Source organism: Lytechinus variegatus, chromosome 4, assembly GCF_018143015.1.
Source record: "Lytechinus variegatus isolate NC3 chromosome 4, Lvar_3.0, whole genome shotgun sequence".
NCBI classification, from domain to species: Eukaryota; Metazoa; Echinodermata; class Echinoidea; order Temnopleuroida; family Toxopneustidae; genus Lytechinus; species Lytechinus variegatus.
The window spans coordinates 61716559-61860737 of NC_054743.1; the positions used below are offsets into that span (position 1 = coordinate 61716559).

At 37.5% G+C, this 144179-nt stretch overlaps 6 protein-coding genes and 1 pseudogene across 6 annotated transcripts; 4 read left to right on the forward strand and 3 right to left on the reverse strand.

Moving 5' to 3' along the window:
* Positions 1-251: 251 nt before the first annotated feature.
* On the reverse strand, positions 252-8388 carry LOC121414451 (40S ribosomal protein S4-like). The gene is made up of 7 exons (XM_041607631.1): positions 8321-8388; positions 5494-5571; positions 4813-4993; positions 3518-3615; positions 2234-2405; positions 1482-1592; positions 252-584 (listed from the first exon to the last, which is right to left on the reverse strand). Exons 1-7 carry the CDS (start codon positions 8321-8323, stop codon positions 445-447), a joined length of 783 nt encoding a protein of 260 aa, XP_041463565.1. The 5' UTR covers positions 8324-8388; the 3' UTR covers positions 252-444.
* Positions 8389-8545: 157 nt separating this feature from the next.
* Positions 8546-35313, forward strand: LOC121414452 (synapse-associated protein 1-like). The gene is made up of 9 exons (XM_041607632.1): positions 8546-9043; positions 11134-11207; positions 12243-12383; positions 14110-14249; positions 14935-15026; positions 15382-15456; positions 16538-16732; positions 17582-17643; positions 34290-35313. The coding sequence occupies exons 1-9, from the start codon at positions 8650-8652 to the stop codon at positions 34377-34379; spliced, it is 1263 nt and encodes a 420-aa protein (XP_041463566.1). The 5' UTR covers positions 8546-8649; the 3' UTR covers positions 34380-35313.
* A 6893-nt stretch (positions 35314-42206) lies between these two features.
* LOC121414453 (headcase protein homolog) lies at positions 42207-47769 on the forward strand. The gene is given in 2 exon segments (XM_041607633.1): positions 42207-42594; positions 42596-47769. Coding segments are annotated over 2 exon segments (1914 nt in total). The 5' UTR covers positions 42207-42354; the 3' UTR covers positions 44270-47769.
* Positions 47770-59017: 11248 nt separating this feature from the next.
* On the forward strand, positions 59018-68142 carry LOC121414454 (quinone oxidoreductase PIG3-like). The gene is given in 8 exon segments (XM_041607634.1): positions 59018-59182; positions 60972-61080; positions 61290-61313; positions 61316-61451; positions 63453-63661; positions 65176-65372; positions 66779-67000; positions 68090-68142. Coding segments are annotated over 7 exon segments (1035 nt in total). The 5' UTR covers positions 59018-59041; the 3' UTR covers positions 66998-67000; positions 68090-68142.
* Positions 68143-75378: 7236 nt separating this feature from the next.
* Positions 75379-76833, reverse strand: LOC121413143 (histamine H1 receptor-like). Its single transcript, XM_041605907.1, has one exon. It carries the CDS (start codon positions 76831-76833, stop codon positions 75379-75381), a length of 1455 nt encoding a protein of 484 aa, XP_041461841.1.
* A 33711-nt stretch (positions 76834-110544) lies between these two features.
* LOC121413144 lies at positions 110545-111573 on the reverse strand. Its single transcript, XM_041605908.1, has one exon. It carries the CDS (start codon positions 111571-111573, stop codon positions 110545-110547), a length of 1029 nt encoding a protein of 342 aa, XP_041461842.1.
* Positions 111574-136915: 25342 nt separating this feature from the next.
* LOC121413145 lies at positions 136916-138532 on the forward strand (annotated as a pseudogene).
* Positions 138533-144179: the final 5647 nt, after the last annotated feature.

Below are 144179 nucleotides of genomic sequence, written 5' to 3' on the forward strand. Positions count from 1 at the left end.
ATCCATTTTTTGTAATACAGTCAAGCCCATCTTAGTGGCCACCTGTCTACACTGTCCACTAAAATTGTTTCCTAATTGAAAGGAATGTGTACAGAACCTCTTTCCCTTTGGGTAGCCTATACAGACAGGTTTCACTGTACATAGAACGTAGGTCATAAAGCTTTTACACATCAACTTTCTCACAACAGAAACAGCCAGTTTTGAGGTTTTTACACTATGACACACAAAAATGAGAGAAACACGTTTGAAAGTTGTTGTGTCACATAATATTTATTTGTGTGTTTGAATTGTCTCTGTTCAACACCTCTAGCCATGTCGCAATTCAGAATGGACAGTTGGATACGGACGAATGAAACGGATCACTGAATAGTTTTGTGTTTGTGATGTTGAGGAAATTTCATGAGGATGTGGAATCCATGACGGTTGCTTCGCGGAGGGGGTCGCTTAATTCCTCTGGGCGATCCTCTTCTCGCGCTCCTCTGCGATGGTGAGACGGATTCCCCTGCCCTTGGGGAGGGAGATGTAGGCCTTGTTGGCCTTGCCGATCACAAACACGTTGGAGAGACGAGTGGCGAAGGTGTGGTCTGGAAGCAAAAGGAAGAAGATGTGGGAGTGTTTCATAAAGCGTCCTGTCAATGATTTGAAATGACTGATTTGTTCCGACAATGAAAGGATAACCAGGAGATCGAGATGGCATCATTGTCAAAGAAATGCTATTTTATTTTAAAGCCATTCCATAAAATAATCAACCTTTTCGTACATCCCGATTCCCATTTCACTTCATGAACTAGTCAAGCCATTATAATCATATACTTTTTCATATGAAGCACAAAGCAGTGAAATTTTAGCAAGGTCCTTCATATAGGGGCTTGGATTTTGCTTCACAAAAAAGTTGTTTAACACCTTGTCCTGCCCCTTAGTATTATTTGGTTCAACCTCATTTGCTTCCTAAAATTTTAAACTGTCTAGGAATAATCATTTTTTGTATTCGAAACTTTTTTTTTCTGTATTGCTCGTGTTGTTAATATCATTATAAGGGGTTTGGGGACAAGGTAGAAAACAATCTTTATTTTCTACTTTTTCACAATTGGGCAATTACTGAATGTTTGGGGCTCATTCTGTAAATTGAAAAAAAAAAACTCTTTTGTGCCACAAACAAAAATATAATTGTGTTGTACGTAGAATAATTTATCTTTATAAATGTTCTTCATTTTGGCATACCTTTGGAGAATTTTGGCAGTGATAAGACCACCTACATGATTGATTGATTGATGTTTAACGACACGTTAAAGTGTCTGAATATTAATCTACAATGTTATGTAAAATCATGGTAGGATTTATTTTCTTAATGTTAATCATATGATCTATGGTTCAAACAATAAATGCTTTTTGGGGTTCATTTTTATTCCCCTGAAAGGAAGGGGGTGGGGTGTTCATGTCTCATCTGCCCAACTATGGCTATACCACTGAACATTTCTTACCTGAGGCGTCCTTGACGTGGACGATCTCGAAGGATCCAGGGTGCTTCTCCCTGTGGGTGATGGTACCAACACGTCCCAAGTTACGACCTCCGGTGATCATGCACATGTGACCTAGGAAACAAACAGTTTTTCAATCAGTGCATCCAAAGCAATCAGCCAGTTTACTAACATATTTTAATTTCTGCATGTTTTGTTTGCGGGAATCTAGCAACGAGGTATTCTGTTCAACCATTGGTAACTGAACTACAATGGACTGAACTACAATACACTGAACTACAATGACTGAACTACAATGAACAATCCAGTTCATTCATTAGTTGCTGGTGTACCTGGTTGCTCTGGAAAGCCTCAGGCCAACTTTCAGGTTGTCAACAAGAACATCCTTTGATTGAAAATTATGCATATATTTTGAATATCTTAGTGAACAGGTGTATTTCGTAGTTTCACTTCTCCGAGGGGATCATGACAAACCATTTTTCAGTCAATAATAGATTGAAAAGTAATGACTTGAGTAACACGTAGGATTGTTATTTGTGCATCAGGAGAAAATGCTGTTATAGTTTCACTAGTCTGGGGTAACAACCAATGAGAGTTAAACCACTAAACCCATTTTCATTTAACCGAAGTGCTTTCTACAAGTGAGCAAATCATACATTTTCAACTGAAATTCATACAAAACTACAACATTCCAGAAATCTTCCAAGCATGAAGTAAAAAAAGGGCATTCTAATTCTAATTACGGTTGCACTCACCACTGTCAAACTTGATGTGGTCTGTGATTTTGCCGGTAGAGATGTCGACCTTGATGGTGTCGTGGACCTTCACCAGGGGGTCAGGGTAGCGGATGGTACGAGCATCGTGGGTACTGAGGTAGGGAATACCCTTGGGTCCGGTCCATACCTTGCGCACCTTGCACAGCTTGAACTGTGGTCAAACAATGAAAGCAAAAAAAAATATTCTGAGATGTCAGGGAAAAATTACAAGGGGGGGGGGGGCTCTTGGCGATTTCAGCCCCAAAATTGTCAAGAGCCATGAAATCCTCCATTCACTGCCATGTTAAATCTTTTCTAATGTAGCAGATTTAGGAAGTAGGTTGGGACAGGGAGCCCTTGTAAAATAATTTTTGGCCTGGATGATGTACAGGTAAATCTGCCTGCTACAAATATCTTAAGAAACTGGGACCACATTGATAATTAGAATGGGAAGAGGTTTAAAACATGTTTTAAAAAATAAACTGCATGAAATTGGATATCATTTGGCCCATGCAAATTAGACTTGGACGAATAATAACATGTTTTGCATAATCTGCAAAACAGTTGCATTTAAATGCAGTTCAAGATATCATCAATCAACATCTCAATATGCGCGTATGACTGGCTCAAAATCAAGTTACCTTTGATGGAAACTTTCAGCAAGAGGCCCTTGGACTGAAAAACTAAACTGCATGAAATTGGATATTATTCGGTTCATCCAATCTGGACAGAAAACCTCAACTGTAAGAACTTGGATTACCACACATTTCATGGTTCATACAGGATAGAATGTATTTTCCTTGGGTGATGCCAGCATAGTACAGAGAGCAACCATGATGACGACCTTTATAGGAAAATTTTATCTTGGCTGATGTAATTAAACAAAGGAGGATGTGAGACGGTCATTCTCCATTGCCTTCCATCAGCCACAATAAGGTGCGAAGGGGGGAGGGGAGGTCATAAAGTTGTTTCGTTATCCCTCTACGTTCATTGGTTAGGTACAGCCTTTCTTGATGATTGACGATTTTACATTCAACTCCCCCCCCCTCGCCACATGTAACATTGTTATCTGGACATTTTTTCACGAATTCTCCCTCCCCTAAAACAGGAAGATTTAGCAGAAAATTAACATTTGTTTTACCTCTCCCACAAATTCAGTATCACCTTCACTCTTCCTCCAAGCAACGGAGACATAGCAAATCTTATATACACTGACTTTTCGTACTGATCTCATCAGGATAACTTAACTTTGTCTTCAAGCTAGAAGTGATTAATCTTACATACCTTGGCTTCTTCACTGCCAATCCTGTGGACAACGAAGCGCCCCTTGACATTGTAGATCAGACGGAAGTTCTCTCCAGTCTTGTTGATGGAGATCACATCTAAGAAAAGATCATACAAAATTATCTTAATTTCAATACAAGTCTTGACAAGTCTAAATTGGAAAAGAATGTTCAATGAAGTTTACCCATTCAATTACTACAGACCAATCAAAAAAAAAATTATTTGTACGAACCAGAAAAGAAATAGAAATGGGATTGCAAAACTGTTTAAAAAGCACTGTGCTTTATATCATGGAATGTGAGAAATAGCAAACCTCAAAATTTTGTTACACAGCCACCACCCGATGGCCATGCCGTCTTTGCTAAATAAATTATTGAAGTTTGTAAACTTCATACGTGATTTTTTAAGATAGAAAATAGCCAAAATCCATTGTGAATCTGAGCAGAATATTGCTGCAATAAATGTAGAATTTGGTTAGTCCCGTCTAACATCTTTTAGTTGATTTGTCGCAGGCACGATCATTCATTTGTCTCTAGATGCACAAAAAGACCCCCTTTCACAAAGACTTACAATTACTATAACTGCCATTATTATTGTAAATATCACGGAACCTTGATATTGATTGGCCATTGAGCCATGTTATCATGCTAGTTACTATATTATGTTTAGCAGAGTTTCAAAAGTTGTAAGTTATTCACGAAATGGGCCCAACTCTGAGCAGGATTCTCAAATAAGACTTTATTCAAGGCGTTTGTGTTCATTCCCTGGGTGATGCCAAAATGGTACCATATCACAACCAAGCTGACGACCTTATGGGAATGTTGTTTGATTTAGGCCTTTGTATTGAACAGCACAACCAGTGGTAAAATCAGTTGTGCTGCCTTCGATAAGGCCACAATACAAATGTACATGAAATTGCACATCAACGAAATAGGAAATTTTCAAAAACACCAACCCCTTTTACCTCTCCCTTACGATACCCCTGGCCCTGGCATAACAAATTTATAACATTTGGGGTTTTTTTTTTTTTTAGGGGGGGGGGCTGGAAAAATGGAGTGCTCAGCAATATGAAGTGGTCAGTCAATACCACCTGCCAACAAACACCATGGGGGCATTATTGAAACAAAGAGTGACTTTTGCTGTTATAAGCTACTGAAATCCTTGGATACGATTGGCTAAGGACAAGTTAATCAGTGAAAATCACAGACTATTTGCTCTATGAAACATTCTCCGTTTCCCTCTCTTCCATCTACGGGATCTTTCGAGATGGGTACCACTGTACAGCCTTTACTTACCCATGAATCCAGCCGGGTAGGTGATGTCAGTGCGCACCTTGCCGTCGACCTTGATCAGGCGCTGCATCATGATCTTCTTGGTCTCAACGTAGGTCAGGGCGTACTTGAGACGGTTGCGGAGGAAGATGATGAGAGGAAGGCATTCTCTCAACTTGTGAGGTCCAGTTGATGCACGGGGAGCCTGTGGGGAAAAAAAATGTTGCACAGCATAAAGACAAAGAGTCCATTAAAGGCATAACTATGACACTCCCCCCCCCCTTTCCAAACAAATAAAGGGAAGAATCATTCATTCATTAAATCACTAGGTCTATTACATGACCATTTTAACAACTACATCTAGATAGGAATTTTACATCATGACAATTCAGTAAAGTACAACTACAAAGTATTCCTTCACATCTCCCGAATCCTTTATTTTGCTACCACCAAACATGTTATCTTTTAGTCAGATACATCTTGTCAATTACTTGAATAAAGTCACTCAAGATCATTACAATATATCAGAGAAGTGATGATGGATATTGTGTCTCTGAAAAGTAAAAGTGCGAAAAGAAAACAAAAGTTGTTCTTCTCTGCTGACATATTTCTCTTCTCCTAAGAGGGCTTGGACATCATGCATTTGGGTCTCCCCTTTCCTTTGTTTTTACTTCTAGTCAGAGTGAAAAAGACCATTCTACTTACAAAATTTCCATTGAGCTTCCCAAGCATCCAATGCTTGGGAGCATTTAACCGTTTCAGATGCTTCTTTGGCCCGCGTGCCTGTAACATACAAAGAGAGAGAGGTTTATTAATGTACAAGACAAGACAAACATACAATTGCATTCATGAGACATATTTTTCTAAATATCCAATCTCCAATATTAGAGTTTCAGAAATTTGGTAAACCTAGGGCATGCCCAATTTACGAGTTTCAATTTTCTTGGTTTACATGATTTGCCACAAACCCGTAGGGGTAAACAATTGGGAAAAAAATCATAAACCGAGACAAATCATGTTCTCAACTTCTGGTGAGTTTAGATAGTTCCTGCTTATGTAGGCCCTAATTGATTTCACCTCATTTTGTGGGTCTTTGTTTTTTTTATTTGGCAATTGTGAGAAAATTCACAATCTGGGGGGGGAGGGGATCAGAATTCTATATTCAAGACAATTTTTGAGACCCATTTTCAAAGATCAAAGGTTGAGCTGAGCCATTTTTGGAAACATCGCACAGATTCAGAATTTTTAAAGGCAAAATTCTTTTTTTTTTTCAGCAGGGATTTTAGTTGAAATAGGGACTTTCCTGTCATGCCTTTAGTGATAGTGCCCATGTATAAAACAATGTGTTTTGTGTGTATTGTCAGTATAGGTGCATGGCAAAAGACTCCAAGAAAGTCTCTAATACTGGAGATTGTCTCCCATATTGGATTTCCAATATGGGAGAAAAAAAAAAGGACAAAAGAAATACTGGCAAGAACAGAATTTTTCCAAGCAAAAATTTGTCTCACTGAGGTCTGAAATCCATTAGTTTTAGTGTGAATGTCAGAATGACAACAAAATCCTTTGAAAACAAAAGTAGCCGGTGAATTTCTAAAGTAAATCTAGACCTAGATGGTGAAAAGGGTTAATTCTTCATGAGGAATCTGCTTATCACATTTTGCTTTGCCACGAAGGTACATGTAATCCTTTTGCAGCAAAAGTAAAAGAAGAAAATTGGTCTCCCAAAGGCCAAAGTAAAACTGGAGACTCTCTGAAATTGGAATGGAAACCAAAATTCTTTATCTCCCACTTGCATGGGAGACAGTCTCCCATATTGGGTGTCATGCCATGGTTGCGTGTTGTGGCAATAGACTGATGACGACTTGTGAGATATGCTTGAGTCATAGAATATACTTGGGGCACAATCTCGTTCAAATCTAATTTTTTTTTCATTCAACTTCAAGACCTGCCATCTTCCTGACCTTAGGCCTTCCCATCCCATGGTCAGGACATGATTGACTACATAAGTTTCAACTTTAATTCATGTTGTCAACAGTAGAGGCACCCGGCCAATATGGGAGACTCTCTCCAATAGGGGAGACAATCTCCCACATTGGAGACTTGCTTTGCAAAAGGACAAAACAACACCAACAAAAGCATGATTTTTTTCCACCCAAAATTTTGTCTCACTGGGGTCAGAAGCCCATTTGTTTGTGTGTGATTGACAACAAAAATCCTTATCAAAACAAAAGTAGACAGTGAATTTTTAAAGTAGACGGTGAAAAGGGGTAATTTTTCATGAGGAATCTGCTTATCACATTTTTATTTGCCGCCAAGGTAATCCTTTTGCAGCAAATGTAAACAAAGGAAATTGGACTCCAAAACTGGAGACTGTCTCTGAAATTGGATACCCAAATTCTTTACAAAAGTTTCTGATATTGGAGATAATCTCCCACATCTGCACATTGGAGACAGTCTACAATATTGGCCGTGCGGCTCTACTGGTCAATGAATGACTAAACTTGGTTCAGACTCAGTCAGCTCTCCAGGTGAATTAACTTTTCATTTTTTTCAGACTCAGAGATTCACAAAATGTCTAAAATTCAAGAGAAAGCTGCAAGTGACTGACAACACAACTCTTCAAAATTTAGCAGGTGGTGCAAATGAACACTATTTACACTGACACTAGTACTAACTCATGACGCCACCTTGGCTGAAAGTAAAAAGAACCGGCGCTAATGCAGTTCCGCACCGGCCAATTACCAGCATACGGAACAGCTCACCACATTGTTCGCAAATGTCATCAATATTTAATAATCAATGCCAACAGCTGTATTTCACTCAGCTTAAGTTCCATGCAATATCAATCGTTCGAGTCAGACATCGCTCCTTGCTTCACCGCTCACCATAAAGTTGATATGGACTCAGAATTCACCTGCAGCATGCACATGCCTGATGCCACAGCCTCACGTCAGGCACAGTTTGCCGCATGATTTTGTCACTAACTTCAATACGTATAAACACAATACATTACAAATGCACGGCGAATCCAAGCAAGCCTGGCTGAGTATACAATTACAAGTATATGAATGACAAACTGACATCTGTAGAATGACATGAGTGAGAATAAAGCCAAAATACAGCCGTTCCAGATATTTTGAAAAGCGGTCGGTACAATGTCATTGACCTCAACATTTGACCGAGAGACTCGACAGTTGTGAACAATTATTGGTGGCGATGGTATGCTGGTAATCAGCCTGTGCGAAACTGCATTAGGGCCAAAAAAACCACCCAAAATCTTATCTTGTTTGTGGCAGTTGAAAATGCAATCGACACACACACACACATACAGCCTGCGTACCGCAGTCTCGGTCTCACAGATTCACATTTTGACATTATTTTTCTTCATTCCACGAAGGGCTTTTCTTTCAAGACATATATTTTCATAACATCATTATTCCCATGAACATTATTTTCGTTATTTGTATCATATTATAAACGGATCTTAAAGATTGACACAGATTTTAATAAAATCTTCTAATGAACTCCGTACCATTTTGCTCGGCTAGAGGAAAAGGCCAATTTGATGAATGTCACATATGAATGAGCATTGATTTTTTCCTATTCTTAAAAAAAAAGTCGAATAAATTTTCAAAGAATTCTAATGTATTAAAAAACTTTGATTAAATTTTACATTTTTTATTTTAATTCTAATAATCATAAACTATAAGAATATGATAAATTTTATTTTTAAAATATTATTTGTTTTAGACCGGAAGTGAATCGTAAGAAATGAAAACAACAAGATTCACGACACTTGTCTCTATTTCGTAGCGAATTTCACGGCCCTTCTCATCATTTTGAGTGTTAAATTAGAAAAATATGGATATGTTGAGTAGCTGGTGGGGCGGAAAGCCTGATAACAAAATATCGGAAAACAAAGTCAGTAAACAAGATGATGGAGGAGGTGAAACTGGACCCAAAGTCAAAGACCGCGACCGAAACGAGGACGATACTCCAGCTTTGGAAGAAACGGCTCCTCGTATTGCAACGCCAGCAGATACGGGGGACCAAGGGCAAGGTTCCGCTATCGAGCCAGAGGAGCACCCGAGTGGCGATGACAACAACGACAAAGAATCGGTCGACACGAAAGCGAATGACGGAACAAAAACTGAAGACAAAGGAACACCTGCACTTGGTGGCTTGACCAAAATGACAAAAGAAGAAGCAGCTGAGGCTGCAGAGGCAGCATTGAATTCTGCATATAGTTTTGGCAGTGAGTTTGATAAAATTAAAACTTTGATTTGAATGGTGACATCCAAAAATATTTTGCTATTCCAAAACAAAACAGTGAATAGCCCTAATATCATTAAAAATAGTATTGCATATTCTCAGATTAAACATGAATTTCTTTGAAATTCTGCAAAAATTTCCAGTTGACATGGTTAAATGTTGCATGACCATGTTTAACTTTAAAGGTCAAGTCCATCCCAGAAAAATGTTGATTTGAATACGGTAAATGGAGAAAAATGGAACTAGCATAGTGCTGAAAATTTGATCAAAATCGAATGTAGAATAAGAAAGTTATGACATTTTAAAATTTTGCTTATTTTTCAAAAAACATTTAATTATATGCACAACTTAGCGACATGAAAAGGAGAGAGTTGACGATGACCTTATTTCTTTTGTTTTTTATTGTCTGAATTATACAATTTTTACAGATTTGACAAGGGCCAACTTGATTGACCCATATACATGTAGTATTAAATTATTGTTAATTCCACATGTTCAGGGAGGAATTAATCTTTCTTTCACTTGACAATGAGGTGAAATTTAGAAGATTCAGTATTTTATATAATAAAATACAAAAGAAATAGTGGATCATGGATGATGTCATCAGTCTACTCATTTGCATACCGACAAGGATGTGCAAATTAAGCGAAACTTAAAAATATCATAACTCTTATTTTCCATCCAATTTTGATGAAATTTTCAGTGCTATGCCTGTGGATTCTGTGAGGTGGACTTGTCCTTTAACTAAGAATGCCAAAACTCATGAATTAAGAGAAATAAATTCTACAGTGTAGATCTTGAGAAATATCAGTAAACTTAGACAAGAATGAAACGCATTAATAGTCATTTTCAGATTGGAAAAAGTGGTGCCCCATGTCTGCACACCCATTCACAGTTAGACCGAAAGCTTCAGTCATGTCTGTCTCTGTTGGTTGTTCCACCAGACTACGTTTGTCTTGTTCCACTGGAGGAATTTCAAAAAGTCAAAAGATGTTTAAAAAATTCTAAACAGATTTCTGCTGTCCATTCACTTGACTCACAATTAAAGATTTCTTCATGAGAACATGGAAATAGGCTGCATTTTAAATGCCTGGATTTCATCATTTTTTTTTACTATTTCCATTTTTGAATTTTCATTTTCGAGGGCTCTTTTGAGCATTATCGGGATGAAATTGCAGTGAGACCCAATGTAATTTTTTGCATGACTTTGACAGTGATTGGTCATTGAAGCTTTTGGTCAAATGGAATTAGGGAACTTAACATAAATTGGCAATATTAAGTGCATAAATACTTGCAGCTTTTGACCACATTTTTTTATTTTTTGTTTTTGTTCTGGCAAAGATCATTTAGGGTCAATGAACTTCGACCATGTTGAGGGAATCAACATCAAAATCCTAACCGAAGGTTAAGTTTTTGAAATGCCATCATAATTAGAATGTATATGGGCCTAGTTCATGAAAATTAGACCAAGTATTAGTGAACATCCTTTGTGAGTTTCAGGTCACATGACCAAAGTCAAAGGTCATTTAGGGTCAATGAACTTAGCTTTGAGGGGGATATTTGTTGAATTGCCATCTTAACTTTGAACATTTATAGATCTAGTTAATGAAACTTGGATATATATAAGAGCAATCAAGTATAAGCAAACATCCTGTTCAAGTTTTAGGTCACATGACCAAGGTCAAAGGTCAATTAGGGTCATGTTGTAGGTATTTGCTGAATTGCCATCATTCATGAAAGTTTATAGATCTACAATGTAGTTAATGAAACTTAAACATTAGAGTAATCTAATATCGTTGAACATCCTGCTCAAGATTCAGGTCACATGACCAATGTCAAAGGTCATCCAGGGTCAATCAATTTAGTATTTTATTATCATATGAATTGTGGGTTTTTTTAAAACAACTATTAATAGTTGTTTTTCAAAGTCAGTACTGTTGCTCTATTGAATGGCGTATTGCAGGCGAGACTGCCAGAGGCACTCCACTTGTTATGCTTATCAGCTTACATTCTTTTGCCTTTATAAGTCAGTGTAAAGTGTTTATTTTTGTCACTTTCCTTGTTTTTATACAGGCTTTTTATTCAAGAAGGTTTCTGATACTGCATCTAAGACAGCTAACATGATCCAGAAGACAGTTGAAGAACAGGTACCTACGCTAACTAAAACTTTAAGATTAATGAAATAGGCCTATAATAATGTGGAAGTAAACATTTTATTTTTTTGAGCCTTTGTAAATCAGGGTCCAGCTCTCTTGCTTCTTGTTGGTTATTATTATTATTATTATTATTTATTTGACCAATATAAAAAAGTACATACACATGAAAATTTACAGTACATTAACATGCAAAGTAATGCGGCATGTGGGTCAGGGGGCACAAAAGCGAAATACATCACTGTTGCCCAAAGGCATGAGCCCCCACACATGCCGCTCCCAAGACATAAGTAAGATATATAAATACTCTTACACAAAATATTGGTCCCTGAATTATGATTTTGATTTCATTTTCAAAGTTTTCTAGAGTCTGCTAAATATGCATATTTTCATTATTTTGTTGACTGAGAAAAATAAATAATGAGAAGGGAATAACATGAAGTTTGAATACTTGAAAGAATGATTAGCTGCAAACATACCCTTGTCAGGTTTTTCTTATATACAGTGTAGTATTTGGTTTCCCCTTTCTTGGCAGCGTCAATGTACTCTCTTAATGCTTTTGTTAGGAATCAATAGCGAACTTGAAGATAGTATGCTGCCACTCTCTTGATTCTTCACATCTAGGGGTGATATCCTTGCCCGGATAATACTCTTGAGAAAACTTTTACTGGAAAGTACCTCAGGTGATGGTTCGTGTAGGCTCCACTACACTTCACTACTGCTACACCTGACCGAACGTGAGCAGTAGTGAAGTGTAGTAGAGCCTACACGAACCATCACCTGAGATAACTGGAAAGGAATTTGCATGTGTATTTGGAAAGAAATTCCCCATCTAAATTTCCATTTTATACCATCATTCGTTTTTTTTGCAATGTTTCAGAAAGTTGGCTCCAAGTGTAAAAAATAAACAATATTTGATCATATTCAAAAGGAAATAGAAACCCAAAAGAGGTCCATGATAGTTAACGAAAATGAATGGATTTTGATCACATTTTGATTTTAGTCTTGAATTGTGTCATGTTTCAATAGACGATAGTAGGAGAGTTTACAAGGGAACAGCAGAAGTTTGTAAAGGAGAAGCATTCCAAGAGATCAGAGGCAGCTGTACCTCCATGGGTTGGGTACAATGAAGAAGAACAGATGAAAGAACAGATTCTTGCTTTATCACAGGTATGTAGGAACCTAAGTTAAAGTCAGCGCAAGTAACGGGACCGGGATCTGCAAGCGCAATGCGTTATCTCGATTTTGGTTCCAGGGCTTTGTTTCACAAAAGTGGTATTGTATCTTTGCAATTCAATGGTAACTTCCCTGAAATTCTTGATTCTGATTGGCTGATGAGCATCATTATCATGGTTACCATTGGATTGCAAAGTTACTGTGATAGTAACTTCTGTGCAATGGGGCCCAGATGGGGGATGAACTACGAGGACTAGATTGTAAAGATTTGTTGTTCTAACTTACTAAAAAAGAGGATTCCAGGCCATTATTTCAAAAGTATGGTATACAAATATACCAGGCTTTGAGTAGGTATCTAGCAGGAATTATTTGTCCGAGATTGGACTGGAGGTACTCCTGAGGTGCGAAGACCTCAAGGAAAAGTTAGAACACCAGATCTTCATCTTTTTCTAATCTGTAATTATCTGTTCATCTTTTTTTTATAAGAACCAAAATAAAGATAGTGCACTGCACTGACTAACTTACTTTTCCTGAAGCTACACACGCAGCGGATCTGTGCCTGTGCTGAGAGACTGCGCGATAAGTGACGTCAATGATGCACCATTCCATCATTGACGTACAGAATATTAGTTTTTCTTCAGTGGGCGTTTGATTTTCAACATTATCCCCAAAATAATGAGATCATGTTTGGTTGCATGATGCTATTAAAACCAATCAGCATACATGTACAACTTTTTTTGTACGTGATTTAATTTGTATAGGATATAAAGAGAATTATTCACCCTTGGTTGTACTGACAATATTGCAAATAGTAATTGCCAGTCCAACCACAGACAAAAATTCTTGCTAACTTCCTCAAAGCCTGGGGTGGTATTCTGGAACACTGTCATAACTTTTGTCATAAATTTTGTAATTTCTCTCCGAGATGTGACACCGCTATGATTGTCACAAATCGGTATTCTAAACATTGTCTTTTCCCTGTCATATCTCTATAAGTTCCCGCCCATCTTTTCTGAAGCAAACCAATCAAAATCATGGTTAGTTCCCAGTGGAAGCCAATCTAGCCAATAGGAAGGCCCCGTGACATGTAGGGCGTATCCCCAATACAGTTGTTGGCTTCGCGCAACTACGCGAATATGGATGCGCTTAATTACAAAGAGAGACGGAGCTGTGAAGGATTTTAAAAGTGAAGTAGAATAAGAAGGAAAACCGAGAAAAAAAGAAGTAATTAATATGTAGGGCCTAACTAATTGTAGCATGAAAATATAATATTGAAAATTGTCATCGATGATGAGTGAAACTAATACCACAATCTAATCTAAATAATATCATTATATGCTTGTTATTCAGTCGGCAGGGTATCAAGATATTTGGTACTAAAAGATATGACAAAACATATGACTGCTACCCCCCGTCATAAATTTTGTCATATCTTTCGCTTGTATAAAAGGGTTACGCGTATTTAAAGCGGAGTATTTTGGTTGCGCGTTAAAGAGAAGAAACGAAATTTATGACAATTTTTGTGACAAAAGTTATGACATCCACCAGAATACCAATTTTGTCATATCTCTGAGAAAAGATAAAATATGGAGAAAAGACAATGTTCAGAATACCGCCCCTGGTATACATATTATTTTGATCGTAAATTGTTCATTCCACATTTTTTTCTTTTGTTTCTTTCTTGCTCTTCTCATATTGTTTCATTGTCTGTATTTTCTAGGACAAGAGGAATTTCATGAGGAATCCTCCGGCTGGCGTCCAGTTCCATTTTGACTACAATACCATCCATCCTATCGCCATGGCAACCCTACAAGAGGATCCTAATCTCCAAAAGATGAGATTTGCTCTGGTTCCAAAGAAGTAAGTTTGTCATATCTGTTCAACTATAGGTAAAGACAGTAGGTATTTATTAGTGATTATCATCACTAATAGCTCGAAGCCGAAGAGACGCTCTGGGAATTGATGGGCCTATCCTTTGGTACATTGGTATTATAAGAGGTGTGGCTAGATTAACTTTGTTTTTTGTTTTTTTCTTTGGGGGGAGCTTTCATGTATTCATACATATAGTATGAAAAGTGGAATAAAATATAGAAAGTGTAACAAGTGAATTGAAATAAAGATTACATGTAAGTGTGATTTTTTTTATTGAAAACTTGATGAAGTAGGTATTTAAAAGAATGGAAAAATGTTAACAAAGTAAAAACAAATATATAATTTGACAAAGTAAGAATAGTGACATAAGGTATTACCAAAAGTATGTAATTGTACTAAGCTTGATAGATTTACTAAAAAAATTCTTAGAGACTTTTAAGTTCATGTAATGGTTGGGTATGTCAACATGTCTGCATAAATGGTAATGTGGCATACTCAAATTGTGAGGAAACACCAGATATTAAAGACAGAGTATTTGGGGGGTATCAAATTATTGTTTCATGACACTTTGTCTATTCTTGGTCAAAAAATGCTGTTATCAAATCAAAATATGTCATAATGGTCATTTATCTTCTTTAAAAGCCAATGGTCCTTTGACTGAATTTATTTGCAGGATAACAGAAGAGAACTTCTGGAGGAATTACTTCTACCGTGTTTCCCTTATCAAGCAGTCTTCACAGCTAACATCATTAGCATCAAAATCAGGTGAGTTAGAGAAACTCATAATTTGGTCCTTGCTCTTATTATAAAATGCATTAATGGGAAGTCCATAGCAGTCTCATCAAGGAATATCAGTTCGGTCAAAGTCTTTGTTCACAAAGGATCTTCTCTAACATCATCACAAAATAGTGAGAATATGTTTGGTCACATGATGCTATTTAAACCAATCAGCATACAGGATTTAATTTATATAGGATATAATATTGTTTATCTTGGACTAACCTTGAATGGCATGTTCTTATTCTATTAGCTATGTATGTGATGTAATGTTTCATCTACATACATACTGGACTGTGAGATTTGGTGATAAATTTAATTAATTCAATATTTCTTTTTAAAGGTGATGAAAGGAGAAGAAGTAACGGGACCGGTTCTGCTTCACATTCATCAGATGAAGGTTCATCGCTAAAAGGTGGTAAGTCATAACTTTTCTTTTGTACATCACACGCAGAAAGGAATAAGTATGTGTTTTAGCTTTGGAAAATCTAGTATGATTGTGTGTATAAGAAGAGGAAATTCTTGCTTTGGTAAATTTGAATTTTATGTGTTTATGATTTTTTTATGAGGAATAAACATTGAAGATGTAACTTCTCAAGGTTTCCATGGTGAGGAAGAAAAAGAGTGCAGTGTGTTTCATGGAACACCGTGTATTCTTTCGTGGGCATACATGTATGTTGGTCCTTTTCAGGACCACTTAAAGGAATTGTCCAGGCTGGAGATATTTATATCTAATTAAAGAGAGTAAAATTCACAGAGCAAAATGCTGAAAATTTGATCAAAATCGGATAAGAAATAACAAAGTTATTGAATTTTAAAGATTTGCATTATTCTGATGAAACAGTTCTAGGCATGTCGTCATGGATATTCATTAGGTGGGCTGGTGATGTCACATCCCCACTTGTTCTTTTGTATTTTGTTATATCAAATGAGGTTTTTTCAAAATTCTACCAAGAACTAAAACAATTGAATTGACAACTGATTAAGTGCATTAGTTATTTATTGCCGCAGCTTATTTCATCATAATGGAGACACATCATTTTACACATGTATGGAAAAAATGAAACAATTATGATTTCATGTGAAAGCATAAGAAAAAAGAAAGTGGGGATGTGACATCGTCAGACCACCTAATGAATATTCATGATGATGTGCAAATAACTGTTTTCACAAGATATTGATAAACTTTAAAATTAAAAAAACCTTGTTATTTGTTATCCGATTTTGATGAAATTTTCAGCATTTTGCTCTGTGAATTTTACTCTATTTATTCTGATATAAATATTTTCAGCCCGGACCGTCCTTTTAATCGCTACGTTTTGACAAGCGTATGAGAATGGAGACTGGAGTTCCAACTGGCAAAAGAAATCGTTCAGGCAGTTTTCATTTCTAAGGAAGCACACATAACAAGCTGAAGTAAACCTATGGAAACAGTGCTGTATAACTTCATCTGATAATATCATAATTATCATCATATTGTGTTTTTTTTTCTCTTTAAGACAAGACTCCTCCTATTGATGTGAAGGGCACCCCCAGTGCTCCTGCCAAACCCACCAAGTCCGAAGAAGATCAGCTGGATATGGAAACGCCTGACAGTCCACCAGGGTCAGAGTTCATCAGCGATGCTTTCAACTCTGAATTGGATGAAGATGATCTGATGAAGGGCATGGAACAGCTAGGAATGGACAAAAAGGGTCTGTATTTTGTACCCTTTCCTCTTACCCCCCCAAAAAAAAAAATATAAGGCGAGAGAAAAAAAAGGAAGTTTGACTTGGCTTGAGTCATCTTAATTATCTCACTGTTTATTTTGAAAAACGTTTATCTGCTTTTTGTCAACGGATGGTTTACCTTTAACTTCTTAAGGTTTCCATGGCAAAGGAGAAAAGTATAGTAGGTTCCACAGTACACCATGTATCTTTCTTGTGCAATTGTTGGTCTCAAAATGGACCACCCAGACTCTAGTTTGAGTGGTCTTTTTCAGGACTAACAATTGCCAACTAAAGATACATTTAATATACTAATAATAACCTAGTCCGATATAGGGCTTTTCATGAAATCCATATCAAAGTGCTTTACAATTTAGAACATATGAAATAAACAAACAAAAGTGAATTAGAAATTATTATAATAATAATAATGTACATTTATATAGCGCTTATTACAATAGTTTCTAAGTGCTTAACATATCTTAACATAATACATGTATAAGGAGTATTAAGAGCATAATAAATGATATCGCATTACGTTGCATAATATTACATTAAATTACATTATATTAAATTACATTGCAAGACATTATAATAAATAAAGAAAACAGATGGGGTGACAAATATATATAAATTTATATAACAAAAAATGAAAAATATTGAGGACACCGTATATGGGGCTGTGTTGAATATATGCATGGTGTATCGTGAAACCTACACAACACTTTACATATAAGAATTTGAACTCTTTTCAACCAGTATCAATAATTTTACTAGTTACAATGTACATTGATTTGTCATGTAATATTCTTTCTTTTTAATTCATTTCAATCTCAGGTGAAGAGGGAGGAGAAGAGGACGTCCCGGAATGGGAAAAAGAGCTCCAGCAAGAGCTTCAGGTAAATTGATGTTAAAATTATGAACACTGAGGGATATCGCTAAAACTTTACTGCCCTTCTTTCACAAAATGAAGAAAGTAACATTAAAAATTTCCTATAAAAAAGACTAAAATGTATCTGTCATTTATGTAGACACCAATACATGAGCATGATTGTTGACTAATCATATTTTATTAGAAAAAGTATGAACTTTGTCTTTAATAGAAGAAGAAATAAATTTGTGTAATGTAAACACATAAAAAACTCATTTTGGGGTGAAATGTTACATCCATTTGTCAAAGAGGGCAGTATTGCACAAGATGATCTAAGCGGTGTTGTTGGACTACTGATTAGAAAGATATATGTAGGCTGGAAACCAGGCGCAGATTTCAGGACCCTGTAAAATGAATGTTGACCTTTTTTTCTCTTTCTTTTTTTTTGGTGAGGGGCCTTGTCAAATATTTGGGACAAAACGTGCCCCCTCAGAAAAATCTTGGAGTCACGCCTGGAAACAGTAGAAATTGTTGCACAAGGTCAGTGGTGTTGTTCAAAGCAATCACAGTAACAGACATAGATAATAACATAGGTGACATAAGCCTTTTGGTAGAGCCTCAGTTTGTTTCCAGTGGCTGAAACAAAGCTAGCTGGGAATAAAGAGAGAACATGAGAGACTGTGTGATCAAGAAACTTCAGTGATCAGGCCTTTTGTTTCCTGTTTAAGATGCATGACATGAATTATTCATGAGTATGCAAAACAGCCAGCTTTGAACAACCCACACTGATGATGCTAATATGCATAGTGTGAGTAGCTATGTGGATGGGTGTAGGTGTACATATTCTTGCTCTATGTGCCAGTGATGTCAAGTCCGGTGTCCATGTTGCAAGCACAATTTGGATTGTGTTTCTTGGCTCCAAAACCTATTCTAAGTCTACACAAATCATAATATTGACAGCTCAACACCTAGTGAGTGACTTTTCAGCACCATCTTTAATTCTTAATTTTTTGTTTGGTGTTATACTCATGTAAAAATTAACCTAACACCAATGCCATAAGGTCAACACTGAAATTAAAATCACCCTATTTATTTCTCAGTGAGTGCAGAGGTCTGCAATGGACACAGTATTGCTTAACAATTTGGACAACCCCCTATATAAAAATTGATAGATTGGTGTCAAATGTCAAATTCTATACTGTGCCAGTTCCTTTGTGCGAGCTGTATGTGCTTGCATCGGGCACACATAAATCCATATTACACTACTATTGCACTGGTAGTGTTGGTTTGAAGGGTTCAACTAGCTGGTGCTTGTAATCTTCCCCGCACCATATTTTCACAAAAGACAAAATGGATTTGGAGGGGTACTCTACAGTGGCGACAAAAATAAAGAGAAGAACTAGTTCATTCCAGTTGAAGTCTATTTTATTTATCAGATCTCTTCAAAAAGATTGATATATCAGTGTTCTGACGATTGTCAAAAATTAATCTTCGTAAATACAAGAAATGTCTTTCTCTGAATGCTTGGCGAGCCACAAATCCGGAGACCAACTAGAAGGTGCACATCCTTCCTAAGCGAAGAACAAAAATAATCTGACCAGGCTCTGTGAGGAGCACTCACTCGCCTTCTATATGCCTGGGCCCCGTCTTACAAAGAGTTATGATTGATCCAATCAATCACAACTATGGACGGCCAGCAATGTCAACATCTATTATGCATGTTTGTTCAAAAGGTTTTCCAAGTATGATGTATATTCATGCATTCATTTTTTTTTTTTATTCACTGTGTTTCTCTTTGTCTACAAAGGACATTGTGCACATTTCCTGTAGAAAAAAAACTATGACACTGATGGATTTCCATAGCGTTACGATTGATCGGATCAATCGTAGCTCTTTGTAAGATGGGGCCCTGTTCATTCTCACACAGCGAGAAGTCCCTAAAACACTTTCCAATCACAAGGGCCATTACAGCCATAACCAATTTAAGCGCGACGTTAGTTGGTCCGATCCTAAGATCGCCTAACCTAAAATTACCTATCACATAGACAGTTACATTTTAATCAATCTGAGAGCAACTCTACTAGTGTGTGTCCAATCAGAGCTCCTATTGTATAAAACAAGAGGAGCTGCACATCCTACAAAGACAACACCCCATTTAGCCTTAACCAATGAGTGAAATTTAGATCCAAGGAAAAGAGGCGGAGATTAGGACCTCAAATAATGTCGGAAGCCCTCGGGGATACTTAATTACAAATGCATACTTTGGAAACATTCAGGTGTACATTTTCATAAGCACAAAAGGTGTTTACACCACGTTCTAAAAATTTTAGAGGAAACCCAGTAGCATTTAAAACGAGAAAGGGATTTGGTATCCAGGGACATTTTAGAGGAAATCCAGTAGCATTTAACACTGGATTTGCTATCCAGTGACAGCTATGCTATTGTTTTGTATACAAAGATTTAACATAAACTGGCATAGCGCCCTCTTAAGATCACTATACCTCAGCGTGGCAAAATGCATACCACTAAAGAATTGATATTTGCCAGTAATTACTGCGCTTTGTTTTCTTCTACCAGTAGATACACGAATTTATGAATGGTGATCAGAAATTTAACTTTGGGAAACTGAATTTACATGCTCACAATTTGCTGTGAAAGGGCTGTTGCATGATAGCATGCTCTAGTGTGGTTCAATCAGCTATTTGTGAAGTATGTCGGGTAAACTAGCCAGGTGTCAGTATGGCATTTCACATGAATTCGCTGATACTTATATCCAAGATTTTCCGAGGGGGGGCCATATTTTTCAGAGGAAAATTTGACAAGCAAAAAAAATGTTCTTAAACAAGAATAAATGATAAAAGGTCTCCACTTTCACAAGGGGCCGGGGCACACTTCTGTTTTAACGGCATTTTTACATTACAAATTCTAATTTTGCTTCTCAAAAGGGGGGGCACGGGCTGGCTGTGCCCCCCCCCCCCCCTCGATACGCCAGTGCTTATATGGGAAGAAGAACTATAACGTACAAAAGAAATCCAATTCAGCGTATGTGGCTTGGGTATTTCAGTTGGCCTCTCTCAGTTGCTCAGCATCTTATATATCAGTAAACATCACATCGGATGCAAAATCTTGACTAATGGCTAGAGTCACAGGTATTTTCACTCTCATTGCAGTACACGTACAACTTGTCCCCCAAAGTGATTGAAAAGCGACCACTTTCAAATCTCCCACAAAAATTTGACATTTTCTATTTCAATATTTCACTGGCCCATGATTTGACACACCTAAAAAATTGTCAAAAATACTTAGCTACAATTATCTGATCCCTTTGTTATTTAATTACCTACTTGTTAAAATGGAAAGTAACCTCTCAATAAGTAATTAATTACACTAATGCCCATTTAACACCTGCACGCATGCGCTAACATCAATTTTGATCACACTTCGTTCAAATGATCGTGTTGTTGAGAATGATGGGGTAAAAAGGTAAACTTTTTGGTCAACTTGCCCACATTTTTTATTTGTTTCTTCATCAATTGTGTTTACACTTATATTCCATGAGTAATACCACATGTATTCATGAGGATGATAAGGTCAAAGGTCATCTAGGGGTCAAAAGATCATAGTGCATATTTTATCTATCACAAAATCAGGCGAGACTCGTGGTTCATGATTCACTTTGTTTTGTAATCATTTTTTTTTTTTTGCTCATTTGATTTCAGAAATATTGCAAAGCACCTTATTCAAAGCACATCCAGCAAAAGTTTTACCTCATTACACCACTGAAATATTTTCAGTTGATGTAAACGGTAGAAATGATATTCCTGTACACTATGAAAACGCTGACTCTGTTTGTAGTATGATCTAGAAATATTAATATCATGTGAATGTGTACACCTGTTCCAAATTTATTCATGGTTAACTAACCAAAGTTCATCTACATAAGGAATATATCCAGGTAGTCCAGGATAGGCCCCATAGAAAATTGACCTAACCTTGTTTTTTTATATATACAATATTTTTTGATGGTTTCTTGTCAATTCGAGGGTGCTGATTACGAATCTGGATGATGCCACTCGTGTAACCTTGAGCATTTTCTGCAAATTGGCAAAATCCAATATGGCCGCCAAAATATGCAAATTACCCATGAAAATCATAAAATTGTCCGCACAATGGCTGTGAAATGCATGAAATTGTGTGGCAGGAGTGAAAAACAATTTAAAAAAATATTTTTTGACAAAATATCTTTTTTTTGCTGATATTTAAAATGGCCGCCATAGTCCATTGTATAAACTATCATGTACAATATGAATAGGGAAAACTAATTTTCACAAAAATGAGCACTAAACTGCAAAAATCGCGATGTATGAACGAAGTAATATATGTAAATCATCATTACTAATGAGATATATTATTTATTATGTCAAATATGGGAACATTGCTGTATTTTGATATCAAAAATAGCCGCCACTGGCCCAAAGAGTATTATGTACAATGGCCCCACAATATATGGCCGGGGCCAAAAAATGACAAGATTGAGCATTAAAATGCATATTATTAAGATAAACGAGTGGAATACTGACTAAAACATCATTGTAAATATGCCATTCATGTGATAAATGTATTTTGAAATTCAAAATGGCCGCCAAAGCCCCTATTCATCATGTACAATGCGAATGGAGAAACTAATTTTCACACGAGTAAGAAACGTAAAATGCATATAATTGTGATCTATGAGTAAAATATTGTCTGACAACATGTTTTATAGCAAGACATATCATTTCTTTTGTCATGCAGGAGATAAATACTGTATTATGAAATTCAAAATAGGCCCTAACAGTGTTATCTACAATGTGAATTGGGACATATAATATTGTAAGAATTTGGATATGCTTGACTATGACATCCATATAATCCTGTTGTATGAGTAAAACGTTATTTGAAAACATTTTTTTTAATCATCACATTTCTTCTTCCATATAGGTGATAAATAATGTATTTTGACATTCAAAATAACCTCTACAAGCCCGATAACTAAATTATGTAACATGCAAACAGGGAAACTAATTTTCACAAGAGTGAGAATCATAAAATGCATATAACTGTGATGTACGAGTAGAGATATTGTCTTAAACATAATTTCTAACTAAAACCATCACATATTGGTCGTGGACATGGTGGAGGTAATAAATGCTGTACTTTGAAATCCAAAATGGCTGCCATACATGTAGGTCCTAAAATTATTGTGTACATTGTAACATGGGACATATAATTTTGACAGAATTTGGTTTTGCTTGACTCTAAATATTGCATATAATTGTGAATTGTGATGTAAGTGTGAATTATTGTCTAAAACCATAGTTTCTAACGAGATATTATCATAATGTTGTGTAATTAAAGTGATAAATGCTACATTTTTAAATTAAAAATGGCCACCATAGGCACTTATCGTATAATATACAATTTGGGTGGAGACAAATAATGTTCACAAAAAGGGCATATGGCAGTCATTTTGAATGTTGAAATACAGTATTTATCACCTACATTACATAAAATATAACATATTTTGTTATAAATCATGTTTTCAAACAACATTCCACTCATACATCACCATTTGACCAAGCAAAGCCAAATTCTGTTGAAATGATTTGTTCCCATTCATATTGTGCATAATACCGTAAGGGACTGTAGCGGCCATTTGACTTTAAAATAACCGTATTTCTCACCTAACTGGCAGAATAAATGATATATCTTAATAGAAATTATGCTTTCAGACAATATTTTACTCATACATGTAGATCACTAATTCGTGCATTTATGGTGCTCACTCCTGTGAATATTGGTTTCCCACTTTGCATTGTACATAATACAGTTCATGTCGATGGCGGCCATTTTGAAAGTCGAAATACAGTATTTAACACAAACTTGAAACCTGAATGATATATTTCGTTAGAAAATACGTTTTTAGACAGTATCCAATTAATTTATCACATATATATGCATTTTAGCGCTCAGTCTTGTGATTTCTTTTCTCCCATTTCTCATTGTGCATAATATTTTTAGGGTATTTGGCAGCCATTTTGAATATCAAAATACAACATTCACCACATACATGGCATATTAATAATATATTTCGTTAATAATTATGTTTATAGTCAGTATTCCACCTGTTTAATCTTCATAATAAGCATTTTAGTGATTACTCTTGTGATTTTTTTGCCCCCATTGCCATTGTACGCAATACTGTTTGGGCCAGTGGCGGCTATTTTAGATATCAAAATACAGCAATGTTCTCATATATGACATTATAAATGATATATCTCGTTAATAATGATGACTTGCATATATTACTTCGTTCATACATCGCGATTTTTTGCAGTTTAGTGCTCATTTTTGTGAAAATTAGTTTTCCCTATTCATATTGTACATGATAGTGTAAACAATGGCCTATGGCGGCCATTTTGAATATCAGGAAATAAATATTTTGTCAAAAATTATTTTTTAAGATTGTATTTCACTCCTGCCACACAATTTCATGCATTTCACAGCCAATGTGCGGACAATTTTATGATTTTCATGGGTAATTTGCATATTTTGGCGGCCATATTGGATTTTGCCAATTTGCGGAAAATGCTCAAGGTTACACGAGTGGCATCATCCAGATTCGTAATCAGCACCCTCGAATTGACAAGAAACCATCAAAAAATATTGTATATATAAAAAAACAAGGTTATGCCTCTTCTATCCTGGACTAAGGCCCTAATACATGTATACAAAGAACATGATCCAACAAGGATTTTTTGCAGGGAAACATATGCAAGTAGCAGTCTTTCCAGTGAAAATTTGCATGTATATGGTACCTGTCAGCTTGTTGATCATAGTTTACATAAAAATTGAACATTTATTTATTCTTTTATTTTTTTAGCATTCTAAGTCAGAGGTTGGATTTCATATTGTAGAGTCACTGTACTTTGACATAAAGAAAGCCAAGGACACTATAGTGCCTGGTGGTATAATGCTCAAATTACACTCACAGCAAAAATATATTATTTTTCAAGCGAATTACAGATTGAATTTACATAGCTTTGATATTGAAATAAAGAATCATGTAAAGGGAATATTTTTTATTTGAGACAGAAGAAGTTCATCATCCACTGCTTTCTTTATATGTTAAGATTTTCTTCTTCTAACAGCTATATAAATAGATACAAGAACAGACCGTCCAAAGACTGAATCATATCTTTGAAATACGAATCATGTCTTGAATTACAACATCAATTAGAAGTAACAAAATACCTTTAAAGCCTATCTATAGTTTTGTTTATTTTATTTATTTATTTATTGATATATTCATATTCAACAATCATCAAAGTACATTTCGTAATAAATCATGTTTACAATAAAAAAAATGCATAACATATGCAGGATTGAAACGTAGCAATGAAATGAAAACAAGTGGAGGGGCCTACTAAAAAGCAGAGCTTGTAAAATGTAGACCCCCTATCAAAACTTTATTCTATACAGGGGTAATATGATACAAATAGAGTAAGATGATCAGCAAAATTCTATAAAATTGTATCTATAGATATAAACACTGTTACACAAATGTATATACATGTACACTAAATACAAAATTAAATATTGACTTTAAGATAATCAATACTACCGTGGATAAGACTTATCTATGGTAACAAAATACCTTTGTATTATGGGACCCAGGTGCCCGATTGGAAAAAAACATCTGCCATTTTTGTCTTGTTTATATAAATCCCTTTTAAGATAAGACTTATCCACGGTAGTATTGATTATTTTGAAGTCAATTAAAATTGACTTTTTAAGTATGAAGTTCACAAATATTTGATTGAATCAATAAGAATTCACCAAATCATGTTTATTTCAAAATATCTTTTAACCCTATAAAACATGACACAACATACATGTAAAATGCTATGATTATACATAACATAAATAATAATACAACAATGTATGATTTAAATATGCATCATAATCAAAATGAACTACAGCAAAATTATATTTCTCCATCCACTATCAAATGACACAACTATTATTTTTTAACATGAATGTAATGACAACATATCTTTAGTTTTGGTACCCCCCCCCCCCCCCCCCCGTGCATTTTATGATGTGAAGGATATGGTAAATGAAAATGTATTTCATTTGATAAATTTAATGATAAACATCAAAGTGTACTTACATGTAGATCAGGGATCCGTAACACAAAACTTAGCAAGGATCGTAGAACATTTTTCTACGATTGATTCCATTGACTGCAATGTACAATCAATCGTGAAAATCAAGCTTATGATCAATCGTTAACCTTTGTATTATGGGACCCAGGTGCCCGATTAAAAAAAAAACATCTGCCACTTTTGTCTTGTTTATATAAATCCCTTTTCAAACATGGAATGGGTTGACAATTCAAGATATAATCTGGTTGCTGTCTTTAGCTGTCTTAATACCCAATAACTAGATTGTTTTTACAGTAACTATTCAAAGGATTATTTTTCAATAAGAATTAAAAAAAAGAAATTACCGACAGAGGGTAATAAACAAATATACCAGGCTTCGAGTAAGTATACATGTAGGGGGAATTACTCATTCGAGGTTGGACTGGCATTACTATTTTTCCCGAGGGGCGAAATTTTTGTCAACTACAACCGAGAATGAATTATCCCTCTATAATTTCGAAATAAAGGCCTGGTATATTTGTTTTATATCTTACTTTAATAAGTTAGAACAATATAGATCTTGATAATCTAGTCCCTGTACTCATAGTTCATCTTTTTTCAGTTCAGTTCATTTTATTTGTCTTCCAACTTTGAGTTTGAATACATGACAAACATACAAGTGTGTACATGTATGAAATAAGCAGAGTCCATGATAAAACATAGTTATACATAAAAACTGAGTATGCAAAACATTGTTTTTTTAAATACATTATACAGCTTAAGACAGAAAAGAAATAATTTTAAGGAAGATGAGGAGACCTAAGTGAAGCATTGCTTGTAAATTAAGGTTCCTCATTACGAATTAAAAGAACATTAGATAAACAACACAGAAAAGGCAATATAATATAATATAATATGATAACTAAAGAAAGATGCGGGGAGAGAAGGGACACATTATTTTATGTACAAAAGGGACAAAACAAGGGGGACATGAGGACAGGGACCAGCCAGGCCCGGGAAAGGGGGGATGAAACGTATTGATAAATTAGCATTAACTAATAAATAACACACACAAAAATAGGCTTTACGAATCACTTCCATAGTTACTCAGTAAATAAGATTTTAATTTTCGTTTAAACACTGTAGAACTGACAGCATGTGTTATGTCAGGGTTAAGTGCATTCCAAAACCTGGGTCCAGTGCAAACTAGAGTGCCCAAAGTGAACTTTGTTCTTGCACGAGATATATGGAGAGTGGAAGATTGTCTAGTATTGTAATTGTGTACTTGACTATTTTTCTTAAATATCAGTGCCAGGGCTGAAGGGAGACTTCCTGAATCAAAATCATACATAAGAGATCCTAGCTGCATAAAGTAAATATCTTCCACTTTCAATAAGTGATTCTCATGAAATAAAACATTTGTATGGGCACGATAACTGACATTACATATACTTCTAATAGCTCTCTTCTGAACAATGAATAATTTTTGCAATTGCGTTTTAAGTGAGTTGCCCCAGGCAAGCACACCGTAGTTTAAGTAAGGAACAATTGATGAGGAATATAATATAAATAAAATTTCTTTAGGGAAAACTGACCTCAACTTGTATATAACACCAGTATTTTTTTACAACAGTTTGCAGAGATGATTTACATGAAGTTTCCAGTTCAATTTCTCATCAATTATTAACCCAAGAAATTTAGTCGAGGTTACTCTTTCAAGACAGACATCATTAATCTGAACCAAGATAATCCACTGCGCTTACTGACCTACTTTTCCTAAAGCCACGCGCTTAGTGCGCAGAACGCTATGTGCTTGTGGCGTCATGATCTGTGACGTCAGTGATAGAATAGTGCACTATTCCATCATTGAAATCACGAAATAGCAATTTTTTTCAGTGGCCATTTCATTTTCAACATCACAAAATAATGGGAATATGTTTGGTCACATGATGCTATTCAAACCAATCAACATACATGATTTGATTTTTGTAGGATATAATAGATACTAAATGTGGATTCTAGTGGCTGAAAAAATATCTAAAGACCACTACTTTTTTGTAATACATTAGATGATACATTACTAGTATTGACCCTTTGCTAAAGCTTTAGACAGGCTTTAACTTCTTACTTAAAAGGTGAATAAGGATGAGACCCATGAGAAAGAAATTAACATCCATTCTCTTGCAGAGAAAGAACAAAAGGGGGGCAATATTGCCATATGAAATGCATAAAATGTTAGTCATTTGTCATTCGTACATAATTTGACCTTATTCAAGAATTATTCTTCTTGTTTCATTTCATGCATGAGATTGGTAATGTAAAAATATCTCAGAATAAAATTTTATGCCCCCGCAGACGAAGTCCGAAGGGGCATTGCCCCTGTTCGTCCGTCCCCACATTTGGTTTCCGCTCAATAACTCGAAAATATTTACTGGATTTTAAAAAAAATTTGTGTGTAGGTAGATGACATCAAAGTACAGGCTTAGGTCGAATTCAGAGTCCGCACTGACTCCGCAGGTCAAAGGTCACAGCTCATTGAATATTCAAGTTGGTTACCGCGCAATAACTAAAAAATATTTAATGGATTTTAAAAATTCTGGGTGTGTAGGTACAGGCTAAGTTCTAATTCGGAGTCCGCATTTCAAAGGTCACAGCTCATTAAATTTGCGAGTTGGTTTCCATGCAATAACTTGAAAAATATTTAATGGATATTAAATATTTTAGTGTGTAGGTAGATGACACCAATACCCGGGGGGGCCACTTACATTGACGAGTGGATACCATGCGCGACCAAAAAAACACGTAAAAAGGATGTCCTTTTCACGATAGGGCACGTTACGTACGTAACGTGAAAAGGGTGTCAAAAACACAAAAATAATGAAAAAAGGGTATCTATTTCGCTAGTAAAATTACGTGTTTAGGGTCGAATTAGCGTGGATGATAAAACAAAATTAAAATGTTTTATAAGGATGTCCTTTTTGCCCCAACACTACGTGTTTAGAGTCCGATTTGCGCGAGGTGTAGAAGGTGGGGTCGTACTAAACCAAATAAGGTAAAGCCGACAACCTGTACTTGTTTAGGGGTTCATTTCAGGGAATACTTGCCAAGAGTATCGTTTTGTTTCCAATACTTGTTAAGGGTAGGGTTTCACACGCCAATACTTGTTAAGGGGTGCATTTTCAGAATATGGAAATTACGTGTTTAGGGTGCTTTTCGAGACCCCATGGTCGCGCATGGTATCCACTCGTGAATGGAAGTGGCCCCCCCGGGCACCAATATACAGGCCAAGTTCAAATTCGGAGTCTGCAAGTCAAAGGTTACAGCTCATTAAAGGTCAAGTCCACCTCAGAAAAATGTTAATTTGAATCAATAGAGAAAAATCAGACAAGCAAAATGAGGAAAATTTCATCAAAATCGGATGTAAAATAAGAAAGTAATGACATTTCAAAGTTTCGCATATTTTTCACAAAATAGTTAAATAGGAACGAGTCAGTTACATCCAAATGAGAGAGTTGATGATGTCACTCACTATTTCTTTTGCTTTTTATTGTTTGAATTATGCAATATTTCAATTTTTACGAATTTGACAATTGGGACCTCCTTGCCTGAACCATAAAATGTTGAAATAATGGAATTCCATGTGTTCAGGGAGGAATGAAACTTCATTTCACATGCCAATGACAAGAAAATCAAAATATTTCATATAATAAAATACAAAAGAAATAGTGAGTGAGTGATGTCATCAGTTCCTTCATTTGCATACCAACTGCGATGTGCATATACCGGTAACTGTTTTGTGAAATGAAGCAAAACTTTAAAATATCATAACTTTCTTATTTTACATTCGATTTTGATGAAATTTTCAGCATTATGCTTGTTGGATTTTTCTCTTTTTATTCAAATAAAGTTTTTGTTGGGGTGGACTTGTCCTTTAAATATGTGAGTTGGTTTCCGCACAATAACTCAAAAAATATTTAATGGATTTTAAAAAAATTGGTGTGTAGGTAGATGACACCAAAGTACAGGCTAATTTCGAATTCGGAGTCTACAGGTCAAAGGTTAAAGCTCATTGAATAATAAATATGCGAGTTGGTTTCCGCCCAATAACTCGAAAAATATTGAATGGATTTTTAAAATTGTTTGTGTGTGGGTAGATGACACCAAAATATAGGCTAAGTTTGAATTCGGAGTCTGCAGGTCAAAAGTAACAGCTCATTATATATGCGTATTGGATTCTGCACAATCATTATTGAAGGAATTTCTGATCGCGTCACGTGGTGGCATCTGTGTCCTTTGGAAGCGTCAAAGTTCTAGTTTTGTCTTGCATGCATAGCAGAAACAAGACATAGGCACCCCTTTTCTGATGGCGGCAGTGCCGTCAACATCAAATCTTAACCAAGGCTAATTTTTTTTTAAATAACTTTAAAAGTGTAATGATGAATTTCATGAAACTTGGACATTAGGGTAATCCAAGTGTCGCCAGTTCTGGGGAGCATTTCATGAAAGGACATGTCAGACATTTTCTCTGATAAGTCCCATTTTATCCAACAGTTGCCATAGTTACAGTGCTTCTCAGTCAATCCGAATCAAGGAAAGATGTCAGATCTGACAACTTGTCGGACAAATATGTTGATGAAACGCCATAAGGTTAGGGTTAATGTTGGGTGAATGAAATTTGACCATATTGTGGTGTCAACATCACAAACTCTCAAGGACTTATCATTAATGACTGTGTTGTATTTCAGGACACAAATAAATCTACACAAACTGGCTCTCCATTGGGCAGGAGTCCAGTGGCTTATATCTATTCCCCTTTACAATGTTGCTCGAGGCCAAAGCTGAGCTAGAGGTGAATTAGCAAAGCATGAATGTAAAGAATGATAATGATCAGCATAATTATGTGCATTGAGGATGTGGATTGAAGGGAAGAAGTAAAGTTTCACTTCAGTTGCTTTTATTTATGGTTTGTTTTATTACTGTTCAAGCATTGAATTTAAAGGCTGTGGACTTGGATGGCCTATTTATTATTATTAGCCTTGATGTCCCTCTCATTTTTATTTTTATATTTTTGTCCATTAAAAAAATCCTATTAGTTCTGTTTAACATAAGCAGTTACTACAGTATAGAAAAGAGGTATAGACTTTAAAATATTGATATGTAAGGCCTGGAATACATAAAACTGATATTCAGGAATATTATTGGCTGAATTCTTCCTCCTGCAAGGCACACTGCTGCAAAACAAAAGGGCCCTGTGTGATTTGATACTACCTTGAGAATAGCTATGAATAATGTTAATGGTTACAGCTCGTTATTCCGAAAGTTTGTCATTCTGAAGGTTTGAATACTCTGAAAGTTTAGTAATCCAAAGGTCTATTAGTCTGAAGGATTGTTTAATCCAAACAATTTTTTATTCTGAAAATGAAATGTCCAGTATTCCAAAGATTTGTAAATCTGAAAACTAAGCGATTTCTTGATATTCCGATGGTTCAATAGTCCAAAAATGAAGTGTGGTTCATTATTTTTGTACAAATAGTTTGTTTTTGTGATTAATCAACCTTTGAAATTACAAATCTTTTTTTCTCCTTGGATTAATGAATTTTCAGAATAAGAAATCTTCCAAATAATGCCACAAATGTTCAGATTAATGAACCCTAGGCTTTAATAATCATCCTGGTATTAAATGGAATTTGTCTCTTTTGGAATAACTATCCTTTGGAACAAAAACAAACATTGTCTGTATGTAGAGTGCATGGAATCAACCGTTCTTGAAGAACTTGTTATGTTATGATTATGAAGTGGTGGAATAAGTGGAATCTTGAAATGCACTTGTCTTTTTGGCATGTTTCTCATGTTGCTTCAGTGAAAGGAGAACCCTTCATCCAAAAAGAAAAGAGGTAAACTTTCATCTTCATCATCATGAAGAAGAGAAGAAGAAAAGGGGAAATAAAATCAAAACCAAGGATCATCAATCAACATTTGTCGTTCGACAAGTTGTCGCATCTGACCGGTTTTGTTGATTTTGATTGGCTGAGACGCAATGTTACAATGGTAACTGCCAGATAACACAGATTTTGTCGGATAAAATGTCCTGCAAGTTCTTTCATGAAACTCACCCCCTACCCCCCCCACGACTGTTGACTTTTGACTCATTTTTGGTAAAAAAAATTATATTGGAGTTTCATCCCTCTCTCTCTCATTCTCTCTCTCCCTCTACCCCTCTCTCTCGATACTCCACCATGCAGACACTTAATTCAATTTCTTAAACAGAAGCTTTTCAAAAGCTTGTTTCAATTTCATTGAGTATTTGGACTGTGGCCAGTTTGGATGAAACGACAGGAAAACAATTTTATCCGGCGTTTCCTCTTCTGAAACGGGGAGAGTGGATCTAGTTTCCTTCAAAAGAATTCCACTTATTCCATCAATACTTAGCTCAGAGGTGTCCCCTGTTACAACACTGAGTACATGGAGAAATACATGTAGCTCCATGCACATACCACCACAGATATTTAATATATATAGCAGCAGCTCCTTATTCTTTCCTTGATGCTTAAATACAAAAGTTGTGACCCCTAACTACTGTATAATAAGGCAGTTTATCATCGAACTACCACTGTGGCTGTGCCCTCAAAACATTTAACTCAAATTTAAAATGGTTTATATTCACCACATTGGCTGGATCCATTTGGCCTTCTATCAAGTTAGGCTCATCGCTGTTTGATCTACACTACCCTTGGTCAAAGTTTGTATAAGCAGGCCTTATGTATACTCTGTCAAGGTGCTGTATGCACAGTACCTTGCAGGGTAGATGTTTTGATTGGCTGGATAAGTCACGTGACATCCACGTGCGGACATGTGTGACACCAAACAAAATTAGGAATTTGCACTGAAATCATGCTTATGTTGTAAAGACTGATCTGGAATTTGCCCTTAAAACATGCTTATTTTTTAAATAATGGATTATAAGTGGCTGGCTCTTAATTTGAACAAAGCAATAAACCATCTCCAAGTGATAAAGAAAGGCTTCCTGTTATCCACCAAGAATTGGAGTTTGCTGATAACCAATGGAATCAGTAAAGTGATAACAGATTGATTCGATTTTTGTCTCACCTGCGAAGCAGAGTGAGACTATAGGCGCCGCTTTTACGACGGCGGCGTCAACATCAAATCTTAACCTGAGGTTAAGTTTTTGAAATGATGTCATAACTTAGAAAGTATATGGACCTAGTTAATAAAACTTGGCTATAAGGTTAATCAAGTATTACCGAACATCCTATTAGAGTTTCATGTCACATGACCAAGGTCAAAGGTCATTTAGGGTCAATGAACTTAGACCATGTTGGAGGAATCAACATCGAAATCTTAACCTGAGGTTAAGTTTTTGAAATGTCATCATAACTTAGAAAATATATGGACCTAGTTCATGAAACTTGGACATAAGGTTAATCAATTATCACTGAACATCCTGCATGAGTTTCACGTCACATGACCAAGGTCAAAGGTCATTTAGGGTCAATGAACTTTGGCCGAATTGGGGATATCTGTTGAATTCCCATCATAACTTTGAAAGTTTATGGATCTGATTCATGAAACTTGGACATAAGGTTAATCAAGTATCACTGAACATCCTGTGCGCATTTCAGGTCACATGACCAAGGTCAAAGGTCAATTAACTTTGGCCGAATTGGGTGTATAGGTTGAATTACCATCATAACTTTGAAAGTTTATGGATCTGATTCATGAAACTTGTACATAAGAGTAATCAAGTATCACTGAACTTCCTGTTCGAGTTTCAGGTCACATGATCAAGGTCAAAGGTCATGTAAGGTCAATGAACTTTGGCCATGTTGGGGTTTTTTGTTGAATAACCATCATATCTCTGTAAGTTTATTGGTCTAGTTCATAAAAAGTGGACATAAGAGTAACCATGTATCACTGAACATCTTGTGCGAGTTAGAGTAGTATTCAAAGTCAGCACTGCTGCTATATTGAACCGCGTGATGCAGGTGAGACGGCCAGAGGCATTCCACTTGTTCAAAAGGTTGCGTGTGCTGCACCCAGATAATTTGTACATGTATAATGGGACTGCACCAATATTGCCATCTGAAGAGTTTCAGGCATGAATTCTTATCGTTTGAGTGTGATACCTCGGTCACATTTGCTCTATGGTTGCTCTATGGTTGCTGTACGGCGAGTCGAAAACAGCCGTTTAAACATTTTTTCTACCAGTTTACTAGGTGGTTTGAATAAAAATGAATAAAACGGCTGTTTTTGATTTGCCGTACGGCCGTCGTAGAGCAAATGTGTCTGAGGTACGAGGACATTGGATTGCAATTTCTTTTTAAATGATGTTCTTAAATATGAGAAGAATTTGATGATTCACAGTGATTATTTATATCCTTACCGTAACTTAAAGTCTGTAGATCTTTGAGTGTCCCTTTTGTGATCTTTTATGACCTTTGAACTATCTCCCATTTGTCTCCTGTCGCAGGATTATGAGGTCGTTGGGGAGGAGCAGAACGAGGAGTGGGAGAGAGAGATCAATCAGATGCTGGAGGATGAAGTGGACAAACAATCGTAATAATGGCTGGACACGAACATGGACACGCCCAGTGACACGCCAAGGAGGACCAAATAGTGTCTTGACTGAACTCGAGAATCTCTTAAAACCCACAGGTTGTATTTATGGGCATTGTTGTACAAGTAGGAACTCTTAGGGAAGAAGAGATCTAGTAGTCAAGGGATTAAAGGCTAAATCGTCTACCAGTTTGATCCTGTATTTAGCATCTTGGTACCAGAGGATTCACTGTTCCATGAGTTTACTAGGTAAATTAGTGGTCAGCAGAAACCACCAGATATCCTGTTCACTGGTGGTGATGGTCCTGATTTTGATGATCATGTTGATTATCTTCATATATGATGATTATGATTATTATGATGACATAGTGATGATGATGATGATGCTAATCTTGATGATGGTGGTGATGATGATGATGATTGATTGTGATGAGATACACGTGCAAAATGTCTCGGGTTTTACTTGGTCGTCTGCATCCTAGGCTCTTTCTCATCCCTTCAAAGATTCTTTCTCATTCCTCGATCAAACCCCATAAAACACAGATTCTGGCGACAGTCATGGTTTCCTGTTTTCTCCTGCATTATTAATCTTGAACATTTATAATCTTGATGACAAGGATGATGATGATGATGATGACGATGGATGATGATGATGATGATGAAGATGATGATGATGATGACGATGATGATGATGATGATAAATATTATGATGTACATGAATTATCTTGGTTGATATACATAATTTCCAATATTTTGATGATGATGATGTGCTACATGTATGTACTCTTGTAACCACAAAGAAACACATAGGGCAAGGATAACAGTACACTGGAATTGGTATCTTAACAAAATATGTTTGTCTTGCAAGTTAATGTTGTGTCACAGATTCGCGGACCAACTAGTACCATGTTCCATTTCATACCCACTACCATGTTATATTATATTATATTTCAAAATCATTACATAATATTGGATGGGATACATAATTTCAATTTAATTGATAGTGGCTACTTATATAGTGCACAGGTCCACCTTTCGGTGCTCATGGCGCTTCAAGAAATTATACATCAACAATAATTGAAATGAAAAAGAAATTTAAATTCTCCTGAACACAACTTAATGGGAGAGGAACACATAAGTTTCATTTGGGAATTTCAGATCGTGTAGACATGATTCAAGTTTATTGAACCAACTTGAAACAAATATTCAATTGTATTTGCTAAGGAGTCTCCAAAATACTGCTAGACCATTAGATCCACATCTACAAATGATCCTGCCATTCAGATGAGCTTTTCTACAGTATGTTATCCAACCAAAGCCAACTAGGCTATAATAAGGTAATGTATGTAATATCAGGGTGTGAGAGTTCAGATTTTTATCAAATTTCAGATTTTTTTTGTTTTGATTTTCAGCTGAATTTCAGCTTATGTTGGCTTTCCTCTGTACAAAGAGTATGGGAGCTCTTTCTATTTCAGACTTTTTCAATACTCTTCAGCTTTTTTCAGATCTTTTTATTTGTGACCACTCAAACCCCCGTGGAATATATAGGGCAGTGGTATGCAGAATTCTATTATGATTTGATATTTTGTTGATGTATTGTAGAAGAATTTATGGACTTTGCTCCACAGGGAGCGGAGATTGTGCATTCATTGCGTGTGGGCAAGCCGGAATCCAATTACTGGGGTCATCCCTAAAGCACTTAGAGCCATCCTCACGATGTATGGAATGCTAGATGTAGAAGCATAATATTATTATTTTTTGTATTAGATGTATATGATCCTGAGAGATATACAGTTTTGGGATCATATTATGAATGATTAGCTTAAAGCAGCACGGGCGTAAATCCATGATGTCATGCTATTCAGATGGGGGGATGGAACAATAGATCATCTCGCCCCGGAATAATAGGTGTGCACTGGGATTTTCGCCAGTGTCATGCAGATATGTCGGGCAAACCAGCTTATGGCTGGTGCCTTATCTTACACGTTAGTCATCACCCAGGCACTGATGTGCAAGTGTAGATACAAGAAGGTGAAGGTATTGAAATTAATCCCATTTATATGTAACTTTCTCTTCTTTTCAGCATACACATGTATTGTTTGGGGCCTATTATGTATTTACATGTCCTCAAGATGGTATTATATTTCATTATAATTTTTTGTAATATAGAACTTTTAGAAGTCATTGAAACGATGGTACTTATATTATTGGTCTCTCTGATCATGAAATAACTTTATTTTCATTTGGTCCAATGCCAATTCGTCCAATTACCAACTTGTCTACTCTCATTCGGCCTGCCACCAGTTTGTCCAATATCCACATGGTCTAATTGCCATTTCGTCTAATAACCAGTTGGTCCAGTAGCCATTTAGTCCATATCCAATTTGGTCTAATTAGACTAAGTCTTAATTGGGCAAAATGAATGAAAATGAAACGAATATTAGACCAACTGGTTATGAGACCAAATGGGCATAGATGAACTGGTGATTAGACAGTGTGATGATTGAATGAAATGGTTATTGGACCTAATGGTTATTAGACGAAATGTTGATGGACGGAATGGAATTGGACAGAATGGAATTGGAGTAAAAGATGGTAGACCATATGGTGAGTGGACGAGTTGGCAGTGGACGAATTGGCGATTTACCATGAAATGTACTAAACAGAAGCTACATTTTAAAACCATGCCTTAAAGAGGGAGTCAACTGCATGACCCCTTTTTTTTCTCTTATTAACTGTGTCTTATAAATGACTAGTCTTGAAATATAGCTATTGTGATAACTATTAGTAATACAGGAAAATAAATTAGCCTATAATTTTATTTTATCATAATAGATAAAGTGAAATGTTTTTGAGAGAAAGGGTACATGTTTTGCTTCTTGATAACATAAAATGTGGATGTATTGAGCAGTGAATCAATGTGATGCCATTAAAATGGGCCTGAATCACAAGACTACATTGTGCAGAATGCTGCATTATGGGTAATAAACCTGGCCAGATATGAGTGGTTGAAGAATTGAGGTGGGGCTTTTAAGGCTAGTAACTGGTTTGCTTGCCCTTTAAACCTACTTGTATGGTTTATCTATGAATATTTTGTAGACAAATATGGAAAAATTTGTTTGTTCCTTTGGGGCCATCAAATGTATTGATGTAGACATGAGTGACAATTTTTTTTCAAAGGACCAAAATTATCAAATGCATGTCTTTCCTCCCCCTATTCTTGTCTGAATTTGTTCACCTGGTATCTTGTTTAGAAATTTAATAATTAGGCATATAATTGCTTATTTTAGCACTTGACATTTACTTTATCAGAAGTCTCTAAGCACTCTACAGCAATGCAGCATGACTATTACCCTTGCTTTAGCAGAGCAGCTTTTGCTCACGCTGCGTTTGAAGGAATAAATTCCTGCCAGATACCCATTCTCCTCACCTGGGTTGAGTGCAGCACATTGTGGATAAATTTCTTGCTGAAGGAAAACACACCATGGCTTGGAAACAAACCCACGTCCCTCAGATTGAGAGACGAGAGTCATAACCACTAGACCACGACGCCATCATTTAGTCAAGGTCGATCTTGACTGATGAATGGAAGTTATTTTATGGTATTTAACTTCATGATATGAGTGAGTATAGATGAGAATGATCCGTTTGCATAGAGAAAAACCAATATTGCATTAATAATTGATTTGTTTACTAATAATGCACCAATAAGGAATGATTGCTTTGCTTTTATATTGGACTATTTGTTGACTATATTTTAGATGTGGCCTTGATGAATGGTTATTGCCATTTCACAAGGTTCAGTTTAATTATTTTTGCCGTAGTAAGCACATAAGGGTATTGTTGGGTTGGGTTTATTGAAATATGAAAGTAACATACATGTGTAGATGTATAACATATGGTTTATATTTATTGGAGTTTGGTTTGGGTTGTGGAATGTCAATAAATTAATATTTCTGTGACTGTCTATTTCATTTTTTAATTCAAGGGAGAGCTGGAATTTTATCAGTGGTTTATCATCTTTTTTTTCTTTGAAAACTTTATCAAAACCAGAGCAAGTATGTACAATACATACCTGTATATGTTATATATATATATATCAGTGGATAGGTACAAAGAAGTAGAATAAGTTTCATGCATTATCATCGCTTTACGGCTCAGTATTTTGTGTTAAAAGTATTTGATCCTCAAAACTAGGCCTTGTTGAGTTTCGCACAAGCCTAAATTCTGTGACATCATTGTATGAACAAAGTTTGTGGTCATATTCCTATGTGTATATTTTGATTGTAGTTTTGTTTTCCAAATTACTAATTTGGAATTAATAATAGATTGCATAGAAAGGTATAATCAGAGGTATCTCCTGCTTTAATTGATGAAATTGGTGGTGATTTTTTACCAGATTGCCAAGAAAGCGTGAATACTTGTAGGCAAGCAACCAGAGGGAGGACCTACGGCTCAATGTCCTCTCCAAAGGACCTGTTACTAAGGATTAATGCCTTACCAAATACCCTTTTTACACAGGATTTTCTTAATCCCGGACTTTCGCTAACCCCGTACTATCCTTAACCCTGTACTATTTTTTTTCCTTTTCACACATGCAAAATTGTTATTGCTAACCCCGGATAAGGAATGCTTGCTTTTCACACACGAAACTCGCTAACCCTGGACTAGTGGTTTTTGTCGATCATTCGTAGTACAAGTACTTCACTCGTACACTTTTTACACACGCTACAATTTCCTTAACCCTGTACTATAGGTGGGGCCAAATTGCCATTTAGCCCCACCTATAGTACGGGGTTAAGCTTAGCCCACTTTCGTTTTACACTAGCGATCTTAACCCCGTACTATCGCTCTTAGCACCGCAATTGCTGGGATAACCCTGCTTTTTTGCAGGGCCAAATAATCCCGTACTAAAGGTGGGGTTAGCCCACTTTGCAAAAATGCTGTGTAAAAAGAAAGTGGGCTAAGCTTAACCCTGTACTATAGGTGGGGCTAAATGGCAATTTAGCCACACCTATAGTACGGGGTTAAGGAAATTTTAGCGTGTGTAAAAAGGGTTAAAGAGTACTAGCGCACCGAGTGGGAATCGAACCCGGGTCAGTGGAATATGAATCCCACGCTCTACCGACTGAGCCATCGCGCCTCCTACTGGTCTTGATCATATTTTTTTGCTCAAGCAAATACCAACTTGTATGCTGTATGTATGAAACTTGCGAAATATGGGTTGTAGCTTATTGCCTTTCTTTTAATGGAAATTTCATTTTCACTCAAAAAAAAAAAAAATATGACTTACCCCCCCCCCCTGGCCATTCTCTGGGGAAAAAGTCATTGTTTGATGTTGCTTATTGATATTACCATTGAAATACATAACTACATGTATATACTATGTCTCACTCTGACCTATGAAACCACGATTATTTCTCCTCGGATATATTTTGCTTTCTTAAGCATTGTCAGTACATTACATATATGTATGTTATTAATTTTGATTTTTTTTATTATATCTTTTTTAATTGATTTCCTTGTTTGTATATTATTAGTGTTGCATATTTTATGCTGAAAAATAATAATAAACCTTGTACAGTATACCGATTCATCTGTGGATGAGGGGAATTATTTTTCCTTGTAAAATATATTAATTGTCAATATATACTTCTATATTTAATTCATAATGATAAGCATTGCTGTAAAGTATCAGAGAAAACATTGCAATATGGGTTGTAATAATAAATGCATCATTATATCATTTCACATTCATGTTAAAGACTTATTTTGTGATTTTTGTCATGTATGTAATGTTGATGTTTCATATTTAGTGTGGAGTTGTGTTCTAGTGGTCGCATAAGCTCAAATTGCGACAGTGAATACTTTTGCTCATCTTGCGTGTCAATTATTCTGAAATGAATATCTTGAATGAGTTGAAAACTTTAATCCACAATACTGATAGCATCCTGTAATTTTGCCAATGTAGGTGAATTACAGAATGCTGCAAGGATTATGGATTTTAATTAATGAATGAACAGATTAAAAGGTGTTAGGGAAAAATAGTGAAGAAAAGGGGAAAAAAGAGATGGATAGAGATAAACTGAAAGATGGATGTGGGTGTGGAGTCAAATGATAAGTGGGTGAATAGGAGAAAGTGAACAAATTGATGAATCAGGGAAGAGATCAAAGGATGAATAAACAGTGAAAAGGATGGTGGATGGATAGATGGATGGATGAATAGATAGGTTGATAGATAGATAGATAGCTATATAGAGATAGATAGATAGATAGATTGATAGATAGATAGATAGATTGAACATAGATAGATAGATAGGTGTAGATAGATGGGTGGGTGGGTGGATGGATGGATGGATGTGTGGGCGGGCAGGCAGGCAGGTAGGTGGATTAACTTTATGGGCTAGATGGATTGAAAGATTGAATAAAAACTACAAAAGTAAAGGGATGGAAGAATCAATGGATCAAGTTTGGAGGGGCGGATGGATAGATACATGAATTTTGAAATAGAACTGAGAAATTGGATGAATGGATGGATGGATTTATGAAGGGATGGACTGATAGATGAATGGAGGGACTCGGCAAATGGATGAAGTAGGGAATGGACAGATGAAGAGATGGACTGATACATGAATTGAGAGCCTGGATGGATGACCTACAGAAGGGATCAATGGATAAGTGTGAGAGAGATGTATGGATGGATGGATGGATGAATGGATGGATGGATAGGTGGATTGATGGATGGAGGAATGAATGGGTAGGTGAGTGAGTGGATGGATGGATGAGTGGGTGAGTGGAGGAATGGATGGTGGATGGATTGGGTGAATGGGTGGAAGGGCGAACGGACGGATGGCCAGTGGGTGGGTGGATGAATGGATGGATAAACTGGAGAAGGGTAAATATTGATGAAGTAGGAAAAGAAGCAATAAGGAATGAAAGAGGATTTAAATTCAAATTCCTAACTAATTAAAAGATATCTTAATTAAATCTGTAATACGATTGGTATACCTAACTACAGTCCACCTGGATCTATTCTAAATAGAATTTAGAGTGGGTCCCCCAAACAAAAGAAAGAAAGATTGCTAGACAGAAGGAAGGAATTTAGGAAAGAAAGAAACAAAGATTGATTGATAGACAGAAGGAAGGTAGGAAGGAAAGAAAGATTGATAGACAGAAGGAAGAAAGAAAGAAAGAAACAAAGGACGAGAAGATGTATAGATCTAGCATTAGGAAAAGAAAAAAATAGGAAAGTAAACGCAAGAAAAGGGACAATGTCTCCCGCTTTTTTACCAAATTTTTTAAAATGTTATTTAAAAATGAATTGAATGTCAAAATCATAAAGATGAAGAGGAGTTTGCACGTCCGTCAATCGATCATTATCTAATATTACGTAATGCATTGCACTGTCCCGGCAATTACGGTGAACAGTTGTATGCTAATTGGTCCCGAGCGAATGCCCCCAAACCCCTATTAAATTACCAATTGCATTCACTGCTGCTATAGCTTATAATTCGTACTTACAATGTCCTATTTTATCATGACCACAGTTCCCTGGTTTGAAGGAGTACAGTATGATTTACAACGTTAGAGAATCAAAACAAACGAGTTGATCCCTGAATGCTGCTTGGCACAGTTACGGTAAACCCGTCAATGCAAAACCACAATGTCGTGCGCAAAAGATAAGCCCGAGTTGTTTACTTGCAGCTCTATGCAAATTTGCAATTACATCATCTTGGTCCAATCACCGAGCCTGATAATTTACACTGTCGAGGCTTGGTCCAATGACAGACCTTGAACCAAATATGCTAAAAGCCGATCTGGGCACCGAGACACGCCTCCAGCGGACCCCAAAAATCCAAACAATCATCTCGAAAGCGTGAGACGACCCTCATGTGCATTTGTTTACATCATAAATTGGACTGAATTTTGGGATTTATCAATACCCCGTTACAACCATTCTGTGTAAAATGTAATCGTCTATGTTTTGTCGGACAGCCATGCCGTTCTCTCGCGATGATAAACAGCATAGAGCCGACCAATTTCGCCAGCAAGTAGAAGAACAGCTGGATGAGCAAGATGCTGGCGATGGTGATGGCGAAGTAAACAACAATGAACACGAGGAGCCATGTTGTGTTCCGTTGAGTTGCACTGAAGGCGGACCTGTGCATACGGACGATCCGGATGACTGTCAAAAAGTTGTCTGCAACAATCCAGAGTGTACACAGGGGGAAATACATGCATAAGATTTGCTTTGATATATGGGAGGATGAAGTTCTGACATATCTGCGATCGTCTGGTCGGGCGAGAAGCTGGTCGGAAAAGCAGCGTCGCCAGAATTTGTGGACAAAGAAAGGCTACGACTTGGCGTGGAAAGCATGCTCGTGCAAGTGTGGCAAGGGTCATCTACGGAAGGACCTGGAATGGATCCCGCCGAAGCTCCCCGAGGGTGCTGCTGCTGAGAATGCCCAGCAACGTAGACATCGACGCCGCAAGAAGTCCAATGAGAAACCAACCATTGGCCGAGCTAATTCGATCACTTCAAGTTCTGGAAATGGCAATGGAAATGGCAATGGACATGGGAATGGAAATGGCCACGGAAATGGACACGGTAGACTGCGACATACATCTGCTTCCTCAACAGCATCAACCGAAAGCAACCACACTCCACCACAAAGTCCAAGTGTTTATCAACCAGGCAGCAAGAACCAACGTTTTCCACCACAGATAGCAGTGGTTTCTAATCCACCTACCAGTACCACTTCTGCTGCCACAGCTGCAACTTCTAGCCACTCAGCAACACCAACCACAACAGCAACATCGACTGCAAGTACATCGGCGTCCGCTGTAACCCCAACATCAGTGAGCCACAGCACGCAGTCACAGAGCCATGATAATTGGAATAAGCGGCAACATGGTGGAAGCAGTGGAGGGAAAATCCAGAATCAACCCCATCATTTTGTATCTCCGATGCCACAGCAGCAGTATCAGGGGCCACAATCCCATCACGACTACCATGGGCCACCACTGAATATGGCCCATCACCAACAGGGTGGCAACAGGCAGGCCCAACCTTCCAACAGATCACCACAATTTCATCACGGTGGACCACCCGACTTCCGACCGCAGGGAGAGAGGTCTGGCAACATGCAAGCTGCCCTCAACACCAACTTCTTCAGCAGCAACGTCTACTGGAATCCCACGACGGATAATATGCCTCCTCCTGGCAGCAGTTCAAATAGCAGTGGCAGTGGCGGAACTGGTACACGAGGTTTCTTACCACGCTTGGATCTGTCTGCCTTCTACCAGGTGTTGCCGGCACACAAGCTCAACTCGTACCACATCAAGATGGAAGAGGACAGTCAGCCGGAGTCCGAGGAGATACGCTCCTTCATATTCGCGACTCTCAATATACATGGCACCCGCGTCATTCCATGTTCAGTGTGTACGAGGAAGCTTCCCGTCTTTGATCGCTATCCTCTGATCGATGGCACATTCTATCTTACTCCGCAACGACAGGGCGATGGTAACAACAAGGGTCTACAAGTTGGTCTCCAGAGCTCCCAGTACCTGAATGCTGTCTGCATGCAGTGCTTAGAGGGTGTTCAGCGGATCGTCTGCCGTATATGCAAGTCGCGCTGGGATGGTAGTCATCACCAGCTGGGGACGCTCTACTCCTACGACATCTTTGCAGCCTACCCCTGCTGCCCGGGGAGGGCGGGATGCAAGCGGTGCGGCAAGCCAGTCATCGACCCCACCCGCGGCACGCACTTCTTCAGCGAGTACTCGAGGAGTATACAATGCCCCCACTGCGGCGTTCCCGACTTCCACTTTGTGAAACCGCTGAGCAGCTACGAAGTCCACTCCAATTCTGTACAATCGATCAATGTATGTTAACCACTTGATCGCTTAGAAGAGTGCTGATTCAGTGTACATGTAAGCATACTCCAGCGGAAAGCAAGGATTTTGAATCGCATTATTATGGCAAAATCTTAGACCGATTTGAACTCTCTCGAGCCTGATACGGTGTTATATTTTCTGACCTTTTCATACATAGTATGTTTTCTTATTTTCTCATTTTTAAAACTTAGTATCTTGTTTGATATCTATATTTTTTGAAAGCATGGTAATTGAACTTATCAAGATGCTTTGTTTAAAGCATAGATTTTGTTCTTATACAAAGCAGTTCATACATATGTGTAAAGCATTTATCAATATTGATGTTTTTTGTATTTAAGCAAGTATAATCAATTTGTTTGTAAATTGTTGATCACATACATACATGTTTACATTGTATTTGATAGTGTGCTTTATCATCAATGATCAGTTGATAACAAGATGACTGATGGTATTGATTTTCATGCTCTCTGCTGAATTGCCAAGATTTAGGATATGCCTAATTATCAAAATTGGCTGGCACTCAGTTGGCAAAGTTAGCAATTTCTGTGTTTGATCATGTACTCTAGGTATATATAAAATTACTCTCAGCATACTGGTAATAGGTCTCCTGGGACCAGTTGCAGAAAGAGTTGCAATCAAACGCAACTCAAAAAATCTTGCGCAACTTGATTTTCAGTCGATGAAGCACCCGCAATGGGGACTTGCGCTTGATATTTTGACGTGCGTTTAAACGCAACTCTTTCTGCAGTAGGCCCCTGAAAGGAAAAATACTGAACTTTAACAACAATAAACAATTAGGTTTTTTTTTAAGTTGCAGTTATTCATTTTGGGAGTACAAGTACGTAAAGGTTCATCTATGAATATTGAAGCTCCAGATCAATAATGTTACGAGTGTAGAAATTGTTATTAAAATGCATATCCTGATTGAATTATTTAAAGAGAAATTACTCCAGGGCCCCATCTTACAAATAGTTATGGTATGATCGAACCGATCTACCTCAACTGTATGGAGATCCATTGATGTCATAATTTTTGTCTACAATTTGTACAGTGTTCTTTGTTATGTAAACAAAGAGAAGCACACTGAATTTTTCAAGGAATCAATGAATGTATGAATTAACAGCATATCTAAACACTGTTTTGAGCAAACATGCATTTTAGGTGTTGATGTTGCTGGCTTTCCATAGTTATGGTTGATCGTATCAATCGTAACTCTTTGTAAGATGGGCCCTGGTCACTTTCAATGTGGAAGACAGAAAAGAAAATGCTTATTTGTTGTTCAGACTGACAATTGTCATTAATTTCTTAAATTATTTCCATTTTAGTGAGTCAGACTTGAGCAGTTGACCTCTCTTCTGTTTTGCAGACTGACACATTGAACATATCATTGATAACGCTTTCAACAACTTACATCTAGTCATTCAATGTGAAGAGAATTCATTGATTAAAAATAAAGGCAGAGGCTTTGATTCTTTGTTTCTTTCCTGGCAAACCTATTAAAGGGGTCTTCCATTATTAAAGTTAGTGAATGAACTTCACAAATGCATGCCATTCAGTTTTGAAACATTTGTTGTTGCTCTGCTTGACAAGCTTTCATGAAATTTCTTAACATCTGCTTGAAATATGAATGTTTTTATTTTGGAAAGATCTGAGATGGATAATCTGTTCCAGTAACACATACATGTATACCAACTTAATATTTTCTTATGGTTGATTTAGTACTCAAGAATACTATGTCAATATTTCACTGGAAATGTCCATAACTTTTGATGTACTCTTCAGAAATTATGAGAAATATGAAGTTTACATTAAAAACATGAAGCTTGAGTGTTGGTAAAAGTCGAAAAAGTGGCTTTTGTGTGGAATTTGAACTCATCTTAATAAATGAGGAGATGGCAAAATTTTTGTTTTGATAATTTAATGAACACTTTTGAAACAGTCATTGATCTTAATTTCCATCATTGGGGAGAAGCCTTGCATTATATTTTCATAGATTATTTGTCAAACTCATAGAAAACTGTTAGACAATTTGGGGAAAAATGGAGAATGTTTGTGAATATGAAGTGGACCAACATTGGAATGTGGGGTATTTTCCCAACTCTTGTGCAAGAAAAACAAGTAAAGGGGGAAAAATGTGCATTTGATTTTATTTCTTGGAAAGGAGTTTGAAAGTGCTATCATCTTTATCATTATACAGCAGCTGTTTAGCACTATAATTTTGTTTTGTATGATGTAGTTTACAAGTTATCTGGACAAGCCAAATTATGTTAATTCTTGTTTCAATTAAAAATACATGTGTGTAGATTTAGCATTTAGGATATGAAAAGTGATTAATTCAGCTTTTTATTTTTAATATATGATTATCACATGTACATTGGTATCTTGTCAATTCAAGTTGAATCCTTCCTTCATTTTATTGACGAGGAGTTAGAGAAGGAAAACCTCCCATTCCATATTATTGTATAATATTTTATTTTCTATTTTAACCATAACGTTTGAATTTGTCATTCTTTCAAAGTTTTGTAAGGGATTATTTTAGAATGAAACAAAGGAATATGGTTCCATTTCAACCACTGCCATTGTGTCAGCTGACAAGTCATTTATATGCATTTGGTAGTCTCTCCACCCAGGGGCCTGTAACATATACTTCAATCGGTATATACTGTGGTTTAGTATAACTGTACATCTGTATTAAACAACAAAAAGTTACAATGATGGTAGACAGGAATAACCGTCGTTTCTGGGGATTTATTCAACAATTTCTGACATTTTTACTACAATCCCCATTCATATGTATTGGTGAGTGAGCCAACGCAGTTCAGCGGAACAACCAAAATACAGAGACTGAAGCTTTTGGTCTACAATGATGGTATCTATTTGTTGCACATCCCAGGTGTTGATGTACATGTAAATTGGTCAAAACTCTCAGCTGGGGGAAAATTGTCAAATATATGCTTTGAGAGCTGATATTGCTACGTGTAGCATAGCAGTGATGAGTGAAGGATCCATGTTTTATCAATCGATAAAGTATATTTAAAATTTTGATTGAAACGTTTGTATAGGTCGTTCACATATTTTTCATATTTATTTCATGTACATGTATTTGCATTTGAAATGGTATGTATTGAATTTTTGGTTCATACATATCATATGCATATTAGAGTTGTTTCCCTTTTAGTGGATTTTTTTTTTCAATTTTGTGATCTAAATCGCTGACGATTTGGGGGAACCTACATGATACTTTAGGAACCTGATACAGAATGATTAAATTAGATACAAGTTTATGTATTTTGAAATTTGAGAAGATCATTATTCAGATGAGTAAAGTATTTTATGTACCAGCCCAAAGATACTTTACTATTAAAAGATAAATCAAAAGGCCTATACATGGAGAGGCGTTCAAATTTAATTTGATATAAATTATAAGGGTTGGAATAAGAACTTGACCCTTTTACATAGTCAGATTCACAACTCAAGTAGATATTATGAATGTTACAGAAATGTGCAAAAAAAAATTATAACAAAGTATTGTATATGTTTTAGATTTTCCATGCATTTATTTTATTTTTCAAAGGTAGTCTTACTCTTATAAGGCCTAGATGCCTTCAGTCTTAGCCAGTATTAGAACGAACTGTAGTATGTAACTGTGTATGTAGCAGTTATTTGGTTATTTGTGTTTGTTAGACTATAAATAGTCTACTCAGTTGAATTTCATTTTTGCTTTTGCATCCAATATATATGTTTAATAATACTTTTACCTCATGTTTTGTACTGTATATAATGCTTTGAGAGAATTTATTTTTGGCTTGTACATGTCCCATGTGTGCGAGAACCTGTCAGATAATTATGTTGCATTTACTCTTAATGTCATTGTCACCCCCCTACCCCCTTCAACCCTCCATTTCAGTTGTTTATTTTGCTTTCACACCTGCTATTACAAAAATAGAAAATACTCACTACATGTTTTTGGAAACATTGAAAACCATTTGGTATATTCCTGGATGAAAATTAAAGCTTTCGGTAACACTGTTGTATTTTACATTGTTTGTATGGATGAAAAATCAAGGAAGAAAAAAAATCAAATTCGTGCAGACTTTCAATCTGGGACTGAAAAATGATAATAGGTGATTTCTCCAGAAATGGCTATATATGTAAGCAAATTATCTAGCCATACATTTGTATGAACTTTTGATGTCAGAATGCAATACAAATGCACATAATTTGCTATTGGATTTCAAGCTGGTATTTTCTAGTTGTTTTTTCAGGTTCAGGCAGGTGTGAACGTCTCCAAAGAAATGAATTAGCTATTTAGACTGTCAACAAAATTGTAATTTATGTGTAACTGCCTAAATTAGCCATATAGTAATTAGTCTACCCATTACCAGACCCCTCCCTATCTATACACCCAGTAGATGGTCTGCCCAAATTGCAGACACAATCCTTACAATTTACGGCACTTCTGCCACTTCTTGATTATAATGTCAATTAGGGTCTGTATCTGCAGACTAGCGTATTTTCACTGAATATATACTTGTACATTAAACAATTTGATTTTAATTACAAACTAGGTTGTGTCTATACAACTACAAAGTACATGTTCGTTTGCTTCAAGATAGTGTATTTACAATCTGATTGCCTCACAGTCATTTACAGTAGAATGAATAGAAAACAATGTATTTTGAGCATATTTGTAAAACATCCAGGCAGTTGAGACAAGTTGTGCAAGCAGGATTTCTGGCCAGTTGATTAAAAAGAATTATTTGACAATAGAAAGTTTACAAGGAATTTCACTTGATGGTCAAACATGTTTATCTTGAAGGTGTAAATGAGAAAGGCTTAATATCGTGTTTGATAAAGAATATGTACACTCGTACATCATAGAAAGAATGCACATAGAGGAAAGCATAAAATGCATCTTTAACATAATTTATGAACTGTTCAGATATGTCACCAATGATCAGGTATCATGCTTGTTGACATCTTGAACTACACTTGAGAATCGCTATCAAAATACCAAAATCTATGGCGACACATTGTAATTTTGTAGTCCTACATGCATATTTCAAGTAGTTTGTCCTTGGCCACATCAATGTATGCCTACATGTAGAAATATACATTGTAAGAAGACTTCCCATGGAAGGTAATCCCCAAGCCAACCTAAAATTTGTCCACCATGAGTTATCATTTGATGATGGTGTCCTCAGGGGAGGAGCGTCCTCTAGGGAGGGGTGTCCTCTGGGAGAGGTATCCTGTGGGAAGAGGGGTCCTCTGGGGAGTGGTATCCTTTTGTAGGAGGGGTGTCCTCAGGAGTGATATTCTGAGGCAAGGGGTGTCCTCTAGGGAGGGGTGTCCTCATGGAGGGATATCCTGTGGCGAGTGGTGTCCTCCAGGGAGGGGTGTTCTCTGGGAAGGATAGCCTTTCGGAGGGATATCCTGTGGGGACGGGTGCCCTTTGGGGAGGGGTATCCTGTGGGGATGGGTGTCCTCTGGGAGGAGTGTCCTCAGGGGAGGGGTATCCTCTTTGTGTCTAGGGAGTGTTGTCCATTACATGGAGCTCATCAAGTGAAGATGTGGTCCGAAGCCCGGGGGGGGGGGGATATTCCATGTGGGAATTATCCTGGTATAAGGGTGTACATGACCTGAGGCATGCGACAAGAGTATTATAGGAAGCTTTAGAGAGCATGGATGGTCTTTAAATTGAAACATTTATGAAACCGTATTTCATTTGTTTTTGCCTCTTTGTATTGAACTTGCGGAAACAAGCAATCTTGTTTTATTTGAAGTCGTAACTGTTTTACTGAATTTTCTTCATGTTTTATTCATTCCCTGTTGAGAATCTTGAGATCTATAACCAGATATAATCCTGTGTAACTGTATGTATGGTATGACCACAATGTGTAAGAGAAAGAAATGAATGCTTTTTAATACTTGTATGAAGAGGATCACTCATTGACTTATGGACTTGTATTGTGACAATGAAATAGTTTGGAACCGAAAAGAAAAATCGATATTGTGTACATGGAGGCTAATTTTGCTCGTTGTTCAAATTAGATTTTCTTTTTCTCAGCTTGCTCAGAGTTGTTACATGAGAAGCACATTTTCTGAAATGAGTTCCAAGGGTAACTCGCTTAAATGTTTAAAAATGTGCGAAATACTGAAAAGCTTACAAGTTTAGATCACTGAAGTTTATATTGATTTAATATCATTTCAGATTAAATTATATCTTTAATCATGAATCATACTAGATGGCACTTATTGTGATCATGAGCACTGAGCATATTAGACTGACTACACTACAAGGGGTAACTTTTCTGAGTTTATTATGATAATGGCATTCAACAAAAAATTTGCAGCTTTTCGAGGTTTGTCTTGTTTTATCAAAAAGGGTTAAACAAGCGGGGCGAAGATGTCACAAGCCCTCCCTTTTATCGGATTGTATTTGATGAAGATACAAATACAGCACTTTAATCTATCCAAGGTAAGGTTCTCAAAGGGTATGGCCCTATCACTGGGCCTTTGATATTTTGCACCTTTAAAAGAAAACTCATAACAAATAAGAAAAATGTACAAACCCTTCAGAAAAGTGACATTGCCATAAAAATATTGGAAACGAAAGCCTGCAAATATTTCATTGTTTTAATCCAAGATGGTTACACTAATACACTGTTTTGGCTTGTCATGACAAAAACAGAAATGCAATGTTTGAAATTAGAATTAAACATCCAAAATGAAAATGAGGCTTGTACTGTGTACCCTAGCATCACTTTAATCATTTGCACATGCAATGCTAAAATATACAAAATGAATAAATATGTTAATTTGATTTTAATGATCAAGTTTTGATCAGATATTTGTTGGTTTAAATATACTAAATTCAAATCAACTTGCTGTTAACTCTGTGGAGTGGCCCCTTCATGGTGCATTTCCATGTCCTGTGGAGAGTATGTAGAAGTCCATGGTCCCTTAGTTTCTTGAAAGAATTTGCTTTCTTATGAATAAGCAGGTGATGAAGATGAGAAGAGTCATCAAATTTATTTCATAAAGCACAGAATGCAAGTTTGTCTTGGAAAGGTATTAATCTTGCATGCCAAGAAAGGTGACAGATATATTTGATGTTTATTTGTATCCACGTGTTATTGAAGATGTTAATAGATAAGGATCGGCATTTGGCTCCCCTTCCAGTGTTATTATACACACTTGGAAATTTGATTGTATGCCTATGCCTTATGACCGAGTCTGTGAAAGGAGGAGAAAAGAAGTGATATTATATTTACATTGTATTTGTTCTTTGACTGTTGTTGTAGAGAAGCTTGTTTTTGTCGGAAGTCAAATAGGATGCTCAAATAAACTGGAGAATTTATATGGTTTGAAAATATCGGTTGTTTCTTGTTTTATTCAGATTCAGAAAGTTTCATGAAAAGTTTTGTGAATGATTTTCACTGACAAATTTGCTCTCAGCCAACCAGGTGGTAGGATTTCAGTAGCTTGTAACAATAGTCTGTGAAAATCATCATTTATCCAATGAAATTACTGTATCATCAGTTATCAATCGCCCGGCACAAAGTGATGATTGGACCAAATGGTTGTTAGGTAAAATGATGCTGGACATGCTGGACGGAATGTCAGACTAAATGAAAGTAGACCATGTGGTGAGTGGACGAGTTGGCAATTTACCTTTCCCCTCTTATCAGATCCATGCACTGCCAAAATACTGAGTCTTTCAAAGCCAGGCCATCCACCCTGCCCTGGACAAAACTTTGTTGTGTATAGGGATAAAAATAGACACAGACAAAGCAAACAAAATTGACACACGAAACTCGTTTATTATGCATTGAAGGGGAATCCCCATCATGACAATAACAAAGCTTTACAGTCATCAACAAAGATAGTCTAGCTCGAAGTCGGATTTGATATCAAATGTGAAATTCGATGTATTTTTAAATGGCAATCTTTTTCATCTTCTTTTCTTCCTCTCCATTTTTATATACCTCCACTTTTCCTTCTTTTCTTTTTTTCTCCTTCATTCCCTATATAGCTTCTTCTTCGTCATCTTCCTCTTCTCCCTTTCTTCCGGCTCTCTTATTCTTATTCTCCTCATCCTCCTCCTTCTCTTTCTCCTCCTTTTTTTCTTCTCCTCTTCCTTCTCCTCCTTTTCTTCTCCTTCTCTTTCTCCTCTTTTTTTCTTCTTCTTCTCCTCCTTCTTTTCTTCTCTTTCTCCTTCTTTGATTCGTTGTATTTCCATGCGGGTCACAATTATTTACAGGATATGTATAAATCATTTTGATAAATATATTTTGACGCGCGTTTATGGTGGTTTTACAAAAATACCAGCGCTCGCACATCGTTGAATGCCAACACGGCCCCACCCTACCCTCCCTCAAGATCGACAAAATAATGTACGAAATAATGCACACTGGATTTTCATATCAATATCATATTTGACTTCCTGCAATGTAAACAATATTAGCCTAAACTCATGGTGCAAAAATGCACGTCGTCCCGGAAGTTTTTTTCCCCGCCGTTATTTTGGACGCGTGCCAACTTTAACATCTATTTCCGTCTTTCCCTCTTTCTTCCTCTTCTTTCTCCGTTCGCTTCGGGTTTTTTTTCATACTGAGCACCAGCAAAGAGCTGATGATATATCAAGAACGTTGACGAATTTAAACAGTAGATCCAGATTAGTCTAGCCGGAAACGGGGTTAAAAAATGGCCTACATTCTCTTTGGGGGGGAGGGGTCATTACACTTGATTTTTCCCCGTCGAAATATTTTTGACGAGCCCCCCCCCCCCCAAAAAAAAAGAAATGCCATCACTCCGATACCCCCTAGCCCTAGGTCCTAAAGCTCCCTTCGTCTTTACACCGGGGAGGCTGGGGGGGGGTGATAAACACTTTTACTGATTATTTTTTTAATAGGTGTTTGATCGGGCCCCCTCCCTTCTATCATTACCTATTGGAAGGAATTTTAAAAAAATACAATTTATCCTATAACATAACATTTTTGACAGGAAAGCTAACCAAGTACTCCCCCCCCCCCCCCCTTATATTAGGATCGTTCGGGGAAGGTTGATTTGTTGACCATATAGCCCTTCAATCATTTCGGGGGGAATATTAAAAAAAACTTCTGTAGCCATTTTTCTTCAGGATTTCTTTCTGAAGTGAGCCCCTAAAATACGTTTTAACCCATGCAATACAGATTACCTTGTGAAGGGGGGGGTGGTAACATAAAGAAAACCTTCTCATTGTCTCTTTTTTTAGCTCATCCCTGAATATTGGCCAAACTGCCTCTGACGAGAGATGGCGCCCTTAACGTTGCAACATATCTCTAGCTCTAAGCATGCATTGCACCCATAATCTAGTAGTTTTTATCTCAAAACTTTCTCCATATATTCAATTATTATATATTCACAGACATATATAAACAATGATTGCACATTTCTTGTCAAAAATTGTCAGTTCCATAACTGAAAATGATGAAGTTCGCCCCGAAATGACGCACTTACAAAAAGTAAATTTTAGTGTACAGACTGAGATGGTAGCCTCGCGTCGTTCATAATGTGTGCCCAAGCGGCCCCGTGAATATTTTTCTTTGGTAGATTGATTGATTGATTGATTGATTTTATTTGGCAAGTCACCATAACATATATACAGTAGCATTAAAACAACAGGCTTGCACAGGATGACCCACGAAAGCTCGAAAGCTTATTTCCAGTGGGGTCCTGAATTAAGATAATAAAATGGTTCAATTATACTATTTACATATTAAAAATGAAGGAAAAAAATCAGAATTTAGTATTACCAATAAATAATATATATAGACAAGAAATTAGATATATACAAGAATATAACGAAGAAGAAGAAGAAAGAAGGAGAAGGAAGAGGAGCAACAGAAGAATAATGGGGACGAGGAGTAGAAGGAGACGGAAGAAACTGATAACGAAGGAAAATAAATAAGGAGAAGAACAACAGCAAAAACATTGACGACAATAACAACACGAAGAGGAGAATAGGAAGAGATAAAAGAAATAGAAATAGAAGAAAGAACATATCGAAGCTTCAATCACACTATGTAAAATACATAATAATACCTGGTAGAGAAGAGAAAAGACCTAGGTCAGTATTCAGGCTTAATCAACCGTATAACATATCATTTGCATCTTCTTTTTGACTCTCAAGTGAAAGATATTCTTTCAATTTCCTCTTAAAATGCAAAAAGTTTCCTATTTCCTTTATATAATTGGGAAGGGATTTCCAATGTTTTATAGCATTGTAATAAAAGGAGTTACCAATACTCTAGGGAATGAGAGGGCCCTATCCTTTCTGGTAAGCAAAAGTTGAAATGGCTGTTTCTTGTATTATAGTTATGTATTTCGGTAACGAGATTAAAGTTTGATCCAATGTAATGGTTCGATCTATTGTGATAGATTTTATGCACGTGGTGCAAAATAAGCTGCTTTGATCTTTTGTTGACTTCAAGAAAACCTGCTCCAGTGAGTTCGGTATAGCCAACATGGGTTCTGGGACCAGAACAGTTAATGAATCTAACAATTTTATTCTGTATAATTTTCAACTTCTTTTTATCGAGTTCGCTTATGCCACTATACCAAGCAGGGTTAGCATAGTCAAATAAACTCTGAATAAGTGCAAAACAGAGAATACGCCTTGCTTTTTGATCCATACAACTTTGATACCTGTACAAAATTTCAAACGGGCATTCGCCTTTTTTACGATTGATTCTACTAAAGATGAAAAATAGTAGACCCTTTCACCTTTCATTTCTTCTAAGGTTAGACCAAATACCACCCGGGGGTTCAATAACCCACTAGATATGACATATTGCATATTAACCGAAAATATACAAAATAATAAAAAGGTAAAACAAACTCACAAAACAGACTGAAGTCTCCATACATTAAAAAATTACAGAGTGCATACAGTGCAGCACTTTTTTTAATTATTATTATGCTCAGGCCTATATTTTTTGGCAATGATTGGTTTTATCGGTGGCTTTCTAACATAAGATATCTCTGGATATAATTATCTAAAATATAAAACAGCGTGACATTATGCAGGGGTGGATCCAGCTTTCGCTATTAGTAGGGGTTGCGAAAAAAATTACCTGTATTTTCCCCGATCGGCCGCTCAAAGTTGATTTTGAAGGGGTAGTCCTATAATAGTCACTTCTTAGCTATATTTTTATAAAACAACATACATATGTAATAATTTCATAAGCCCCATTTAAATAGTGAGAGAGAGAAGCGAGAGCTTTTTTTTTATTTCGTCTATTTTGTCCTGAAATTGAAAAGGCTGGGCAGCCCTGAGCAAGATTTATTTGTAATTATATAATTTCTGCGAGCGCAAAGGGTAAGTAGAAGTTTTTAATATTATGTTCTGGCCTGATAGTAATTAAGGTATCTGTTAGGGACAGTTAGCCACGATTTCAACAAGGCGAGCGCGCCAAGCGAGAGCTGATGATTTTTTATATTCCGAACTAAAAAATTGACATTCTATAAGCACTTTTTGTAATCATGAACTGGATAGGTATATAACTAAATAATGCGAGCTGAATAAAAAATAGATTTAGACCAAAAACGGGACACTATATTCATATTTTGCAAATTATAATGAAAGGGTGGGTAATTGAACATGTTCCTACATAAATAATGCGAGCGCGAAGAGCGAGCAGAAAAATTGTTATATTCTGATCTAAATAAACTGGATATTCAAACATGCATGTTTTAAATAAAGACAACTCTGTATCTCAATGAACACGCGTGCGCTTGCTTTAAATTTATACCTATAATCTGGACATTCGACATTTTATCATGAAAATGAATGATGCGAGCGCGCAGCTCGAGCCGAAAATATTGGCGATCTGAAAAAAAGTCAATTTGAGCACTTATTCAAGCACTGTGTATAGGAAAATTGTGAAGTGGATATGGATTGCACTTTATGCGAGCTCTAAGCGCGAGCTGATATTTTTTATGTTATCATTTCGACCTATATAGGACCGGGACACTCATACATAAGGACATTTTATGAAAATGATGACTATCTTTCTATCCCTTCCTATATCCCTCTTCCTATATAAGCTCGAACTAAACTTGTCGAGATTCCTTTCTACTATTATAAGGAATTCATGAAAATGTTATCATCTTATTTATCAATCTAATAAGCCTTATGAGAGCGCGAAATTTTTCGATAGTTTTAAGGTCTGACAACTGGACATTTTAAGCACTCATTATGAATAGGATGCATGGGTTAATATATTTATAACAATTAATTTGACCGCAAATCGCGGGCCGATTTTTTTTTATATAAACTGCATGTCATCATGGTCATGAAAGGGGGATTTTAAGTAGTTTGTTATATAATTATTATATAGAGGTATATACTCTACTCACCAATCAAAATGCAAGCGCGCAATGCTAGCTGATAAGTTTTGATAATCCAACCTGAAAAGGGATATACCGTATTTATATCTTAATGGAATAAACGAAGAGAATATGTAAATGTATTTGACAAAACAAATACAGTAATGTGAGTGCGCAGAGAGAGCTGAAAATGTTGATACTCAGGTAATAAAATATATATAGTTACAGAGCACTTAAAAAAATCAGTTGGTAGAAATCAAACAAAATAATGGAAGCTCGATGTCGGAATGCGCCTCCCGTACTTCACTCCCCCCCCACCCACTTTTTTTTCTTCCAAAACCGTGTACAAAAACGTAAAAATTACCATATGATTATGACGTTTGCATGGTCAGCCCACTTTGAAAACCGTTCCACGGCCCCTGTTAGGTTGCAGTCTATACGAGTTAAAAATTTTGCAGCTATTATAAAGAAAAAAAAAAGAAAAAAGTAATTTTGGCTTGCTTTCTAGCTAGGAATTTTAAAGATAAATATGCTGAAAACAAAATAAAAACATTATTGTGAATAATTAAATTAAACACAATTAAACTCAACAATTTCAACTGTTACACAAACGGCTTACCATATAACGAGCTGTCTTCTTAGGCTGCTAATCTGGTAAGAATATTACTATTAATTAGCCCACCAAAACTATTCCACTTTTGCTATTCATATACCCTTTGTCCCTAGTGACTTGGATGACCATAAGGTCCAACAATTATTTTAGAACATTACTTTTAACCCCCCAAAACAGCTGAAATATGCGGGCTATGTTAGGTCACATTTATGTATTGTCCCATCCATGCATTTCTATGTCAGTGGGTTGCCTAGTGTCGATACTCGACTTTGCATTTTATTTTGTCTGATTTCTGATTTGGTGATATTCATTACTATAACTTATTGAAATTTTTGTAATTTACAAGGAGACAGCATTTCCTAATCCCAGGAGACGGTTATTTCGTGTTGATTTCGGCTGGAAATCATTCAAATGTGAAACATATCCAAACCAAAGATTCAAATTCTAAAACAAAAATTCTAAAGTAAAACAACAACGTAATTTTTCTCGGCAACATCATGTGACATGTCAAGTCTCATGACATTAGTCATTCACTCATCCAATGTACAAGTGTATGATATAAATTTTCCACTGTTAGGACTTCCTGTGTGGTGAAATAAGGTTGGCATTGTTTGGGCTTATTTTATATTGTTTTGGGGGAAAAATGCTTTATTTTTTGGTGCTCTCAGTATGTTACAAGCCTTGAATATCATAACCTTGTTCATTGAATGAGTGGAACAAGCCTTATTATTCATCAATGATCATGTTATAACTTGGTTCTGAAGTAAAGTGATTTATTGAATTATCTATTCTGAATTAAAAAGGAAAAATAACAATTCAAACCAACTTTCATGACTTTACTTTTCACCAATGTAGATCTATTCCAAACAAAATATAACTATGGAATAGATCTAAATTGGTGGAAAGTAAAATTTGGGTTACAAAAGTGATAATTTAAAGAAGTTTTAAAATGTGTGTTGTATGTTGCATAGATCTCGTAGATTCACCACAGGCAGAGTGGTTGCAGTGATTGTCGTTGAGTAACAAAATTTACACATTATGCATAATATTTTTACAGGAGACATTCGTTTGTCATTTTTCAAAATGAGCAATACCCATCAAACACTAGCACTGAGAATTGTAGGCCTATATCAAAATACCTTATATCATCGCTTCATTCAGTTTAAAAATGCAAATTAAATGGATCTCAAGAGGTAAATAAGTAAATCTCACAATTCAAACATTGCATTTCCTCATTCTAGTCATCAGTCGTTTAAGAAAAAAAATGAATATCAGTAATTCTACCTTCTTGCTTTCACCATTTCTCCTTATTCACTTTTATCCCGCTTTTGCTTTCTTTCCTTCTTGTTTTCTCCTTTTCTTTCTTTCTTTTTTTTCTTTCTTTCTTTCCTTCTTTCTTTCTTTCTTTCTTTCTTTCTTTCTTCCTTCCTTCCTTCCTTCCTTCCTTTTTTCCCCTTCTAAACCTGCATTAGCCAATTATGTCTCCAAATGTCATTTTTATTTGTTGTATTTGTTGAACTGTATTTTAATGTTAGTGTTCTTTTTTAGCACCAGCTAATGAGGAGAGTCTTTTAACAGAAATTTGATTTCTTTTGATAATCCCCAGCCATTAGCTGGTGTTCTTTCCTTTTTTGAGTGTTTTTTTTTATATTTATTTGATATTGCATATTGGATGTTGTACGATGATTATTTTCAATGTAATGAATTTGACTATTGTTATGAGTATATGAACCTGGAAATGAAATAAAATAAAACTTATTTGCAGACCGCCATTCCTGCTAATAATGATGCAAGCCGTGCAGCAGAGTGGAACAGGAGGCCCAGAGGTACTGGGTGTGGTCGAGGTACCCATCCCCAAACCTGGTCCACATGAACTCCTCATGAAGATACATTCATCGGCAATTAATAGAGCTGATACACTGCAGGTGAGAAATCAAGTCAAAGACTAAGGTTATCTTCATTACCTCACTGATTAACAGATCTAATAATGATAATGATGATGGTGATGATAGATTTTCTCTTAATAAAATACTTTCTCAGTTTATTTTCTTTTTTAATCATATCTTATTGAGATAAAATTAAATATTTCTCTATATCATAAAATGTTCACTCCCTCACTAATTAACAGATCTAATGATGATGATAATGACGGTGGTGATGATGATGTATTTTTTTCTTCATGAAATACAATATTGTCTATTTTAAAAAAATCATATCCTATTGAAAAAAACTGTCTTCATATTTCTTGATTTCACAAAAACGTACACAATTTTAGGTAATATGCTAAATGTAAATTAGCCTTATTGGGTAACTAGACCAAAAATCAATAGTTGGTCAATATTCTTTTTTGAAATGCAGTTTTGAGGATCACTGAATCCAGTGTCTTATTCCTGGAGGTTGGCAGGTGTGGTTTTAAACTGTAAAGGTCATGATGTGAAATTCCTTTTCCGAAGGAAGTTTCTTCCTTTTTTTGCTATTTTATTCCTTTTTTTATGTAGCACAAGGTTGGCAGCTTTGATGATGATGATAATGATGATAATAAAAATAATAATGATAATTATAAGAAGAATAACAATGAATATTTTAGTTATGATAATAACATTAATACAATTGATAATGGAAATAACACTGAAAATGAAAATAATATAATATTGATACTGATAATAGTAGTAATAGTAATGATGATGATGATGGTAGGCAGTTCCATAAAATATACATGTCCTACCCCCTATACATTGTATGTGGCACCTTCATGAAATATATGTCTCTGATTTCTGGTTCTTTTGACAGTCTGTAATGTTCTCAAAGGGCCATGACCTGGTCAGTTTATGAGAAAATTGGGGGTTGGACTTACAAAATGTTGATCATTTTATGGAATTGCCCTGATGATGATGATGATGATAATGATCATCATCCAAACACGTTCATGGTGCTAAACCAGCAGCAGTGTTGTCTGTAAACAAACTACAAATATAAAAAAAAAACTAATTGTACACTTTGCAAAATTTCAGACATTTTCTAGTACAAAGCACAAATTATCCCACTACGTGGCAAAGAAACTGTTGATTTCATAGATATTCAGGACCTTTTTTTGTATTTGGTACTGAAAACAATATATACTTGGCTATTTTATAACATACAAACATAAATGTTTGCGATGGATTGAAAATTAAGAAAAATCTGTTCTAATTGGTGCCTGATCAGTACTTTGAACAGTGTTAATGAAACAATGATCTTGATTGGCTAAAACTGTCATCTACTGACTAATTGCAAGCCATTGTGTATAGGAGACCTGGGCCCCGTGACACAAAGCTTATTGATTAATCACCAATTTGAAAGAAGAATTCTGATTGGTTCCTAGTCAGTCTACTGAGCAAAATGCGCATGAAACGATGATTTTGATAGGTCATTCCATTTGGCGATTAATGATTTAACCACGAGTTCCTGGTCTTGTTGAAGAAAGGTTGTGTGGCTTTGCCGTTCAAGATAAGATGAAACACATTCTATATGTCATTATGTGGTTCTGGTTGCAGAAAGTGTTGTTTGAGATTTGTGCTTGACTCTCTTTAATTCAATTTCAAAAGCAAGTGCAACAGTCCCTGGCCAGAAGATAAAGCCAAATAATTGAGCATTATGCTTTCTTAGGAAATTCACAGCAGATCCATGAAAGATGAAGGATGTAGTCAGATTAATTCCTTCTCTATCATTTTTTAGAGGCGTGGTTTATACCCTGTCCCCCCAGGATCAACATCAGTATTTGGACTAGAGGCTGCCGGAGAGGTGTATGATCTTGCCAACTCTACTCCAGGAAAATGGAAAAAAGGTAAAGATCTTGAATTATTTGAACTGTTTAATCATGTTATTTCTAAAGGCATCTCATAAAACATGATCACAAATTATTTTCATAATAATAGTTCCAACCCCAATATAAATTGTGTATTAAATGAAAACAACACAGTCTACCGTAATATGAAGAGTATGAATTATGAAATTGATTTATTTTTTAAGAGTAATTCTATCACCTTACACCAGGTGACCGAGTAATGGCCCTTCTCCCAGGGGAGGTAATGCACAGTATTCAACAGCCCATGAAGATCATCTGATCCCTGTTCCTGACCACCTGACCTTCCAAGAAGCAGCTGCTATTCCCGAAGTGTGGTTGACAGCTTTTCAGTTGCTGTACTTCATTGGTATGTTAAGAGCTTAAAATGGTTCCAGTCTTACACACTCATTGCTTTCTGGGCCCTGGTGCATAAAACTTCAACCAAATTTTATCTATTTTTCTTTAATTGGCAATTACCATGGTAACATTGCTCAGCTTCTTATCAAAACCAAAGCCGTCATAGGAGTTACATTGAAATGGCCAGTGTCATCTCTGTAGAACGGATAAAAAGTGACAGGCAGTGCCAACTGAAGCGCATTTTTTGCAACTCCATAAGTCAAATTCCAAAAGGAAGTCCAAAGTACAATGTAACTCAATTTCAAATCAACTTGGGTAATGGCAATTTAATGTATGTGTCAGAACAGGTGTCTGTTGAAGAAAGAGTTGCAATCAAACGTAACTCCTCAAATCAAACATAATGTTAACATAATTTGAACATTATGTTCAACCTATCGGATTCATTTATTTGGGACATGTGCTTGATTGAAGTTTTGATTAAAATAAACTCTTTCTCCAATGGGCCAGAGTCTCTTGGAATAAAGTAGCTCATTTAACCTAGGCAATTTTATAATCCTTGCTCAGGGGCCGCCAAAGCGGGGCGGGGGTTGTACAAAACCATACAAAATGGTGAAAAATTACCATACGATTGTGACTTTTTGCATGGTCAGCCCACTCAGCCCCCCCCCCTTTGAAAACCGTTCCGCAGCCCCCGTTGATCACATTCCAAATGATTTTCCTAGTTTAAGTCATTTTACTGGGAAAGGGAAATCCCATATAATAGTCTTTTGTACATCTAACCTCAAAATCTTTCCATTCTTGACGAACTACTCAAGCCTTGATAGTTTCTATATATATCTGTACACTTGATATTCAAATGAAGTGTATTATAAAATATTAAATCTGTATCATTAGGTTAGCAAAATTTAAAGCTCTGACACATCACCTAACTTAATGTTAATGAGAACGCTACATGTGCAGTGTCTTGTAATTTGTCTGAATAAGTCCTAGGATAGTAAGTTTACTGTGTCAGCAGGTAATTTATTCCTGCCGATAATGGTTGAAACCAAAATGGTGTTCTGGAAGGCTCAAGCTTTTTGGTTGATCAGTGGGGGGGGGGGGCCTGGAGGGGGGGGGGGTGGAAGGGGGGGCACTTCCATTGAAGTGTGGATACCATGCGTGACCAAAAGACATGTAAAATACTAAAAAGGATCTCTTTTTCATGATAGGGCATGTTACGTATGTAACGTAATAAGGGTGTCAAAAACACTAAAATAATGAAAAAAAAGGGTATATATTTTGCTAGGAAAACTATATATTTACGGTCCAATTTGACAGGGTATAAAAAGACTAAAATACTTCATACAGCATGTACATTTTGCCCGACACTACATGTACGTGTTTAGGGTTGGATTTCAGCGAGGTGTGTGGGGTGGTACTAAACCAAATGAAAGTCCCCTGGAAAGTCAAGGTAAAGCCGACATCCGTGACATAATAATTAAGATATCGTACTTGCTTAGGGGGTCAATTCAGGGAATACTTGTCATGGGTACCGTTTTGTTTCCAATACTTGTTAAGGGTAGAGTTTCACACACTAATACTTGTTAAGGGGTGCATGTTCAGAACATAGAAAATACTTGTTTAGGTTACTTTTCGAAAATCCATGGACACGCATGGCATCTACTTGTCAATGGAAGTGGCCCCCGTGGGTTAATCTACTTAAATTTCTTTGGGTTGCATCTTTTGGATTTGAGATCATTGCAACATATTATGTGAACTAGTAAACAGAGGCAAATCATATCAGGAAGATTTCATACAGGGGGTGGGACTAAAGCACATACTGTATGGGAGGCGGTCCTAAAGCTAAGCACCACTTTCATGTGCGTGCAATTTCGATTGCAAACTGCGCGCTCTGTGTGTGGAGCTAGTGACTGCAGTGAGACGAATGATTACTGTTCAGTATTTTCTACAGAGGCTACAATAAATCGCTAAATACTTTATGGAATCGCCCTGCTCTCATATCTTGATACAGCAAGCTTGAAGAAAGGGGACATAGTCTTGATCCATGCTGGTGGAAGTGGTGTTGGTACAGCTGCCACTCAGCTTGTGAAGGAGGCTGGAGGTATCCCGATTGTGACGGCTGGTAAAGAGGCCAAGCTTCAGAAGGCCCGAAGTCTAGGGGCTGTGGAAGCTTTCAATTACAAGGAGGTGGATTTTGCAGAGAAAGTTCTTGAGGTTACGCAAGGTATGATTCAACAATAATAAACCACTTTTTTGTCCAAGTTTTTAAGCTTAATAATGGAGGACATCTGTTTTCCATTGTTGAAGTTTGAATCTAGTTCCATTTATCAGACAGGAGTGCACGTTCTTTTAGACCCTATGGCCCGTATTCTGAAGCCGGGTTTAACTGAAACTCGGGTTTAAAGTTGTGGTTTAAGTATGGACAGCCAATTGTTACATAATCACTAACACTAGAGATATCATACTTAAACTCATTCGGCTCTCAAATCATTCATAATTGTGTAGGAAGTAGAAATAGATGATTGTCTTCACCATCGATGAATCAGGAAAGAGCACAGTAAACATAAGAAACATACAACTTAATAAAATTTTGATACTTTGGCTTCCCATACTTAAACCCCAACTTTAAACCTGAGTTAAAGTTAAACCTGACTTCAGAATACGGGCCTCGGAATGCACAGGCTGAATTAACGCTACTTTATACATGGAATGTGTATAAATAATTTATTCAGTTGAAAATATTTTGTGAATTCTGGCCATTATGTTTACATGTAGGAAAAATATGGCTTGACTGGTAGTGTGGTATTGTCATTTTGGGTATTAACCCTAACTTAAAGGACAAGTCCACCCCAACAAAAAGATGATTTGCATAACATTGAAAATTTCATCAAAATCGGATGACTTGTAAAATAAGAAGGTTATGACATTGAAAAGTTTTTCTTATTTTCACAAAACACTTATATGCACACCCTGGTCAGTATGCAAATAAGGAGACAGATGACATCATCCATTCACTATTTCTTTTGTATTGTATTACATGAAATAGGGAATATTCTATTTTTCTCTTCATTGTCAAGTGAAACAACAATTAATTCCTCGCTGAACATGTGAAATGAGCATTGTTTATTACTATATGTTTCAATCAAGTTGCTTATTATTGTCAAATATATAAGAAATGAAATATTGTATAATTCAAACAAGAAAAAAACAAAAGAAATAGTGAGTGAGGGACATCATCGACTGTCTCATTTAAGTTGTGCATATCACTGTTTTGTAAAAAACAAACAAAACTTTAATATGTCATAACTTTCTTATTTTACATCCGATTTTGATGAAATTATCAGCGTTTTACTAGTTTGATTTTGTCTATTATTCATATCAACATTTTTCTTGGGTGGACTTGACCTTTTAATAAGACCATACTTTGTGATGTGCCAGTTACTAAGTTACGATTTTATTCTGAAACAATAATAAAAATGATGATAATGTGTCAATTTATCCAGTGCAAGTACTTTATACTCTACTGCGAATGATACTTGGTACCATATTATTACCCTGGCTGTAAAATAAAGTGAGAATATATTGTGTGTATACAAATGATCTTTTTTTGATAAATATTAAAGAAGGGAGATGAAAACATAGCATTCCATGGAAGTATAAAGTAAAATTACTTTTTTGTTTGGAGTTAAATTTGGGTTTGATTAATGGATTATGACCCATTGTGATTTTCTATTCTAGGTAAAGGAGTGAACATTGTCCTGGATTGTGTTGGAGGATCGTACTGGGAGAAAAATGTGAAGGCGATGGCTCCCGATGCCACGTGGGTGCTGTATGGACTGATGGGCGGACCCAAGGTAGAGGGCGCCCTTCTGGGAGCTGTTCTTCGTAAACGCATCAGCATCCGAGGCACCACACTCAGACCAAGATCAGATGAGGTACAAATTTTGGATGATCTGTGAAGGTTTGCATAGTGGAAGAGGTTTAGGGTTCACCTTAACCCTAAACTGACCGGGGAGTTGAATCAACCCCCCGTCAACATTTTCTGCGATCATTCCGCCGTGCGAAATTTTTTGACCGCGCCACTCACAGAGTTAATACTTTTAAGTCTCGCGCATCTTTTGAGACCAAATTTGCAACGCCCGGGTATGCGGTTCAAAATTACGCAACATTTTGTAAGTGCATGTCAGACCCAAAATTGTTCCAAAACGTGATTTTGTGTACAAAGTCAATGCAAATTCAGTTTTCTCATCTTATTCATAAAGATATGATTATTTTTGCTTTAAACTGCTGAAATCCATTGATTTTAGCATAATTATGCTTCTTAAAGGTTGTGCAATAAATCTGGTGAAAAAAACAAAGAAAAACAAAAGGTTGAAAAACAGAGAAATACATAAGAAATTCATAAAACAATAAAATACATAAGAAATTGATTTCCAAACCCGAGTTTTTTTCAATTGCGATTGTTAAGAATGCAACAAAGAAAAATTTTAACCAAAAATTAGCATTCTAGGAGCTTAAGTGAATTAGAGCAAAAGGTACGATTTATACATAAATTAGCATAATTAATTCATATAAAATAAAATCTCTTGATTTTGGAAAATTTTATTATACAGCCTTGTAGATTGCAAACTACCAGCGTGCAAATTTTTGTGGCGCTCGCGTGAATCAACCCCCCCAGCCAAAGAACAGCCAAAAAAGCCCGGCCTAGTTAGGGTTAAGCTTTGTTCTAAAAAATCGGTTGGATGGTGGAGTGATAAGGATGAAAATTGTAAGGTGGGAATGGAAAATATTAATGAAAAGTGAGAAGTATCTTTCATTATACACGGTGTAGTTCTTAAAGCATGTCTTTAGCTGTAGTAAATGCCCCCAATGTGGTTATCACTTTTTCATTTCATTACTAGTTTATATGAAGGTGTATATCCTAAAAGGATAGGTATGAAATGAAAATGTGATTTACAGGATGAATTCAGTGATTGTACCTGAATATTTACTTTCCTCGGGTGCCTGATCAAAATAGATATCTGCATGCTTTTGTATAATATATACATTTATATAAAACTTATTCCAAAGCATTTTATGAACTGAAAACTTTGGGGTATAATCATTGCCTGTAGTTCCAATCACTTAATTTGTAAAATTCGGCAATATAATATCTATCTATCTATCCATCCATCCATCCATTCATCCATCCCTCCATCCATCCATCCATCCATCTATCTATCTCCGTTTATTTAACTTTCTGTCTTTCTTCTTTCATTTCTTCTCTTCTTTCCTCTTGTTCTATCTATACTATGGAACTTATTATATGGAATGTATCCATCCCTCTCTGATTTCTCTGCAGTACAAAGCTGAGTTGATCAAGGCATTCACTGAGAGGGCCCTGCCCCACTTCACACCCTCATCACCAGGAGAGCAACCTCATTTCCAGCCGATCGTTGATCGCATCTTCCAGCTAGAGGAGATCTCGGCTGCTCACCAGTACATGGATGAGAATAAAACAATGGGCAAGGTCATACTCAGTGTTACCCACAGTAATAGTAAACCTTCAGATGAATTATAAACAGTATGTAGCATATTTTCACTTTCTTTTCTTCAGTTTTACAATCATTAAAATCAAATTCAAGGAGTGGCAGTGAGTTTGAGAGAAAGTCAGAGAACATTACTGTTGTATCATCATGTTCAGAAATAGCTTTAGCAAGCCAAATGTTTATAAGTAATGAAAACTTACTGAAAAGCAATATCTGCCTCTAAAATGTCGTCGTTATGATGATGCTAACGCAGATAATCACATGTGGGCTTGTGCTTTATAATATACATGTACCTTTGAAAGAAAAACCCATCTTATGGCATACTGCCTTGTTATTGTGCTTATTACCCAGTTCGTACTCCCTTTTTTCCTAATCAATTTGAGATGTAATGTCAATTCATATTAACATATGAAAGGTCATTTTGTTTGATCCTGTTATTATACCATTTGTTTCTCGGACTGGAGTTAAAAGTTGTGATTTGGAGTATGTCATCAGTGGAAGCACATTGTCAACACACTTCATTTGCCTCTCCTTTTTTTGTTCCCTGCTGAAATGTCATGAATGTCTTTTTGAAGTACAAGAATAGTTTGTACTAGGGGTGAAGCCATAGGCACTTGCCCGATTGCCCAGGGCAAGTAAAAGTTAGAGTCGGGCAAGTGCTGTGAAGCAAAGAACAAAACTTGCCCGAATAGGGCAAGCAAAATTCTCACAGTAGAATGACCCAAATTTAGGGTCGATATGATATGATATCGACCTTAAGTTTGGTCATGGCAGGTTTCTAAAACTACAAAACTTTATATGAAGAGGTGAAACTTCTTTTTTCAAGGATTTTTCGGGAAAGTGAAATAGATTTTGGGGCAAGTATATTCCAACTGTTTGAATACTTTACTTGCCCGATCGGGCAAGTGCTTCTAAGAAGTTATGCAGCACCCTGGGTGAAGCCTTGAAGAATATCATCCATTTGGTCCAAATTCAAATATAGGCTGACGAATTATGAATCAAAATCAGAACAAACTTTGTAATATATTCTACTATGTTTCAACGGGATGCATACATCATCTTGAGGCGGGGAATGAGACTGCACTACATTTTTGGGACGTTTTCCTGACCTTTCTCACACTCAGGACAAGTCTTTGAGCCATTTCAGATGCCAAGTGGCCCGGCCCCGAGCTCCTAACGAAAGAAGATCACGTCACATCCTTGAGTCTGCTAAATTTCCCCACCAAGGCCCTCTCCAAAAACTCTGCAGTCTCATTCCGTTGCCTGGCGATGATGGCTGCATCCCAGCGAAACCTAGCAGACTTCTTTTAACGGTAAGTACAGATTTCAATTCATAATTCTTCAGCTATGTTATATGGATTGGTTAGAGATTGCAATAAATAGGAATTTATGATTGAATAATGCTTTACTACTAGGCAAATGCTATTTTGTTCAGATATGGATATTACTTTGTAACATTCAATTATATTATTGAAGCACATGCTCATTCTCTGCTTGTGCCAACTAGACTGGATTCTAAAATTGATCTCACATTCAAATCGCTACCACAAGAGTACTAAATAAGTGCATAATGTCTTAACGCACAAATTAGTAAGTCATATACTATTGCCTTTTATTCATGTATATCAGTCAACATTCATATTTCGGTACTTGTAGCTGCATATTATTTGTGTTGTGATTTACAGCTGTCCAATAAATGATGCAGTAACACAAAGATTTCAACAAACGAGTCAGAGAGATAGAAAATTCAATTTATTATTACAGAGAGCAAAACAATATCTGCACTGGCAGTAAATCTGCGAAACAAAAATTCATGTATCTGGCGACATCAAATCTATGCAGATACACAGGCACAATTACAATATAGCCCTCAATTAGGGTTCCCCTGCACTACACGTAGCTGTACTGAAAACGAGAGCAACATTTTGCCATATTCCACACTCTATTTGATCAAGATACATGTACAAGCTTGAAATATGTTCTCATAAAAACAAGTCAATATTATACATGCATTACATACAGCTGAAGGGAATATTTATGATATTAACTGTCTCTGTAATTTTAGGGCATATACAGTAAAGACATATTGCCCTTATAAAGCCTTATTTTCCTTTGATTCAAGGCAAAGCCATTTAATATTGTAGCACATACTAGTTATAAATACATATATATATATATATATATATATATATATATATATATATATAGCACATACTATATATATATCTATAAAACATACTTAATAACAAACATAACTTTCAAGTTTTCATTATATTGTGATTTTATTTGTTTTATTTGTAAAGAAAACTTGAGTACCTTAGCATGCTCCTTTAATATAATATATAGCAGTAAATTTAAAATTCAACATTTTAACTGAAATTGTATTATATGGTCACCATTCATTTGATTTTGGTTTTTGTTTATGGTAACAAATGAAAACAATTCATTTGATATTATTATGCGAATCTATTTTTGTGGCTAATTACCCTATTTCTCTGAAATATTTCTAGATGTGTATTGCTGTAGTTCTATTTAGAATCATAGCTTACACTTTACCTAAAGTAATATAGAATATATAACACACACACATATGTATACTTTTCAAACTTTAAGAACATAAATATTATTAAGTTAATCATTCAGAAAATATATCACGTATTATATGAAATATAATATGATTGCACCTCAGAATTTTATGTATGAGCAATAAATTTTTACATGCTTGTGTTTGTCTAATCAGAAAATATTATACTGTATGTATTGTGAGAGGACAATAAATATTTTTTAATATTGATGAATTATTGTATGTGGTCTTTGATTTTTATGTCTATATGGAATGGAATCTAAAATGTAGAATCTTTTTGAATTCCTGAAGTTTGTATTATTCAATCAATATTTCATTATTTTCTATTCAAATATACCAATTTACCAATTCCTTTGCTGGGGAACATAGTCCTAGACTCATGTTAACTTCTTTCAACATGTTATTGACAACAAATTCCTTAGAATCCCATTTCTGCCACGTTGGGCAGGTCTTGGGGTAAACTTTGAAATGGGCAAGAATGATCCTTGCTAACTTCGAACCATCAGGTGATCGCATCTGTGTCCTTTTCTTGAAAACATCTCATGTTCTTGCAAACGACGGGGACCACCCTTTAGTAAATATTGCCTGCAAACATTCAAAAGCTATGCAGGTCCATCAAACCTACTCACCAGGCAAAAGTATAGATTGGTCCATATATATGGTCGGGCTGTGCGATTGCACAACCTAACTTGATTAGGGTACACTTTTTTCAAGAAAGGTTCAGTTATGCCGTGACGCCATCAGCATTGCTGGAAATCAGCCGTGAATAAGCCAGATCAGAGTTACTTCATGGGCAAGTTTGTTCAAATGACCTTTCCCCTCTTTCATTATGATAGGCAGATTTCAAGCGAGATTTTATGTAAGCATGCCTTACATAGCAGGGGGCAGACATGTGACTAGAGTAGCACACCAATGGTCATGCTATGAACATGATGAAGGTATTTGTTGCATTTCTACTTTGATTGCATTAGCATTTTGTTTTAACAATGTACTTGGCCAGCTGTTAACTACCAGTCGCTAATGGAGGCATTGTTTTTTTGTGGACCTCGTAAAAACAAAACACAATTCAAAAGAATAAATGAATATTAAAGACATCATAATCGGTGATATCTCATAGAATATTAAACCACCATGATGTCACTTGAGTACAAATGACCTTCTGATCATAAGCAGAATGGAAATCCGAACTGGACAGCATGTGGTTTTATTTGAGAAGTTATCAACAAAGGGAAAATATTAAAAGAACTATTTTTTTCTTAGCAGTATTCAAATATTGCACAGAAATTCATGGAACATAAAAGGGGTTTAAGAACCCCTTGAAAATGGTAGAAGATAGAATGGGAGGAGATACGCTAGATGTTCATGTTTTTTATATTTATTTATTCATGTTCCACTCCAACTTTCGAACCTTTCCAACTCCAGGTAAAAATATTGATGTGGATGTACATAGTATGCCTACAGTTACTAAATATAATCAATATGCAAAATGCTGAAAATGTCATTAAAATCGAATAAAAGTTAAGCAATTTATGACATTAAGCATATTTTTTAAAAAGCTCCATAATAATAACTTTCTGCGATATATGCATATTTATTTTTTTTTTTTTTTTTTGGGGGGGGTAACCAGATTTTGATGGACTTTTTGTTAGCATAATTTTACTCTATTTGTTAAAATATTTGCCAACTTTGACCAAGACTTCCCCTTTTATCATAGAAAAGAGATGGGAGACAGTGTGTGGTTGATGAAGGGAGCGGTGGGTCATGAAATAAAGAACAAGAACAACAAAAAGAAAGAAAGACAGAAAGAAAGAGAAGAAAGAAGGAAAGAAAGAAGGAAGGAAAGAAAGAAAGAAAGAAAGAAAGAAAGAAGGGAGGAAGGAAGGAAGGAAGGAAAGAAAGAAAGAAAGAAAGAAGGAAGGAAGGAAGGAAGGAGGGAAGTGAACGTGACAACATGGTGACATATTGTCTCGACTTCCTCAGAGAAAAGTAAAAAGGTAACACAGACGGAGCAATATATAAGTTCAGCAAAATATATGTTTAAAAGCAAATGAAATCAGGCCTAAATACCACTCAATATTAGGAGTATGTTATAAATTCATACATTCATTAACACATTGCAATCATGTGAAAGCTTCGGGAGGGGGGGGGGGTCTCCCTGTCGAAAATTTGGTTCCGTGTCGACAAAAACGGAATGGGTTGTCATATGTCTTCTGGAAAAAATAGCCTATAGCAACTCAATGAAAAGGTCAACACTTTCCTTCTACAAAATTTGTCGGGGAAAAAATATCAACTACAGCGAAGGTCAACATAATTCTTATTTTGAACGCCATTTATGACGGATCTACATGAACGTTGCTTCGAAATCATTTTCGAACCTCCGGAAATATATAGATGTTGATATTAAAAGTCGCATATTGCTTTGGCCGAGAAAAGGAAACTAAAACATCAAGAAAATAAGAGAAACAAAGTAGGAATGAACATCGACGTAAAATAGAAAATGAGAGAAGGCCTAAGATGCCCTTTGTTAAAGGATGTTCGGTAGTCTGTTGCTATATTCTTCCAGAATCTCGGATGAATTTCCCTGTGTGTCCAGCATACTCAAAGATATTAAAGAAAAGTTATATGTGCTAACAGCATTATTCAGATTCGTATTTAATGTTGAGAGTGTAGACATCTGTAAGTTTTCTGGTGCTGGACGATAACTCGTACCTAATGTTTCCAGATCATTGACGAACGAGCGTCCGTCGAAAGCTTTGTGATCCTCAGTCTATATTCGATATGGTCTTTGTCTTTTCCTGCTCTGTGGAAAATCCATCATGCAGATGAGCAACCTAGCGGAATTGGCGCCTCACGTGTCCATAAGTTTTAGTGTAGGAAAATATTATCACAATCAAGATGAATACTATATACAGTGCCAGACCGATACCAACATGCAATGAATCAATATAATCGCAGATCCCTCCCTATTCTCCCAAAAGTAGTTTGGCCAAAATAGATTTCTGGCAAACAATTAAGGTCACTACCACTATTCTGAACTCTGATCGCCAATATTAATTGGTTGGAATCTTCATATCAAATATGACTGTCAATTCTAATTTTTGACAGTGGAAAGGATAGTTGAAATAAATATAGAACGTTTTGTGACATGAAGTATGTTGGACTTGATCACCTAGCTAATCATGCGAATGGCAATCTTGCAGATATACACTTGTGCTATTTTAGGTCTATAATACTCCCTCAGCTAAGATAATAATTTCTGTCGCAGTAATACTGCAATCGCTTCCATACCGATAAAGGTCTGAAACTTAAAGATTTAGTGACATTAGATGCTTGAAATACGTATAATAATGGGGCACTCCACCTTTTGTTTTCCCGCCCTAAATGAAATTTTATTAACAAGAAAGCTCAACGAAATGTCTGGTTTGGAACATGATCGTAGGGCTGTAGAACAATAATTTAGCTGGCATACCGTTTCCAAGGCAACATCGACAGAACAATCATTCCTGTTCCCACATGTCAAACACAAGATTGGTGATTACTAATGTGAATATGTTTGCCCAATTAAGTGTAATTCATTTACACTTTGAATATTAAATAATTTCATTCTTATTCAATATGTTCATCACGTTTTCAATAAAAAATCTATCGTTTATGTGGATGAAATGTGAGGTACTTGCTGAATTCTACGTTTTTCTTCTGCATCTAGCTACTGCTTTAACTTGTTTCTTAATTGTGTGTGGGGGGCTTCAATGTGACAAGTGCATAAATAAGGGGTATACTGCAATGGCGTCACTTAAAAGCCACTTGGATCAGCAGTGGAGTTAAGCAAGGTTGTGCCTTGGCCCAAACCCTAAATACGTCATTGAGAAAAGGATACATAGACATGCAGTGGTGCAGATAAGGGAAATAATTTATAGCTATGTACTCCAATTCAATCTAATAATCTTCACGTCTTTTTAAGAATCATAAATGGCATATCGTAATGAACCCCCCCCCAAAAAAAAAAAAAAATGGAAACAAAATTGCAAAGCAAGAACTATCGTTTGGAGGATGTGAGGGACAGACAGGAGGTCACTGGCCTATCGAGGTTTGTGCCTCTACTTACCACACGAGGAATTTGTAATAGAGTAAAGAGGGACATGAATAGAATGAATAAAAATAGACTGATGGGACGTGAAAGAGAATAAAAGACGGGGGAAAGCTTCTTAAAAGTTTTCACAAACTAAAATTATTGATAATAATAGATAACGGTTGGTATTTGATTTAGGGGAGGGAAATGAAACATGATATCCGAAGAAGACCGAGAGATCACGTGAAAATTTGGCGTAGTAACTAATCTATAGAACCTTTTCAAGAATATTATCATGTTCATCGGCTAATTTGAAACGATCCTATTCTTAAGCTGACAATGTACTGTTCATTTCAGTGGCGGTGGTACCGGCAACAGGCGCGCCCGCCCTTATGATTATTCACGTAGTGAGAGAAAATAAAAAGGGAAGGGGGAAAAGAGCAAGGAAAAAAAACAGTGAGGCTTCATCCCCGTAACAAATTAGTAATACAATCAATAAATGTACAATTCACCGTAACTTCAAGTAAATGGCAAAACATGAACACAAATTTACAATCAATTTGTAAACATATCAATCGTATCTCTTTACGTGACTCTTTATGTTATCATGAAAGATGATATTGCGCCCTTGTGACCTTCATTGATTGACGAGATCGAAACTAAGTTAAAACCTTCCGAATTTAAAAGAAAATAGTGATGTTGTTCGGTCTGTATTATGGAGGTCAATACTAAGGCGTTTCATAGAAGGATTTGTAGGACGTTTTATCCCAAAAGTCCTGTTTTTATCTAGAACAGGTCGTCCAACTAGTTGTAAGATCTGACAACTTTCTATAATTTTGATACGCTGAGGAGCACTGATAATAATAAAAATGATATTAAACATTATTTATATAGCGCTTATTACAAAACATGTCTCTATGCGCTTGGGAAAAAATAGAAAGAGAAAAGGAATTTCAGCAAAAAAACTAAAGTAAATGTTTAGCTCACAGTAGACTGTAGACAGTTCAGGGGCTTCAAATGCGAAGGGAAAGGCTATTTGACAAAAAGTAGGTTTTTAACATGGATTTGAATTTCTCTGTTGAATCTGCTTGTTTTATAGTTTGTGGTAGATTGTTCCAGAGATGAGGGGAAGCAGAATTAAAAGATCGTGAACCACAAGACTGGGTATTGATGGCAGGAACTATGAAGAGTGACTTTTTCTTGAGCGCAAGTTGTTAATTGCAATTGTCTGATAAAAAAGGACTTGTCGGATAAAACGTCTGACAATTTCTTTCATGAAACGCTCCCCTATTGACAAGCTCTTAATTATAGAGTCGCATAAAAGCCCAGCGATCTCTGGAAATTTCAAATAGAATGATGAAGAAATACCAACAAATGGCATTATAGACAGGGTGAGGAGGCATTTTTGTAAATTGCCGCCATGTTCACCACTAATTTTTACAGTAATTATTTAAAAACTTCAGAAGGTACATTCTGAACCATCTTCCCTTTTTCCTTAAATAACCGCCAAAAACTAAACACTCCGGTTATCATTAGTTTAATAGATTGACATATAATTGACTTCTAAGCCCCCCTCCTTAAAAAAACACAGTCACAAATCAATAATAAAAAACAAGAAAACAGGACCTTTTCTCAATACAATGATGATCACAACGATGCTGTTCATAGAGATTTCTAAACTAAGTTTGATTTAAGCGCTAATTAAGATTATTATCTAAATATAATTTTCAAACAACAAGCATTTGACCAAAAGCAGTCCTTCAGTTTGCACCTAGCCGACGTCTCAGCCAAGGTACCGGGTCTTTGATCCTCGAGAATTTTCCGCGAATGATGCAGCCGAACGTGTGCTTGAAGTCCGGATGCTTCCAAGCGTAAATTATAGGGTTCCAGCAACAATTCGAGATCAGCGTCAGAAAACTGATCCAACCGAAATCTTGACTGCCTGAAATAAACAAGATGATCATACTTGGAGTCATACAAGCAAAGAATGTAAAGACGACCAGTATCATGTTGAGGGTGATCTTTGACTCAGCCTTGATACGATTATTCTGACGGATCCGAGCAATCTTGTTTCGGTTCGGAAATTCTGCGGATATTCGGACGTGTCGGTCAATGTGGTTTGACCGCGAGGCATCGGCCATGACGGTCGATGCTCCATCAATGCTGAAAACATTTTGGTTGCCACCATCATGACCATTCTCATTGCCAGCAATGTCGGAACCCTGTTGACCCGATGGGATTTGGTCCATACATGTTCTTGGAAAGGACTCGGCCATCGACGGTGAAGTTAATTTCTTAGGGCTGTTCGACCGGCTGTGGTTATATACCTCCGGAATCTGGGATAAGTTTCTGGGTGTGGTCATCAATTTCTGTGATGAAGACGAGATATTTCTGCTATTATGATCATGTGTTTTACTGACTGTAACCGGTGAAAACCTATGTACATCATCATTTGCTTGATGACATGTTATGTCCTGTGTTTCCAGATCCATTACAAACCTCTGTCCTCCGAATGCTATCTCTTTTGGAGGTTCTTTAGATGTTATGTTCTCATGCTCTGTGGAAAGTTCATCATGAGCTACCTTGCGAAAATGTTGCCTAACGTGTCTATACGTTTTTGTATAGCAGAATACAATAACCGTCAAGATTAATACAATATACACTCCAAGTCTGATGCTGATATCTACAACTGTCTGCCCAACATAATCGCAGATCCCTCTTATTCTTTGGAACTTGATGTGTCCAAAGGCGATTTCCAATGAGAAACACAAGGTCAAGAGAGAAAACGATGCGAGAATACTGGCTATGGCCTTCTTTGCCGTTGGCTTGAAGCGGGACGAGGGCTTACTGGTGACAACCTGCATACGATTTACGGCTATGAGGGCCAAAGTCGCCGTACTGTATCCTATCAAATTGAAATTGACTGGCCCTATTATCAAACATAAATCGTGTCTCGATTTCGACGCCAACAAAAGAAAGACGGCATGGTGGATTTGGAGGATTGCCGTGAGAAGGTCGGTGATAGCCAACGCGACGACGAAGATATTTGTGATCGTCCTTAGTCTCAATGAGCATGCAACTGCGATCAAGACGAGGCTGTTACCGGATATGCCGAGTATAGCGATGGCAACATATACAGCAACTGCAATTAGGTTTTCCCATTCTCCAAGTTCTGGAATAATTTCATTAACCGGAGCTGACACTGTGACATTCATGATTGTCAAATCTAGATTTGGGGTATAATTGTCTGTAGAAAGTATAGTTCTTCGTAATAGACCTTTGCTAAGACAATCAACTATGATTCAAGAATATCACTAATTGCATCCACGCAGATAAAGGCCTAGCTCAAACCAAATGATTCAGTGATATTAAATGCTTGAAACATCAATAAAAAATCATGGAGACTCTTCTCGTCGCCCTAAATCAAATTATGCTAAAAGGAACAACCAGTGAAGTGTCCTGTAGTCATGATCATGTGGGCGGAATCATACCATTACCGAGGCAACATCATAATAATTCGCACCACCATAATTATGTCACAAATGTCCACATAATAGGTGGTCACGTAACATTTGTTTGCCCATTTCTATTCCATATATTAGTAATGTTTGAAATAAATAGTATTCTTGCTTTCCAAATGAATTCAAGAAGCGTGCACATTTCTTAGTTTTTCTTCTGCAAATACGACTGTAATATTTTGTTGAAATTTTGTGTGGGTGTGTAGTACGGTTACACTTCGAAAACGTAAAAGGGTTTGTTAATCCGAACATTTGTGGCGTTATTTCGAAGGTTCGATAATCCGAAAACGAAATAAGGTTCAATGTTCCGAAGGTTCGTTAATCCGAAAAAGAAATAAGGTTCGTTGTTCCGAAGGTTTGTGTGTCCGAAAACGAAAAAAGGTTAATTAGATTTCGGACGAACGAACCTTCGGAATTACGAACCTCATTTCTTTTTCGGATTAACGAACCTACGGAATTACGAACCTCACTTCGTTTTCGGACTAACGAACCGTCGGAATTACGAACCTTAGGAAATAGGAACCTTCGGAATAACGAACCTTCGGAATAACGAAGCTTCGGAATTACGAATGTATCCGGTGTAGTACATTCATATATATTTCTGACGACGAGTACATTAATAAAGAAACACAACAAAATATGCAAAAAAAATGAAATTTGATTGTAATAGTTTTCACAATCAAGTTCGTTGTTATACACTACTTATTCTTATTACAATTACTATAATTGGTATTATCGTTAATAATTTCAATAAATGAAAAATCATCATCTTCATTATCATCATGTAAGAAGTATAGACAGATTTTGGCTAATTCCGGTGGACTGAAATCATTCTTCAAATTGTGATCTTATTAACAAAGGTGTGCAAAATATAATCAGTGAAAGTCGCACGAGCATAGATGGATACGCCGAGACACAACAGGTTTTGACGGTTTAAGAATTTGACGCAAATGTGTCAACCATTTGAAGCTGTCCGACGTCTTAGCCATGGTACCGGGTCTCTGATCCTGGAGAGCTTTCCGCGGATGATACAGCCGAATGTGTGCTTGAAGTCCGGATGTTTCCAAGCGTAAAGCAAGGGGTTCCAGCAGCAGTTGGAGAAGAGGATCAGAAAAATGATCCAGTTTGTATCTTGCTGACCCGGGATTAGAAGCTGGATGATGGTGGGTGCCATACAAGTAAAGAATGTCACCACAAGTAGGAGCATGTTGAAGGTTATTCTTGATTCAGTATTAATGCGATTCGGATGTTCCCGGTGAACGACAGAGGGGATATCATGACAGTCCTGACACTTTGATGCTCGCGTCTGAAGGTTTTTTGTCCGGTTCAAGAATAATGCAGCAGTTGATTGATGGGACCGATCGAACGTTTTGCCATCCGACTTGCAAGAATTTGGAATTCCCCTTACACACGAAGCAACTGCATTAGCTCCTTGCTTTAAATCATTATCTTTAAGATTCAAATTCATGTTGTCTATCTTTCTTTCAGCTACACTTACATACGAAGATAGCATGGTGCATTCTTGGTTGATGTGAACAACTAGAGCATTGGCATCGGTCTTGGCTTTCCCAGAAATGGTTGATAATTCTCCAACACTTGAAGAAGCCAAAGCATTTTTCTTATGAATACATTGTTTATCCAGGCTTATCTCCTTAGTTGGTGACACATTAAGAACCTGATCAGTGACTGAAGAATCATCCGCAGACTTCCTTGTCAACTCACCAGGCTGTGGGAGGCCACTTTGCTCGCAAGGTATCTTTGACAGTTCCAAAATACCTACCAACGGAGAGACCGTCCTCTGTCTACAAGTAATCGTTATTGTTTCTGAACCACTAACAGTTTCTGCAATCAGAATAGATTGTGAGGCACCGGCCACTGTTCCATTTAAGCTTGTCGAAGCCATCACTGATGAGTGTTTGTCCACACCTGTTTCCTGCATGCTTCCCGAATAGTTTGGGAAACGTCTGAGGTTCATCTGAGCAACTGGACGTCGATGACTCCTGACATAATGATAGATCCGACCATAGCATACTATTATAATGACCAGCATACAGAATATGTAGATGCCTGACGTGTAATCGGTGATATTTCCTCCTAAGTAGTTGCACATTCCCCGAAAGTTTCCGAACTCGATCCCATCTATCAACCCCGCCCCGAGCAAACTCAAGCCAATGAACGAATAAACGATGATGATACTGGCAACGGCTTTCTTGGCAGTTTGCTTCGATGGGGAGGATGGCTTGCTTGTGACGATCTGCATCCGGTTCCAGGCGATAAGTACCAAGGCGCCTACGCTGCTCCCTATCAAAAAGAAATTCATCACTGCCGCTCCAGAGCACACTGTCAGTAGGAACTTGGACCTGCTCTTTGAAAGCAGCATCACGGCTTGAATGACCTGGATGATTGCGATCAGGAAATCAGTTATTGATAATGCAAAGACGTAGATGTTGGTTGTCGTTTGTAATCTCCTGGACAGAGTGATTGCCATGATGACTAGACTGTTTCCTAGAATAGCAACTGTGGCAATGATGATGAATACCCCAGCTGCAACCATTCGTTGGTACCCTGAGATCTCAGGTGCTCCGTCTCTAGTCGTTACGTCCATGTTGGTTTTGATAATAATGATCAAAGTAATGAGGTTGAGAAACTGGGAAAAATAATTCGGACACCCCCGGGCGGGATATTCACCTCTGCTCCTGTTTCATTATCTCTCATCAAGTTGAAAGATAGCATTATCCGAGGTTGACGTGATGAAAGAGTATTTCTATTTAATTAAATGTGCCAAAGTGACTTCAATGGCTTCTCGCCAATCGTTGTTTCCCTTGGCAGTTGTTAGTTCTTCTTATGAACATCATAAGCATACAATATTCTCCCCCGCAACTCAACATCGTAAATGAAACTGGCAACATAATACGTGTATGCGATGAAAGAAAATACACATTTGTCACCATTTTTTTAGAGTAGACCATTAGCACGTGAATGTGTCTTTCGTAATGTTTGTTCATATCAATCAATATAATATTTCCCGAGTAAATGCAGCCATTGTACCATTTTAAGTCCTAGCTATTGTAAAGTTATGCGACAGTCGCACATGTAAATCAATCCCATGATCAGCAATACCCTCACTTTACACTATCCTTCGGTCTGTAGTGGATTTCATCGGTGTGACGAAGGGGATATATTGGAAGAAACCTGCATTCGAATGCAAGTAAACTTTAGGTAAAAAAATCAGCAATACCTCGAGCAATTTATTATGAATTTACAAATGAATGCTGGTCTTCTTTCATAACATCTATGAATTGATTTTGAATAGTTATTCCCTATAACTTGTACATTTGGGACCGAAATTGCAATTGATTGCATTTTTTTGCGACCGTAATTTTCAGTTGATGGCAAATATTTTCTTGAAACACCCCCTTAGGCATTAGATACATGGCATCTAATTTCAATGCCAATGAGAATATGCTGTATGTGTATCCAATAATAAAATACACATCTTTTCCCTTTTATATTATAAGCCAATGCCTAATTTCCCGCTCGCTGACTGTTCGGAATATAGGACGAACGCGACATTGCCTTTTCTTTACAATCGTCACGTTCCGTAAGCATCAGTACCAACGGTTTCCATACCGACAAGAATATTAAGAATAATAAGAATATTAATGTCTAAAGCAAACATTCCGTAAGGACGCACGTTTTTAAAAGGTATCATGCGTGATTTCTGTATCATTTTGCTGACGGTTAACTTATAAGGCATCAAATACCACTTTTAAACTTCTGGGTCCCTTTGCAGAAAGAGTTCCATTTAATCGCAACTCAAGAAATCAAGCACAAGTCCGTCATACGCTCATTTCATTGGTTGAAAATTAAGTTGCGTTTGATCGCATCTTTTTATGCAAGGGCCCCTGACCAAAGAAGGGGAGTCTCGATCGGCTTTATGTCAATGACGTCTTGTCACTTTAATTTACCGTGTTATGTAGGGACCTTTTCGCAATACTACACAGACACTTTATGGAACGTTGAGAAATTCTGAATGTATTATCAAGAACTCTAAGCAGACTTTGTCGTAAAACGATGAATCAAAACAGCATTGACTTCCTCAACTCTGAACAAACGACATATATTATTTGCATTTTTTTGTCAGCTCCGAATTCTAGGATGATCTGCCGTTCCGTTCACCAATTTTCGACAATGACCTCTAAGCAGTTGTGATTTGACGAGCATTTTTAATAGATTCTCAGCGTCCCAGAAGGCGTCTGCATTGTGTTGCGGAAACACTCACTATTGTTTGAGAGTATGAGAGTTCGAGTATGGAATACAGAGTTAAATATTCAAGTTGAAAATTAATAATCTGCACTTCATTTGTGTATACAAGCTATGGCGCTGTACTAGTATACAGTGTGTATAAAAAAAACGGGACAGTTTTGAAGTCTATAAAAGTTTTGGTTCAAATTATTATTATCTACATTTTGAAGTTAATAGATGCCCTAATATCTTATCTTTGAAATGCAATATTTAAAAATATATTTTGTTCATGATTGAGCGAACATGGGACGTTTTTGGCAGAAATGAGAAATTCGATTAGACTTTTGGCCAATCAACAGACTTTCTCTTAATCTTTTCATAATCTTTGCCATAATTTTCAAATTATGATGTCAAATTTCATCTACAAAATTATTTATTTACCTCAATTATTATGTTTTCATTTAAACTTCTTTTACCTTTGAATTTTCCTTCATAAGTAAGAAAAGAAGACTTTTTGTCAACCCAAGTAAGAATATTTTCATTATTAATAGGGAGAATTCTAATTATTCAAATCCTTTTATTATGTGAAACAAATTATGTTATGGTACCTATAAAAGACATGAATCCTATTTTCAAGGGATTATTGAATCTTCCAAGTTCAATTATGTGCTTAGCAGGACAGACAGGAAAGGATTCATGTCTTTTAATGGTAATAGTGTAGCCTATTGAGTCGATGTTGAAGAAGCAAGATAAGGCAGATCGGGTAAAATGTATTAAAAAGTTGTGAAGCGAGCAAGCAAAAAAATTCCACCTTTTTTAATTAAAAATTCAAATTTTGTGATTTTGGCATAATATTCAGAAAATGATATCATATTTCACTTTCTATGTTTTCTGTGATTTTCCTTTTCACTTTTTTTCTTGGTCATGATTTTTTTTATTTTGTTATTATTACACTATTTTTTTTTTGGGGGGGGGAGGGGGTGGGTGAGCAACCCGATCCCTTACCATCAGTGTGCCACTGTTCAAAGGCACCATAACCTTTGTAGCATGCACACAATGAAAGGATTTGAAAAAAAAAAAACATTGACGCTCTCCCATACTTCGGTTGAAAAAAAAAATGATTTTGCTTAGAGAAGGAATATTCAAAGCTGAAAGAGAACATATTAAAAACGAACAACAACAACATAACTATTCAGGCAAATAAGTAGATTTGGAAACGAATATTGACCGCAAAATTCGAAAATTATGGCAAAGATAATGAAAAGGTTAAGAGAAAGTCTGCTGATTAGCAAGAAGTCCGACCATCATATGATTTTATGCCATTTTGGCGCAAGCCTCCTTTTTTAACCCCAGACAAAAACATTCCGTGTTCGCCCTAGCATGAACGAAACTAAAATATTTTGATGGCATTTGAAGGATAAGACCTCAGAGAACCTATTGACACCAAAATATAGAGATCATAATTTGAAACAAAAATTGTATAGACTTTTTAAATCTGTCCCGTTTTTTATACGCACTGTATGGAGTATGTAAAGTAGTTTACAATGGGTGAGAAAATTTTATCAAGGAAATTAATATTTTTACCCAGGGGCACGTTTCATAAAGAGTTACAACTGTTGTAACTTTGCCATTATGCATGTTATGGCAACTACTGTGGTAACAGGGCTCAGCAGCCAATCAAAATTAAGGTTACCGTAGTAGTTGCCATAATGGCAAAGTTACTCTTCAGGAAACGACCCCCAGATCTATTCATATAATGACACACATTATCTTTCAATATAATTCATATCACTTTGAAGTAAAATGCAACATTTGTCTTTTGTCCGTATAGTTTTATATTCCTCCAGAAATTTCAGCAAATTTTTATTCTGAGATGAATGTATTATTGGTCAATCAAGAAAAAATGTATTATTAGCGTAATGCATAATGTAGCGTAACTCAAAGAAATATATAATTACGCCCTATGATGTATTAATGTATTAAACAAAGGATACGACTCTGTATATTACTACTGAAATATTCGTGTACGATTTCAATTACGATTTTTAAAATTTCGTATACAGCCGCAAACACTGATTAAGGCATGGAGCTCTATGATTAAGGTATAAGTTAGAGTTGAAATAAGAGCGCTCCTGGTGACGAGTTCAAATGTGTGTGTAAATCAGGTATATAGACCCAACTTCAGTTACATTTTTTACGTTGATGCTTATTGTAGTCTTCTATCAATAGATTTTAGTCTTCTGAAAGGATTTCCGATATCAAACAAGATACAGACCAATGAAATGAATAATTAGGCCTTCTTGGACTTTTAGAAGGAAAACTGAATAGAATAGAGTAACAGAGCTTACCATCCAGCTATTCCCTTTTCAGCAAATAGATGACGAGAGGAAATAATACTTTGTTTGCGCCACATTTATATTTTTATGTAAAACAAACAAAGTTGTTACGTACGGTTGCTCGAGATTTTTCATAGCCTACGTCACAATGCAAACATGTGACGCCGCTGCGCCATGTTGTTTCGCGCGGTATGCAACTCTCTCACTTGGTAACGTTGTCTTGGTAACGCGATGTCTGAGCAACTTGCGCACATATATCTGTGATAAAAAAGATCATCTTTGCGTTACGTTATTGAAATTAAAAACGGTAAGATTAAAAAAAATCTAATGACGATAATGGACATAATAAAATAGATTAAGTGGTTTATTTACGTCAATATCAAGAGGAGAGCATGTCGCGATATCCATGTGATAACTTGTCTTGGTCGTCACGTATTAGGCCCAGAGGCGAATCCAAGATGCCTGAAGATGGCGCCGATAAAGAAAACCGAGAGCCCATCTCACCCCTCTCCCGCCTGGCCGAACGGGTGGATGACTCCCGCAGGTGGGCGCCGATACCCGACAGATGGCACAACCATTGCGAATGGCTAGTCCACCATCATCGGAACCTTCGAAAGCGATTCCGGAAGACCACGGCAGATGATCATCTTGCTGGGGTTCTGGAAACGTTGAAGTGCACAGGAGAGCGAAGCCGAAGGCGAGGATCAGACGATGACGACGAGTCTGTGATTGAGAGGAAAAGTAGACACAAACGAATAAGGTAGGATATGGTTGCATGACACGAAAATTTCACTTTTGCCTATTTTTCGTATAACCGGAAGGGTTGTTTGTCCGGACATGACGTCTTTGTCAACTTCAAAATCTACAAGATTGAGTTAGTCTCGGCCTAAGCCCTAAGTTTTTTTTCTAAAGGCCCTGATGGCCAAATCGGAACTAACGCATGTCACTGAAAGATGAATTGACATAAAATTTAGGTCAACAAATCAAGGTTAGGCCTAGATCTTGATCATTAAATTTTGAAGTCATTGTAATTTATCATTTTGCGGAACCCAATCGACATCAAGAAATGCTTTAAAACATTAAAATGTGTGAGTTATTTGGATGATTGTTGTCTCGCATGCATAGCAGAGCGAGTATGGGCGACGCTTTGGCAGACGGCGTCGTCAATATTGAATGTCATCATAAAATGGATCTAACATTAATAACGCATGTACCTATTCTGTGAAAATTGGATAAAGAGAGAGAAAGAAGGGGGTAGGGAGTCAATATTTCAATGCTGCAAACGTATATATTAAATTGTTTAATGCAGGCAAGATTGTCGGTGACATGAATAGCGTTCTACTTTATTCAATTTTAATGAATTTTACGCTACACAACTCAGACGCTTTGTGGAACGTGTACACAGCAAAAACTGTGGTGTTAACCGGTGTACATAGAGGACCACACCAGTTATTTTACACCGTTGTTAAATTGGTGGTGTTCGTTTGACACCTATAGGTGTTATTACAACACCTTTTGTCGTTACATTTACGCTCTTTGGTGTTATTTTATTTCTAGGGTGTAATTTTAACATCTCAGGGTGTGGTGCTCTATTGACACCAATTGGTGTCAGTTTTAACACTGTAGTTTCGTCCGTTACTCTGGACAAATCGATATATTTGCAGATTTTCGTCAGTTTCGAATCTTAGAACGAACTGCTGTCTTGGTTCACCAATATTTTGACTAATGGAGTGTTGCAAGAAATTTTCGATCAATTGCAAGTCAATTGTGCGTCTCTAAATCAATCATAACTCTTGCAATTCAATTACTGGTCCATATTTGGAAACAAGAAGTTCAAATTGATTTCCTGTTGTGAATTCTATCATTATTTCGTATACCGTATATATATAAAATTTGCAATTGATTGCAAATATTTTCTTGCAACATCCCAAAGGCCTCTCAGCTCGTTATTGTGATTTTATGGGCATTTTCAATGTATTTACTATGTCCTAGAATCGTCACCTGGTAATGACTTCCACAGTGATTACAGCTTCTTCTTCTTCTGTATCCTTCCTCCGCTGTATCGGAGATCCGCAGTTTAATACTGCATCATTAGCGTAAATATTTTGACGCGAGAGTAAGGTAGAGCGAGAGAGGTTTGTCTTGTGCAAGAAATTTAAGACAAACTAGGTTGAGCAATCAAAATAATTTATTCTGCTTGTTTCGATACAAATTTTGAAAGCTCCATTGGGATTAAGTTGTTACGTCTCTATATATTTTTTTTGACATATTTTTTTATCAATATGTATGCCTCTCATTTTCTTCCTCATGACTAATCAAAACAAACAGAAGCGATGAAGCATTCACAGAACATGAACCAACGAATTCTCAGTCTGGGTATGATGATCAAGATGATCAACCGCCAACGGTTTACCCGTTCTCAAAACGAGAGAACAACACGAAAAATGAAACCAAACTTTTGGAATCAAATTCAAAAGCCAGAGATGGGAAAAATAAGCCTACGGCCACAAAAAAATTAAAGGAAAGCAATGAATCTAAAGACGAAAGTTGTGTTGAGTCTTCGGCAGCTGGCCAAAGTGCATCTCGATCTCCTAGTCCAGCCGAAGGAGCCTTCAAATCCGAAAACTTCCGAACCAGCACGCCAACATCTGATGAGAAGGGACGGTGCGATGTCGAGGAACCTTATAAGAATTGTCGGAAGTCTTCAGCATGGAAAGATTACGTTATGTCTCACGATCCGATCCTCTTTCGATCGTATGTCGACACGAAATATCCGAAGAAGTCTTGGAGACATAGCCATCAGAAGGTGGCTACTCGGCACGGCGGAAAGTTCCGACGCAGTTCTTCCGGAAAAGTCCGAAAACCGCCGACCCCAAAGTCCCTGAGGATCTCGTGGAATTCTTTGGATGACGTAGTCCAGGTAGGCCAAATTTGTCTTGCAACTTCACCAAGTTGTCTGTCAAAATAAGTTAATATAGAAGGGGTATTTTCAACCGATCCAATTTAAACGGTCTTTTTTCCTCAGTTCGATGATGATCAATTTGTTAGATAAGAAAATTGAGAAAAGAACTGAATTTTCCGGCACAGTTTGGGTTTCATTCTTCATTTGATTTGAATGAATGTGCATTTCCTCGATTGATTAGACATTTGTCTTTATGAAATGTGACAGGGTAAAGGAGAAAATGCCAAACAACACTTTTACAATGATTAATTAATCATAATACATTCTCTCAAAAACAAAATCGATCAAATTGTTCGTGTATTTCGTAAAAACTATTTTCGAGGGATTATCATGATGAAAATTTCAGAAAAGATTCATAAGTTCTTAAGATATCTTGTACCGCTTTTTTGTCACAGAATGAAGGCATTCTCCGATCACCCTTGCAGCTTCCTCCTATCCTACCAGGCGATATCACGCCACCGATGAAGACCGACGTCAGCGACCACGAGCTCGATGACCGTTTCAATAACAACCCTTCCACTAACAACAGCCATGCCGATGATGATCTTAGCGAGGCCATCGGTGACGGAATCCGCGCTATTAGAAAGGTTTGGAATGTTCAATATCAAGCTTATTTCCTTTTCATTCTATTTTATTTTCTTCCTCCACCTGTTCCTTCTTCATCTTTTTTCCATTCTCCAAATCTTTCTTCATCATTATTTATTTTTCTTCTCCTTCTTCCCCTTCGCCTCGTCTTTCTTACTCTTTTTCTACTACTACTTCTTCTTCTCCTCCTTAGCATACCTCTTCCCCTTCTTTTCCTCTCCTTATCTTTCTCTTCTAACTCGTTTTCACTTTCCTTTACTTCTTCCTATTCTCTTTCCTCTTCTTCTTCCTATTATTATTCTCCCTTTTTCTACGACTCTTTATTCTTCTTCTTTGCTGTCTTCATGTGCTGTACGTCTCTTTGTTTTCATCATTTTCTTTCTCGTTGCTGTGAGCAAACGAATCCCTTTGGCGAATGTTCATGATGGAAGCAGGACATAAATGTAGCGTATATATACATTCATAGGAGACAGTGCTACAGGGATTCGGTAACCACCCCGTATGACAAATTTTCCTTCTTGTATCTCACAAAATTAGCTACATTAAATGTACATTAATATTTCAAGAGATAGATGTAACACACATATTTAGATAAATAGTTCACGGAAAGTGAAAATCATCTGGATAAATATTTACATGCTCGGTAACTCTTTAGGTATAGTGCTATATTTTGTCAAGGTAGTGTGTCAAAATGTTTTGTTTCCATTTGTCTTTAATCCAGAATTGCGAAGCGAGATACGGAGTCGCCGACGAGTCCTATGCGGAGAGTGACGGGAGGGATGTCGACCCGAGCGAGTTGTCTGACATCAGCTACGGGGAGGAAGAATTAAAAGAGGAAGAATCGAAAGATGAAGATTTCAAAGACGACGAATTGAGGGATGAAAAAATGAGAGACGAAGAATCGAAGGGCGAAAAATTGAGGGACGAAGAATTGGAAGAGGGCGAGATTGTCGACACAGATGACTGCCGTGAGGGTAAGTGTAACCAGGGTCCTAGTAGGATATGCAATCGATCACAACTCTAGTAATTAAGATGTGCATGATAAAAATGATTAAAAAATGTGATGACGATGTCATTGATAACGATGCCGTTGATGATGTAAATGATTGTGGAGTTTTTGGTGAGGGTAATGATAATAGAGACCGATAAACCGTGTCTAAAACCATATCAAATTACGCACAGAATGAGTGCCTAATCAGTGTTAAGATAAGGTTATTATTTCTAGACATAGTGATTGGTATTAAGAGTCTCTTTCGAAAAGTATTGATGATTAATTTTATTTCAACTTTTCTAGTAGATTGCCTATCGTGCCGTTGTTGGAATTTGAACAGAATTTGTCTGAGTTGAGGACGGTAAAAAGTAGAGAAAAAAAATTAGCGTCCGTGTCCTTTCTCCAATTATCCTTAAGAATCTTCATTTGTGTTCTTCCATGCACTATAGATATGGAAGATGTGAATAACGATGGCGACATCGATGATATCTGCAGAATCGTCGACAAAGAGTTACACCACCACGACTACCGTCCCGATGACATCCTCAACGAGATCAGTTTCGACATCCTAGACGATCTAGACGTCGACTCGAAATATCCTCCCAACTACTTCCGGTCAGGATTTTCCGACCGTGCCGTAAGGAGGAGAAAACCAAAGAGGGCACCAAGGTTTATGAATATGAATACCCTGGACCCACAAGCAAGATCTTTCAGGCCAAGATACACACCTGAAGAAGAAAATGACGACCAGCGAATTGTGAAATTCGCTGACTGCGAGTTGTCGGATGACGGTCGGGACAAAGAGAAGATGGACGACGCTGTCACATCTGGAACTAAATTTTGTCCGAGCGATGTCCGTTTTAAGAAAGACAAGAGGGATGTCAAGAAGAGGGCCGAGGAACCTCCCAAGGCTTCGGCTCACACGAATGCGGAGCCTATTAAAGACATAACTCCTGAGCCGGTCCCTGTTGCGGTGAAACGGAGCATTCCAATGCGTGAAAAGGGCAATAAAAACAAAGAACGCGAAAAGTCGAAGATGATGGAGAATGAAGGAAATTGTGACGGTCAAGAATATTGCTTAAAAGGAGATGAATCCAGAACTATGGAATCGGAACGACCCTTGAAGAAACATGAGACAGAACAAATAAGAGATTCTGAGAAGACTGAGAATACCCCATCCATGAAACCAGTAGCCAAAGGGAAAGCCAGGCGACAGGTGGCCCACAAGATATCGGTTGTAATGGGCCGGCGACCTGCCCAAGCGATTGGAAACCAGACTAGAAGTGACGATGGGCGTTCCGTCTCAAGATCACTCGCTGCAGGAGAAGAAGGCACTGTAATGTCATCACCGAGACGCATCCCTCAACTAAGACCAATAGACACACGTAGGTATGATACTAGTTCAGCATACAACAGAGCTATAAAAGTACACGAACAGAATGATGAAAATATGGCAGACGCAGTTGAGAGTGATGACATCGTGGGAGGTGGTTTCACTGATGAAAAGGTTACAGCTGAACTGAAAGAACGCAAGGATGGTGCTTGCTCAAAAAAGGTTGATCAGTCCCGTACGTTCCAGTCGGACTCGAGAATACGAAGCATTGATGTCAGTCAACCGAAGTACCATGCAATGATGAATCAACGTCTTGCAATTCTCAAGGAAAGTCATGGGAACATCCCCGTAGGAGAGGCAAGACTGGCGACTGTGCCCGATCGTCTCAAAGACCAGAGTAAATCGAAGGAAACAACTGCAGGAGAGAGGGGTTCAATCACGAAAGAACGCGAGCAACCCAGAAGGAGCGAAAGACAACACTTGGGGCATCGTGATGTTGAACTTCCTGATGTCAAAAACAAGAAAATTGCAAAGAATGTTCCTCATGCCAAGATAAATCCTCTATCAAAGCTTCCAGATGGAGCGACTTATGATGGAGATGAGAAAGGGAAAGACGTCATTGACACTTCATCGGTGTCACGGCTGAAAGAATCATCTGGTGCAAAGACACGTCCTACAAAGGAAACACAATCGGAATCCTTGTTGAACGTCGAAGCGGCTACGCCTTTGCACCCCGAGCAGGATGACTGTGAAAAGGGCAGAGGTGCCTCTCTGTCAGAGACGGGTCGAGAAGGCCCTCCTCTGCAACCACTGATGCAGGACCCACCTCACCGGTTCCCGCATCCTCATCAACACATAAACCCAAACGTACCCCCTAACATGCGCCCGATGCCAGCACCAAGCAACGTCCATCTTTTCCAACACCGACCCGATCAGCACCACCAGTTCAACCCGACCTTTTCGGCTTACCACCATCATCAGATGGCGTTGAGGGCGGCGGCGATGCACTACTACAATCAACAGCGCCACCTGGCCCTCCAGAGACATCACCCTCCAGGGTTGTTTCCTCCGCATCCTTACCACATGAACATGCATCCAGGGTGCAGACCGGAATGGAATATGCCAGGACCAGGACCACCGCGTTAATTCGTTTTAAAATTCCGTCTTTAAACAATCACTCTAAATTTATATTCTTAAATAGAATATGTCAGGTATTTTCATGTTGGAATACCTTTTTTTAATTTTCATCGTAAATGACCCATCGATTGTGATGGTGACCAATGGCGTTGCCGTTTTATATTCCTGGTTGTGCAGGAGATTAGAGAGCTCTAACAATTAGGACGGTTTGACGGACGAGGTTTTTTTTTTTAAATGACACCAGGGGCCCGTTGCATAAAACTTTTTACCTGAAAAAACTCGGGTTGTTTTTACCAGAGTTTTTGCCCTGTGTTAACGTCAATGACAGAAATCAGACTAACCTTAGTTTTCATTTTTTACCAGAGTTTTCTCAGGTAAAAAGCTTTATGCAACAGGCCCCTGAAATATAATTACATTGATCACTCGTTTTCATCGTCAAACAATAACAACCGTTGTGACCGTGGTGTTTTAAAAGTTTTCTATTCATAAATTTTGGCAGACCCAATGTCAAATGTTTAGAATGTAATGTATATAAAGAACGGAAGAAATTGACCCATCCCCAATGCTTGTAAATTCGCCGTTGGTTTTTGCGAAGTTGTGACAGTTTCTATCTGATTCACTTTATGATTATGAATAGTATATCTTCGCAAATTGAACTGTTTAGAATGAAAACATACCCAAAAGTAGTCGATATAAGGAGAGAGAAGATGAAGTGGTACACCTACATCAGATAAGCTGCTGATGTAGACAATGATGTTGGCCTTCTTCCAAAAGTATCTTAATTCCAATAGTTTTGCATAGTTACCATGCCCTTGTTTTAGCATAACGCCAATGATGATAAGAAAACGAGAAAATGTGACGAAAGGTAGGCAAGGGAATTTAACGCAATTTTCAGTTTTTCCTTGATAATGGCGATTTCTCAATTAGAAGTTTCCATTCCGTTATCTAATAATCGAATTCTTTATACATGCCTGAATGTGTTCACATTGTAATGGAAGTAACAAAAATACAATCAGACGTAAAGTCATGTGTTTACCATGATATGATGTAACCCAAACTTAACGCTTATACTTGAGGTTAGGATTTTATTTTAAGCAAATTCCTATCATATTAGTGATAGCTTTATCCAGCCTCTAATGTTGATTTTATTTTTGTCAATCTATTTCTTTAACCTTCTGCGATGTTGATGATTTTAAAGTTTATTCGTTATTTATTTGTTTATTTCGTTTTAGTTCAGCGAGGTCCCTACTATGTCAACGAATTGTCTATTTCTGTAAATTTCTAAATATTTCTACATCGAAATGAAATTAATCAATTATATTCTTCACTTTCTTGTACCATTGTCTATACACTTCAGATTGTTTTAGCATATGCTTTTAAAGTATTGTATTGTTGATGTTATGAAAATATTTCTTGCTTTATAGTCTTGTATAATTATAAAACTTTGAATAATGACTAAACATACTCATGTGTAACCCAATGTACATTCGTAAATAAGTTACATTCTTATACTTAACGAGCTGTTACAAGAACCCATTCAGATTCTGTAATTTTATTTAGGTTGTTCAGGGTCAGATCTTTCTTTTTATTCATTTACAAATATTGTATTGTAGAAGTTCGATTTTCGTCATTGTATTTGTAATAAATGTTTACCTTATGCCTTTATGCAGATATATTAAGTTTTGTTTGTTGGAGGAAGAAATATACATATATATTTTTTTTATTTCTAAATAACGATCTGCACTGTGTAATACAAAGGCTAACGATTAATCTACGCTTGATTCTTACGATTGATTGGCCCGGTTGATTGCACATTGTAGTCAATGCAATTAATCGTAGAACATTTTTGTACGATCATTGCTAACCATTGTGTTACGGGCCTCTGTTCGGTTTGAATATTTTTTTCACCTGTTGCAAATGGCATTTTCTAGTAATAAGAACAATACAGAGGGTTTTTTCTAGTTCACTGTTCAGTATTGATGCGATTTTTAGATTTCAATTATTTCTTTATGTATTTATCAATTCATTTATTTATTAATTGTTCAAGGTTGATTTTCCTTTCATATACGAAACTGATAAATCCTACTGTTTATGAAGTAGTGCTCATCGTTTGAAGATGACTTGCGCCATCTTCGGTGATATTCTGTTAAATGAGTTGCAGACCCGAGCCCAACCAACATACCCGACCCTAGACAAACTTAAGCTACAAGACTGCGAGTATATAAATAACGCAGAAAATATTGAATTATTCTGTTGTGACGGTGACATTTTGCTCCCATTTGTTTTATTATATTTTGTGAGAAAACGAATGCATCGACACACAGGATGGTCTGTGTGTGTGTGTGGGGAGGGGGTATGAAGGGGGCAGGCAGCTCGTGAACATTATTTCGTTGACTTACTGCTTTTTACTCTATGTTCGTTCATTTTTGTTCCTTCATGTTTTTATTTTGGAATTACTTTGTCTACCACCAGTGGTTTATTATTATTATTATTTTAAACTAACCTATATCAATGTTCTTAACAAGTTGTTTCCCTATTTTCTGAGTTTTCCACCGGTTCAGTATTCTTGTTCTGTTCATATTGTTTTTTTTCTTGTTCTAATTTTCATGTTTTTATTCATTTCTTTACTTTAAAAAAATCCATTCATCGACCCCTTCATCAAGAGGAAACAAGTCTTCCACTGTCCTTATGGACTTCACCATCTGGAAAGGGGTGTTTCTCCAAAATTATAAGGGGCATCTGTTTCAGATTTTTCCATGCCACTGAAAAAGGTCATTTCTCAAATGTTTCTAATGATCTGCTTCATCTCTCCTTCCTATCAGAAACCAATGATTAAAAAGACGAGAGGCAGGTGTCCAAATGTCTCAAATTTGGGCATTTAAGCGGTCGTACTTTTTTTGTTGGGGGGGGGGCGATGGGGGTGCAAACAAAAACACTTAATATGCTGAAGGAAAGAGTTGAGTGTATACGTTTCAAAGCATTTCCCTCTTGGCTCTTGTATGCTTAAGTTTGTTGATTTGGGGTTATTTGTTTATTGGTTTGTTTTTACCCCGCTTTGTCTCTCTCCCCCCCCCCCCCCCCCCCCCCCCTCTCTCTCTCTTATTTGGTGGTTTCAATGGAAATTTGGATATAAAAATATCATGAATATATGTAGGAGGTTGTAAAATAAGTCGTATTCGAATTAGGTGTCGTGATGAGTCCGATTCATGCATGTATCTATTTTCACCTCTTGTTCTCTTTTTGAGAAAAGAATGCTCCCTATTTTGTTTGTTTCTTTCTTCTTTATTGTCGTTAAAGGGGGGCTTAATGCCCCATCCACTTTTATTCTCTGTCGGTCAGTTGAATGACAAGGAACGGATTCTCGAACATAAGGTTTGAATATAGAGATCTAGTTACTTGTGAAGACCAAAGTAGGTGATGCGGTTAGAAGTGATACTCGAGAAAAGGTCACTATTCAAGTGACTTTGAGCTGATTTTTTTAAAATAATTATGCTTCCCCGCCCGTACGTCACTCACTTCTAATGGTGAATGCAAATATGAGAGAAGTATGTGCTCATAAATCTTTTCCAATGAGATTAATCCTTTACTAATCATCAGTAAAGTATTTGTCTTGATCAATGCTAGATTTGGAGGATATTCTTGAAAACCGCCGTTAATGTTGCCAGGAAGCCTTCCGTATTTCGAAATGTCAACAACCTGTCGAGTTAGATGGCAGCCATTCTTTTGACATGACATGATTTATTTTCCTTCCACACACGTTGCTCATGGCTCATGGTGAATGTCAGTCGGGTCTCGCATCCGATTCGTATGTTCCTTATTACATGATGAGCAGTTTGCGGATATCCTCAAGAATTCTTTTTGCACGTCCTTTGTTTTAATTTCTTTGTTTTGTTCCTAGAGTTGGCAGTTGGCACAATTGGTTGGTACAATTTCGTGATTTAGATTGTAACTAGCCCATTCTTTACTTAATGACCTGCAAACAATTTAACTTGCATAATATGATGAAGAAAGCGATAAAGCATCAATTATGATTAATCCGATGCCATGTATTAAAAAGATATACATAGAATATTCTATAAAATATTGAATTTCGAAATGTCCTTTAATGTCAATATTGATTTGCTCATGTTGAACGTATTTTTCCTAATCAAATCTACAATGTAACTGCATGTGTCATCAACAAATGTGATAGAAATATAATGTCCCTGTTATACACTTCTATCTCCTTTAGTGTATCCATCAATCCCTCCTTTTCTTTCCCGTTCGCTGTTACATAATTGGGAGTTTTCGGTTCCGTGACGCACAGAGGATTCAACAACAGATGCCAAAGCACAACCAAGAGGTCTTTGTCGAAAATTGGTGTATCGAAATTTAGCAGTTTCGGACTCTGGACAAAATTAATGATACAAATATTTGCAATTTTTAGTCAGCTCAGATTCTTAGGAATTGAGAAAGTGCAGCTGTTCCAGTTCTCCAGTTTTCGACAAAGACATCCCAGCTGTCTCTGTCATTGGGCGAAAATATTTAATACATTTACCGCGTTGTTGAATCCGCCCCGTTGCAGTTGCGAAAAAAATCTTTATTTTCTTCTCGTCGCACCCTCTCACACTGTCTAATTCAATCCATATCTCTTATTTCTTTGATTCAGATTTTTCTTCCCCTTTTTTCAATACCATTAGAAAGATTCCCCCCTCTCCCCATCCCCTTATTTCTGAGGGGTTTGTCGTCATTGGCGGCGGAGCAGAGGATAATTTTTTGAGTTTTCGGGGGGAACCCAACAATAGGCGTCCCCCACAAACACAAACGATAATCCTCTGCTTCGCCGCCAGTGTTTGTCGTCACCATTTTGCGCCCCCCCCCCCTTCCGAAAGAACTTACTACAATATAACGCTTGAGAAGATCAAGAAAGAAGAGTGGGAAAAAGAAGAAAGTTGATAGAAATTGGGGCATCTGCAGCATTTCCAGTGAGGATCCCGCTGCTAATTCAGGAACAGTGCCCCGGGACTCGTTTCCGCCACGTCCGCTGAGATTTTTCCTGTCAAGTGACAGCGAGGTTGCGTTATCATCCGGGCCTCATCGCACGTCTCATTCTATTTCAACTGATCTGATGCCATTACACAGCAAAAACTGTGGTGTTAACCGGTGTACATAGAGGACCACACCAGTTCTTTTACACCGGTGTTAAATTGGTGGTGTTAGTTTTACACCTATAGGTGTTATTACAACACCTTTGGATGTTACATTTACACTTTTTGGTTTTATGTTCAATCTCTAGGGTGTAATCTTAACACCTCAGGGTGTGGTCCTCTATTAACACCAGTCGATGTCAGTTTTAACACCACAGTTTAATGTCTACAGAGAGCTTCTACATCTGGCTGTAGTTATATAACTATAATACACCAGAGGAGAGTTTCCATGAAGTCTTTTTTTTATAGTAAATTAGTCAATCATTTTGCTCTCACCCATTCAGATGCAAGGATTTGCAGTAGCTTCAAAGTTCTGACTGTGGAAAAAAAAATTATAAAGGAAACTTTTTTGAAATGCTCCGTTTGAGACTTGGGCAAATTTGATTCTGTTGCGGGCAATAATTCGACTATGGTTCCCCTCAAGGCCAGTCAATATTATATAAAGCACTATATAGCATTTATGAGGCGCGGATTATCTAGTTTCCTATTCAATGGCGCATTATGATATTACATTTAGTTCCAGCTAAGGCTATTGGTGCACTAAGAGAATTAATCCCACCTGGTACCCATCCACCTAACCTGGATTGAGTGCAGCACAATGTTGATAAATTTCTTGCTGAAAGAAAATACGCTGTGGCTGGGATTCGAACCCACGTCCCTCTGAAAGACGAGATTCGTAACCACTAGACCAAGAAGACCCCACGAATTCCCCACGGCTACAATCTGTCAAAATCGCCGACAGTTATTAATTCTTAAACACCTCAACCCTAAATAATCACATGCTAATCCTTCTCCAATTAAGAGTTAATTCGCTAATTTACGAGGTGTGCTTTTCCAAGATTACGTGACTAAAAAGAGTTTGAAGTGTCCCAGGAGGACCCCATTGATACATCACATATCTGCAATGGGGAGTGGGTGTTTGGAATTTGAGAGGGCGCCCCTTCCAATTTTTCCAATAGTTTTGTAATAAGTGTCATTTAAAAGGGAACTTCACCCTGTTTGATGAGAAAATGCCATAAAAATAATGATTTAAAAAATTGATTTAGGTATTAGAAAAAATCCATCAAAGATTAAGAAAATTATCAATATTATAATTCCTTTTTTTATTTTATTGATGACGTCATATAGCAGTTGCTGCCCCCATACGTTATATAATATGAAATGCATATTTTTATATGGTTCGTGATGGTTAATAATTGGTTCTTTTCATGAGCGGGTGAAAATGACTTGTCTGTTGATATAGACTTACTGAAGGTACAATAAAAACAGTTTTTATTTTAAAACACATTCAATTGATTTTCTTAACGCATGATTTATGGGGAAGCTGCTTGTATATGACGTTACGAATTTAAAGAAAAATTAAGATTGAAATGATATTTGAAATCCTTGAAGGATTTTCCTTTTTATAATTTTATAATTATACTATCTTTGTTGATTTTTTTAAATTTGTGATAGAGCGAGGCGAGCAAGTTGATTAAAATAATAACTCTTGATTTTTTTGCTTGTAAATTGAACATTTTCAGCGCGCGAGCTGCCTGTTTAATATAGTTTTCTTTTCAATAAACCATACCAACAACAAACCTTCACCACCCCCCCATTTTTACTATTTTCATTTCATGAAGGTGAACTTCACCTTAAAATTTTATAAATATTGACATCATCATCGTTGCGTCTCGCTGACTAGACTTATATACACACTTTTTTCCTTAAAAGAAAAATCTTATATTAAATTTTGCAAACTATCAATTATTAGACTTGCGCGCCTCGCTATATCACAAATTTTCAAAATGGTGCACCCACTGCACCGAATAAAAAAAGTCCTTCAAGCTCTATGACCCATGACGTCATTACACCCATGTATCCATTTGTGTTTTAATAAATTATGTAATCCCTAATCATTGTCTGAAAAAGGAGAAGAAACATTTATAACACTCTTTCCTCTAATGGATTAAACAATTTACTTCGCAGCCAAATGGACTATCGCACATCCGTTACAAAGTTGATGTTTCTAAAATTAATGTCTGTTTTATATTCATGTAATCGTGGCCCAATACTTCGTTAAAAAGAGGGATTCATACCGTTAGTAAAATTATGAAATCGCCCTCGAATATTTATTTAACTTGAGTTATAATGATTCTCCATCGCGGTATGATTATTATAATTGACATAATAATAATACACGTAATAACGAAATCTGTAAAGCGCTTAGAGACGTTGCTTCGATGTATTAAGCTTCATATAACATCGGATTATTATTGTTAACGTTATTGCCTTAATTACTTTAGTTGATTATCATTTATTTATTTTATGTCCAGGCAAAAGACAACAAGGATATGTACAAGGGGAATAAATCACCACCGACTAGTGCCTGAGGATGACTAAAAGAAAAACTAGTTTCTGTTATGAATTAGCTCTCCTCACTAGTCGGGGTTTACAAATATACAAAAATAAAATCGTTATTAAAATCGTAATAAAATCGTTATCCCTGAAACATTGTGATTAATGCTATTACCTTATTATTATCATAACTATAAGAAAAATCATTAGAAGACATCATTCAATCTACGAAAATATATGACAGATAAATGAGTAGTCCTCATGAAGTCACATTTTCGAACGTGATATAGATTTTTGGTTTATCACGAGGTGCTAGAATTTTGTGCGCCCTTCGGTGAATTTTTATGAAACACTCTACATGCTCTACATGGAGATCGGCTTTGAATGGCCTCGTTTATGCGTCAGTCCTATAAATATGCCAATATTCATGTGATATATTACGTAATGCATACAGTATTTCTATGAAAATATAAGGGATATTGGAATTGCCCTTGAGACGGAATTTCGAAGATAAAGATGTGACTGTTCCCCTCGGGAGGGGGTCCTCATTACATGCAACGCAGTTTTAAATTGAACCATGCTTGTGTTTTCTTTATCTAGGGACCTATTTATTATTCATATTGTAGACATTAAGTCCAATAATTATACACTTTCCTTCCAGCATAATTAAGGCAACTCATTTTAACTTTGACCAAAGGTCCCTTGAGCCCTTTGTACCATATGGGTTATATAACCAGGGAGGTTAATTTATTGCTTTCTATAATTTATAATTTCTCTTAGTTCTCTTTACTTATATGTTTTTCCTTCTTCTAAGCGCCTTGAGCAATTAGACAAAATGGAAGAGACGCTATATAAATCATATGTATTATTATCATTATTATTATCAAAATGTGAATTAGCTCGAGTGATGACCCAGTTTGAGATCGACAGAATCAAAATTGATTAGGATCCTCCGAATTAGTTCTAGAAACAGGGCTATACCAGAATGAGGAAGATTAAGAAATTGATGTCTGCAAGGGAAAGGTGTTTGGGTTGAGATTTATTTTTGTGGATGCTTTGCATGTCAATGTCCGGAGTTCATGATGTGTCTAATCAAAGAATATGCCAATTGTATACGTGAGCTCTTAATTCTCATTTTTCTGTCTTTCTTCCTTCCGTTCATTCCTTCTTTCTTTATTCTCTTTCCACAATATTTGTGGAATGATTTGTTTTCTCAATTTTGGAGTTGAAATTCAGTGTCTGGAATAACAATGATTCTTTGTCTCACAGTGTTAACATTACTGCATTTGGGGGGGGGGGAATTGGGTGTTGTCAACGTGGTGGAAGAAGTAAGGAAATTAAGATATTAATTATTTTTCAGACATACAGAATTCGTCTAACTGGTCACCTTTGAATCTCTTTGTCACATAATAGAGTCAGCTAATCAGTCATTGACTGTGGTCAATTTCCCGCGGGTTTTTTTTACTTGTACGAATGGTCGTCGCTTTGACCACTCGTTGCGGTGGTCATTAAATATACAAACTTTCATAAATTGATAAACGGACATTGCGGACATTCATCATTAATGGATATTTCTCGTTTGCCTTGAGTAAATTAATATCCAGTCTCGGTCCGCGTGACTTTATCTTTCCTGGTTGTGAGAATCTACTGTCGATCTAATCCCTTTGGTCATGAAATAACACTCATGATACAGTTATGATATAGACCATATTGTGATGGTGGGGGGGGGGGTGATGGTAGGGGGTGTAATGTTCAATGAAGCTGAGAAGGGTTGCTTTTTGCGCTTCTAAATTTGGTGGTATATAATCCATTCATGATGATTGTTTAAAAAAAAGAGGCAATTGACAAAACCTGGACCCGGTCTTACAAAGAGTTACGATTGATCCAATCAATCGCAACTCTATGGAAATCCATCCATACCATAATTTTTTTCTATAGGATATTTGCACAATGTCCTTTGTAAACAAAGAGAAGCACAGTGAAGTTTCAAGAAAACAACGAATTGATAAATATACATCATAGTTAGAAAATATTTTGAACAAACATTCATAATAGATGTTGACGTTGCTGGCCGTCCATAGTTGTGATTGATAGGATCAATCATAACTCTTTGTAAGACGGAGCCCAGGTTTTGTCAATTGCCTCTTTTTTTTTAAACATTTGCATGTATTTTAGTTTATTTTAATTTATTAATTCTTCAAATAATAGATTTATATCTGTCTTTTGTTTTTCATAAAAATATTAAGTAAGGCCTACTTGATTGTTTCAAATGTATTTGTATTGTTTATTGATATAAATTAAATTTCTTTGGTTGGGGATGAAAGCTCGCCCTAAATAATGTTTAAGGTTGGTAGAAGTTGATCCATTATTCAGTACATTAACTGGTTATCTATTATTATTTTGAAAATAATTCGCCACAAATTTTGCTGATAACTTTTATCATTTTGATATTTTTCATGGACTTATCACTATCGATTTCTAATTTTGTTTTACGCATTCATGTTTTAATTGTTTATTAAAATGATAATATATGATGATTATCATAATATATATCGTATAATACTATGATACCAAGTATCAAGGCGCAGTTGAGTATATGCACGTAATAACTGCGCTATATAAATGGACATAATATTGTTATAATTTATTCAATAAATGTATCTTATTTTCTTTATGCTTTTATAGAATTTACTTATTTACATGTGTAGCATTTTAATCTTTTAATCCATCCATTTATGAATGTATTTTGGGGGACTAAAATGACTTCAGCCATTGGGCTGACTTCACGGTATCCTCAGTCCGCCCACCAGGTGTTTAGATCTTCGTGATCATCTCCGCAGCAATTACTGTTTATGACTTGAACTAAATAAATTACTGGCAAAATACACACTGTCACTTACAATTGCTGATATTAGCATAGAGTCACCCATGGGGAAACATTCTCAATCAAAGTATCAAATTCTGGGATCTGAGATTTGGGAAACGGATCGGGAAACTTCTGCAACCGGCTGCATGGATGTTTCATGAGAACCCTTGCCTGAAACTCTCCAACGAATAGCTTTGCAATTATGGCAATTACCATGGAAACCTTGATATCAATTGGCCAATGAGCATGCGTTATGATAATGATAACTGTAAGTTTTGAGGAAACAAGCCTCTGGTCCGAAAATACCGCCAAGAAATGCCCGTTTGCACCCTAAACGGTTAAAATTTGAACCTTTTAAGGTGCATAACACAAATTTGAATCTTTGATACATGGTTCATTTCTGCACCCGGCTATAGGGTGCTTCATACAGCTCATTATACCCCTAAAGGTGTATAAATGAGCATGATTCCACTCTTGTGGTATTGCTATTGTACCAACCCCCCGCGCTCTGAAAATATTGGGTAAAAATGCTCCATGAGGGTAATTATGTGTCCAACCAACATTGGGCATTTCTTTTGGGCATTTTATTTATCCAGTGTGATGAAAAGTTTGCCCATTCTAAAGTAATTGCTGCTTTTTTAAAACCTTACTAGACAACATGCTTCCCGCATTGCCGGGATTGGGTAAATTACTGCCCAAAATTGGTTGGACACATAAATACCCCCGTGCTGGTTAAAATTTCAGCCAATATTTTTTTACAGTGCCGAGGGTTCAAATTTGAACCCACAATTCTTAGTGTGTAGGAATGATGTAGCCCCATTCGTAGATTCACGTTATCTTTATAATATATTTCAACACCTGTCTTCTTCATTATCCATCTGGATATCAACAAAGACAACAACACGTAACCTCAATCCTCTGAATAAAAAAATCAAAGGTACAAATTCAATCAGGAAGAGAGGTATGACATATGCTACCGTTCGGTTAATGAGGTTAAGAACAACCAGAAATCTATATTACTAGGAGCAAAATAGGGGTTAGGAGGTGGAGAGATATCGGGATCAATTTATTATCCCTTGTGTTGATTTATATGTTCATTAAGAAATGGATGCTTGATAGTCAAGAATTACAACAATAAATCTAGTCGATTAAAACGTAGGTTGCTACAGATAGGTTACAGGTATATTCTTTAGTAATGCATTTTCTCGTTAAAACAAAGTTCTAAATCCTGTCATGGGAACTTTCAGTATTTTTTTTGCTGAATTGATATTATGATATGCATCACTCACAAATGAGTCTCGATTCAGATGTAAAATTATTTCAGAACAGTAACATTTTTAAGGGGGGTAGACATGACGTACGGGGCGAAATTTCTACAAAGTTGCGAGCGAGGCAAAATTTTGACCTGTTTGATTAAAAAGAAATTGAACTTTTAGATAGATTTTGACATAATATCCAAAGAAATATATCGTATTTCACCCTTTTCTCTTTCTTTTTTGAAAAATCCCTTTTCACTTACTTATAGTCGAGAAACATTTTTGGGGACCCCAAAGCCCCCCCCCCATCTGCACGCCAGTGTTTTAGAGTTATGCGGGGCTTTAAACAAGACAGGCAATGAAACAAAAAATGATGAAAAGGCACTGATAACTCCTTCCATTGATTTAAACAAGTATTGTAATGGGGAGGGGGGAACCGAAAGAACATTTTTTATTTTCTGTCAGAAAAGTGGAATTCAATTTGCTATTATTATCTATAACAATAACAATCCGATTTTATATAGCGCTAAATACATCATAACGACATCTCTAAGAGTTTTACAGTTTACTACCCGTCATCGGACCATGACATGCCCGCATACAATGTATACCTTCCTCCACTCCCTGTAGAGAATTCAAACAAGAGTTTCAAGACTCAATTGCTAGGCTTATACTACATGTACATAGGCTTTCACATTCTACCAGGTACCTATTTACCACTTGTGTGGATTGACGCCTTGCCAAAGGACCCTTGGCCATTTTAAGATTCGAACATACGACCCTCTGAGAAGGCGAGTGGTCAGAACCGATACACCACGACGCTTCCACATAAATATATGCATGTACAGTATTTGTTTCAATTATTTTGATTGATTGCTTGCAAAGTATGTGTGGAGGAGCCGTGGTGTAGTGGTTCTGACTCACGCCTTGTAAACAGAGGGTCGTGTGTTCGAATCCTGCCGCGGTCTGGCGTCCTTTGGCAAGGCGTTAATCCACACTTTGCCACTCTCGACCCAGGTGATAAATGGGTACCCGGTAGGATGTGAAAGTCATTGTAGCTTGTCCAGTACTGTGTGCGCCTCACAGGCGACTGACTGGAATACTCCCGAGGGAGTGGAGGATGTGCACACATTGTGTGCGGGAATGACTGATTTAATCCGATGACTGGGGTAATAATATATCTGTACAGCGCTTAGACACGTCGCACAGTGGGCAGGGGCGAAACAAAAGTGCGCCAAAAGTCATTTTGGGCAATTTCAGATTTTTAATCTTTATCATGCCCAGCTGAAAGACAATACTTTAAAGAATATTTCAGCAAAATATTTCATTCCGGAATTTGCACAAAGGTTGTTTATTTCCTACCTCAAATCGTAAAATGTGACATTTTGCGAAATGTCACGTATATGACATCCTAGTTGAAAAACAGGCCATTTCACAGGAGGTTTTTCATGTAGGAATCTGAAATGGCTCCCACATAATCCTGATATATTCTTTTTTCATGTGAAAGGGTTCAAATGAGATAAAAGACACCCTTTAAGAGGTTTATATGATTATTTTTCCTCGAAATAGTCTGAACAATCCATGCTTTTTGCATTTACAATAGAATCGTTTAGATTTCCGTGGATATCCGTGGATTTCCGTCTAAATTCTATAAGCATCATTTTTCCCGATGTCTAAGCTTTAAGTCGATACCAAATTTAGCTGCCCGTTTTTGCCCGTTTTTATGTTAGAGCCGATTTTACTTGCCACAACACCCCAAAAACCTGTTCAAAAACGGTAATTTTTTATACCGCGCAGTCATCGTAGCGCACCGTAAGCATGTAAGGGTGTACATTGCCGTTCGCTTTTGCACGGCGAGTACGATTCCCCTTCCATTCCATGAAAATGACATGAATTCCGGGCATAATGTAAAGAAAATAAAGGTTGCTAAAGCAAATAAGGGCTATACCCACAACTTTTCCAGGGATAAAACTTACTTGTAGAATAATTTCAGCCCCAAATCCTCCTCACAGTGATACATTCGTATACTGCGTTTTACACATGTCAACACAGCTTGATAAAGCACGGTTAATATTTTTTAGATTTTGAAGTTTATTTTTTGATAAATGTAATTAATGATAATTTTGATGCAATAAAATTATTTTCGGCATCTCATAAACACTTTTTAGGCATAACCCAACATTCACTCTAGCCAATTTTTCAAAGAAGCACATAACACAAAGTTTATACTACACAATTTGCTTAGCATACTCTTTTCACAGATATTTTAAGTAGCCAATCAAAATATGGTATCAAGGTGACGTCATATCGCCTTTAAATTATGTTCAGTCGATTCTACGCCCAAAATTACCCATAAACAACATGTTAAAGTAAAAATCTAACACGGAATATAATTTTGGCGCACTTTCAAATCATTCTGGCCCACTGTGCGTCGTTCCGATTGATTAAGCGCTAAATAAAAGCGGATTATTATTATTATATAATCACGTTCATGATTTTAGCGATTGTAATAGTATGTATCCCTTAACCATGTAAATAGACAACGTATATACGAATAAACATGAACTTTCCATGGTATTAAACTTTCTCATGTGGATAATCACGCGACGAATATTTAGAATCTCCCCCCCCCAAAAAAAGAGAATAACATGCCCCCAAATTGTCCTCTCAAGTGTTCGCATTTTCGTCTTCAAACTCGTTAAGATAACATCGCCATGTAAAAGTAGCATCCTGAATAAACGGTCGTCTGCGTGTTAGAATTAAAGATACTAAACACTAATATACTCCATCACTGTTATCATGGTTAACCAGGAGTGGCAAAAATCTGTGAAGAAATTCAAAGATGAAAAACGGACAGGATATTACAAAAAGTAATTACGATTAGAAACCTGAAATCTGTGAGAGATATAACAGCATAGTCACCAAACTGCAGATGTCTTTCTGCTAAATAGAATTAAATTGAATTAAATTAAATTATTAATCCCACCACTTTCTGTTATTTGCTGTATTCATAATGCACCATTTTGTATTTCTGTGTTTGAATGTATTTTTGAATGTGTTTTTTGCTATTGTACCTGTATATTTTTTTTATCAGATTGTGGAAATAAATTAATCTAATCTACTAGTAAATCTAGAATTATTTGGGTTAACCTATTGTATGTAAAATCAATTAGAAATTAAAATAAATTTTACTCACTTGCTGGCCACTTGCATGTTCTAAGAAGACATGAATTCGGAATTCAAATGATCATAATTCCCCCCCCCCCTCCTCATACTTCGACCGTTTTTCGTCACCCAATTATTCTTCGAGTTTTCTGATAGAGAATTTTGGATTTGTTCTCCTTTAAACACTCCATGCTGACGTCATATCTGTGTGACGTCATATCTGCAATATCAAGGTGTCATGTTTAGACCAAGGGACTAGATAGCTGAAATAAAAATAATGACGTAAGGGTGACTTGGCGTGATTTTATCAACGTACCGTCTTACAGGAGCTACTCCCGATGTGGCATGGGCAATATTTCATCCCCTGTGACTTTTTTTCCAAGCGATGTATAAAAAACGAACCAAACCATGTACATAGATCCAACCACAGAAAGGAAAACAGTGAGTAAGACAAAGAAAGGTTAAATAGAGTGAAAATTTATTGCTTATTTGTGTATCTATGATGATACCATATTTTTTCATTGAAAATAAACAAAATTCACTTTTCGCTCATCATTATAGCCCCTTATCCATGATATCCCCGGGTTCTGCCTCTGTTCGTATGTGGGTTAAAGAGGAATCCAACCCAAATTAAAGGTTGTTTCTAGAAGGAAAGTAAAAAATCAGACAAGTTGATACGTGAAAGTTTTAACAATATCGTACAGACATAAGAAAATCATGCATTATATTAAAGTTGTAAAAATCGTAAATCACTATACCCACGGAGACTTCATATTGGCCGCAGCTGTGATGTTATAGTGATGTAAGGCATGCAGGGACTACTCTTTCACTTACTTCAATGTATAAAATGGCTAAAAAGTTTTTCTTCGAATTATATATTTTTTTCATGAGAACATAAAACAATATGCTACCTGGGTTATAATTTGATTAATGCCCCAGGGGAATGTGTTCTTAGGGAAAAAAATTGATAATTAAGTTTACGGCCTGTGATAAAGTTGTCCTTGCCCTTGTCATAATTTACTTACGCAGTTGCCAATTTGAAATTTACATATTTTTAGGGATCTCACTTTAAAAGCAGCTATAACTTTCTTATTACTTGTCTGATTCCTTTCAAACTTTCACCATTCTATTTTATACTTCTCTCTTTTCCATCACAACATTTTATGACCAAGTTTGGATTCCTTTTTTAAGTTTTTCTCACAGATATCATCAAATGGGCAAAAAGATGTCAGTCTACAAAATTTTGACATTATTTATTGAAAAGATATCCAAAATCGATAAAACTAGCATCCAATGCTATACTATTATTATTATTATTATTATTTGTTTGGCGTCACCTGTGCCTGGGAGGCGAAAAGCGAACTGAATCACTATGACCCGCAGGTCTCTCCTCCCGATATAACTGATTGGGGGGAATGCAGGTGGACCACTACACCGGGGTTACCCCCTACTCTTATACGAATAGTGCAGTGGGTTCTTAACGTGCAAAGGTGGTGACTTTCCTCTACACGGGGCCTCCATTTAACGTCCTATCCGAGGGACGGAGTGTTTTCCATTGTAACATAGCCTGCATCTATGAAACATGGGAGAGACGTTTACACACAACGCACTGGCTTCAGTCATCCGCCCGGGGTGGACTCGAACCCACGATCTTTGGTTCGACGGGCAGACGCGTTACCGACTGAGCCAACACCGCCAATACCAGTAGACCTCAAGTTTGCACTCGTACTATAAATCTTTGATACAGTTCTACAGTGCGTATCAAAAAAAAGTTTACACTTAGAAAAGATCCTGTAAAATTATGTATTTGTAATATCCTGACGATTTTTCCACATTTTAGCATTGGTACAGATCCATTTAAGCAAATGACGATATAACTGTCAAAAAATATTTCCGCTTGAGTGAGCACCACTTAATTTTGAAAAGTTGGTGAAAAATTATTTGCGCAGAACTTTGAAATAGTTATGCGAATGAAAGTAGACCTTAATCATGAAGAACACGTGGAATTTAGCTAGTAAAATCGATTTGAAGATATCTTTTACCTTTTTAAACTTGTTTCCTTGCACAAAACACTTCGAAGAGTGCATTGCGCCCCACCCCACTCCCTCACACACTGAGGCCATCGTGACGATATTTGCTTTACACTGAGCTGTGATTTACATGAAATGGCTTAGGCTTGATTTTCATTTTGTTAATCATTGTCAAGCTTAGGAAAAGTGTGGAGAAACAAGTATTAAATGAAAAATGAAATGTAAACCAACTTTAAACGATAAAAACTTAGTGAAACATGCGGAAGATGTATGATATAAACTTTTGTACAGATTCAGTTATGTCCTCAGATCCAGCTGGCGCAAAAGGGTAAAGGTTGTGCTTACTAAGTGTTGAAATTTCAATTTGGGCGGCAAAATTGTTACAAAATGCTTGAATGTATCCATTTGATTTCAATTGGCTAAAAGTGCAAGGGAAATTTATGAGAAATGCTTCGCAGGGTAAGTTTGATTTCGCCCTTTCCCCTTGACACAGCGTGAAAACAAGCATTTCTGCGCAAACAGATTTCTGCGAGCTTTACAAAAATGGACAGTGCTCACTCAAGTGTAACATTCTATCAAAACTTTTACTTTCATTGGATAGACGAGACCCAAACCCATAATTATATGTGAAAAAATTACCCACATGTTGTATATTTTTTAATTCCCAGGGCTTTTTCAAAGTGTAAACTTTTTTTGATACGCACTGTATACTTACCCGTTCTGCCAACTTTCATGCTTGTTTATTTTCTGATCATTTTTTTTCACCAATCACCCATACTTTTGATGATACACAAACACGGAACATAATAACCCTTATTTTTTCGCATTTGACGAGTCTATTATGAAATTCAGATTGAATAGTACGTGAAACTCATATTATTCGAATTGCAAATCCCCATTTATCACGCATGTTCACTTAAAATGTTTGTTCATTGTTAAACCCTTATCATATTTTTTCTATCATCTTTCTTTTTCCCTTCTATTTCCTCATTCGAATCAGCTTCATGTTGTGGTGCAGATAATGAAATTCAATGATAAAATTCAAATCGACAAGTGAGTTGGTAGGTGAAACTCATATTATTCGATCTGAAATCCCCATTTATCACGCATGTTCACATAAAAATTTTGTTCATTGTTAAAGCCCTTTTCATATTTTTTCTATCGAGTTTTTTTTTTCCTCATTCAAATCAGCTTCAGGCTGAGGTACAGATCAACTATAAGAGCCTTACACAAATGCCTGAAAAGCCTGAAACCGATTTCAAAGTCCAAAAATGAACAACGTTTTCAAGATTAGGGGTACAACATTGCATGATGAATACTTCACAGGTTAAGTCATATCAAGTAGTAGTATTCACAGTCGCAATAATAACTGTGTCGCTTCCGCCGTGAGTTCAACGTTTGTTTGTGTTTTTCTTGGAGTATTGTCTTTAGATTTGTATTGTTTCCCTTTTGGCAGGTTGTTGTGTAGTTGGTTGGTATAATAATACTTATTTTTTGTAGATCAACCAAATGGGACCCGTTATTCACAGGCGGTTATCACTCTTCCTCTCTTTATATAATTTATATACAGCTTGCATCTTTATTGCTAGGTCAGAGTAGAGTACAAAGGGAATTATGTCCCAATTGACAAAATTTCAGTTCACTCAGTATGGAAGTATCTTTCCGCTGGAGTACACGCATGCCTCTATCTGTAAGTCAGTCAGTCAGTCGAAGAAGGTATTAAGTCCCCTTGTTTGGGATATTGTGCATATCAAAAGTCAAAACTGTAAAAACTGCGGTGTTAAAACTGACACCAATTGTTGTTAATAAAGGACCACACCCTGAGGTGTTAAAATTACACCTTTGAGATTAAACATAGCACCAAAGAGTGTAAATGTAACACCAAAATGTGTTGTAATAACACCTATAGGTGTAAAACTAACACCACCAATTTAACACCGGTGTAAGATAACTGGTGTGGTCCTCTATGTACACCGGTTAACACCACAGTTTTTGCTGTGAAGGTTGCACTGTATCGTGTGTATGGCAAAAATCACTCTTTACTGCATCGTGCTTGTCTTATTGATGTGTCCAGTTGCAGAAGGTATTAAGTTTAGTGCTTATGTTGTAGGAAATATAAAAGCTACCACTACTGCGCTGCATGCGCGTGTTAATGCTTGGTGCGATTTTTTTTTAAACAAAAAGTTTTAGCCTTCTACGAACGAATGTAAAATTTCCCACTGCCGCATGCGCTTGTTATTGGTGCTAGGTCGGTTTAAGGCGGAGAGGTTATGATTTTCCTCATGAATTTTGATTATACAAATAAAGTGCGTTGCCAGTTTGTCTAATGAGCCCATGCGAAAACTTTAACATTGCCGAAGCCACTCCGTCTCTTTGAACAAAATAATGTAAAGTTACTAAATGAGCTGATTTGAACAGATGCATGAACTAGAACTACGCGTTATTTGCTTTATACAGTATATCGAGTAATGAATGACTTAGCATAGATGAATTAATGTTTATGCAAGTATTATATATGTCTATGCAATTATATGAACATAATTCCCTTTCTGGCTGTAGTACAAAACAAGCTTTCAATTCAAACTAATATGACATAATTGTCTATGATAAAGTAGATATGCAATCGCTTTCATATTTATGTATTAAGTTGTCAATTATATATATTTGTATTATAACATTATTCAACCTTACAAACTTAAATGATTACAATTTAGATAGTTCAAGATATGACAAGCAAACACAGCCAGCATCAACATAAAACATTCATTTGTATGTATGAAGTTAAGATGTAACAAAACGATACATCACCTACTTTGATAATATGTACAAATCAAAGAGATTTTTTCGGTAACAACTTGCCCTTTCTCATACCAAAGCTTCTATATTTTCATGGAAGAAGACAGAATAGAATTAATCCTCGCCACGAGAAAAACATCCACATCCATCCAATGCTGTCAGCCTTTTCTCAATGTAAAATCTTTAGAAAGAAGCTTGTGCAGTACGTGTGTTCCCCTTGCTTGGTACACTATCCCTTTCATTCTCTGTAAGAAGTGGCACAGTATTATGAGCTCGTGGTGGATCGTTACTGCTGTTACTGTTACTTTTCCTCGCTGGGTTACATTTGTATACGCATACGAGGAAAATATAAAGGAGCATTGAAGCTAGACCTAAGGAAGAAAGAAAAATCAAACGTACGTTGTCGTAGTCCTCTTCCATCTTAATAAGAGTAGATGGTGTCACCAGGGAATAGTCACTTTGGTTGTTTTCGATGAAAGTGGAGGGAATCAGCATTGTAGTACTTCCTGGAAAGGTAGGACTTGGAGTAGGACAGGGGTCAATGTAGTCGCCATCGGACAGATAGTGGCTAGTGTCTTTGCAGTCGCACCTCTCTCTGACTTCATCAATCAGGGATGAGCAGCAAAATACTGGACCCGATTGTCTGATGAGGATGGACTGTTCCAATAAAGATCCCGTTTCTGTAGGGCCAGCCAATGAAGGCATCCGAACACCAGTTTGGTAACATTCAATTTTCCCTGGTAGACTCCCTGCATTGGCTTGGCAGTCTAGTGAGACCCAGTCACCACCCATTTCAACACCCACGACACATGAGGCCTTACCAGGAGGGTGATCTACCTTCAAATAAATCCTATGTGTGTCATCCCCTTGTATGTCGCCATCCTTGTATACAAACAAAATGTATGTGCCTTGATCATCTTTCATTAGATTACTGATCATCAGATCCACAGAGCAATTATCATAGTCATTTTTATCATAAACCTTGAATCTATTCGCCTTAGATTGCGATAGAAACAGGTCTGGTCCAGATAGAGATATGTAAAATGGATGTCTATTTGATTTCTGTAATGTGACTTTTGTGGTGTTACATGGGTATGGGAAGTGTAAGGTTACGTTTTGTCCCTGTATTGTAGATACAGACTCACAGCTAGAAAGGCCTGATACAATGAGAATTATGAATCCAACAGTAAACATAATGTAAGCCTTTGACATTTTGAGTTTACCAGCGATTTTTCTTCAGTAACAATAAGGAATAATAATGACTGCAAAATAACATAAGATTCACAACAAAGTTGTTCTAAGATAATTTCTCGATCGAATGGTACTGGGTTTCCAAAATGCAACCTGTCTTTGTACATGTATTTGTGCAACCGGTAAACATCAGCATGTTCTTTCATACCTATATACATAATATAGGGATGGCTCCTGCAGAGAGTGAACTTTATCCAAGTGTCCAAAAGGCTTGGACGTACGTCTGTCTCTGGGTATATTCAACTTGAAGAAATCATGACCGTGTTCCAAATTGAGAAAAACTTGCAGTAGATGATGATCTCTGATCCGGAATCGGCTATTTCGGGCCGAGTTCCATCAGTTTCATAATTTTATATTGCTAGCAATCATGGTGATTGCAGCTGTCCTCTTCCGTTTGAAATGTTCCCCGATGGAAGATCCAGGCCGCGCCCAGTAGCGAACACTGGTGATATTCTTAATTCACTCTACCTGTATGGCGGGGAAAAAGGAAGGGATTTTGGTCGAATAATGTAAGGTTATACAATGTTGGAATGCCCCACACACACACACACACCCTCACACACACACACTTTGCATGCTAATCCCTCAAAAACGCACAACGTTGAACCGGCCAAAGACCCATGTGTGCTTGAGCGCTATGGTGTGCGTGGGAGTGTGTGTGTGTTTTCCGACGTGTATCAATCAAATACGAATATTTACGTCTGTGAACGACATTTATCGTCACTATCCAAACAAGCGTGATAGGGCTCGAACCACTGCATCAATGAGTTACTTTCCCACTAGGAGACTAGACAGGCGCGCGCCGGGTGTCTTTAGTGTGCTTACCTTATAAAATAATTTCCAGGTATGTTAAGAATACCAGATCGAGTTAAATTATCACCATTGGGTTGTACATGCATAACACATATAGATTTATTTGTATGAGACAACTTTGCTCCTTGATCACTGCTGATAGCATTCTAACAAAATCAGTCTCGGAATGTTTATCAAAAATTGCATTCATGTCCTTTTTAAAGGGGTATGAACTCAATGTTGGCTCGTTTGACGTTGGAAGCATTGTTCATTTGAGAATATAATGTATTTTTATGCAGATCATGCAGCGGACCGTCAAATCCCACATTTCCCAAATGGCAGTTACCATGATTACGGTCGCTGATTGGTCCCCTTTTATGAAAAACGGTTCCCGAGTACGATAATACACCAGACAGTGGCCTGTACTGTCTCCTAAAGAAGAAGAAAAATAAGAAGTAAACGGTATTACATTCGACATGAAAGGGAACATCAATTCCTAAGTTTGGGGTATTCAGCGTTCCAGTCGTCTACACCTGTGGATAACATACCTTCAGTTGATAATCTTTCCATTGTTGGAAGGCATGTTTCTGGATATCTTTAAAAAACATCAACAATTATTTGCGTTACCGCATGAAATAACCTTCGTCTTAATGGTAGTAATGAACAAGTGTAGTTTTTTTAACAAAAATTCTATGTATCATTATGACCCAATATTTCTGTGTTGTCATTTTGTAATGAAACTAAGTTACGGGCTTTCCTTTTGTACAAACTTTGTTGTTGTTGTTTTTGCCAAGCCCCTCCGTTTTACTTTAAACACAAATGTCATCTGAGGTAACTTTATTTATTGAATTGTGTTTCTTAAATCTGTGATTATGTTATATAATTTAAATTAAATTTTACAGGTCATTCAAATTAGTTGCAAATTAAATTATTACATCATTAAATCGGTTAAAATTTTGACGGAATTGGACTAGAAAACCTATATTAAGGAAGAAGCCCTACAAAATAAACTTGCAAGATAGGTTTGCTGAAAATTTGTAAAATCTAAATAAAATTTGATTTCTTGATATTCGTTTCACAATGGTACATAATATGATAAACATAACAATGTCGAAAATACTACAAGACATAATATAATATATATTAATTGGCCAAATACTTAATTCAATTTAATTTCATTGGCATACGATTCATAGTTATCTCATTTAAACATGTATAAACATGGACCTACGTGTATTAAAGGGAGAGGCCTATGTATGTGAGTTTGTTTGTTTTGTGTGGGCGAGCGCCTTTAAGCGTTGTTTCATGATTTTGCCCCCCCCCCTCCATCTAAAAAATGGATTAACGCCCCTTAGTCTAGGAGACAGGGGGTTTATTCAGAATTTTTGGTGGGGAAGGTTTGACAAGCTTATCCGGGGTAAAATTGTGCGCTGATTCCAAAAATGCCACTCTTATTGACCGTACTCACGCCATTTTGGTCATTTGGGCCAAATTTTGACCAAAAATGACCATTTTGACCAGTCTTTGGAAATGGTCCCTTAACAGACTGCTTTTGTAGCCACATGCAATTAAAAGGGTCTATCTTAAAGGTCAAGTCCACCCCAGAAAAAAATGTTGATTGGAATCAATAGAGAAAAATCAGACAAGCACAATGCTGAAAATTTCATCAAAATCGGATGTAAAATAAGAAAGTTATGACATTTCAAAGTTTCGCTTATTTTCAACAAAATAGTTATATGAACGAGCCAGTTACATCCAAATGAGAGAGTTGATGATGTCATTCACTCACTATTTCTTTGTTTTTTATTGTTTGAATTATACAATATTTCAATTTTTACGAATTTGACGATTAGGACCTCCTTGCCTGAAGCACAAAATGTTAAGATAATGGAATTCCATGTGTTCAGGGAGGAATGAAACTTCATTTCACATGACAATGACGAGAAAATCAAAATATTTCATATTTCATATAATAAAATACAAAAGAAATAGTGAGTGAATGACATCATCGACTCTCTCATTTGGATGTAGCTGGCTCGTTCATATAACTGTTTTTGTGAAATGAAGCGAAATTTTGAAATGTCATAACTTTCTTATTTTACATCCGATTTTGATGAAATTTTCAGTGTTATGCTTGTTGAATTTTTCTCTTTTTATTCAAATCAAGTTTTTGTTGGGGTGGACTTGTCCTTTAAGTAAAAATGCACACAGATTTCAGATAAAGTGCTTTCGTTTGCCAAATCACAATAGCAGTGGTCATTTTGGCCATTATTAACACAAGCTTCGTGAACTGACCAAATGACCCTCATAGGTCAAAACTGATGGAATAAATTACACAAGGTCAAAATAATTTGTGAGATGTTCAATTTGAAGGATTAACACACCAATGTTAGGTGTCGCAGCACACCTTGTAATGGTTTTGGTAACGTTCGAAGTATTTGGGGTTAAAATGAACTGATATCATTGGCCATTTTGAGGGCCATAAGTGGTCAAAATTACCACAAGCTATTAAATAGGGTTATTATGACTGATATTTTTGGAATCAGCATAAAATTTTACACATGAAAGACATTTAAATGCATTCTCAGTTTACAAGGGAAGAAGAAAAAACATGCTGAAGAATTTCCTGCCTATTTGAACAATTAGTCATGCAAATTGCGCGAATGGTCAGTTATGTCTACCCAAAATGACCCTCATCATGCTCATAGGTCAAAACTGACGGAATGAATTACATGAGGTTGATGGTTATGATCCAGCGCACATTTTGAAAATAAATGTGGATTTCTAAAAACATCCAGTCGTAGCTCTGATCAATATTTGTAACACATTTCGGCCAAAAAATCATGAAAATTGTCATTTTTGGCCAAATTATGGCCAAATTGACCACTACTATTGTGATTTGGCAAATGAAAGCACTTTATCTGAAATCTGTGTGCATTTTTACTTAAGATAGACCATTTAATTGCATGTGGCTGCAAAAGCAGTCTGTTAAGGGACCGTTTTCCAAAGAGTGGTCAAAGTGGTCATTTTTGGTCAAAATTTGGCCAAAATGACCAAAATGGCGTGAGTACGCGGTGTTGGCTCAGTCGGTAATGCGTCTGCCCGTCGAACCAAAGATCGTGGGTTCGAGTCCACCCCGGGTGGATGATTGAAGCCATTGCGTTGTGTGTAAACGTCTCTCCCATGTTTTATAGATGCAGGCTATGTTACAATGGAAAACACTCCGTCCCTCGGATAGGACGCACCACCTTTACACGTTAAGAACCCACTGCACTATTCGTATACGAGTAGGGGGTAACCCCGGTGTAGTGGTCCACCTGCATTCCCCCCAATCAGTTATATCGGGAGGAGAGACCTGCGGGTCATAGTGATTCAGTTCGCTTTTCGCCTCCCTGGCACAGGTGACGCCAAAACAAATAATAAAAATAAGAGTGGCATTTTTTGAATCAGCGCACAATTTTACATAAGATTAACTTTTGAATGCATTTCCATTTTATATGGGAAGAAGATAAAACACGCTGAAGACCTCAAATTCCTGTCTATGTGCAGTTTATTATATGCAAAACTGCGTGAATGGTCAGTTGTGGCTAAAGTACGCCAAGTGACCCTCATAGGTCAAAACTGATGGAATAAATTGCATGAGGTCAAAATACTTTTGAGATGTTCAATTTCAAGGATTAATACACCAATGTTAGGTGTCACAGTATGCCCTTGTAACGATTCTGGTAACATTCAAAGTATTTTTGGATAAATTGAACTGATGTCATTGGTCATTTTAAGGGTCATAAGTGGCCAAAATGACCTTTAATTGTTAAATAGGGTAAATTAGACTGATACATTTGGAATCAGCATAAAATTCTACACAAGGACATTTAAATGCATTCTCATTTTATAAGGGAAGAAGATAAAACATGTTGAAGACCTCAATTTCCTGCCTATTTGAACAGTTAATAATGCAAAACTGCGCGAATGGTCAGTTATGTCTAAAGTACCCAAAATGACCTTCACAAGTAAAAACTGACGGAATAAATTACATGAGGTTGATGGTTATGATCCAGCGCACATTTTGAAAATAAATGTGGATTTCTAAAACATCCAGTCGTAGCTCTGATCAATATTTGTAACACATTTCGGCCAAAAAATCATGAAAATTGTCATTTTTGGCCAAATTATGGCCAAAATGACCACTGCTGTTGTGATTTGGCAAATGAAAGCACTTTATCTGAAATCTGTGTGCATTTTTACTTAAGATAGACCCTTTAATTGCATGTGGCTACAAAAGCAGTCTGTTAAGGGACCGTTTTCCAAAGAGGGGTCAAAGTGGTCATTTTTGGTCAAAATTTGGCCAAAATGACCAAAATGGCGTGAGTACGCGGTGTTGGCTCAGTCGGTAACGCGTCTGCCCGTCGAACCAAAGATCGTGGGTTCGAGTCCACCCCGGGCGGATGACTGAAGCCAGTGCGTTGTGTGTAAACGTCTCTCCCATGTTTCATAGATGCAGGCTATGTTACAATGGAAAACACTCCGTCCCTCGGATAGGACGCACCACCTTTACACGTTAAGAACCCACTGCACTATTCGTATAAGAGTAGGGGGAAACCCCGGTGTAGTGGTCCACCTGCATTTCCCCCAATCAGTTATATCGGGAGAAGAGACCTGCGGGTCATAGTGATTCAGTTCGCTTTTCGCCTCCCAGGCACAGGTGACGCCAAAACAAATAATAAAAATAAGGGTGGTATTTTTGGAATCAGCGCACAATTTCACATAAGATGAACTTTTGAATGCATTTCCATTTTATATGGGAAGAAGATAAAACACGCTGAAGACCTCAAATTCCTGTCTATGTGCAGTTTATTATATGCAAAACTGCGTGAATGGTCAGTTGTGGCTAAAGTACGCCAAGTGACCCTCATAGGTCAAAACTGATGGAATAAATTCCATGAGGTCAAAATACTTTTGAGATGTTCAATTTCAAGGATTAATACACCAATATTAGGGAGTACGCGGTGTTGGCTCAGTGAGAGCGGTGTTGGCTCAGTCGGTAACGCGTCTGCCCGTCGAACCAAAGATCGTGGGTTCGAGTCCACCCCGGGCGGATGACTGAAGCCAGTGCGTTGTGTGTAAACGTCTCTCCCATGTTTCATAGATGCAGGCTATGTTACAATGGAAAACACTCCGTCCCTCGGATAGGACATTAAATGGACTCGAGGCCCCGTGTAGAGGAGAGTCACCACCTTTGCACGTTAAGAACCCACTGCACTATTCGTATAAGAGTAGGGGGTAACCCCGGTGTAGTGGTCCACCTGCATTCCCCCAATCAGTTATATCGGGAGGAGAGACCTGCGGGTCATAGTGATTCAGTTCGCTTTTCGCCTCCCAGGCACAGGTGACGCCAAAACAAATAATAATAAATATACCGTGTTTACACAGTGACACGACTCGGGGTTCGACACGCGAGCCGTGCTCAACACGGCAATTTTATGCTGTGTAAACGCGATCAGTGTGATCCGCGAGCCGTGTCGAACACAGCTTTTTTGATCCGCCAAAATCGTAGGTTTCAACCCGCGAGCCGAGTCAGACTCGGCAATTTTTTCGTGTGTAAACAGAAAGCCGTGTCGAACTCTCTTGACCAGGTCACTGCGCGCGCTTTCACTTTTGGCATTGTTGTTGTTCGCACGGACAAGATTCGATTCCGGCGGTGAATTTCCTGCGTTTAATTTGCGACGTCATAATTCTTCTTCCGTTCGAGATCCGCGAGCCGTGTTGAACTCGCCTTTTTATATGTACGTATAAACGCGATCTCTGATCCCTTCTTCGCAGTGTTCAACCCGGCTCGCGGATTCAACACCCGAGCCGATTCAATGTGTAAACACGGTATAAGAGTGGCATTTTTGGAATCAGCGCACAATTTTATCCCGGATAAGCCTGTCAAACCTTTCCCACCAAAAATTCTGAATAAATCCCACTGTCTCCTAGAGAACCTGCTTCTGACAAACTGTCACCGAAGCGACAGATCTTTTATTCGCTTACAATTACGTCATAATGGCAAAGTAAATGAAATGCACAGCGTGTAAACACGGTACCTTTCAGCAAACGGGCCGCAGCCCTCATCTAGACAAACTGCGACCCTGGATCATTACAATAAAAAAAATGACGAGGAACATGTTTGTAGACAGAATGATCAATGCTAGCATTGTTAAAGTCCAAGGAACCGAAAAAAATAAAGTAAAATGAGAAAAACTTACAAAACATGAATTCTGTTGGAATTTTGTCAGACTCACGATGAAAAGAGAAGGAAGCCGGAATTGTAAACAGTTTAATCACTGCTTGTCTAGGGTTAAGGAACCCGAAAAGCTGACTAAGTAAAACGAGTAAAACTTATAGAACTTGTCTATGCTCATTACTTAGAATTCTGCCAACAGCAGAGTTAAATTTACATTTGCTATGCTTGTACAGTCGGTGACTGATGGTAATGACCAGAATGGCGTGAGTACGCGGTGTTGGCTCAGTAAGAGCGGTGTTGGCTCAGTCGGTAACGCGTCTGCCCGTCGAACCAAAGATCGTGGGTTCGAGTCCACCCCGGGCGGATGACTGAAGCCAGTGCGTTGTGTGTAAACGTCTCTCCCATGTTTCATAGATGCAGGCTATGTTACAATGGAAAACACTCCGTCCCTCGGATAGGACGCACCACCTTTGCACGTTAAGAACCCACTGCACTATTCGTATAAGAGTAGGGGGTAACCCCGGTGTAGTGGTCCACCTGCATTCCCCCCAATCAGTTATATCGGGAGGAGAGACCTGCGGGTCATAGTGATTCAGTTCGCTTTTCGCCTCCCAGGCACAGGTGACGCCAAAACAAATAATAAAAATAAGGGTGGTATTTTTGGAATCAGCGCACAATTTTACATAAGATGAACTTTTGAATGCATTTCCATTTTATATGGGAAGAAGATAAAACACGCTGAAGACCTCAAATTCCTGTCTATGTGCAGTTTATTATATGCAAAACTGCGTGAATGGTCAGTTGTGGCTAAAGTACGCCAAGTGACCCTCATAGGTCAAAACTGATGGAATAAATTGCATGAGGTCAAAATACTTTTGAGATGTTCAATTTCAAGGATTAATACACCAATGTTAGGTGTCACAGTATGCCCTTGTAACGATTCTGGTAACATTCAAGGTATTTTTGGATAAATTGAACTGATGTCATTGGTCGTTTTTAGGGTCATAAGTGGCCAAAATGACCTTAAATTGTTAAATAGGGTAAATTAGACTGATACATTTGGAATCAGCATAAAATTCTACACAAGGACATTTAAATGCATTCTCATTTTATAAGGGAAGAAGATAAAACATGTTGAAGACCTCAATTTCCTGCCTATTTGAACAGTTAATAATGCAAAACTGCGCGAATGGTCAGTTATGTCTAAAGTACCCAAAATGACCTTCACAAGTAAAAATTGCCGGAATAAATTACATGAGGTTGATGGTTATGATCCAGCGCACATTTTGAAAATAAATGTGGATTTCTAAAACATCCAGTTGTAGCTCTGATCAATATTTGTAACACATTTCGGCCAAAAAATCATGAAAATTTTCATTTTTGGCCAAATTATGGCCAAATTGACCACTGCTATTGTGATTTGGCAAATGAAAGCACTTTATCTGAAATCTGTGTGCATTTTTACTTAAGATAGACCCTTTAATTGCATGTGGCTACAAAAGCAGTCTGTTAAGGGACCGTTTTCCAAAGAGTGGTCAAAGTGGTCATTTTTGGTCAAAATTTGGCCAAAATGACCAAAATGGCGTGAGTACGCGGTGTTGGCTCAGTCGGTAACGCGTCTGCCCGTCGAACCAAAGATCGTGGGTTCGAGTCCACCCCGGGCGGATGACTGAAGCCAGTGCGTTGTGTGTAAACGTCTCTCCCATGTTTCATAGATGCAGGCTATGTTACAATGGAAAACACTCCGTCCCTCGGATAGGACGCACCCCTTTACACGTTAAGAACCCACTGCACTATTCGTATAAGAGTAGGGGGTAACCCGGTGTAGTGGTCCACCTGCATTCCCCCCAATCAGTTATATCGGGAGGAGAGTCCTGCGGGTCATAGTGATTCAGTTCGCTTTTCGCCTCCCAGGCACAGGTGACGCCAAAACAAATAATAAAAATAAGGGTGGTATTTTTGGAATCAGCGCACAATTTTACATAAGATGAACTTTTGAATGCATTTCCATTTTATATGGGAAGAAGATAAAACACGCTGAAGACCTCAAATTCCTGTCTATGTGCAGTTTATTATATGCAAAACTGCGTGAATGGTCAGTTGTGGCTAAAGTACGCCAAGTGACCCTCATAGGTCAAAACTGATGGAATAAATTCCATGAGGTCAAAATACTTTTGAGATGTTCAATTTCAAGGATTAATACACCAATATTAGGGAGTACGCGGTGTTGGCTCAGTGAGAGCGGTGTTGGCTCAGTCGGTAACGCGTCTGCCCGTCGAACCAAAGATCGTGGGTTCGAGTCCACCCGGGCGGATGACTGAAGCCAGTGCGTTGTGTCTAAACGTCTCTCCCATGTTTCATAGATGCAGGCTATGTTACAATGGAAAACACTCCGTCCCTCGGATAGGACGTTAAATGGACTCGAGGCCCCGTGTAGAGGAGAGTCACCACCTTTGCACGTTAAGAACCCACTGCACTATTCGTATAAGAGTAGGGGGTAACCCCGGTGTAGTGGTCCACCTGCATTCCCCCAATCAGTTATATCGGGAGGAGAGACCTGCGGGTCATAGTGATTCAATTCGCTTTTCGCCTCCCAGGCACAGGTGACGCCAAAACAAATAATAATAAATATACCGTGTTTACACAGTGACACGACTCGGGGGTTCGACACGCGAGCCGTGCTCAACACGGCAATTTTATGCTGTGTAAACGCGATCAGTGTGATCCGCGAGCCGTGTCGAACACGGCTTTTTTGATCCGCCAAAATCGTAGGTTTCAACCCGCGAGCCGAGTCAGACTCGGCAATTTTTTCGTGTGTAAACAGAAAGCCGTGTCGAACTCTCTTGACCAGGTCACTGCGCGCGCTTTCACTTTTGGCATTGTTGTTGTTCGCACGGACAAGATTCGATTCCGGCGGTGAATTTCCCGCGTTTAATTTGCGACGTCATAATTCTTCTTCCGTTCGAGATCCGCGAGCCGTGTTGAACTCGCCTTTTTATATGTACGTATAAACGCGATCTCTGATCCCTTCTTCGCAGTGTTCAACCCGGCTCGCGGATTCAACACCCGAGCCGAGTCAATGTGTAAACACGGTATAAGAGTGGCTTTTTTGGAATCAGCGCACAATTTTATCCCGGATAAGCCTGTCAAACCTTTCCCACCAAAAATTCTGAATAAATCCCACTGTCTCCGAGAGAACCTGCTTCTGACAAACTGTCACCGAAGCGACAGATCTTTTATTCGCTTACAATTACGTCATAATGGCAAAGTAAATGAAATGCACAGCGTGTAAACACGGTACCTTTCAGCAAACGGGCCGCAGCCCTCATCTAGACAAACTGCGACCCTGGATCATTACAATAAAAAAAATGACGAGGAACATGTTTGTAGACAGAATGATCAATGCTAGCATTGTTAAAGTCCAAGGAACCGAAAAAAATAAAGTAAAATGAGAAAAACTTACAAAACATGAATTCTGTTGGAATTTTGTCAGACTCACGATGAAAAGAGAAGGAAGCCGGAATTGTAAACAGTTTAATCACTGCTTGTCTAGGGTTAAGGAACCCGAAAAGCTAAGTAAAACGAGTAAAACTTACAGAACTTGTCTATGCTCATTACTTAGAATTCTGCCAACAGCAGAGTTAAATTTACATTTGCTATGCTTGTACAGTCGGTGACTGATGGTAATGACCAGAATGGCGTGAGTACGCGGTGTTGGCTCAGTAAGAGCGGTGTTGGCTCAGTCGGTAACGCGTCTGCCCGTCGAACCAAAGATCGTGGGTTCGAGTCCACCCGGGCGGATGACTGAAGCCAGTGCGTTGTGTCTAAACGTCTCTCCCATGTTTCATAGATGCAGGCTATGTTACAATGGAAAACACTCCGTCCCTCGGATAGGACGCACCACCTTTGCACGTTAAGAACCCACTGCACTATTCGTATAAGAGTAGGGGTAACCCCGGTGTAGTGGTCCACCTGCATTCCCCCCAATCAGTTATATCGGGAGGAGAGACCTGCGGGTCATAGTGATTCAGTTCGCTTTTCGCCTCCCAGGCACAGGTGACGCCAAAACAAATAATAAAAATAAGGGTGGTATTTTTGGAATCAGCGCACAATTTTACATAAGATGAACTTTTGAATGCATTTCCATTTTATATGGGAAGAAGATAAAACACGCTGAAGACCTCAAATTCCTGTCTATGTGCAGTTTATTATATGCAAAACTGCGTGAATGGTCAGTTGTGGCTAAAGTACGCCAAGTGACCCTCATAGGTCAAAACTGATGGAATAAATTCCATGAGGTCAAAATACTTTTGAGATGTTCAATTTCAAGGATTAATACACCAATGTTAGGTGTCACAGTATGCCCTTGTAACGATTCTGGTAACATTCAAAGTATTTTTGGATAAATTGAACTGATGTCATTGGTCGTTTTTAGGGTCATAAGTGGCCAAAATGACCTTAAATTGTTAAATAGGGTAAATTAGACTGATACATTTGGAATCAGCATAAAATTCTACACAAGGACATTTAAATGCATTCTCATTTTATAAGGGAAGAAGATAAAACATGTTGAAGACCTCAATTTCCTGCCTATTTGAACAGTTAATAATGCAAAACTGCGCGAATGGTCAGTTATGTCTAAAGTATCCAAAATGACCTTCACAAGTAAAAATTGCCGGAATAAATTACATGAGGTTGATGGTTATGATCCAGCGCACATTTTGAAAATAAATGTGGATTTCTAAAACATCCAGTTGTAGCTCTGATCAATATTTGTAACACATTTCGGCCAAAAAATCATGAAAATTTTCATTTTTGGCCAAATTATGGCCAAATTGACCACTGCTATTGTGATTTGGCAAATGAAAGCACTTTATCTGAAATCTGTGTGCATTTTTACTTAAGATAGACCCTTTAATTGCATGTGGCTACAAAAGCAGTCTGTTAAGGGACCGTTTTCCAAAGAGTGGTCAAAGTGGTCATTTTTGGTCAAAATTTGGCCAAAATGACCAAAATGGCGTGAGTACGCGGTGTTGGCTCAGTCGGTAACGCGTCTGCCCGTCGAACCAAAGATCGTGGGTTCGAGTCCACCCGGGCGGATGACTGAAGCCAGTGCGTTGTGTGTAAACGTCTCTCCCATGTTTCATAGATGCAGGCTATGTTACAATGGAAAACACTCCGTCCCTCGGATAGGACGCACCCCTTTACACGTTAAGAACCCACTGCACTATTCGTATAAGAGTAGGGGGTAACCCCGGTGTAGTGGTCCACCTGCATTCCCCCCAATCAGTTATATCGGGAGGAGAGTCCTGCGGGTCATAGTGATTCAGTTCGCTTTTCGCCTCCCAGGCACAGGTGACGCCAAAACAAATAATAAAAATAAGGGTGGTATTTTTGGAATCAGCGCACAATTTTACATAAGATGAACTTTTGAATGCATTTCCATTTTATATGGGAAGAAGATAAAACACGCTGAAGACCTCAAATTCCTGTCTATGTGCAGTTTATTATATGCAAAACTGCGTGAATGGTCAGTTGTGGCTAAAGTACGCCAAGTGACCCTCATAGGTCAAAACTGATGGAATAAATTCCATGAGGTCAAAATACTTTTGAGATGTTCAATTTCAAGGATTAATACACCAATATTAGGGAGTACGCGGTGTTGGCTCAGTGAGAGCGGTGTTGGCTCAGTCGGTAACGCGTCTGCCCGTCGAACCAAAGATCGTGGGTTCGAGTCCACCCCGGGCGGATGACTGAAGCCAGTGCGTTGTGTGTAAACGTCTCTCCCATGTTTCATAGATGCAGGCTATGTTACAATGGAAAACACTCCGTCCCTCGGATAGGACGTTAAATGGACTCGAGGCCCCGTGTAGAGGAGAGTCACCACCTTTGCACGTTAAGAACCCACTGCACTATTCGTATAAGAGTAGGGGGTAACCCCGGTGTAGTGGTCCACCTGCATTCCCCCCAATCAGTTATATCGGGAGGAGAGACCTGCGGGTCATAGTGATTCAGTTCGCTTTTCGCCTCCCAGGCACAGGTGACGCCAAAACAAATATTAATAAATATACCGTGTTTACACAGTGACACGACTCGGGGGTTCGACACGCGAGCCGTGCTCAACACGGCAATTTTATGCTGTGTAAACGCGATCAGTGTGATCCGCGAGCCGTGTCGAACACGGCTTTTTTGATCCGCCAAAATCGTAGGTTTCAACCCGCGAGCCGAGTCAGACTCGGCAATTTTTTCGTGTGTAAACAGAAAGCCGTGTCGAACTCTCTTGACCAGGTCACTGCGCGCGCTTTCACTTTTGGCATTGTTGTTGTTCGCACGGACAAGATTCGATTCCGCGGTGAATTTCCCGCGTTTAATTTGCGACGTCATAATTCTTCTTCCGTTCGAGATCCGCGAGCCGTGTTGAACTCGCCTTTTTATATGTACGTATAAACGCGATCTCTGATCCCTTCTTCGCAGTGTTCAACCCGGCTCGCGGATTCAACACCGAGCCGAGTCAATGTGTAAACACGGTATAAGTGTGGCATTTTTGGAATCAGCGCACAATTTTATCCCGGATAAGCCTGTCAAACCTTTCCCACCAAAAATTCTGAATAAATCCCACTGTCTCCGAGAGAACCTGCTTCTGACAAACTGTCACCGAAGCGACAGATCTTTTATTCGCTTACAATTACGTCATAATGGCAAAGTAAATGAAATGCACAGCGTGTAAACACGGTACCTTTCAGCAAACGGGCCGCAGCCCTCATCTAGACAAACTGCGACCCTGGATCATTACAATAAAAAAAATGACGAGGAACATGTTTGTAGACAGAATGATCAATGCTAGCATTGTTAAAGTCCAAGGAACCGAAAAAAATAAAGTAAAATGAGAAAAACTTACAAAACATGAATTCTGTTGGAATTTTGTCAGACTCACGATGAAAAGAGAAGGAAGCCGGAATTGTAAACAGTTTAATCACTGCTTGTCTAGGGTTAAGGAACCCGAAAAGCTAAGTAAAACGAGTAAAACTTACAGAACTTGTCTATGCTCATTACTTAGAATTCTGCCAACAGCAGAGTTAAATTTACATTTGCTATGCTTGTACAGTCGGTGACTGATGGTAATGACCAGAATGGCGTGAGTACGCGGTGTTGGCTCAGTAAGAGCGGTGTTGGCTCAGTCGGTAACGCGTCTGCCCGTCGAACCAAAGATCGTGGGTTCGAGTCCACCCCGGGCGGATGACTGAAGCCAGTGCGTTGTGTCTAAACGTCTCTCCCATGTTTCATAGATGCAGGCTATGTTACAATGGAAAACACTCCGTCCCTCGGATAGGACGCACCACCTTTGCACGTTAAGAACCCACTGCACTATTCGTATAAGAGTAGGGGGTAACCCGGTGTAGTGGTCCACCTGCATTCCCCCCAATCAGTTATATCGGGAGGAGAGACCTGCGGGTCATAGTGATTCAGTTCGCTTTTCGCCTCCCAGGCACAGGTGACGCCAAAACAAATAATAAAAATAAGGGTGGTATTTTTGGAATCAGCGCACAATTTTACATAAGATGAACTTTTGAATGCATTTCCATTTTATATGGAAGAAGATAAAACACGCTGAAGACCTCAAATTCCTGTCTATGTGCAGTTTATTATATGCAAAACTGCGTGAATGGTCAGTTGTGGCTAAAGTACGCCAAGTGACCCTCATAGGTCAAAACTGATGGAATAAATTCCATGAGGTCAAAATACTTTTGAGATGTTCAATTTCAAGGATTAATACACCAATATTAGGGAGTACGCGGTGTTGGCTCAGTGAGAGCGGTGTTGGCTCAGTCGGTAACGCGTGTGCCCGTCGAACCAAAGATCGTGGGTTCGAGTCCACCCGGGCGGATGACTGAAGCCAGTGCGTTGTGTCTAAACGTCTCTCCCATGTTTCATAGATGCAGGCTATGTTACAATGGAAAACACTCCGTCCCTCGGATAGGACGTTAAATGGACTCGAGGCCCCGTGTAGAGGAGAGTCACCACCTTTGCACGTTAAGAACCCACTGCACTATTCGTATAAGAGTAGGGGGTAACCCCGGTGTAGTGGTCCACCTGCATTCCCCCCAATCAGTTATATCGGGAGGAGAGACCTGCGGGTCATAGTGATTCAATTCGCTTTTCGCCTCCCAGGCACAGGTGACGCCAAAACAAATAATAATAAATATACCGTGTTTACACAGTGACACGACTCGGGGGTTCGACACGCGACCCGTGCTCAACACGGCAATTTTATGCTGTGTAAACGCGATCAGTGTGATCCGCGAGCCGTGTCGAACACGGCTTTTTTGATCCGCCAAAATCGTAGGTTTCAACCCGCGAGCCGAGTCAGACTCGGCAATTTTTTCGTGTGTAAACAGAAAGCCGTGTCGAATACTTTTGAGATGTTCAATTTCAAGGATTAATACACCAATATTAGGGAGTACGCGGTGTTGGCTCAGTGAGAGCGGTGTTGGCTCAGTCGGTAACGCGTCTGCCCGTCGAACCAAAGATCGTGGGTTCGAGTCCACCCCGGGCGGATGACTGAAGCCAGTGCGTTGTGTGTAAACGTCTCTCCCATGTTTCATAGATGCAGGCTATGTTACAATGGAAAACACTCCGTCCCTCGGATAGGACGTTAAATGGACTCGAGGCCCGTGTAGAGGAGAGTCACCACCTTTGCACGTTAAGAACCCACTGCACTATTCGTATAAGAGTAGGGGGTAACCCCGGTGTAGTGGTCCACCTGCATTCCCCCCAATCAGTTATATCGGGAGGAGAGACCTGCGGGTCATAGTGATTCAGTTCGCTTTTCGCCTCCCAGGCACAGGTGACGCCAAAACAAATAATAATAAATATACCATGTTTACACAGTGACACGACTCGGGGGTTCGACACGCGAGCCGTGCTCAACACGGCAATTTTATGCTGTGTAAACGCGATCAGTGTGATCCGCGAGCCGTGTCGAACACGGCTTTTTTGATCCGCCAAAATCGTAGGTTTCAACCCGCGAGCCGAGTCAGACTCGGCAATTTTTTCGTGTGTAAACAGAAAGCCGTGTCGAACTCTCTTGACCAGGTCACTGCGCGCGCTTTCACTTTTGGCATTGTTGTTGTTCGCACGGACAAGATTCGATTCCGGCGGTGAATTTCCCGCGTTTAATTTGCGACGTCATAATTCTTCTTCCGTTCGAGATCCGCGAGCCGTGTTGAACTCGCCTTTTTATATGTACGTATAAACGCGATCTCTGATCCCTTCTTCGCAGTGTTCAACCCGGCTCGCGGATTCAACACCCGAGCCGAGTCAATGTGTAAACACGGTATAAGAGTGGCATTTTTGGAATCAGCGCACAATTTTATCCCGGATAAGCCTGTCAAACCTTCCCACCAAAAATTCTGAATAAATCCCACTGTCTCCGAGAGAACCTGCTTCTGACAAACTGTCACCGAAGCGACAGATCTTTTATTCGCTTACAATTACGTCATAATGGCAAAGTAAATGAAATGCACAGCGTGTAAACACGGTACCTTTCAGCAAACGGGCCGCAGCCCTCATCTAGACAAACTGCGACCCTGGATCATTACAATAAAAAAAATGACGAGGAACATGTTTGTAGACAGAATGATCAATGCTAGCATTGTTAAAGTCCAAGGAACCGAAAAAAATAAAGTAAAATGAGAAAAACTTACAAAACATGAATTCTGTTGGAATTTTGTCAGACTCACGATGAAAAGAGAAGGAAGCCGGAATTGTAAACAGTTTAATCACTGCTTGTCTAGGGTTAAGGAACCCGAAAAGCTAAGTAAAACGAGTAAAACTTACAGAACTTGTCTATGCTCATTACTTAGAATTCTGCCAACAGCAGAGTTAAATTTACATTTGCTATGCTTGTACAGTCGGTGACTGATGGTAATGACCAGAATGGCGTGAGTACGCGGTGTTGGCTCAGTAAGAGCGGTGTTGGCTCAGTCGGTAACGCGTCTGCCCGTCGAACCAAAGATCGTGGGTTCGAGTCCACCCCGGGCGGATGACTGAAGCCAGTGCGTTGTGTGTAAACGTCTCTCCCATGTTTCATAGATGCAGGCTATGTTACAATGGAAAACACTCCGTCCCTCGGATAGGACGCACCACCTTTGCACGTTAAGAACCCACTGCACTATTCGTATAAGAGTAGGGGGTAACCCCGGTGTAGTGGTCCACCTGCATTCCCCCCAATCAGTTATATCGGGAGGAGAGACCTGCGGGTCATAGTGATTCAGTTCGCTTTTCGCCTCCCAGGCACAGGTGACGCCAAAACAAATAATAAAAATAAGGGTGGTATTTTTGGAATCAGCGCACAATTTTACATAAGATGAACTTTTGAATGCATTTCCATTTTATATGGGAAGAAGATAAAACACGCTGAAGACCTCAAATTCCTGTCTATGTGCAGTTTATTATATGCAAAACTGCGTGAATGGTCAGTTGTGGTTAAAGTACGCCAAGTGACCCTCATAGGTCAAAACTGATGGAATAAATTCCATGAGGTCAAAATACTTTTGAGATGTTCAATTTCAAGGATTAATACACCAATATTAGGGAGTACGCGGTGTTGGCTCAGTGAGAGCGGTGTTGGCTCAGTCGGTAACGCGTGTGCCCGTCGAACCAAAGATCGTGGGTTCGAGTCCACCCGGGCGGATGACTGAAGCCAGTGCGTTGTGTCTAAACGTCTCTCCCATGTTTCATAGATGCAGGCTATGTTACAATGGAAAACACTCCGTCCCTCGGATAGGACGTTAAATGGACTCGAGGCCCCGTGTAGAGGAGAGTCACCACCTTTGCACGTTAAGAACCCACTGCACTATTCGTATAAGAGTAGGGGGTAACCCGGTGTAGTGGTCCACCTGCATTTCCCCCAATCAGTTATATCGGGAGGAGAGACCTGCGGGTCATAGTGATTCAATTCGCTTTTCGCCTCCCAGGCACAGGTGACGCCAAAACAAATAATAATAAATATACCGTGTTTACACAGTGACACGACTCGGGGGTTCGACACGCGAGCCGTGCTCAACACGGCAATTTTATGCTGTGTAAACGCGATCAGTGTGATCCGCGAGCCGTGTCGAACACGGCTTTTTTGATCCGCCAAAATCGTAGGTTTCAACCCGCGAGCCGAGTCAGACTCGGCAATTTTTTCGTGTGTAAACAGAAAGCCGTGTCGAACTCTCTTGACCAGGTCACTGCGCGCGCTTTCACTTTTGGCATTGTTGTTGTTCGCACGGACAAGATTCGATTCCGGCGGTGAATTTCCCGCGTTTAATTTGCGACGTCATAATTCTTCTTCCGTTCGAGATCCGCGAGCCGTGTTGAACTCGCCTTTTTATATGTACGTATAAACGCGATCTCTGATCCCTTCTTCGCAGTGTTCAACCCGGCTCGCGGATTCAACACCCGAGCCGAGTCAATGTGTAAACACGGTATAAGAGTGGCATTTCTGGAATCAGCGCACAATTTTATCCCGGATAAGCCTGTCAAACCTTTCCCACCAAAAATTCTGAATAAATCCCACTGTCTCCTAGAGAACCTGCTTCTGACAAACTGTCACCGAAGCGACAGATCTTTTATTCGCTTACAATTACGTCATAATGGCAAAGTAAATGAAATGCACAGCGTGTAAACACGGTACCTTTCAGCAAACGGGCCGCAGCCCTCATCTAGACAAACTGCGACCCTGGATCATTACAATAAAAAAAAATGACGAGGAACATGTTTGTAGACAGAATGATCAATGCTAGCATTGTTAAAGTCCAAGGAACCGAAAAAAATAAAGTAAAATGAGAAAAACTTACAAAACATGAATTCTGTTGGAATTTTGTCAGACTCACGATGAAAAGAGAAGGAAGCCGGAATTGTAAACAGTTTAACCACTGCTTGTCTAGGGTTAAGGAACCCGAAAAGCTGACTAAGTAAAACGAGTAAAACTTACAGAACTTGTCTATGCTCATTACTTAGAATTCTGCCAACAGCAGAGTTAAATTTACATTTGCTATGCTTGTACAGTCGGTGACTGATGGTAATGACCAGAATGGCGTGAGTACGCGGTGTTGGCTCAGTAAGAGCGGTGTTGGCTCAGTCGGTAACGCGTCTGCCCGTCGAACCAAAGATCGTGGGTTCGAGTCCACCCGGGCGGATGACTGAAGCCAGTGCGTTGTGTCTAAACGTCTCTCCCATGTTTCATAGATGCAGGCTATGTTACAATGGAAAACACTCCGTCCCTCGGATAGGACGCACCACCTTTGCACGTTAAGAACCCACTGCACTATTCGTATAAGAGTAGGGGGTAAGCCCGGTGTAGTGGTCCACCTGCATTCCCCCAATCAGTTATATCGGGAGGAGAGACCTGCGGGTCATAGTGATTCAGTTCGCTTTTCGCCTCCCAGGCACAGGTGACGCCAAAACAAATAATAAAAATAAGGGTGGCATTTTTGGAATCAGCGCACAATTTTACATAAGATGAACTTTTGAATGCATTTCCATTTTATATGGGAAGAAGATAAAACACGCTGAAGACCTCAAATTCCTGTCTATGTGCAGTTTATTATATGCAAAACTGCGTGAATGGTCAGTTGTGGCTAAAGTACGCCAAGTGACCCTCATAGGTCAAAACTGATGGAATATTAAATTCCATGAGGTCAAAATACTTTTGAGATGTTCAATTTCAAGGATTAATACACCAATGTTAGGTGTCACAGTATGCCCTTGTAATGATTCTGGTAACATTCAAAGTATTTTTGGATAAATTGAACTGATGTCATTGGTCATTTTAAGGGTCATAAGTGGCCAAAATGACCTTAAACTGTTAAATAGGGTCATTTAGACTGATACATTTGGAATCAGCATAAAATTCTACACAAGGACATTTGAATGCATTCTCATTTTATAAGGGAAGAAGATAAAGCATGTTGAAGACCTCAATTTCCTGCCTATTTGAACAGTTAATAGTGCGAAACTGCGCGAATGGTCAGTTATGTCTAAAGTACGCAAAATGACCTTCACAAGTAAAAACTGCCGGAATAAATTACATGAGGTTGATGGTTATGATCCAGCGCATATTTTGAAAATAGATGTGGATTTCTAAAACATCCAGTCGTAGCTCTGATCAATATTTGTAACACATTTCGGCCAAAAAATCATGAAAATTTTCATTTTTGGCCAAATTATGACCAAAATGACCACTGCTATTGTGATTTGGCAAATGAAAGCACTTTATCTGAAATCTGTGTGTATTTTTACTTAAGATAGACCCTTTTCATTGCATGTGGCTACAAAAGCAGTCTGTTAAGGGACCATTTTCCAAAGAGTGGTCAAAATGGTCATTTTTGGTCAAAATTTTGCCAAAATGGCGTGAGTACGCGGTGTTGGCTCTGTGAGAGCGGTGTTGGCTCAGTCGGTAACGCGTCTGCCCGTCGAACCAAAGATCGTGGGTTCGAGTCCACCCCGGGCGGATGACTGAAGCCAGTGCGTTGTGTGTAAACGTCTCTCCCATGTTTCATAGATGCAGGCTATGTTACAATGGAAAACACTCCGTCCCTCGGATAGGACGTTAAATGGAGGCCCCGTGTAGAGGAGAGTCACCACCTTTGCACGTTAAGAACCCACTGCACTATTCGTATAAGAGTAGGGGGTAACCCCGGTGTAGTGGTCCACCTGCATTCCCCCAATCAGTTATATCGGGAGAGACCTGCGGGTCATAGTGATTCAGTTCGCTTTTCGCCTCCCAGGCACAGGTGACGCCAAAACAAATAATAATAATAAGAGTGACATTTTTGGAATCAGCGCACAATTTTATCCCGGATAAGCCTGTCAAACCTTTCCCACCAAAATTCTGAATAAAGCCCACTGTCTCCTAGAGAACTAGACAGGAATAACCGTCGTTTCTGGGATTTATTCAACAATTTCTGACATTTTACTACAATCCCCATTTACCGACGGCAATGTGTCAGTACGAGCCTTCATGTGTAATCTGGTCCGACAATTCGGCGGACGGGTTTTGTCCAGATTTGTTACTTCTTTTAGATTCTAAATGACATTATATTATCTTGGACGAAGGTCCACTATTTTCGTTAGACTCTAATCTTTCTATTGATATCATATACATTTTATAATATTTTGAAAATATACGTTACCGATGAGTTATTCCCCGGGTTATTCCTTATTTTTTGACTTTCTGCCGGAGAGGAAAATATGGCAGCCGTCAACGAGTTGTGCTTTTATCAAGGCTTTCCGATTAAATTTTCGATATCTTGGCCAATCAATGCGAGCGACAAGTTCCGAACGCACGGTCCAAGCGCAGCGCAAAGCAGCGGCACAAATCGCGATAGGTAGCGACTGGTAAATACGTCTGTAATGATGATGACGTCATCCAAGATGGCAACTTACCTTGACCAACGAAAGGATCGAAGATGACGATGTTTCGATCATCATTTCAAAAGAATTAGCGGTAACTGAGGTCTAAGGTACGATATTTCTGAATTTTAAACATTTTTTCGTAAATATGGATGTGATTTCTTTTTCATAATATGACATTTTATGTACAAAAAAACGATCGGAAAATCGGGTTCCCGCTGTTCGATCTAACGTTACTGCTAAAATACGTTGTCTGTACGTACGGGCCTCCAAGCTTTTCAGTCTATGTATTGGTGAGTGAGCCAACGCAGTTCAGCGGAACAACCAAAATACAGAGACTGAAGCTTTTGGTCTACTATAGAGAACCTGCTTCTGACAAACTGTCACCGAAGCGACAGATCTTTTATTCGCTTACAATTACGTCATAATGGCAAAGTAAATGAAATGCACAGCGTGTAAACACGGTACCTTTCAGCAACGGCCCACAGCCCTGATCTGGACAAACTGCGACCCTGGATCATTACAATAAAAAAAATGACGAGGAACATGTTTGTAGACAGAATGATCAATGCTAGCATTGTTAAAGTCCAAGGAACCGAAAAAAAATAAAGTAAAATGAGAAAAACTTACAAAACATGAATTCTGTTGGAATTTTGTCAGACTCACGATGAAAAGAGAAGGAAGCCGGAATTGTAAACAGTTTAATCACTGCTTGTCTAAGGTTAAGGAACCCGAAAAGCTAAGTAAAACGAGTAAAACTTACAGAACTTGTCTATGCTCATTACTTAGAATTCTGCCAAACAGCAGAGTTAAATTTACATTTGCTATGCTTGTACAAGACTTGTACAGTCGGTGACTGATGGTAATTCGGTACGATCAACTATTTCTGACGATGAGCTGGAAAGTATTTTACAAAATATAAGGTAAGCACATTTGGATGATTTGGTAAGCATGCACACACAATTCTGTATAAACACACACCCACCTTTCCGTGTGTGTTAAGGTATTGAAAGTGTTTGTGTGCGATTGATTTGAATGTACATGTAATACTAGCACATGAAATAAGAAGAGACAAAATTATTAAAGGGATAAGTTTGGGGGAGCATGAAATAAGACAGGTCTTGTATGCCGATGATATGACAATTTTTGGAAAGACATGGATTCAATAAGAAGTTTGCATTATATTTTTGAAGAATTTGAAAAAGTCAGTGGCTTAAAGATAGATATGGACAAGACACATTTTATGAACATGGGTAAGGAAAATGGAAAAACAAATGACCCTGTATATGTATTCGGCAAATATGTTAGGGAAGTTAAAATTTTAGGAGTAATATTTTCAGTTGACTTTAGATTAAAAGATGATCTGAACTATAAAGAAATATTAGGTAAAATAAAAAAGGTTTAGGTTGGTGGAAACAACGAGACTTGACTATTATGGGAAAAATACATTTATTGAAAACATATGCATTGACAAAGTTAAATTATGTTTCTAAATTATAAATAATAAAAAGTTGTGTGCGCTATGAACGCCTAGCTTAGCCGGGTAATATAGGAGCGCCTTGAGCACCTAATAAGGTGGATCTGTGCGCAATATAAATACCCTATATCATTATATTATTATTATATTAAATTATGTTTCATCCATCATTGTTGTCCCCTAATGGGTGTGTATAGAAATGGAGAAATTATCATGTGATTTGATATAGGGAGGGAAAGATCGTATTAAAAGAAAAATTATGTATCAGAATTATAATTGTGGTGGGGTTAAAATGATGAAATTTGACATATTTTTTAGAACGCAGCGTATATTGTGGGTAAAAAGACTTTTGTATGGAGAAAGAAATCTGGGGTGGAATTTATTTTTTATTATTCCTAAGTTCAGTTGGAGGAAGGTTAATTTTTTTTTATGTGATTATGAAATGAAAAGATAAAAGTAAGTTGAATATTCCATCTTATTATTTGGAAATGCTAGATGCTTGGCAAGAGATTGATAATTTAAGACATTTCAATGGTTCTAAAAATCCAATCATTTTCAATAATAAGAATATTTGTATAGAAAATAAGATGATATTTGATAAAGATTTATTAGAACGAGAGCTATTAAGGTTGAACATATTGACAATGGACATGTTAAACCAGTCGCATACTTTTTGAACCTTGGTATGGGAAGTGTTTGTTTACAATAGGTGAAATATATCATGCAATTCCAAGTGATTGGAGAATTGATTTAGGATCGATACAATTTTGTGAGATAGACTTAATTAACTATAATATAAACTTGCTTCTGTTGGGGAGGGAAATTAGCTTTAAGGAGGTACCATCAAGAAAAATATATGAATATTTTATTAAAGAATTGCAAAAGTCATATGATTTACAGATAAGAGATGGACAAAATAATTATAATTATAGAGAGAAAGAAAGTGTTGAATGTCTTTTATACCAAGAATAACATTATTAATTGGAAGACAGAGGGAATTTCAATTTAAGCTTCTGCATGGGGCAATTCACACTAAAGGTAATTTGTTTAGATTTGATACAGCGATTTGAATTAGATGAAATAAAAGGACTTGAATTGGCGGGATATATTTGTTGGTTTGTCAGGCAATACAAATAGAATAAAAAGTTGTAATACTATTATCTTTATGGTAAAATATATATTATTTATATTTAGAAAGGAGGGGTTTTACCAACCACTGACGATGTACATAAACTTATTTTAGAATATAAGGATCAAGAAAAGAAAATAGCTATTAAAATGGGGGAAATTAGGGCGGCACTTGCAAAAATGGGAAACAGTAAAATTGTGACAAGGTTAAAGTGTAAGTCTTTATTTACTTTCAATATATGTTGTGCTTTTCCCGTGAGCTTGTTATATTCAAAATTGTTCAACGAATTGTTTTGTACTTTTAAACATGATTTATTTATAATAAGTATGAGCAGATCTTCTGGACAGTGATGTGTTGTGTGTGTGTGTTTGTTTGTGTGTGTTGGGGCGGGGAGGGAGGGGGAGTGGGAAGTTTGGTCTTTAAGCATTTTTATAATATCTGATTTCGTTGTTTTTTTTAGATATATATGACTCATGAAGTTAGTGAAAAAAAGTGAAAATATGAAGTGTAAAGTATTATATATGATTTGAAATGTTAAATTGAAATGTTATGTAACTTTTTGTTCATGAAATCAGAATAAAAACATTAAAAAAAGTATTGCTGTAGTTGTGTGCGTGTGTGAGGGCTGTGAGGGTGTGTGTGTGTGGGTGGGTGGGTGTGTGCTGGAATGTTTGTACTTAACTATAGTCGAATATTCTGGTAACTCGAGCATAAACTCTCCCTTCTGCCCTTTTTACACAGGATTTCCTTAACCCCGGACTATCGCTAACCCTGTACTATCCTTAACCCCGTACTATTTTTTTCCTTTCACACATGCCAAATTGTTATTGTTAACCCCGGATAAGGAATGCTTGCTTTTTACACACGAAACTCGCTAACCCCGGACTAGTGGTTTTTGTCGATCATTCGTAGTACAAGTGCTTCACTCGTACACTTTTTACACACGCTACAATTTCCTTAACCCCGTACTATAGGTAGGGCCAAATAGTACGGGGTTAAGCTTAGCCCACTTTCGTTTTACACATGCGATCTTAACCCCGTACTATTGCTCTTAGCACCACAATTGGTGGGATAACCCTGCTTTTTTGCAGGGCCAAATAATCCCGTACTATAGGTGGGGTTAGCCCACTTTGCAAAAACGCTGTGTAAAACGAAAGTGGGCTAAGCTTAACCCCGTACTATAGGTGGGGCTAAATTGCCATTTAGCCCCACCAATAGTACGGGGTTAAGGAAATTTTAGCCTGTCTAAAAAGGGTATTCTTGTCTTCATCATGCAGGGAAAGCAAATTGGATTCATCTCACCTTCTCACAAGACTGTTGGTGACTTGCGTGGCCTTGGATCTTCTATCGCTGCACATATTAAATTGAAATGGACAGTTGCAGTCTCCATGATTTTCAAACATATTCTATGAATGGACAACCAAACCCGACATAGCCAGTTCTGGACAGGGGTTCTGGATTAGAGATCATCATCTACTGCAAGTTTTGTCAATTCAGACTAACGTCACAATTTCTACAAGTTGAATAACGAATGCCAAACCCTTTAGAACACTTGAATTTAGGTTAATCTCTGCAAATTTCATCACATTGTTACGGGTATGATGGAACATGCTTATGTTTACCTGTTGCACTAATACTAACACGATTTTTTTCACTTATACTTGAACAAATTATAGAGCAACCCAGTACCATTCGCTTTAGAAATTTAAAAAAAATTTTTTTTTGTTTTGTTTTCGTGAATCATCTGTAATTTTGCTATTCGTATTATTCTACATTGTTGTTAAAGAAATAACATTTGCAAATTCAAAATGCCAAATGAGTACTACAATATGTTTACGGTTGGATTGTCTTGTTTCATAATTCTCATTGTATCGGGCCTATCTAGCTGTGAATCTGTATATAAAATACAGGGGGAAAACGTAACCTTGCGCTTCCCATACCCATGTGACACCACAGAAGTCACGTTACAACAGTCAAATAGACGTCCCTTTTACAGATCTACATCTGGGCCAGGCCTATTTCTTCCGCAATCTCAGGCGAAAAGATTCAAAGTTTATGATGGAAAAAACATGATAATTGCTCTGTGGATCTGATAATAAGTGATCTAATGGGAGATGATCAAGGCACATACATTTTGTTTGTATACAAGGATGATGAGATACAAGGGGGTGACACACATAGGATTTATTTGGAGGTAGATTATCCCCCTGGTAAGGCGTCATGTGTTGTAGGTGATGAAATGGGTGGTGACTGGGTCTCACTAGACTGTCAAGCCAATGCAGGGAGTCTACCAGGGAAAATTGAGTGTTACCAAAGTGGTGTGTGGATGCCTTCATTGGCCGGCCCTACTGAAACGGGATCTTTATTGAAACAGTCCATCCTCATCAGACAATCGGGTCCAGTATTTTGCTGCTCATCTCTATTTCATGAAGTCAGAGAGAGGTGCGAATGTAAAGACAGTCACTGCATGTCCGACGGCGAATACCAAGATCCTTGTCCTACTCCCAGTCCTACCTTTCCTGAAAGTACGACGTTGTTGATTCCCTCCACTTCCACTGAAAGCAATCAAAGTAATCAATATTCCTCTTTGGCGCCCAGTACTCCAATACAGATGAAAGAATCAAAAGGCAACCAAAGCATTTCAGATTTGGCCATTGTTTTTCTTGTCCTCATGGTCATATTCGGATTTCTCGTAGTGATTGTACTGGTCGTCTTCATATTAAAAACAAAGAAAAAGTGTAATAAAAATGCTAATAATCCATCAAAAACTGATAATACTATGCCACTACTTAATGGCCATGCAACGGAAAATCAAGCAAAAAACGCGAAAAATACAGAAAACCTCGGTAAAGTTCAATATAGTAGTCCTACACGACCTACTGGAAATGTGTATGTGTAGAAAAGGGCCGGGAACCTGGGTTGATTTTACATAGCTTTCTCATAGCTTTTGTCATAATTAATTGAAGCATGTTTGTTTGTATGGAATGGTAGCTTGTTTTGGCAGATTGTCCAAAAGGGAATTATGTATATGTATGTTTATTGTATAATTACATATTCATATATTATGAATTATAATAATATAGGGTATTTATATTGCCCACATATCCACCTTGTTAGGTGATCAAGGCGCTCCTATATTACCCGGCTAAGCTAGGCGTTCATAGCGCACACAGCTTTTTAAGGAATTACTTCCTACCGGTACCCATTTACCTCACCTGGGTTGAGTGCAGCACACTGTGGATCAGTTTCTTGCTGAAGGAAATTACGCCATGGTTGGGATTCAAACCCACGACCCTCTGTTTCAAAGTCCGAAGACCAATCCACTGGGCCACAACGCTCCACAATTACAATTATGTATACAATTATGTATATAATGTATAATAACATTCATATATTCTTCCGGTCGCATCCATTTCTCCTCTCTAAAATCATGGTACTCATATAGTGTTCATGAAAAAACATACAATGTGACTTGCCACCCAAAAATAAAATATAGTCAACATGGGTGTGTTTTTTTTGTAAATAGCCAAACTAGTAATTGCTCTTCAAGAACAAAAAAGCTAAAAGTAACTAATCTGAAATGATACTAGTTCTTCTTTACACTGTCAATACAATAAATAAAGTAGAAGAGATACAGCAATTACTTTGATACCTCCTTTTCTGAACTATATTTGGAAGTTTTACCGAGATTGCATATCGTGTACATGTCGTGCTTCAATTAACCACAAATCTACACCTTGCATGGGTTCTCCTCATTTTTCGAAGCTCTTTCCATGGCTCTCCCCTCTCTCTCCTCTCTCTGACTTTGTCACGTACTGTGTGGGTGTGTGTTATGGTTGATGAATTTTGGCAATTAAGCCTCACCATGTGCCTTTTCAAGCTGAAATATAATATAAAAGTTCATTATTGGGTGGCAGCTCACATTACGTTTGAATTTTCCACAGATAATTATATTGTGTTGATAATAATTTGAAAGAATCGATTACCACGCTGTAAAAACTGTGGTGCTAAAACTGCTACCAATTGGTGTTAATAGGAGACCACACCCTGAGGTTTAAAATAACACCCTAGAGATTGAACATAACACCAAAGGGTGTAAATGTAACAACCATAGGTGTTGTAATATTCAGCGCTTAGAAACAATGCGTATTAAGCGCTTTATAAATATTGATTATTATTATTGTTATTATTAATACCTATAGGTGTTAAACTAACACTGTAAATCTAACACCTGTGTAAAATAACTGGTGTGGTCCTCTATGCACACCGGTTAACACCACAGTTTTTGCTGTGCATGATGATCTAACAACAACCGTGACGGGATGCGTAAATAGAAGACCCTAGTAAATTGGAGCTTAATCAATTTTGAGCTTGTACAAACATTTTTTTCCAACACATCAATACCAGAGGCTATAATGTCTTCCTCAAACCATGAATCCTACCATCCATGCTCAAACAATTGCACTAGTTTTGGTTTAAGCATGGATCCATGGTTTAAGTATACGTTATTATTATCAATTGCCTTCAAGACTTTTTAAAATGTTTCTATCTCCCTTAAGTTGAGCTTTCCCGTAATTGTGTGGTACTTGCTATTTTTACATTTATTTTGTTTATTTAATGTGTTCATGAAATATTGTGCCATCTTAATTTCTCGATGTGTAATATTCTTTATTCAGGTTTACATATTTTCAGTGTATTTTTACTCTTTAAACACTGTATATAGGCTTGCGGCATATATTCAGAGTATTTTGTAAAAATAACGAAATTTAATAAAAGTGTTTGAAAAAATAAAATGCTTTATTGCTTGTTTTATTCTTCTATATAATCTGTTGTCGCACTCATATTTTAATAACTTTTTAAAATATATACCACAAAAGTCTACTTCTTTTCAACAGAAAGTCACCTTTTTAATAAAGTAAGTGTGATAAAATGAATATATAGGAGTGATTTTACAGTCAACTGAAAATTCATATGTGAAAATCTGATCAATATGTTTATTCATGCATGAGAGCAAAAAAAATATCACTATTTTAAGTAGAATGACGAATTGTTAAAGCAACACTGCAAAAACTCCGGTGTTGATTTAGCACCAGCCCGAATCTATATATATCCACACCAGAGAAGTGTATAAACAACAAGAGTTTTGTTTTGGTCTAACACCAGATTGGTGATTATACAACATCAATTAGTATCAAAACAGCGTCGGTTTGATACCAACTGGTGTGGTTTCAATATTTCTCTGATGTAGACGTAATATTTCATCATATATGCTCTTGTTCAGCTATTTTCCGTGTTTACATTGTTTTCATTTTGAGGTTTTTTTTGGGAATTTGTTAAGTGTCTCGGTTGAGTGGATGCATGGGCGGAAATCTGTCCCTAAAGGTAGGGGGACCAGGGCCTGGAAAATTGGCAGCAAAAAAAAAGAAGAAAAAAAGGTTATCACCAAAAATGTAAGGTCATTTTTATCTTAACAGTTTGACAAGCAAATAAATTTTGAAAAAAAGAAAGTTTATCCCCAAAAATGTACTGTATTTCATCAAAATTTTACAAGCAAAAAGAAAGTTTTCACCAGAATTCGATGTTATGTCCCCCTACTATTTTGGGTAGGGGGACGCGTCTCCCCTGTGCCCCCTGGGAGTTCCGCCCATAAATGGATGTGGAGCCAGCACGTACCATTTGTATGACGTGAGATCTCTGCTCTCCCAGGTTAGACACTTATTAATGACGTCATCCTCAAACCCTCGAGGTTGTACGGGCCTAATCACAAGTGGCAGGCCATAGATATTCATTCGAGCTTACCCATTGCTCGATTTTTAAATTTGATATTGCTGATTGACAAAAATGAATGAATATGACTGACAATCTAACACTGATCATAGGCAGGGTACCTACTGAACTTACTTTTTTTCCAAATTGGAAAGATATATCACCACTATCGAACTATATTTTTACTGGCGGAAGAATTAGGGTAATTTTACTCTCTCAAGTGATGAACTTGGTCCCGTCAGGTGTGTACTCTTCATAAATGCTGATTTATTTTTAAAATGAGCCGGGGGAGGTACCCTTTTCTGGTCAGATATGGAATGTCAGATATTTATCCTATTAACTGGTAGTAAACATTCAACCCTCGAATTTTCTCGTTATTTTTTATGAATTCCTTTTAAGTGCCACTTTGACACACGAGTCTATGGGAAATGAATTAGGCCTGTGAGCCCTCGAAAACGACCCGCAGTTTCCTGCATGGTATTAATTTGAGAGGCGTTTATAAAATCGATATTCTGAGTAACCTCTCTTCCCCTCTTCACTTCAACCTGCTACTACCCAAACCATTGCTGCTCAAGCCATATTCAGCTCATCTCATCCGATTTGCAGTCTTTTTCAGAACTTCACTCACTGTCAAGAAAAGAATACTTCTAATTTTGTCTGTTCATTCTATCTCGTCTTTCCATTTCAATCTTTCTGCCTGTATATCCTTTCCCTTCTTCATATTACACATAGCGAACCGTAAACCTCCACGTTAAGCTTTGATTTAATATACAGTGAGTATCAAAAAAAAGTTTACACTTTGAAAAAGTCCTGGGAATTAAAAAATACACAACACGTGGGTAATTTTTTGACATATAATCTTGGGTTTGGGTCTCATCTATCCAATGAAAGTAAAAGTTTTGTCAGAATGTTACACTTGAGTGAGCACTGTCCATTTCTGTAAAGCTCGCAGAAATCTGTTTGCGCAGAAATGCTCGTTTTCATGCTGTGTCAAGTCGAAAGGACGAAATCAAACTGACACTACGAAAGATTTATCATACATTTCCCTTGCACTTTTAGTCAATTGGAATAAAACAGATACATTCAAGCATTTTATGACAATTTTGCCACCCAAATTGAAATTTCAACACTCAATAAGCACAACCTTTACCCTATTTGTGCCAGCTGGATCTGAGGACATAACTGAATCTGAACAAAAGTTTGTATCAGACATCTCCAGCATTTTTTCACTAAGTTTTTATCATTGAAAGTTGGTTTACATTTCATTTTTCATTTAATACTTGTTTCTCCACACTTTTCCCAAGCTTAGCAATGACTAACAAAATAAAAATCCAGCTTAAGCCATTCCATGTAAATCCCAACTGAGTGTAAAGCAAATATCGTCACGATGGCCTTGGTGTGTGGGAGTGGGGTGGGGCAAAATGCACTATTCGAAGTGTTTTGGGCAAGGAAAACAAGTCAAACAATGTAGAAGATATCTTCAAATCACTTTTACTAGCTAAATTCCATGTGTTCTTCATGATTAAGGTCTCCTTTTATTCGCATAACTATTTCAAATTTCTGCGCAAATCATTTTTTCACTAACTTTTCAAAAGTAAGTGGTGCTCACTCAAGCGGAAATATTTTTCGACAGTTATATCGTCATTTGCTTAAATGGACCTGTACCAATGTTAAAATGTGGAAAAATCTTCAGGATATTACAAATGTATCATTTTACAGGATCTTTTCAAAGTGTAAACTTTTTTTGATACGCACTGTATAATCCGTCATATTTTGTGATTTGCAATCCATGTCAACTTTAATTCTCCTTGGTTCTAGTGGACGGAATCTTATTTAACAGACAGGAAAAAAATGATTTGTTACAGTTAATAATTGCTCTAGTGATTGTTTGAAGATAGAACTAAACATCATTAATTACATTTACTAAATTTTAAACTGCCTCTTTATATATACTGATGATTACAGCAGTTCTCTTTTCTGGGCGGAGTTTTAAGGAAGAAGCCCTACAAAATAAACTTCCAAGATAAGTTCTTTGAAAAATTATTTAATATTGTACAAATGGTATATATTATTGTTCAGTACTGCCATGAAGACGAAGTATATTTCATGCGGAAAAGTGTTTATATGATATCCAGAAACAAGCCCTTTAACTATGGGAAGACGATCTAATACCCGTCCGTACCCCCCCCCCCCCCCTCGAAAAATAAGATCGTGCCACTGAAATGAAGATTGAACAGTAGATGAAAACATATCTCCCATTGTTAGTTTACACGAAACACTCCACAAACTAAATAGGTGAAGGTATGCTATCCAGAGTGTTTTTTTCTTCCCTTTCTGGTTGACGACTGGAACATTGAAAAAAAAACCGAAAATCATAAATTGATAGTCCTTTTCGTGTCAAATACAATACCATGTACTTGTTCTTTTTTTTGGAGACAGTACATTCCCCGTCTGATCGTATTCGGGATAACTACTATTCGTCATAAAAAAGGGGACCAATCAGCGAGCGTAATCATTGTAACTGACATGTGAAAAATGTGGGTTCTCGACGGTTCGCTGCATGATCTGCATAAAAATACATTGCATTCTCAATTCAACAATGCTTCCAATGTCAAACGACCTACCAATTAGTCCATACCCCTTTACAAAGGATATGAATGCAATTTTTGATAAACATTCCGAGACTGCAGTTTGTTAGAATGCTATCATCAGTGATCAAGGAGCAGAGTTGTCTCATACAAATCTACGTGTGTTATGCTTGTACAACCTAATGGTGATAA

What these genes read in the sequence shown, in the direction of transcription:
- LOC121414451 (XM_041607631.1), bottom strand. An exon ending in CCACATCAAGTTTGACAGTG is followed by an intron (nt 1,593 to 2,233) that starts GTGAGTGCAACC and finishes TTTGTTTCCTAG; the next exon opens with GTCACATGTGCATGATCACC. An exon ending in CCACGTCAAGGACGCCTCAG is followed by an intron (nt 585 to 1,481) that starts GTAAGAAATGTT and finishes TTTTGCTTCCAG; the next exon opens with ACCACACCTTCGCCACTCGT.
- LOC121414452 (XM_041607632.1), top strand. Translation starts at nt 8,650, where the DNA reads ATGGATATGTTGAGTAGCTGGTGGGGCGGAAAGCCTGATAACAAAATA. An exon ending in AGATTCTTGCTTTATCACAG is followed by an intron (nt 12,384 to 14,109) that starts GTATGTAGGAAC and finishes TGTATTTTCTAG; the next exon opens with GACAAGAGGAATTTCATGAG. An exon ending in TTTGCTCTGGTTCCAAAGAA is followed by an intron (nt 14,250 to 14,934) that starts GTAAGTTTGTCA and finishes ATTTATTTGCAG; the next exon opens with GATAACAGAAGAGAACTTCT.
- LOC121413143 (XM_041605907.1), bottom strand. Translation starts at nt 76,833, where the DNA reads ATGAATGTCACAGTGTCAGCTCCGGTTAATGAAATTATTCCAGAACTT.
- LOC121413144 (XM_041605908.1), bottom strand. Translation starts at nt 111,573, where the DNA reads ATGTCAAAGGCTTACATTATGTTTACTGTTGGATTCATAATTCTCATT.